This window comes from Phyllopteryx taeniolatus, chromosome 1 (genome assembly GCF_024500385.1).
Source record: "Phyllopteryx taeniolatus isolate TA_2022b chromosome 1, UOR_Ptae_1.2, whole genome shotgun sequence".
NCBI lineage: Eukaryota > Metazoa > Chordata > Actinopteri > Syngnathiformes > Syngnathidae > Phyllopteryx > Phyllopteryx taeniolatus.
In genome coordinates, this window is record NC_084502.1 from 3645942 (window position 1) to 3790120 (window position 144179).

General features: G+C 43.2%; 3 protein-coding genes and 1 long non-coding RNA gene across 11 annotated transcripts; 2 read left to right on the forward strand and 2 right to left on the reverse strand.

Annotated features, from left to right (window-relative positions):
- Positions 1-14419: 14419 nt before the first annotated feature.
- Positions 14420-44803, reverse strand: slc9a8 (solute carrier family 9 member 8). Its single transcript, XM_061754292.1, has 16 exons — positions 44459-44803; positions 33322-33503; positions 30427-30507; positions 29640-29698; positions 21455-21538; positions 21014-21115; positions 20835-20869; positions 20418-20561; positions 19355-19496; positions 19156-19261; positions 18940-19056; positions 18769-18851; positions 18571-18682; positions 16750-16970; positions 16044-16190; positions 14420-15416 (listed from the first exon to the last, which is right to left on the reverse strand). Exons 1-16 carry the CDS (start codon positions 44704-44706, stop codon positions 15303-15305), a joined length of 1977 nt encoding a protein of 658 aa, XP_061610276.1. The 5' UTR covers positions 44707-44803; the 3' UTR covers positions 14420-15302.
- Positions 44804-45344: 541 nt separating this feature from the next.
- b4galt5 (UDP-Gal:betaGlcNAc beta 1,4- galactosyltransferase, polypeptide 5) lies at positions 45345-106376 on the forward strand. 5 transcript variants are annotated; one of them, XR_009785529.1, is made up of 10 exons: positions 45348-46118; positions 75956-76072; positions 76176-76289; positions 77942-78069; positions 78666-78782; positions 78921-79108; positions 79199-79321; positions 79682-79783; positions 90935-91051; positions 100334-106376. XR_009785529.1 is itself a non-coding variant. In XM_061754707.1 (10 exons), the coding sequence occupies exons 3-10, from the start codon at positions 75973-75975 to the stop codon at positions 81667-81669; spliced, it is 1020 nt and encodes a 339-aa protein (XP_061610691.1). In that variant the 5' UTR covers positions 46016-46118; positions 61269-61569; positions 75956-75972; the 3' UTR covers positions 81670-86557. The 5 variants fall into 5 exon arrangements, 4 of the variants coding, with proteins under 4 accessions (XP_061610487.1, XP_061610572.1, XP_061610402.1 ...); XM_061754707.1 differs by lacking the exons at positions 90935-91051; positions 100334-106376 and adding exons at positions 61269-61569; positions 81522-86557 and having other exon boundaries at positions 46016-46118; XM_061754503.1 differs by lacking the exons at positions 90935-91051; positions 100334-106376 and adding an exon at positions 80839-81513 and having other exon boundaries at positions 45345-46118.
- LOC133468263 (EMILIN-3) lies at positions 94681-114531 on the reverse strand. 3 transcript variants are annotated; one of them, XM_061754168.1, is made up of 6 exons: positions 114291-114531; positions 99298-99420; positions 98084-98403; positions 97655-98004; positions 97234-97578; positions 94681-96337 (listed from the first exon to the last, which is right to left on the reverse strand). In XM_061754168.1, exons 1-6 carry the CDS (start codon positions 114323-114325, stop codon positions 95192-95194), a joined length of 2319 nt encoding a protein of 772 aa, XP_061610152.1. In that variant the 5' UTR covers positions 114326-114531; the 3' UTR covers positions 94681-95191. The 3 variants fall into 3 exon arrangements, with proteins under 3 accessions (XP_061610152.1, XP_061610067.1, XP_061609979.1); XM_061754083.1 differs by lacking the exon at positions 114291-114531 and adding an exon at positions 112980-113606 and having other exon boundaries at positions 97655-98001; XM_061753995.1 differs by lacking the exon at positions 114291-114531 and adding an exon at positions 112980-113606.
- A 19859-nt stretch (positions 114532-134390) lies between these two features.
- LOC133472576 (uncharacterized) lies at positions 134391-139225 on the forward strand. Of its 2 annotated transcripts, none has more exons than XR_009787389.1 (3): positions 134391-135978; positions 136594-138833; positions 139022-139225. It is a non-coding gene; the product is annotated as an uncharacterized LOC133472576 (long non-coding RNA). The 2 variants fall into 2 exon arrangements; XR_009787469.1 differs by having other exon boundaries at positions 136594-136765; positions 138617-139225.
- Positions 139226-144179: the final 4954 nt, after the last annotated feature.

The following is a 144179-nucleotide window of genomic DNA, read 5'->3' on the forward strand; positions in this document are numbered from 1 at the left end:
GTGTTGGCAGCTATAGGTGTTAACTAGCCACATTTTCAGTTTTTTTGTGAAGGCCTTGTATGTTGTAAGCAGTTTAACCTCCTCAGGTACTGAGTTCCACTCACCAGCGCTCCTCACTGACCAGGCTGACTTACTGAAAGTGCTCCTGCGCAGAGGAATGAGACAGTCACCTCTGACAGAGCCTCGAGTGACACGCTCAGAGCTGTTTCTTTGGCTGATGAACTCAGCCAGAGGAGCTGGGGCCAAATCATGCAGTACTTTATAAATAAATTTTAAATCTGCAAATATGTGAAGACTGTCCCAGTTTAAAAGACTGTATTTTTTTTAAATTGCACAGTGATGATAGTGCCTTGGTTTTTTATCCATCACTTTAATTACTTGTTTGTACAAAACTTCCAATGTTTTTTTGCATTCTGACCAGCCTGGGACCAACTGGTTATGCAATAGTTAAAGTGACTAAGAATCATCGAATGCAGGTAAATTTTTGCAGCTTCAGTTGACATTTCATTCCGAATTCCACGAAAATTTGCGAGGTTTAATTTGATATTTTTACACAATTTGTCAATATGGGCTTTAAAGGAAAGCTGTGAATCTATTATTAACCCAAGATATTTGTATTGGCTGACAATTTGCATTTTTTTCTCCATTAACAAGTATGTCGGGGTCAGGTGATACTCTATTTATTTTAGTGAAATACATGCCTACAGTTTTAGAAACGTTTAGCTGTAGACAGCACTCCTGCAACCAAGTTGTGACACAGGACATTGTATTAGTGAGTTTAGCAGCAACAGTATCTTTGGAGCGACCATGAACAAAGAAAACTGTGTCGTCTGCATACATTACGCACTCTGCTTCAGAGCAAACAGTGGGCAAATCGTTGATATAAAGACTAAATAAAAGGGGGCCCAATATTGATCCCTGAGGGACTCCAGAGGTTAGCCTAAGAGACGTGACAAGGACGTGATCGGATGTGGTCGGGTCGGGACAAGTGTTGATCCAATATTTTGTGTTGTGTCTTATTGCTTAGAATACTATGTCTGGGAAAAACCCTCTTATTATCAAATATTATGTGTCGTGTCTTATTGTTTAGAATACTATGTCTGGGAAAAACCCTCTTATTATCAAATATTTTGTGTTGTGTCTTATTGCTTAGAACATTATGATTTGTAAATCCCTCCTATTTCAAATAAATGCAGGAGCAAGGGGGGGGATTGTTTAGAGCGTGTTGAGAGGCTGTGATCTGAACAATCTCCCATACGCCCTCCTCATGAGAAAAAGAAACCAGTGTCTTCATTCCTTTTGTGTCTATTTTTTATAATGTTGGGTAAGATAAATCCAACATTAAATTGGTCGTTCGAGCCGGATGTCAACACACCCGAGGATTCCAGTTGTGGAGCCAACTTCCAGTTAAGAGACCGTGGCCACGGCAAGTAAGACCCTTTACGGGACTGGTCTTCGTTCTCCTCAACTGGGATCTGAAGGTTGACGACAATCCACAGGATTGAAGACGAGTGGTGAGTTAAATTTACAAAAAAAAATTTTAGGAAAAAAGGATTAAAGAGTGAGTGAATTGCGCGACGAAGAAGTCTGCGGCAGAACAAACCTTGTGTAATACTAGTCACTGGCAAGTGGTCAGATGGACGACGGAGTCCGATAAAATCCGTGGGGACGGCGGGATCCTGTACGTACTTAAATTCCGTATTTCTGTGTTTCTGTGTTTCCGTGTTTTCGTGTGTTTATAAAAACTTTATTAATATCGTGTGTATGTGTAAAAGTATGAATGTATAAAACGGGATTGTAAGTGACAACTGGGTTTGGAAGCAAAGGCAAGAATTCTCCGCCCCAATTGGGGTAGAAGCTTGAGAATTGCCAAAACTCAGACATTTATTGTCACCCTGTCATTTTTGAATAAAGTCAGTATTTAGGTCACTCTAGGTGCAAATGAACTGACTTCCAAATTCACAAAAATGGGAATAAATAACAGTAAACCGGATCAAAAAATAGACCTAACGTGTAAAGATTGGAAATATGTTCAACTACAAAACCATTCCAAAATAGAACATTTAAACACGTGGATAACCAAATACGGTTTCGCTGGCCAGCTAAATTCGCAAAAAATAGTTAAACTTCAAAAAGAAATAAAGTGTCGACACAAAAATGATATATCACAAATACAAAAAGATGGATTTGACGACTTACTCTTCTGGTTAAACATGGCGTCAAAAAGAGAAAAAGGAAGGGAGAATAAGAAACATTTAACAAATGAACAAAAAGAGCAGGAAGGTAGACATAAAAATATGTTGTTTCAAAGACAGGAAGATGACGAGACAGGACCAATAATAAGAATTAGCGAGAAAAAGATAATTGAAGAAAGTTGTAAAAAAAATAAGGAAACAAAAGCATCAGCACCCTTGTACCCGTTTTTTTCCACCTCATGAAAATCCTCCAACTCAAGAGGCACAAACACAACGAATTTTACGATCGGGAGGGGTACAAATGAATTGGTCTAAAACTATGGGAGAAACATTTTCTCCCACTCCCAAAATAACAAATATAACCTCAGACGAGGGAGACATGGATTTATTTCCGATGATTGAAGTAGCAAATCCAAATATACAAGAGGACCAGAAAGAAACTATTTTGGTCTATAGGACCTGGACTAATGAGGATGTGGAAAAAGGCCGTAGCCGGCATCACACCTTATCAACAACAGTTAAAAAATGCTTTACATGCGAATTCGAAAGAACACATTAACAGATGGGTAGATAAACATTGGATAAACCTAGCAACTGGCCCTCTGGAGGAATATGTTAATCATGCCCTCCACGCAGAAAGAGTGTTAGACAAAAAACAAAAAGAGAAGATAGATGTCTTCCTCGACGAAGAAGCAGAAATATACTATCAAGGCAGAGAGAGAGATAATTTTAGAGGACGCGGCAGAGACCGTGGGAGAGTAAGATATGGTAGAAATCGAAATTATTATGATAATACCATCTGTTGGTGCTGTGGAAACAAAGGTCACATTGCACGTGACTGCCCTAAAAAAAAATAAAAAAATAAAAAAATAAAAATAAAAGAGAATACGGACAAACTACCGCATGACTAGGCCAGCCTGCTTCCCAACTCAGCAAATCCTCTTGTGTAAACATTACAGAGAATGAGGAGGTGGATTTCAATTTACAGGACATTCTGAGTTTGGACACTGAAAAACCTGAAATAACCAAATAATAATGCATTCTTTTCAGTACCAATAGAAAATAACAGTCAATTTTGGTTTGCATTCACATTTGAGAAAAAAAAAATATATATACATTTACTAGATTACCGCAAGGTTACTGTGAAAGTTTAACTAATTATTCACAAGTTATGACAACACACATGTCTTCTGGCATCTACAGATGGAGAGACATGCAAAGATTCATTGACTTTACTGCATCATCTAACAGAAGAGGGACATAAAGTTAACAAAAAATAAATTGCAATGATGTAAAAGACAAGTTAAATATCTAGGCCATAATTTAAGTATAGGAGGAAGGACTATATTAGAAGACAGGAAAGCTATAGTCTTAAAAAATCCTAAACCACAGACGAAGAAACATATAATAATCATTTTTAGGTCTGACAAATTATTGTAGAGCATGGATTCCAAACTATGCAGAAATTGTTGCACCATTGCCCTAAAAAAAAAAAATAGCAGAAAGAAACACGTGGGTTCATTTAACACACTGTAAAAGAGTCATTTCAGCTGAGTACTCAAATAGGGAAGGTGAGCAAAAGTCTGATAACGGAGCGGGAGCAGATGTGTAGATTCTGAAAACGCTTGCTGGTCAGTGAAGAAAAAAGACACCAACCCTTTTAGTGAGAACTCAGCAGAAAGGCACACCCACGTTGGTTATGAGATTCGATAAATTGTTACGTAGCAACTTTGGCTACTATGATGTTGGTTTTGTTTTTGTGGTACATGGGACGTCCCACCCTCAATGATAAAACCCATTTTTTAGATAGAAAATCACCTACCAACTGGACCAATATGACAAACCCAATAATAAAAAATTTTGAATCATTAACTCGTGTCAAAAGGGGTATAGCTGATGATCAAAATTGTGGGCATGGTCTCCAAACGCGGCAAAAAGGTTTAATATTTTGTGCCCCCCCAAAATCAAGCTGCTTTAATCATAATTCCATATGCGGCTCTCACCAATGATGCTCAAAAGAATGGGCAGAATTGGGGATTTAGATATGACTGGTATGCAACTATAGGCTTTGAATGGGAACACCTTATTGGTGCAACAGGTTATGATTGGTCCAGTTGGTCAAAAAGAACAGCAAAAGAACATAGAAAGAAGTTTAACCTAAGAAAAACGGCGCATAGTTTAATATTAAAATACGAACCAAATCACCCAATGTGTTTGATAGTGAGCTTGTGGCCATATACTGGCGGAAAAGATCCCCACTTCCAAGTAGTATTGTGTTATAGGAACCGTGTTAAACCAGAAATGCCATTAAAAACTTCAAAGAAAGGTGGACAAATTTTAATGGTTAACAACATAACTACTGATGATTGGTTCCTTGTTGTCACAGGAGTTTCAGGACAAAATAATAATTGGTTACTATTGGTGGAACAAGCAGCAAATGTAACGAGAAAAGATTGTGTAATTTGCATGGGTCCCAGGCCTTTGTTGCGCATAGTTCCGGCACAATTATCACAAGATTGTATTATTTCATTCATGAACGCTACTGTACCAACTAAGAGGTGTAAATCATGGGATCCTATATATCCCGTAACAGAAGCAGATAAACACAAACCGATGTTTTCTACTTTAGTAGCACCAAATAATTTCACTTGTATAAACATGATTAGTAAAGGGAAAAAAATTAGGACCACTAAACGACACACAGTGTAAAGTAATCTTAAAAGTCGGACCAAATTTTGTGCCAGTGTCACGGAGCGACATCTGGTGGTGGTGCGGAGATGATAGACTGTTTGATAGATTACCTAAAGATATATCTAGATTATGCGCTATTATCACTTTGATATTGCATGTGTCAGTATACCCTATGCCTGTTCAAGATTTAATGGAAAGGGCACTAATGTTTTTGTCCAATCTAGAACATATACAAAAAAGAGATTTGTCCTGGCAGGGGCAAAATAATCCAACATACATCACGCCATAAGTGTTCCTCGTGGGGTGCCGAATCAATACAAATTGGCTGACCAAGTTGCAGGAGGATTTGAGTCTTTCATATGCTGGTGGTGTACGATTAATACAAATGTTGATGGGATAAACTACATCCACTTCAATGTACAGAGATTAGGAAATTGGACTCAGAATGGGTTGGAAGCTGTGCACGAGCAGCTCAAGGACGTTCCAAAGACCGCATAGCTGTCGACATGCTCCTCGCAAGAGAGGGAGGTGTTTGCGGTATGTTTGGAGAACAAACAATACTGCTTCAGATGGCAGCTTGACCAGAGCCATCGATGTCCTACGGACCCTCAATCAACACTCCTTGTGGGACAGCTCGAATGGACGTTTTTGGTAAATATAAAACCCTAATTTCACCAATATTGATATCAATTGCTGTTTTTGCAGCCATTCTGACATTATGTGGATGTTGTTGTATCCCATGCATTCGGGCATTAATCAGTAAATTAATCACCACAGCCATAACCCACATGGAATCGTATGGAGCTGATGTATCCATTACTGTAAGATGATAATGATGATAATGATGATAATGATGATTTTGCTTTAACTGATTTGTTTCCTGATACAGATGATTACGATGTTTAAACTACAGCATTCATATATGACAAGTTTACTCTGAGTGTAAATGTATTTGTTTCATAAAAATGATTCTACAGTTAAAAATCGAAATGAAGTGACTGTAAGATGATATGAGAATTTGTGCAAATACATGATAAACAGGAGGGAAATGTTAGATAAATTGTAGAAGTTATCATTTATTTGCTTAGCTTGCATTAGTATTATGGACGATTTTAGATGTCTCGCCTTCGAAAAGATGACTCAGCATCATCCGATGGAAGGGCGCCTGGACCAAGGACGTGATCGGATGTGGTCGGGTCGGGACAAGTGTTGATCCAATATTTTGTGTTGTGTCTTATTGCTTAGAATACTATGTCTGGGAAAATCCCTCTTATTATCAAATATTATGTGTCGTGTCTTATTGTTTAGAATACTATGTCTGGGAAAAACCCTCTTATTATCAAATATTTTGTGTTGTGTCTTATTGCTTAGAACATTATGATTTGTAAATCCCTCCTATTTCAAATAAATGCAGGAGCGAGGGGGGGGGATTGTTTAGAGCGTGTTGAGAGGCTGTGATCTGAACAATCTCCCATACGCCCTCCTCATGAGAAAAAGAAACCAGTGTCTTCATTCCTTTTGTGTCTATTTTTTATAATGTTGGGTAAGATAAATCCAACACATATTAATTTAGAGTTATTAACGGTTTGGAACGCCCTCCATTTCCGGTGCTTTAGTATTGCGGGGTTTGGCAGCCCCCTGTTTCTTTTATTGGCAATGTTTGCATATAGCTTTACGTTGCCAGGTTCCGCATCAGCCGTCGGTGGTGGTGGTGGTGGAGGCCCAGCTGTCGGTGGTGGTGGTGGTGGAGGCCCAGCCGTCGGTGGTGGTGGAGGCCCAGCCGTCGGTGGTGGTGGTGGTGGAGGCCCAGCCGTCAGTGGTGGAGGAGGCCCAGCCGTCGGTGGTGGTGGAGGCCCAGCCGTCGGTGGTGGTGGAGGCCCAGCCGTCAGAGGTGGAGGCCCATTGGCACACATGATAACACAGCAAGACAAGAAGAAACCGCGTCAAAAAGGTTGTTTGGGATCATACGCCCAATATTGAGCCATTTTGACAAGAAAGCAGTTGAAGAAGTTGCGACTTTTGCGAGGACCAAGAAAAGCCCAATTGGCTGGCTGACTGTCGACAAGTTCCCAAATACAGAGTGGCGTCCAAACACCAGAAAGTTTACCTTGCCTGTGCGCGGCTGGGCTTAGTCTTCGACGGAGCCGGCAGATTCAGTCACTTCGTCCTTCGTGCGCCGCCGACGAGGAGCTCCCTACGCTGCGGTGTGACCAACTAGCTGGCGGCACGTTAGCTCGGCGGCTAGCGAGGTTAGCCGAGTAGAAAGAGGAGGACGCGTTTCACATCGGCGGACTTCGCTGCCTCGCCAAAAGGTCCGCCGCGCCGGCCGGTTCCCTCACACCTGGGCGATGGGTTGTGCTCTTCGAAGAGGAAACCGACACTTCGAGTTCATCCAGACAGAAGCGCTGCAAGTTCCCGGGCGCAGGCTCAAACTCAAACCGCCTACGTCACTTCCGTCCTAGAACTGTTGGCGCTAACATTCTCATTTTGTCTCTCAGTGGTGCACTGCTTTCCTCTCCTGAGACGTCGGATGGTGGACCAGAATTTCCTTGAAGCCGTCCGGAAGTCTTTCTCCATGGCCTCACCGAACTCGCCCCATGCCCGGGTTTTTGCTTCAGCGACCACCAGAGCTGCTTTCTGCTTGGCCAGCCGGTACCCATCAGCTGCCTCAGGAGTCCCACAGGCCAAAAAGGCCCAATAGGACTCCTTCTTCAGCTTGACAGCATCCCTCACCGTTGGTGTCCACCAACCGGTTCGGGGATTGCCGCCACGACAGGCACCGACCACCTTACGGCCACAGCTCCGGTCGGCCGCCTCAGCAATGGAGGCGCGGAACATGGTCCACTCGGACTCGATGTCCCCCGCCTCCCCCGGAACATGAGCAAAGTTCTGTCGGAGGTGGGAGTTGAAACTCCTTCTGACAGGGGATTCTGCCAGACGTTCCCAGCAGACCCTCACAATACGTTTGGGCCTGCCACGTCGGACCGGCATCTTCCCCCACCATCGGAGCCAACTCACCACCAGGTGGTGATCAGTTGACAGCTCCGCCCCTCTCTTCACCCGAGTGTCCTAGACATGCGGCCGCAAGTCCGATGACACGACCACAAAGTCGATCATCGAACTGCGACCTAGGGTGTCCTGGTGCCAAGTGCACGTGTGGACACCCTTATGCTTGAACATGGTGTTCGTTATGGACAATCCGTGACGAGCACAGAAGTCCAATAACAGAACACCGCTCAGGTTCTGATTGGGGGGGCCGTTCCTCCCAATCGCGCCCTTCCAGCTCTCACTGTCATTGCCCACGTGAGCATTGAAGTCCCCCAACAGAACAATGGAGTCCCCAGCGGGAACAGAACAATGGAGTCCCCAGCACCCCCTCCAAGGACTCCAAAAAGGGTGGGTACTCTGAACTGCTGTTTGGTGCATAGGCACAAACAACAGTCAGGACCCGTCCCCCCACCCGAAGGCGGAGGGAGGCTACCCTCTCGTCCACCGGGGTGAACCCCAACGTACAGGGGTTATTGCCGGGGGGCAATAAGTATACCCACACCTGCTTGGCGCCTCTCACCATGGGCAACTCCAGAGTGGAAGAGAGTCCAACCCCTCTCGAGAGGACTGGTACCAGAGCCCAAGGTGTGTGTGGAGGCGAGTCCGACTATATCGAGTCGGAACTTCTCGACCTCACACAACAGCTCGGGCTCCTTCCCTGCCAGAGAGGTGACATTCCACGTCCCTAGAGCCAGCTTCTGTAGCCGGGGATCGGATCGCCAAGGTCCCCGCCTTCGGCTACCGCCCAGCTCACACTGCACCTGAACCCTATGGCCCCTCCCACAGGTGGTGAGCCCATGGGAAGGGGGACCCACGTTACTCTTTCGGGCTGTGCCCGGCCGGGCCCCATGGGTGCAGGCCCGGCCACCAGGCGCTCGCCTTCGAGCCCCACCACCAGGCCTGGCTCCAGTGGGGGGCCCCGGTGGCCCGCGTCCGGGCAAGGGAAAACTAATAAGCGGCACGGTGAACGACTGGTTAGAGCATCTGCCTCACAGATCTGGAGACCGGGGTTCAATCCCCGGCCCTGCCTGTGTGGAGTTTACATATTCTCACCGTGCCTGCGTGGGTTTTCTCCGGGCACTCCGGTTTCCTCCCACATCCCAAGGTCCTAGGTGAGGGACCGGACAAAGCACGGCTCAAAGACCCCTATGGACGAAGACAAAAAATGGACTCAGGTTTCCCTTGCCCGGACGCGGGTCACTGGGTCCCACCACTGGAGCCAGGCCTGGAGGTTGGGCTCGAAGGAGAGTGCCTGTTGGCCGGGCCTGCACCCATGGGACCCGGCCGGAAGGGTAACCGTTCCCATGGGCTTACAACCTGTGGGAGGGGCCATAGGGGTCGGGTGCAGTGCGAGATGGGTGGTGCCGAAGGCGGGGACCTTGGCGATCCGATCCCCGGCTAAAGAAGCTGGCTCTAGGGACGTGGAATGTCACCTCTCTGGCAGGGAAGGAGCCCGAGCTGGTGTGTGAGGTTGAGAAGTTCTGACTAGATATAGTCAGAGTCGCCTCCATGCACAGCTTGGGCTCTGGTACCAGTCCTCTGGAGTTGCCCACTGTGAGAGGCGGCGAACAGGTGTGGGTATACTTATTGCTCCCCGGCTCGGCGCCTGTATGTTGGGATTCACCCCGGTGGACGAGAGGGTAGCCTCCCTCTGCCTTCAGGTGGGCGGACGGGTCCTGACTGTTATTTGTGCCTATGCACCAAACAGCAGTTCAGAGTACCCACCCTTTTTGGAGTCCTTGGAGGGGGTGCTGGAGAGGGCTCCCGCTGGGGACTCCATCGTTTTGCTGGGGGACTTCAATCCTCATGTGGGCAATGACAATGAGACCTGGAAGGGCGTGATTGGGAGGAACGGCCCCCCCGATCAGATCCTGAGCGGTGCTCTGTTATTGGACTTCTGTGCTCATCACGGCTTGTCCATAACGAACACCATGTTCAAGCATAAGGGTGTCCACACTTGCACTTGGCACCAGGACACCCTAGGTCGCAGTTCGATGATCGACTTTGTGGTCGTGTCATCGGATTTGCGGCCGCATGTCTTTGACACTCGTGTGAAGGGAGGGGCGGAGCTGTCAACTGATCACCACCTGGTGGTGAGTTGGCTCCAATGGTGGGGGAAGATGCCGGTCCGACATGGCAGGCCTAAACGGATTGTGAGGGTCTGCTGGGAACGTCTGGCAAAATCCCCTGTCAGAAGGAGTTTGAACTCCCACCTTTGACAGAACTTTGCTCATGTTCCGGGGGAGGCGGGGGACATTGAGTCCGAGTGGACCGTGTTCCGCGCCTCCATTCCTGAGGCGGCCGACCGGACCTGTGGCCTGAGGGGGTTGGTGCCTGTCGTGGTGGCAATCTCCGAACCTGTTGGTGGACAGTTATTGAAAAAAAGTGAGCAGTGACTCATCATGTTGATGTTGTTCTGAGGTTCATGCTAGAAGTAACTTTGTTGTACTTTAATAACGTTCAATTATATTTCTTCAAGTCCCATAACTTGTTATTTTGGACCCGTCGTGCTAACTAGCATGCTAGAGCCGACACGATGAAGTGCCTTTTATGTCTTTGCCTTGAACAAGTGTCCAGATGCTCATTACTGCCTGTCTAAATTGCTGCAGGTCCAATGCTAAACAGTAACATTTGCTTTACATGCACTTTTTCATGGAAATACTGAACAAGTGCTTATAAGATGCTGTCAACATGTCAGCAAGTTACGGTATTAAATTCTCACATAATTCAGCCAACAAACTGTTTGAAGGGGATTGTTTGAACTCACTCGTTTCAAAATAAGCCTGAAATGATTCAAACCCGTCAAATTTGAGTTGAAGTGAATTTGTATTTCTTTTTTGTAGTTTCTTCCCCTCGGCCATCAGACTGACGAACACACAAATAAACCAGTATCACCCATTAAAACTTCGCACCTACACCTGATGCTTATTGCACACTGTTTATACGTATTGCACATGGGTTATTTTTCTTCTTTTGAGTCTATTTATATTATAATTTTTATTTTTGCCATCTATGTTTCATGTTCCACCATCGGACCGAGAAAAATTCCGACTTGTGAATGTACCTTTCACTGATAATGGCAATAAAACGATTGTGATTTTTATTTGTTAAAAATTATTCTTTTTTTGCTGTAAATGATACAAGGGAGTGTCGAAAGAATGTACAACGTCATTTACCATTTTATTTTTTTATTATATTTTTTTTACAGTTTGACAATATGGAGGAAAAAACTGCACCAATGAAAAGGATCTGGAAACATCTTGCATAATCTAGCGCAGGGATGTCGTTTTCCACTGACGGCCACATTCAGAAACATGCAAGGAAGAAGGGGAGGATACTTAACTTTGCGGTGACGTGATGACACAAAATAAACAAGTATGCTTGAGGTCATTAATAAAAAATTTAATAAAATATTTTCTAATAAGAGACACGGTGGTCGACTGGTGAGAGCGTCTGCCTCACAGATCTGGAGACCGGGGTTCAATCCCCGGCCCCGCCTGTGTGGAGTTTGCATGTTCTCCCCGTGCCTGCGTGGGTTTTTTTATCCGGGCACTCTGGTTTCCTCCCACAACCCAAAAAAACATGCATGGTAGGTTAATTGAAGACTCTAAATTTCCCGTAGGTGTGAATGTGAGTGCGAATGGTTGTTTGTTTGTATGTGCCCTGCCGTTGGCTCGCAACCAGTTCAGGATGTACCCCGCCTCCTGCCCGATGATAGCTGGGATAGGCTCCAGCACTCCCGCGACCCTTGTGAGGATAAGCGGCTCTTAAAATGGATGGAAGGACATGTTGCTTCAAATTGGCGACTTATTCACGGCAGACTGGACAGTTTGCTGGCCCGGCTGGACATTTCCCATCTCGGCTGGAGGCCAACTTTGTGCCTTGCACACTTTTGTTGACTCCCCAGACTTTGCCTTGTTTATCTGCGCTTCTCCAGAAGCACTTAAGTAGCACACCTGGAAGCACCAGTCCTCCTGTGGAGCATGGGGGTGAGGACCCTTTTTTTTTTTTTTTTTTTTTTTTTAATTCTCTTACCACATTTGGTTACTTTCTTAATTGTAGCTTTTTAATCACTCAACCTAAGCCACCGTTTCCCTCCTCCCAGCAGAGATGCGATTCGTGATACAGTTCTGCGCCACATAGCATTGCATAGCATAACATATTTTGATTGTTACTATAAATTCTGCTTCATGTGGCTAAATTAAAGACCTTAAAAATGCAATATCTTTTCAGCTGACTGATTGCAGTTGGACTGCGTCATTTCATTACATTTCACATCTTTGAGTTGTTGCATGCAAAACAAGGAGGTTATCAAGAAATATTGATGAAAATGATGAAGAATTACCGACCCAAACAAATGCTGTGGTGTTGCTCGTCCATAGAACGATGCTGTGGATTTAGACTCCCCCTAACGGTCGCAAAAGTGCATTCCAAAGTGAAAGCTCAATACTATATAGACTCACACACAGGGATACTCACAACACTCAAAACAGCAATAAACTTTCCATTTTGCTTTATTGTTTCTCAAGTCATTTTTTTTTTCATCCATAAACTAAATGACGTCACAGTAAGCTTTTCAAGTGTGTATTGTTGGGTGTTGGACCCATGGTTTGCACGCTTTGGTTAGTTCAGGTTTATCAGATTTTGCCTCACTCAAACATATATATAGGTGGGGTTAACCTGTCAGATTGGTCCGAAGTGCGAATTAAGTTTCTGCAATGAACCTTATACAATGTACAGGTGAATCTCAATTGAAATATCGAGGAAAACTTTTAATTTCGGTTCAATATTTAGTTTTTTTTAATTAGAATTCTGGATTATTTGTTTCATAGTCTGATATCATTGTAGGTCAAATTAAAAACATTTCATTGTGTTGTAGATGAAGTTCATGAGCTTCTCCTTCCTTTTCTTTGCGTTTCGAAAGTCCCTCAGTCTAAATAGACATTATTGCCAGCAGAGGTGGGTAGAGTAGCCAAATATTGTACTCAAGTCAGAGTACTGTTACTTTAGAATATAACTCAAGTAAAAGTAAAAAGTAGTCATCCAAATATTTACTTGAGTAAGAGTAAGAAAGTTCTCAATGAAAAAAAACAACTCAAGAGTAACTTGTGAGTAACTTCTAATTGTTTTTTTTTTAAAAATTAATAAGAGCATGAACATCAAATAAAATAAAAAATAATAATATATGGGAGTCGGCACACACCTGCCACCATTTCAATTTTTCAATCCCCCCTTAAAATAAGTCATTTTGATAGTCTCGCGAAGGCTACCTACGCGGTCATGTGACTGCCTTGTGTCGTCTGATTGGTGAATTGGAGTCAAATGAAGTCAACGGGCGCCCTATGCGGTAGTCAAAAATGGAGTCTAAAAATAGACGCACACGCTAGAATGCATAAATAAAAGTAGCGAACGGCATGTCGATCATTGTAACTGAGTCTGCATGTCGATCATTGTAACTGAGTAAAAGTATTGATCCTTCTTCACATAAATACTCAGGTAAAAGTAAAAAGTACAGTGCATTTAAAGTACTCTGACAAGTATAGTTTATCGAAAATGTTACTTGTAAAAAATGTAACGGAGTAAATGTAGCATACCGTCTCACCTCACACTTTACCTGCCTTTTTATGTGATCAGCAAAATTAAACATGTAAAACACTCGAGGCAGGATACCGTCTGCCTCACCTCACACTTAATCTGCTGTTTTATGTGATCAGCAAAATTAAACGTAAAACACAAATTTTAAATGCATTAGCCTGATTTTGGAAAATCAGAATTCATATTACACGAGGCTGATTAGATAGGCTCCAGCACGCCCGCGACCCTACTGAGGAGAAGCGGCTCAGAAAATGGATGGATGGATGGATGATTATACTGGAGATGTCGAGACTGTGCACTTGCCGATCAGCCTCCTGTTGTAGTACAGCAATTTGACCAATAGACTGTGCTGTCGTGCTGTGCGTGTTCTTCTTTTTTAGTGAGAGATTACACAGTGCTGTGCGTGTTCTGCTTTTTTAGTGGGAGATTACACAATCTTGAGGGTGGCTTCTCTTGCCACAGTTCCTATCTTGCCCCATGTATTTGAGCAGGAAATACAAAAAAAAAAAAAAAAAGAAAATTTAACAATCATGGACATTATTGGTTTAAAAAAGAAGATGAATAGAAAAGAAAGATCAGAACTAAAATGGGAATAAATTATGTAGGCCTTATCAGTTTATGAACCCCTCACATGCCTGCACATCCCAAAGCAATTCATGCAAAAGGAGTGCCAACCAAGTATTGACTGCATATGAGTAAGAACATTTTAGCAGGCATTTTTTCTATATTAAAAGTAATTTTGATTGGCTATGTAATAGGTTTTTTTTTAAGATGATGAATTATGGTGAAAATCTATTAAATCTTGCAGTATTCCACTGTGTACTGAAACTTTTTAAACTTGTTTCACTTTGTACAACTGAAATAGTTTTCCACATTATAATGAAACAATCTACAATATAAAACTTTATTTATTGAGATGAACCTATGTACCACCGCATTGATGTTAAATAAGATCTTGTAAAATTTCTCAGTTACAAAAATAAACATTTGAGAACTCTTTACGACTTATGTTTTTCTCTCTCATTGCTTGAGGCGAATGTATAAAAGCATCTCACACACACACACACACACACAGACAGACAAGATAAATAAATAAAAAGGAATTCATTGATGTCAAAATCTACAGTAAAATCTCCACCAGCCACAATTCCAGTTGTATTTAACGCAATGCAGTGACGGTAAGCTTGCCTGGGGATACAAATAAACATTGAACATCTCATCTGGGAACCAGACTCAGAAATGATTTTAGCTTCTGTAGTCTTCATTTAGGTTGTTTTGTTGTTGTTTTTCTCTCTCGTGATTTTGTTGCCAAGGAGCTGGAGCGTAATATAGATTCACTGAAGTGATATTACTTCACATTCTTCACCTTGACACAAAGTAAACTTTCAAACATGAACCAGTATAAAAAACAAAAAAACAAAAAGGTACTCTTGTATTTCTTTACATTCAACAAGTCTGTCCCTTCAAGTGGCAAATGTACAGAACTTTCCATGTTCCGTCCAACATTAGTGATCAGATTCGTGCGCTTATTATACTGCAGACAATATGGCACTGAAGTAAGGAACAATCCTTTTTCACAGAAATATTTTGTCTCCAGTGCAGTTTTGCTGAAATTACCCCATGATACGATACTTCCCAGCAGACTCTTCACATAACCACGGTGGCAGCAAATCAACAAGTGCATGTGACTGACTTCCATGTCTTTTCTGACTCTCACATGCCATGGCATGATGTGCACGCTAGTATTAATGTGCTTAAAAAGGTGCACACATTTCACAGAAGTTCTGCCTCGTCGTCGTCATCCTCTGATCCTGAGGGACCCTGACGAACTTCTTCATACCACTTGTTGGTGAGCGTCTTCATCTGTATCCTTCCGTGCATCAGGTCCTGTTGGGAAAAAAAAGTTACAAGTTAGCTGATGTGAACATGTACATTATCCAAACAGGGCTGTCAAATTCCAGAAGGTTTTCAGTTGTATTATTAAAGCAGTGAAAATGTTTCATTTTCTAGTTTGGCAAATGTAAAAAAAATTCAGTTCCTTGCAAAGTCATCATCTCCACACATTGGGGCTAAACTACAAAAACTCTGGACATCTTTAGAATGTTCTCATGCATTCTGATACACAAGTGAACAACAGCACAATCATAATGTACAGTAGTTGCTCTTCCTAGTGGGGACATTCACAAAGTACAGTTAACTTAAAAATGTCACAAATATATCACAACTAAAAGGGTGTGGAGATCTTATTCTTGATAGAAATGGATACAATTAAACATCACAAGACGAGTTTGGCCATATCAGAAAAAAAAAAAAAAAACATCTTCATAAATCCTTTAGTAATTTCTAATAAGTTGCTTTGTACTTTTGGACAGGCACTTTTTTTTTTTTTCACTGAATGCTGCGTATACTTATGCTTGAAAAATCCATCATTCAATCATACGCATAGTTCTTTAGTTGTCTTAAAGGATTGCAGGCAAAGTGATGAAGATTTCTGTCTCTCTCGCCATCTCTTACCTCCTGGGTGAGCCTCCGGGTGAAGAAGGGGTTAAGGTACTTAGCATCAAGCCACATGAAGCCCTTCAGATCCTGTCTCTGGTATATGTGAGCCTCATATTCCTCCTCCGTCAGTTCTGATAGATGCTCCGACTCAACAGTATTCCCCTGGTGGTAGAGAGAAGTGGGTGAGGGGTGCAGATAAATATAGAGAAATGGAAGAGAGGCCAACTAACAAGCGAGAGGAAAAAATGATGAAGGGCAGCAAGGTGGGCCATGAAAAAAATAAAAAATAAAGTCGAGATCACACACCGTCTCAAAGACAGAGAGTGAGCGAGGGCGCGAAAGGTATTTTAGTTGAATAAGGAGGCAAGCTTCATTGATCTTGTTCCCCTTAAGAGGGCAGCATTCACACTAGAAGACCTCAAATAAGCAAATGCTGTACAAAATATATATACAGACCAACCACCCTAATGACTTGGAGCAGTCACACTGACTCATTAAACAAGTTGTTGGTGTTTACTTGTGATTTAACTCTGTGTAATGCGAGTGGTTTACACTGTGCTAATCTGTTACCCTTCACAAAAACCATCTCCAACCCTCTTTTTCCCTCTCAAGACAAAAGCCAATAGTCTGACGGCGGAAGATGAAGCGGATGGCGCAGCTTGTATCAACACAGCACGTGCACATGGGTGTGTGTGTGTGTGTGTGTGTGTGTATGCGTTACCATTTTCTGTGTCTTGCTGAGATTGATGTCCTTCTTGTTCTTGCGCCGTGACTGGTTATCCTCAATGTCCATGATGCGGATGAGTGGCATGGTCCCGCCCCCGAGGAAGAGGATCGTAAAAAGGACGATGATGATGGTGGTGGTGCCAATGAGTTGCCGCTTCTCAATGGGCTCCAGGCCAAGATGGAGGCTCAAGGCATAGGGAATAGCTCCTCTCAAACCTCAAAATGCAGGAATAAAAGAATAAAATAAAGAGGCCATTATTGTTGTTGTTTTTTGCACCAAATAGAACCTATAAAGTAGGGCTGGGCAATTATGGAAAAAATAATAAACATGATTATTGTGATTCATACTGAAATCTTGATTGATGAACACAATTATTCAGTGATTTCAAAACTTACTATTTATTAACCTGCCAACCAGAAAATAAATTTGTAAGCATCACGTAAAAAAACAAAAAACAAAAACTAGCAATAATAAAAAAATAATATAGGTAAATAAAAAAAAAAACTGTTGCTGCTGCTATGAATGCCTTGGCCTTTTAGGGGCAGTGTGGTGCACGAATTGATTAAAAAAATAAAAAAAAAAGAAAAAAAAAAGAAAGGTACGTCAGATAAAAAGCCGAGGAACAAAAGTTGTGATTCGACTTCATTAACTAACTAGTTTTTCACATATTAGGAAGAATAAATACCTCTCATTATTGTCATACTGCCTGTCTGTATGTGTTACTGCAGCATTTGTGTGTGAATATTTGTTATTTGAAGATATATCACTCCCATGAGTTAATGCTAATTTTTGTTAGCCCGTCAATACGGTTGTTCATTGTGTGCAAGCATTAAGATGCCGATTTTCAGGAATGAAGCTAAAACTAAGCATGTGTTGTACTTAAATCTACAATATGTGTGCATTTCATTTTGTTGTTGTGCGTTTAGTTTTACAGTACACTCCAACTGGAGTGTCAATAAACAGCTTAACGCATGCTCAGGGAGGGCAGAATAACATGTCAAATGGTACATTCGGGGTGCTTTTTACCGTACCGTTCCAGCATGTTCATAATGTTTCTTCAATTATGTGTGATGATCGTGAGAAGCCCAAATTGAAAAATTAAAATTACATTTTGATCAATCCCCCAGCCCTACTTTCTACAACGCCTCTTTGTGAAAATGTTCCATTCACTAAATTGTCTGTAGGTGAGACTGTGAACAGTCCGTCACCATATATCAGGTTTCCACGACACACTGAACTGGATAAGCAGGAAACAAAATAGATGGATGGATGTTGTATTATACATATGGTGTCAATTGGTTACATGAGCAACCAGTTCAGGGTGTACCCTGCCTCCTTCCCTAGCTGGGATAGGCTGCAGCACTACCCCGACCCGCTTGAGGATAAGCGGTTCAGAAAATGGATGGTTACATGAGTCTAAAATACTCACAACAGCTCTCAGTGTGATGCAGTGCAATTGTACACCAGTGCATATTACAACCACAATAACAAACATTGTTGTTGTTTTTTTGTCAATAAATACCTCTTCAAATTTGAGCATCAGTATCTTTGTAAAGGCAGAATATTTGACAGACCACTAATACTGGATCACCCAATGTTGTGCACAGCATAATCATGTTGTGGCTGGTCAGTGTGTAACAATAATCCCTAAAAGTTTGAAGACTGGTTGAAAACCAAAAACCTGACCTCAGCTCAGGCCGGATCTGACAGGTGGCCTAATTTGCGTGCTCGAAGTTGTCTTTGACACCAACATTATGGCTTGACTCGCTGTTGTTCTTTTGGAAAAAGAAAAAAATGTTGACTGTCTCATCTCACCACTGAACCACATGATGAACATCATCTTGGGTGTGATCTTGTGATCTCTGCAAAAGTTAAGCAGGAATGACAGAGGGAAGATGTTGACGGCACGGCCCAGAAGAACCAGGACCTGGGGAGAGGCAAGCTATAGTTACGCTGGTGATAATGGGAGGCATAAACCACTGCCAGCAATGTCAAGATAACAAAAGCACTTACGATGCACCAAATGACAAACGATATTTCAAAGTTGTGAGGGAAGCTGAAGATGGATAGACCGAGAAAGGCAAACACACACGTCTCTGGAGGGAAAAGGGGAAAAAAACAGTTAACGGCAACAATTGCGATTAGTGATGGGGAAATTATGGAAAGTGGTGGCTAATAACTGACCGCACATAAAGGCCACCGTGCGCAGTGTCTGTTGCATGAGGATCTGGGTGACAGGAGACAGGTTGTGATGGGTGTAATGAGACATCACGATTCCCGCGAACAGGATGGACATAATTCCTACGGATGGAGAGGGCCAAGGTCCAAATGAGATATTAAAACCATACATTTAAAAAAAAAAAAAAAAAAAGTTTGTCATCATTTAAAATTTGCACCTACCAGACAGTTTAATACCCTCTGCCAGGCCATAGGGAAGGTAAGCAAAGATTATCATCATGCCAAACTCCAGTGATGGTGTCTTTCTCAAGTCAAAGTGTTTTAGGAACTGGTTTGCAAGTTAGGGAACATCAATAAGACTGCTTGAAAATAGATGTTCATGTAGTAAATGTACAAAAACACAGCCAAAATATGTGGATACAAGAGCGGAGATGAGTCCAGTGAGGGTCCCCAAGGCAGCAGAACCAAAGAACATTTTGAGGAAATAACCCACTGCTTGCAAAAATGTCTCCCAGCCCGTTACCCTGGTTGTGTCTGAGCGGGAAAAGAAGCCCTCTGCAGTGCTGATAACGACAGACAGAGAGAAAACAAAATGTTGACAAAGACAAGTAATACCTTCGACTCACCCTAGAGGGTAGACAAACGCCATATTTCAACTGTGCAAACGCAAAGTGTGTCTAGATTAAAGTGGGCATAATCCCATCAAAATCATGTTTATTTAACTGAGATCAGCTGTAGCACATCAGGCTTTTAATGCCTTAAAAGGGGAGGGCAATGAAAGAATTTACAGTCAAATGTATAGAATATTCCCACATTAAAACACTTCAATTAGCAAGTTGTGACAACATTCAAACCAAATAAAATGTGATGTTTCACAACAGTTTTGGGAGTTAGCAAACAAAGTCTCATATTGTAATTATTGTTGAGACACATTTCACAGCATGAGTGGTGTTCTATCGCTATAATAAGTGATATTAGACTTCTTTCTAAACTCAAATCAAATACAGCTACCAAGACAACAGCGTGAACAGAACAATGTTACTGACTCGTGTTTGTAGTTCATTTACATTCCAGGCAGGACGAGACATTTGATCACATTTTATGTTTAACTGTTTCTGATTAGAACATAGGGAGGCAGAATTTCTGTCATACTTGTCTATCATCTGGTGCGTGTGTGTGTGTGAGACAGAATTGGTATGTCTTCAACGTGGGGAAAAAAAATTCTTATCATTATCAATGGCTGTCAGGCATAGACCGTCAGGTGGAGATATAGCAAAAAAAAAAAAAAAATCACTTTATTTTGGGAGAAAATATATTATGTATATTGTACAAACTGAAATGTATCTTTTTTCTGCTCACACCTATTACAGTTCTTTTAGTGAAAAACTGTCACATGAGCTTGGGCAAGTGCATATAATATGCTGGTGTGTGGCAAAAGGTGAAACATTTGCCAAGCCAGAAGAGAAGTGAGAGGGGACTCTTACTTTGTGAGGACGATAGAGACTGCGTCGTTTAGGATGCTCTCACCGAACACCAACATGTTCAGGACGGGGTCCACGTTGAGGGCGTTAAAGATAGCTATGGTAGCAACTGGGTCAACAGCGGAGATGAGTGAGCCAAAGGCAAAACTACAGCAAAAGAAAGGTCATTTCAAGCAAACACATTTCATCGGCGATGTAAAAAAACAAAAACAAAAACAGATTGATAGACTAGATACAGTTGAAGTAAGAAAATAAACTATTCTTATTTCAAAATATGAATTGAATACAGAAGTCTAAGTGCTGATATAACACGTCTGGTATTACTAGGAGATAAACTAGGTCAAGGCTGGCTTTTTGTAAATTATAGTGATGCAAAAAAGGCACTGGTGTGTTTAAAAAAATAAATAAATAACGACTCACCTATCTGTCATGGTCATCTTGTAGATCACATCTGCCTGAGGGTGGAAAAAAAAATGCAACAAGGAAATAAAAAATCTCACCATCTATACAGCCGGAAGGATTAATCACTGAGTAATGAAGAAACACCCTTTTGAGACCTTTTTCATTTTCTTTGACCAAATGTGGCCTGAGCACATTACCTGTCCAAGGAAGTAGATGCCTCCTCCAACTATGAAGGCGGAGATGGCCGTGCCAATCACAGCAAAAAGTGTGATGGAGCCAATGTTCTGGAAAAAGTTACCCTGAACACACATGGAGGCACAGTTTAAGTATTCCTGGTATGATTTCAACAGTGAGGCAATGTTGCACGGCAATACACGACACGTTTGGACAAATGCATCACAACGCAACTATCAGCAAATAACATCAGTATGACTGGGAACCATTTAAATTATCAGTTTGCGTTGTGTATGTGTGACTTGCATTGAAACAGCTTTGACATATGACTACAAACAAAACTGATCTTCACTGTTTAACAAAACAAGAAAGAAGCAGTTTATTCTCCATCACTCCGGGTTACATACAGTATAACAGAGGCTTGTTTCTTGTTGTACACACTTTGAAGTTACACAATACAGTACCTTATGTAAAGAGTATCCCGATTCAAAGATAATAGGTGGGAGGAGCAAAAGGAAGAACATATTGGGTCGGAACATTTCCTCCTCCTTTTGGAAAACAAAGAGAGGAAAATTCAAAATCAACATTTCAACTCATATAAGCAACAACAAAAAGTCTAACCTATGTCAACGTTTATAAATTAAGAGAGAATAAGTGAACACTACTAAACTCTAGGGAAATTCAACATGCAAATTAGTGTCAACATCCTGAAATTAAAAACCAGCAAACTTAAAAGGAGAATAATGTGATAGAACATTTTGAGCAAGTTAATTCGATAGGATTTGTTACTTTACTGAACTGGTTTACTTCCGCACATTTGTCTGCATAAACACCCGCAAACATTGCTTTATCAAAATAGTGATCTCGATTCGAATCAGCATAGAAAATTAATTAGACACGTTTCATTTAATACTTCATCCAAAACCAGTATTTCTGATTTATTTCACTAGTCGCAACGATCGTCAACTAACTTTATACTTGGCAGCGGATGGGGGCGGGGGGAATAGAGGAAGAGATTTATCTGACCGGGTATGTTGGTTGGCATGTTGGTTTCTGGATGACTGGCACATGCACGCATGTGCGTATTCATTCATTCATTCATTCATTCATTCGCTCGCTCGCTCACTCACTCACTCACTCACTCACTCACTCACTCACTCACTCACTCACTCACTCATGCATGCTTTTAAACTGAACTACAAAAAGATTCAAATACACATGCTATAAAAAGACGTGAATTCTTCCCCTAAGAATAATACACGCACACACATACACAGTCCCCCCCTGACTTTAGCTTTCTGATTATTTCGGTGGTATAATGAAATCATTGTTGCATCTCAGCTAAATGGGCCAGCCTCCTAGGTCAGGCGTAGGCATCATCTGACCGTTGCATTGCTCTCTGCTTGTCAGTGAGTCTTTGCGTGATAGACCATGTGTTCTTGCATGAACAAGTTTACTGTATATGCACATATGTGAACACACACAGGCGAGACGATGTAATGCACATCCGTTACGTTCACTATAAAGTGGATCTAAAAAGAAGCTATAAATTGAGCAAGAAGGGGCTGACCAACAAACTGTGCAGCAGAATGTCCATAATACCTCTTAGTGCACATTAAACTCAATACACTGGCGTGCATTAGGCGCAAAAAAGGAACGATCTATTTCTGGGTGTTGGCTGACTGGACATTTGTATCAGTTTTCTGTCAGAAAGATCGAAGCCGGCCGGTCCATATTTAGTCCATCTAGTCAACAATCTCTCCCTTTGTGTACAGGCAGCAGTCTTGACAGCTTGTTCGAGCTTCTGTGCCCCAATGACCCGGCGAGCAGATGGAGGCGAACACAGTCTACAGTCATCAGCTCCAGGCACGGCACACCCATGAAGAACAGGGATAGAAAACAGACCCCTTCTGGGGTAGGCGCCCAATAGTTCTAACTTTTGATACCTGCCAAAGCACACGTTGTGTGAGGTTATGTTTAAATTGTTTGTTTGTTAATCCGTTTTTGGGATCATGCCAAAACTAAATCCACTATGTAGAGAGGTGGCATGGAGGGCCAAAGAAGGACCCATTCAATTGCCATGCCACCAGGTAACTTTGACTAAAACAGCTTTTTTTTTTTTTTGCAAACCTATATGAAAAAGGGAGCATCTCATTAAGAAAAATGAAAATAAACAATACAGTACATCTGGAAATTAGCAGGAGGCAATTTCTTGCAATTATTTTAAAATGATCTCTTAATGTTCAGCATTTCTTTTCCATCTATTTTTCTCCATTTTATCACTCATTCAGGACTTAAACCCCAAAACAGCATGTGGACACAAATCAACGCTACTCTAACTGCAAGCTGTTTAAAAGTAGGTCAAGCGCAGGGATTGCCTACAGAGAATGTATGCTACTCTTTTGCATACTTCCTTACTCAGACGCTACAAAAAGCGGGCATTCAGAGATTCTTGTAAATTACCGCGCTACCGGAACTTTGCCTTTCAGGGAACGTGAAAGGTCAAATATGAATATTAACATCTGTGAATGAGGATGCATGCACAGCAGTCTGACAGCCATACTTCTGCATGCATGCACGTTTAATAGAAAAATACAAGAATGTGTGCTGGAGTGACTAAACGTGCGCACACACACACAGACATACACACGTAAAGATAATCTGCAACATTTGAAAGGTAAACCAAAATATAACTAAACAGAACTAAAAACGACAATGAAAAATAGATTAGATGACCGAGATGTTTTTTTTTTTTTTTTTTTTAAACTGTTCAAGATTATGTGAACACAGTTTCAAGAGGACTTGTCCACAACAAAAAAACACCAGCAGGGACGATGAGATACTTTTGCACAGGTTCCCTTGAGGTTCAACTGTGATATCACTTCATGAGGAAAAACGGCCCTGAAACCACAATTAAAACTGCTCTGTCTGTGTTGGTCTCTTTTCTTGGTGTGGAAAAAAAATCCAATAAAAAAATATGTACTTCCCTTCGGCGCTTAAAACACACCACAATATTCACAGAGGAAAACCCATGAGCCCGCAACAAAGACACAACTAAATTAGGAGACGGGAGATTGTATTCAGTAATGTAACTTGATGTATGTGCTTTGCTCAAAAAGATAAACCGCTGCCAGAGATACTTTCTAGCAGCATTCCAGTTTTTTAGACCTCAAGGCAAATAAAAAAAAAAAAAAAGTATTTTATTCTTTTTGGTTGTTTTGTTTTAAATGAGCTGGACAGTGGGGAGACAACTGCAGACTGGAGACTTTGTCGGAAAGGGCAATAAAAGCAGATCGGTAGTGAAAAGTAAGGGCAAAGCCTGCAATGCCAGGATGGGGCTGCCTCGGGGGTTTGTGCACCGTTGCTAGTTCGTGGAGCGATGCTGAAGGCTTGATAGATTAGTAAAATGGGGCAACTTTGGAAATGCACTCGCTGAGGGACAGAGAATGTCTGCTATTAGGGATAAAAGAGAATCCACAACCCACATTTAACATAAAAATAAAAGATTTATTAAAAAATAGAATTAAGTGATATGTTATCTCAATATAAATAGTGAAACAGGGTTCATTGTTTTGCAACATTTCAGAAGACTGCAGCTGAAAGACTGGTTTGTGACATAGTTTGACTGACCGTGTTGCCAAGTGTGATTATATTGGTTAGGCGCATCTTGTACTTTAAAGTGAACTCCATTTTATCAATGATGTGTTTGCTATATATGATCTCTTTTTACTTGAGTAACATAACAATAAGATACAAGTTTGGAGAATCACTTCCTGATTTATAGATTTTTACGAAACGTAATTTCAATTTAGGCCGCCATTGGTTTTTCGTAGCAGTGCATTCTGAGTAGTGACGTCAAATGGGGATGTGCCCGACACGAGGACTTTTTATCAGTAGCCACAGTAGCAGCCCCTGGCAATGAAGCCCTATGGGGGGCACAAGCCAGTGCAAACTGTAGGCCGGTCCCAATCCCGGATAAATGCACAGGGTTGCGTCAGGAAGGGCATCCGGCTTAAAACTTTGCCAAACAAATATGAGCGTTCATCCAAAGAATTCCATACCGGATCGGTCGTGGCCCGGGTTAACAAAGTCCGCCACCGGCGCTGTCAACCTGCAGGGCGCCGTTGGAAATTCAGCTACTGTGAGTCGAAGTCGAAGATGAGGTGGAAAGCGGGTTCTTCGGCAGAAAGAGAAGAGGAAAGCACAGAGCCTAGAACTGAATGTGGGGATTTTGAATGTTGGGACTATGACAGGAAAATCTCAGGAGTTGGTTGACATGATGATCAGGAGAAAGGTTGATATATTGTGTGTCCAGGAGACGAGGTGGAAAGGCAGTTAAGGCTAGAAGTTTAGGGGCAGGGTTCAATTTATTTTACCATGGTGTAGATGGGAAGAGAAATGGAGTTGGGGTTATTTGAAAAGAAGAGTTGGCTAAGAATGTCTTGGAGGTGAAAAGAGTGATGAGGCTGAAAGTTGAAATTGAGAGTGTTATGTATAATGTGATTAGTGGCTATGCCCCACAGGTAGGATGTGACCTAGAGGTGAAAGAGAAATTCTGGAAGGAGCTAGACGAAGTAGTTCTGAGCATCCCAGACAGAGAGAGAGTCGTGATTGGTGCAGATTGTAATGGACATGTTGGTGAATGAAATAGGGGTGATGAAGAAGTGATGGGTAAGTACGGCCTCCAGGAATGGAATTTGGAAGGACAGATGGTGGTAGACTTTGCAAAAAGGATGCAAATGGCTGTTGTGAACACTTTTTTCCAGAAGAGGCAGGAATATAGGGTGACCTACAAGAGCGGAGGTAGAAGCACGCAGGTGGATTACATCTTGTGCAGACGATGTAATCTGAAGGAGGTTACCGACTGTAAGGTTGTTGGTCGGGGAGAGTGTGGCTAGACAGCATAGGATGGTGGTGTGTACGATGACTCTGGTGGTGGGGAGGAAGATTAGGAAGACAAAGGCAGAGCAGAGAACCATGTGGTGGAAGCTGAGACAGGACGAGTGTTGTGCAGCCTTTCGGGAAGAGGTGAGACAGGCTCTCGGTGGACAGAAGGAGCTTCCAGAAGACTGGACCACTGCAGCCAAGGTGATCAGAGAGGCAGGCAGGAGAGTACTTGTTGTATCTTCTGGCAGGAAAGGAGAGAAGGAGACTTGGTGGTGGAACCTCACAGTACAGGAAATCATACAAGGAAAAAGGTTAGCTAAGAAGAAGTGGGACACTGAGAAGACCGAGTAGAGGCGAAAGAAATACATTGAGATGTGACATAGGGCAAAGGCCAAACAAGAGGCATATGATGACATGAATGGCAGGTTGGACCCTAAAGAAGGAGAAAAGGATCGATACAGGCTGGCCAGACAGAGTGATAGAGATGGGAAGGATGTGCAGGTTAGGGTGATTAAGGATAGAGATGGATATATGTTAACTGGTGCCAACAGTGTGCTAGCTAGATGGAAAGAATACTTCGAGGAGTTGATGAATGAGGAAAATGAGAGAGAAGGGAGAGAAGAAGAGGCAAGTGTGGTGGACCAGGAAGTGGCAATGATTAGTAAGGGGGAAGTTAGAAAGGCCTTAAAGAGAATGAAAAATTGAAAGGCACTTGGTCCTGATGACATTCCTGTGGAGGTATGGAAGCATCTCGGAGAGGTGGCTGTGGAGTTTTGGACCAGCTTGTTCAATAGAATTCTAGCGTGTGAGAAGATGCCTGAGGAATGGAGGAAAAGTGTGCTGGTGCCCATTTTTAAGAACAAGGGTGATGTGCAGAGTTATGGGAACTATAGAGGAATAAAGTTGATGAGCCACACAATGAAGTTATGGGAAAGAGTAGTGGAGGCTAGACTCAGGACAGAAGTGAGTATTTGCAAGCAACAGTATGGTTTCATGCCTGGAAAGAGTACCACAGGTGCATTATTTGTTGATGGAAAAGTACAGAGGTCAGAAGGAGCTACATTGTGTCTTTGTAGATCTAGAGAAAGCCTATGACAGAACTGTGGTACTGCATGCGGAAGTCTGGAGTGGCAGAGAAGTATGGTAGAATAATACAGGACATGTACAAGGGCAGCAGAACAGCAGTGAGGTGTGCTGTAGGTGTGACAGACAAATTCAAGGTGGAGGTGGGACTGCATCAGGGATCAGCCCTGAGCCCCTTCCTGTTTGTAGTGGTGATGGATAGGCTGGCAGATGAGGTTAGACTGGAATCCCCGTGGACCATGATGTTGGCAGATGACATTGTGATCTGCAGTGAAAGCTGGGAGCAGGTGGAGGAACAGTTAGAAAGATGGAGGCATGCACTGGAAAGCAGAGGAATGAAGATTAGCCGAAGTAAAACAGAATATATGTGCATGAATGAGAGGGGTGGTGGGGGAAGAGTGAAGCTACAGAGAGAAGAGATAGCAAGGGGGGAGGACCTTATATACTTGGGGTCAACCGTCCAGAGCAATGGTGAGTGTGGTTAGGAAGTGAAGAAACGGGTCCAAGCAGGTTGGAACAGGTGGGGGAAGGTGTCAGGCGTTTTTATGTGACAGAAGAGTTTCTGCTAGGATGAAGGCCAAAGTTTATAAAACAGTGGTGAGGCCAGCCATGATGTACGGATTAGAGACAGTGGCACTGAAGAGACAACAGGAAGCAGAGCTGGAGGTAGCGGAAAGGAAGATGTGGAGGTTCGCTCTCGGAGTGACCAGGTTGGATAAAATTAGAAATGAGCTCATCAGAGGGACAGCCAAGGTTCGATGCTTTGGAGACAAAGTTAGAGAGAACAGATTTCGATGGTTTGGACACGTCCAGAGGAGAAATAGTGAGTATATTGGGAGAAGGATGATGATGATGGAGCTGCCAGGCAAGAGAGCTAGAGGAATACCAAAGAGAAGGTAGATGGATGTGGTGAGGGAAGACATGAGGGCAGTTGGTGTTCGAGAGGAGGATGCAGGGGATAGGCTTAACATGGAAAAGGATGACGCGCTGTGGTGACCCCTAAAGGGACAAGCCGAAAGGAAAAGAAGACAGCAGCAGCCCCTGGCAGCGATGAACGCTGTTCAGCCATTTCAGTTCGAGCCAGAGTGTGATCATGAAAATAAGGAGAGAGATGAAGAAACAAGAAATGAGGATGAAGATGACAGGTGTGAAGAAACTCGAGTTGGTCATTTTCAGTGGTGTATTTGTAGCTACTGCTTGCCAATGCCGACTGAGAACGAGAGTATCTGTTGTAAAGAGCTCCGTTTCATTTCTGCTGCCCATGGTACTTGTTCGTTTTGCCCGATGTTATAAATGTATTCAGTAGTAACAGAGTAAAGTTATATGCATACCTATTTTGCTATTTTTCACTGCTAACTCAGTGTCCGGTGGCTATGGTTTGTTTACAACAGCTGCTGCTGTTAAAGTGAACTGATCAAGGTAAGTGGTCAGCGCCTCCCGTCTTGCGCGTCTTTTTGCTGGGCTTTTAATTGTCACATGCGGCCGTTTAGGCTCCTTGTGAGGAAAGATAGTCGGCACTGCAATGGATTTTAGCCGTCGTTTATACCCAGACACACCGGTGAGCTGGGGGCGATCAAAGGTTTCGAACAACCGTGGCTCTTTCGGCAGCTCTTCTGGCAGCTCTTCCGGCCACATCCTCGCACTGTTTCCTCAACTTGATATTTTGGGAAAGCTATGAATGCTTACCTCCTTTTAAAATAATGATAAAAGTTGTTCGCAAGTGGCTAGCTTAACTCCGCAGAGAGCAGCAACGTAACAATGTTACAACAGCCATTCTACGTCATCATTCCCAGAATTCTTTGCGCATGCTAAACATGGCGGCGACAGTGTATCAAATTATGGTCTAAACAAAATCATTTTTTTTTAACTTATAGGTATAATTTATAAATATATACCACTGTATTTCAGTAGTAGAGGTCAGTAAGTGTACAATTAAATTTGTCATTTCAATTGGAGCATACATTAAGACTGTTTTAAAATAATACATGTTCGGGATAATAGAAATGCATCATGAGCCATGTACTTTTGGAGTCTTTAATGGCCAATAAAACCCCTTCGCAAAATCTGTGACTATGTAAAGACTTCATCATATAATTTGTTTTTTTCCAACTATGTTGTGGAGAATAAATGATGAAGCTCCTGCAAATACAGACAGGTGAGCGCAAATAAAGAGATACACAGTGGTAATATTTTTGGAGGTTCAGAACACAGGTTCTGAAGAGGAAATGGGCTCCAGGGGCTCATGTTACTGGGGTCAACGGCTACATAGAAGCCAGAAGGGCCCAAGGTTGAAATATTTAAAAAAAAAAAAAAAAAAAACAATGGGTCTCTGTGTGTTCAAAACGTTGACAAAACCTGTCCCCCCCCCCCCTCCCCCCCAACCCCAAAACCCCCCCTCTGTATTTCGCTCTTGTTCATTCATTCTTTCACTCAATGGTAGAGAATGAGGAATGTTAATCAAAGGCTGCAAGCACCAGAAGATAAACAACAGGGGGTACATTTGGGGCTCCAAGGGACAAACAGTGTGGGCAGGTAAGAAAAGCGGAGATCTAAGATTTATGAGAAACACGTAAGACAAGGCTAAGTGAGCAAAAAGGAAAGGGACAGAAAAATTTGGAAAAAAATATGCAAATGATATGGACAGACAAATACAGACAAATACACTTATACAAACTGTACCTTCCAGTTGGCCAGTTCCTGGAACTCAATGATCTTAATAAATCCTCCCATTAGAATCCCTAAAAGGAACATAGAGGCGAGAGAAAATGAATACACTTTTACTATAAGAACATTTCTATCAAGCCACAATGCAGATGAAGCACGAAAGGAGCCCATTGAGTGGTTAAAACTAATAGACATTTAGTAGAACATGTTGAATTTAGTTAGTCAATTATTTTTTTATACTCCAAATAGTGTTGCTTTTGTTTTAGTTTAATCACAGAAAGTTTCCGTGAGCTTTAGTGTTCATTACACTAGAAACTTGGCTTAGAAACACATTCACTAAAAGAGTGGGGAAGACACAAATATGTGTAACGACCACTGGAAGAGCAGGATAATAGGGAAACCAGAAATAAAAGAATCAAACCAATAAGAGACTTACAGATATACAGGCAGGTTTGATGTATTGGGATGGTGAGAATAAGTGGAGGAGTGAGAAGAGCTAAGGAAAGAAAAGCTGTCTCTCCCTGATTTGTCAGCACATTGTTATCTCTCCTCAGCAGAGTCCTGCTCCAAAACACGCCAACGTCTCAATGCACTCAGGAGGCGAGGGAAACAAGAGGAACGCAAGAGGAAACTCTGGACCCTTTAGTTCTGGAAGCTCCTTTGACACAACAGTGTTTTTCAGATCTAAAAATGATGGCACTGATAACAAGCGATGTGAGTCACGACAGTGTGGCCACAAAAGACTAGGACAAAGGCTTTGTCACATTTTGGTGATGCCATGTACCAATAAAAAGAAACTCACCAAGGGACACAACAGCAACACTCTCCGGAAGAAAATGCAGCTTGAACTTGATAAGCAGATGGACCAAGATGATGCAGATTCCTTTGGCAAAAGGGAGAGCAAAAAGCACAAAATGAATGGAAAAACATCATCGAGCTCAACTATTTCGTATGAAATAAACATTATTAAGCAAGCTCGACATCATCTATTTGCCTATTGGTACCATACATATTCACGTTTGACATTTGGTCAATCACCATCTTGGGTTTTGTAAGCTGGTGATTATTGTATTTGCCAAGGGTGAAGTTGTGGTGTATCCTGATTCTGCCAAACACAGGGCAGCCACGCCCTAATGCATATCCTGCAAACTGCCTACGCTAGAAGAACCACAATTTACGAAACAAACACACTGCTTCACTGACATATTTTTAGCATCCTAAAGAGCATGCAGTGCATGTTTACAAAGATTGGCAGGTAATCACGCAGAAAAAAACAAATTTGGTGTGGTATAGAAAAAGTGCAGTTGTTCACAACAGGCCATTAAAATGCAGAATGCAGTTTATACTGTCAACACAAGTGGAACAGATGCAATCAAGTTCATTCTCTTGATTTAAATTTGACAAAAGCATGTTATTTGCTGGAGGCACGGTGTCCCAACTGGTTAGAGCGTCAGAGTCACAGTTCTGAGGACTCGGGTTCAATCCCCGGCCCCGCCTGTGTGGAGTTTGTATGTTCTCCCTGTGCCTGCGTGTGTTTTCTCCGGGCACTCCGGTTTCCTCCCACATCCCAAAAACATGCATTAATTGGAGACTCTAAATTGCCTGTAGGCATGACTGTGAGTGCGAATGGTTGTTTGTTCCTATGTGCCCTGTGATTGGCTGGCAACCAGTTCAGGGTGTACCCCGCCTCCTGCCCGATGACAGCTGGGATAGGCTCCAGCACGCCCGCGACCCTAGTAAGGAGAAGTGGCTCAGAAAATGGATGGATGGATGTTATTTGCTTTGGATTAAAAAATGCTAGTTCTCAAGAAACGGTTAGATACATTCCATTTACACCGACTAAAATAGTTTTCTATGACAGTGCAAGTACACTGTTACTGAATACGTTTATTAGCCTAAGATGATCGTCAATAATGAATGTGTAATGGTCTAAAACTGCAGAAACTGTCAAAATAACGTCATAGACAGTACATATGTTGAAAGACAAAGTCTCACGCTCACTGAGAACAATAAAAAGATTATGTGTATCTGTATGTGGGGTGAAAATTGGGAACAGACTGAAAATGAACGTTCAACAATGCCATATCATACACCAGTTCAAAAAGAAGTATAAAATTAATATTTTGGAGAAGCACAGGGTACAGTACAAGGGCTTGTTAACGAGTTGAAGCAATGCTGGCTATAAAATACAATAATACATTATTAATCATTGGTGTAGGTAATATTATATGATATTGCTAACCATATGTTTTACATATTGGAATGGAAAAGCCCATTGAATAATCAATTAGTATATTAACTATCTTCACATCTAATAGTATACAGCAGTCTAACAGTATTCTATGCATAACTACATATGTATAAAAATGGTTAGCAAATATGAAAGTGTATTTCATGTATTATACAGTGCAGTGAAAAAGTATCGGCCCACTTCTCAAATTCGTATATTTTTTCCCCTTTTTTTTAAGAACATCAAAAAAATGTAAATATCATAAAAATATAACCTAAGGGAACTTAAAATGCTGTTTTTAACTGGTGATCTCCTTTTTTAAAGACAAAAAAAAACTATTCAAAGTTACCTGGCCCTATGTGAAAAAGTAATTACCCCCCCTTTGTTAAATCAGGAATTAACTGATAAGGGGGGCAATACTTTTACTAGATCTTATGGTATGGCAGTCGTACATGAAAATTATTAAATACTGTTGCAATATTGATAATGGAAGGAACATTAAAGGGGTAGGAACAGATACTGTATGTTTATACTTTTTCCTACTCCTGAACATGTATGTGTTCGTGGGTAATTTATTACAATTGGGTTGACGACTGTTTTACTTTCTCTTTTGTCGTTTTCACTGGTGCTTTGCTTTTGCTTACATTTGTTTGTTTTGTCAATTTTTCACAAGTATACTTTTAATAACAGTTCTTTTAATTTTATACTTTTAAAATAAACAAAAAAGATTTCGCAGTTGGTGCATTTACAACCATCTTCCTCGAGACGAGCCTGTAAATATTTTGTATGACAATATATGTTCTGGCGGCATGGTGGCCGACTGGTTAGAGCGTCAGCCTCACAGTTCTGAGGTGCGGGGTTCAATCCCCGCCCCCGCCTGTGTGGAGTTTGCATGTTCTCCCCGTGCCTGCGTGGGTTTTCTCCGGGCACTCCGGTTTCCTCCCACATCCCAAAAACATGCATTAATTGGAGACTCTAAATTGCCCGTAGGCATGACTGTGAGTGCGAATGGTTGTTTGTTTCTATGTGCCCTGCGATTGGCTGGCAACCAGTTCAGGGTGTAGCCCGATGACAGCTGGGATAGGCTCCAGCACGCCCGCGACCCTAGTGAGGAGAAGCGGCTCAGAAAATGGATGGATGGATATATGTTCTTAATGTACACAGCAAATTCTACTGAATGCACGATTTGTGTCGCTTCCTTAAAACTAACTGCAGTAAGAGTCAGAAGCAATGTGTGTAAAACCATTTCTGTCATCAAAACTCTTAATCATAAATCATTATTTACAGATTTCATCTAGTGCATTAAGTGACTGCAACTCTAAATTGTACATTTCAAAGAATGTCATGACATGACAGACTGAATAAGTCATTCCTCTTTGCATGCTGCAAGTGGTTACCGACATCCGTTTTGCTGTGTGTGGTTGCTTGTAGATACCACAGAGATGCACACAATGGAAGACAACCTACCAATAACCAGGAGGCTAAAAAATATGGTCAACCCATTGGACTGCTCTTCTTCTTGGGCCTCGACTCCCGTTTGCACGGGGAGAATGGCCTTGGGATTTGGGGGTGCCGGCATGGTTGGCTTGTTTGATGATGATGTGGAGTTGGTGGAATCATTCGTGTGGTTCTCTGTGTCATTAGTCTTGCTACAAGGAGAAAAATCAAAGCAAATATGAGGGGCAGAGAATACATACTATATATAGTATAGTATATACTATATATATACTTCACGTGAAACGTGTTGTTTCACGTGAAGTGAAGGAATAAAAATACAAATAAATAATTTAAAAAAAGTTTATTTAAGACCATTTGTTGTGGCAGAATTTGCCTTGGTTTGTTAATCTATAAAATATATACATGTATTGCTTTAAAGTGATATTTTCAGCAATATTGGAATGGAATATTCCCATTTCATTTTAACATAAATGCACTAGTTAAAAAATAAATCATTCATAAGTTAGTCACCAATAACTCACTTACCCGAGTAGATTTTCTCTAGTTATTCTTACTCAAGTAACTATTTCGATGACTACCGGTACTTTTTACTTAAGCCATATTATTGCAAAGTAACATTATTCTTATTTGAATACAATTTTTGACTACTGCACCCATTTCTGACAATATTGTTGTTTATCTGAAACAACAGAACGTGAATTTTCACATTTGTAAAACAACGTCAGTTTGAATCACTGCATTACAGTACATCTACATGGTATTGCATTGTTAGCTACGATCGTCACTTGGATTAAGGTCATTATTGTGTGTTTTCTAGAGGACGAGAATTTTATTTTATGTTTTTTGTTTTTTAACAGGTGAGTGACATTACTGCGGTCAAGCCAGCCTCCACTCGGAAAGTAGCAGTCAAGCCAGCCGCCCCTAATTTTGTTCATGCAAGGCATTACGGTAATAGGTCGCCAACTCGCGGCGAAAGCCACCTTCAAAATAAAAGCTTCCTAATAATACGGACGTCAGTGTTCTTCGGTTAAGGAATGCAACCAGCAAAGTAAATTTTAATCTTGAGATACATTACATACATACATACATTAAAAAAATTACTTTATTTGATATCTTGGGAAAAATAAATGGCAATGGACTGCACTTATATAGCGCTTTATCTACCTCATCAAAGTGGCCAAAACGCTTTACAAAGACTCATATTCACAGACACATTCATAAACCAATGGGCGACTGCTGCCATGCAAGGCGCTGCCATGCCCACTGGGAGCAAATTAGGGTTCAGTGTCTTGCCCAAGGAAACTTTGACATGCGTACAGTCGTAACAGGGATTCGAACCTGTTCTATCTACTGAGCCAAAGCCACCCCAACATAATCCCATTGGTATCGCAAGACAAGTCCAGATCTGTGTGACAGACCACCAAGGACTCCGCAAAAAGAGGTTTGATGAAGATCTGATATTGTATTTCAAAATAAAAATCTCTGAAAACTGCATAAATTGCTTTCATTACCCCTGACTGAAAAAATCTGTTAAATCTTTTTAATGAGATATCACAACACCAGTCCAGTTCTGGGGGACACTACACCCCCCCAGGTCTCCAACAAAAGAGGTCCCATCAAAATCTGATGTGGCATTTCAAAATAAAAGTCCACTGAAATTGGTATATTTCATTGTCATGATCACGGATTTCCAAAATTCTTTAAAAAAACTCATAGTTATCACAACACCACATCAGTCCTGGGGGACACTACACACCCCCACGTCTCCAACAAAAGAGGTCCCATCAAAATCTGATGTGGCATTTAAAAATAAAAGTCCACTGATATTGGTATATTTCATTGTCATGATCACGAATTTCAAAAATTATTTAAAAAAAACCTCCTAGTTATCACAACTCCAGATCAGTCCTGGGGGACACTACATCCCCCCAGGTCTCCAACAAAAGAGGTCCCATCAAAATCTGATGTGGCATTTCAAAATAAAAGACTCTTGAAATTGGTATATTTCACTGTCATGATCACGGATTTCAAAAATTCTTTAAAAAAAACCTCATAGTTATCACAACACCAGATCAGTCCTGGGGGACCCTACACCCCCCCCCCCCCCCCCCCCCCCAGGTCTCCAACAAAATAGGTCCCATCAAAATCTGATGTGGCATTTCAAAATAAAAGACTCTTGAAATTGGTATATTTCACTGTCATGATCACGGATTTCAAAAATCCTTTAAAAAAAAACTCCTAGTTATCACAACACCAGATCAGTCCTGGGGGACACTACATCCCCCCAGGTCTCCAACAAAAGAGGTCCCATTAAAATCTGATGTGGCATTTCAAAATAAAAGACTCTTGAATTTGGTGTATTTCACTGGCATGATCACAGATCTCAAAAATTATTTAATAAAAATCTCTTAGTTATCACAACACCAGACCAGTTCTGGGGGACACTACACCACCCCAGGTATCCAGCAAAAGTGGTCCCACCCAAATCTGATGTCCATCCATCTATCCATTTTCTACCGCTTATCCGAGGTCGGGTCGCGGGGGCAGTAGCTTTAGCAGGGACGGCCAGACTTCCCTCTCTCCAGCAACTTCATCCAACTCTTCCGGGGGGATCCCGAGGCGTTCCCAGGCCAGCTGAGGGATGTAGTCTCTCCAGCGTGTCCTGGGTCATCCCCGTGGTCTCCTCCCGGTGGGACGTGCCCGGAACACCTCACCAGGGAGGCGTCTGGGAGGCATCCCAATCAGATGCCCCAGCCACCTCATCTGGCTCCTCTCGATGTGAAGGAGCAGCGGCTCTACTCTGAGATCCTCTCGGATGACCGAGCTTCTCACCCTATCTCTAAGGGAGAGCCCGGACACCCTGCAGACGAAACTCATTTCGGCCGCTTGTATCCTGGATCTCGTTCTTTCGGTCACGACCCACAGCTCGTGACCATAGGTGAGGGTAGGAACGTAGATCGACCGGTAAATCGAGAGCTTCGCCTTTCGGCTTAGCTCCTTCTTCACCACAATGGATCGATACAAAGTCTGCGTCACTGCAGACGCTGCCCGTTCCATTTTTCCCTCACTCGTGAACAAGACCCCAAGATACTTGAACTCCTCCACTTGGGGGAGGATCTCATCCCCGACCTGAGGAGGGCACGCCACCCTTTTCCGACTGAGGACCATGGTCTCAGATTTGGAGGTGCTGATTATCATCCCAGCCGCTTCACACTCGGCTGCGAACTGCTCCAGTGAGAGTTGGAGGTCACGGCTTGATGAAGCCAACAGAACCACATCATCTGCAAAAAGCAGAGATGCAATACTGAGGCCACCAAACCGGACCCCCTCAACGCCTCGGCTGCGCCTAGAAATTCTGTCCATAAAAGTTATGAACAGAATCGGTGACAAAGGGCAGCCTTGGCGGAGTCCAACCATCACCGGAAACGAGTCCAACTTCCTGCCGGATATGCGGAACAAACTCTGACTCCGATCGTACAGGGACCGAACAGCCCATATCCGGGGGTTCGGTACCCCATACTCCCGAAGCACCCTCCACAGGACCCCCCGCGGGACACGGTCGAACGCCTTCTCCAAGTCCACAAAACACATGTAGACTGGTTGGGCGAACTCCCATGCACCCTCAAGGACCCTGCCAAGGGTATAGAGCTGGTACACTGTTTCACGGCCAGAACGAAAACCACACTGCTCCTCCTGAATCTGGGATTCAACTTCACGATAAACCCTCCTCTCCAGCACCCCTGAATAGACCTTACCAGGGAGGCTGAGGAGTGTGATCTCCCTGTAGTTGGAACACACCCTCCGGTACCCTTTCTTAAAAAGGGGGACCACCACCCCAGTCTGCCAATCCAGAGGCACTGTCCCCGATGTCCACGCAATGTTGCAGAGGCGTGTCAACCAGGACAGTCCTACAACATCCAGAGCTTTCAGGAACTCCGGGCGAATCTCATCCACCCCCGGGGCCTTGCCACTGAGGAGCTTTTTAACCACCTCGGTGACCTCAACCCCAGAGATAGGAGAGCCCGCCTCAGAGAACCCAGACTCTGCTCCCTCATGGGAAGGCGTGTCGGTGGAATTGAGGAGGTCTTCGAAGTATTATCCCCACCGGCTCACAACATCCCGAGTCGAGGTCAGCAGAGCCCCATCCCCACTATACACAGTGTTGGTGGTGCACTGCTTCCCCCTCCTGAGACACCGGATGGTGGACCAGAATTTCCTCGAAGCCATCCGGAAGTCTTTCTCCATGGCCTCACCGAACTCCTCCCATGCCCGAGTTTTTGCTTCAGAGACCACCAAAGCTGCATTCCGCTTTGCCAGCCGGTACCCATTAGCTGCCTCAGGAGTCCCACAGGCCAAAAAGGCCCGATAGGACTCCTTCTTCAGCTTGACTGCATCCCTCACCGTTGGTGTCCACCAACAGGTTTGGGGATTGCCGCCACGACAAGCACCAACCACCTTACGGCCACAGCTTCGGTCGGCCGCCTCAGCAATGGAGGCGCGGAACATGGTCCACTCGGACTCGATGTCCCCCGCCTCCCTCGGAACATGACCAAAGTTCTGTCGGAGGTGGGATTTGAAACTCCTTCTGACAGGGTATTCCACCAGACGTTCCCAGCAGACCCTCACAATACCTTTGGGCTTGCCACGTCAGTCTGGCATCTTCCCCCACCATCGGAGCCAACTCACCACCAGGTGGTGATCAGTTGACAGCTCCGCCCCTCTCTTTACCCGAGTGTCCAAGACATGCGGCCGCAAGTCCGATGACACGACCACAAAGTCGATCATCGAACTGCGACCTAGGGTGTCCTGGTGCCAAGTGCACGTGTGGACACCCTTATGCTTGAACATGGTGTTCGTTATGGACAATCCGTGACGAGCACAGAAGTCCAATAACAGAACACCGCTCGGGTTCTGATCGGGGGGGCCGTTCCTCCCAATCACGCCCTTCCAGGTCTCACTGTCATTGCCCACGTGAGCATTGAAGTCCCCCAGCAGAACAATAGAGTCCCCAGCGGGAGTGCTCTCCAGCAACCCCTCCAAGGACTCCAAAAAGGGTGGGTACTCTGAACTTTTGTTTGGTGCATAGGCACAAACAACAGTCAGGACCCGTCCTCCCACCCGAAGGCGGAGGGATGCTACCCTCTCGTCCACCAGGTTGAACCCCAACATACAGGCGCCGAGCCGGGGAGCAATAAGTATACCCACACCTGCTCGGAGCCTCTCACCATTGGCAACTCCAGAGTGGAAGAGAGTCCAACCCGTCTCGAGAGGACTGGTACCAGAGCCCAAGCTATGCATGGAGGCGAGTCCGACTATATCTCGTCGGAACTTCTCGAGCTCACACACCAGTGGTGAGCCCATGGGAAGGGGGACCCACGTTACCCTTTCGGGCTGTGCCTGGCCGGGCCCCATGGGTGCAGGCCCGGCCACCAGGCGCTCGCCATCAAGCCCCACCTCCAGGCCTGGCTCCAGAGGGGGGACCCGGTGACCCGCGTCCGGGCAAGGGAAACCTGAATCCATTAATTGTACTCGTCATAGGGGTTTTTGGAGCCGTGCTTTGTCTGGTCCCTCACCTCGGACCTGTTTGCCATGGGTGACCCGGCCAGGGGCATAAAGCCCAAGACAACTTAGCTCCTAGGATCATTGGGACACACAAACCCCTCCACCACGAAAAGGTAACGGCTCAAGGAGAGGGTTTGATCAAGATTTAAAAAAAATAAATAGAAAACCGTCTTTCTTGTAACTAATATACACTGTTTTCCTTCCAGTTACTGATGGTGTCGTGGTTCATTTGCCTGACTTCAATGCAGCCAGCGTGGGTTTGGTTCCCACTCAGTGATGGTCTCTACAGTGTATGTGCCCTGCGACTGACTGCCGACCAGCTCAGGGTTTTTTCTGTCTTTTGCCCACACTCAGTAGGGCTGACCCCGCGACTCAGCAGGATAAGTGCTGTTGAAATGGATGGATCCATGCATGTCTTCCTTCCAGTGTCAGACTGGCATGAGAAATTACTTCAGTGGTTAAAGCGTAATGTTGATACCCAAAAAAAACATATTTAATGATAAAACAATCTGGGTTTTTTACAGATTGCAGATATATTACATCAAATGGTGATGGCAGTAATGTAGTAGCATCCTGTAATTGTCTCCTACATGTATGAAGGGTAAGAGGTGTTGTGATACGAACAGGATTATTTCTAATTATTTCTTAAAAGAAGTTTTATTGACATAGATTAATGAATGTTTTAAATCAGGCGGCACGGTGTTCGACTGGTTGGAGCGTCTGCCTCACAGTTCTGTGGAGGAGGGTTCAATCCCCGGCCCCGCCTGTGTGGAGTTTGCATGTTCTCACCTGTGCCTGGGTGGTTTTTCTTCGGGCACTCCGGTTTCCGCCCACATCCCAAAAACATGCATGCTAGGTTAATTGACAACTCTAAATTGCCCGTAAGTGTGAATGTGAGTGCGGATGGTTGTTTGTTTGTGTGTGCCCTGCGATTGGCTAGCAACCAGTTCAGGGTGTACCCCGCCTCCTGACCGATGATAGCTGGGATAGGCTGCAGCACGCCCGCGACCCTAGTGAGGAGAAGCGGCTCAGAAAATGGATGGATGGATGGATGGATGTTTTAAATCAGTGGCAGTGACAGTTAAATATGAATATTTCAGGAGACTTTTATTTTGAAATGCCACATCAGATTTGGCTCCACCTTGAGCTGTCCCTTTATCATGGTGGAGGGGTTTGTGTGTCCCAATGATCCTTGGAGCTAATTTGTCTGGGGCTTTATGTAAACAGGTCCTAGGTGAGGGACCAGACAAAGCACAGCTTCAAAAACCCCTATGACGACAAACAATTCAGGAAGACGTTTTCCCTTGCCCGGACGTGGGTCACCTCTGGAGCCATGCCTGGAGGTGGGGCTCAAAGGCGAGCGCCTGGTGGCCGGGCAGAGCCCAAAAGGGTAACGGGGGTCCCCCTTCCCATGGGCTCACCAACTGTGGGAGGGGCCATTGGGGTCGGGTGCAGTGTGAGCTGGGCAGTGGCCGAAGGCAGGGACCTTGGTGATCCCATCCCCGGCTGCAGAAACTGGCTCTAGGGACATGGAATGTCACCATCTCTGCCAGGGAAAGAGCCTAAGCTGGTGTGCGAGGTCGAGAAGTTCTGACGAGATTTAGTCGGCATCGCCTCCACACACGGCTTGAGCTCTGGTACCAGTCCTCTCGAGAGGGGTTGGACTCTCTTCCAGGCTAGAGTTACCAACGGTGAGAGGTGCCGAGCAGGTGTGAGTATACTTATTGGCCCCTGGCTGGGTGCCTGCACGTTGGGGTTCACCTCTGCGGATGAGAGGGTAGCCTCACTCCGCCTTCGGGTGTTGTTTGTGCCAATGCACCAAACACCAGTTCAGAGTACCCACCCTTTTTGGAGTCCTTGGAGGGGGTGCTGGACTGCGCTCCTGCTGGGGACTCCTTTGTTCTGCTGGGGGACTTCAATGGTCACGTGGGCAATGACACTGAAACCTGGATGGGCGTGATTGGGAGGAATGGCCCCCTCAATCAGAACCTGAGCGGTGTTCTGTTATTGGACGTATGTGCTCATCACGGATTGTCCATAACGAACACCATGTTCAAGTACAAGGGTGCCCACACGTGCGCTTGGCACCAGGACACCCTAGGTCGCAGTTCGATGATCGACCTTGGGGTCGTTTCATCGGACTTGCGGCCGCATGTCTTGGACACTCTGGTGAAGAGAGGGGCAGAGCTGTCAACTGATCACCATCTGGTGGTGATATTGGCTCCGATGGTGGGGGAAGATGCCGGTCCGACGTGGCAGGCCCAAACGTATTGTGAGGGTCTGCTGGGAACGTCTGGCGGAATCCCCTGCCAGAAGGAGTTTCAACTCCCACCTCCGACAGAACTTTGCTCATGTTCCGGGAGAGGTGGGGGAAATCGAGGCCGAGTGGACTATGTTCCGCGCCTCCATTGCTGAGGCGACCGATCGGAGCTGTGGCCGTAAGGTGGTCGTTGCCTGTCGTGACGGCAATCCCCGAACTCGTTGGTGGACACCAATGGTGAGGGATGCCGTCAAGCTGAAGAAGGAGTCCTATCGGGTCTTTTTGGCCTGTGGGACTCCTGAGGCAGCTGATGGGTACCGGCTGGCAAAGCGGAATGCAGCTTTGGTGGTCACTGAAGCAAAAACTCTGACATGGGAGGAGTTCGGTGAGGCCATGGAGAAAGACTTCCGGACGGCTTCGAGGAAATTCTGTTCCACCATCCGCCGTCTCAGGAGGGGGAAGCAGCACACCATCAACACTGTATATAGTGGGGATGGGGCGCTGCTGACCTCAACTCGGGACGTTGTGAGTCGGTGGGGAGAACACTTCGAAGACCTCCTCACACGGCTTCCCATTAGGAAGCAGAGTCTGGGTTCTCTGAGGCGGGCTCTCCTATCTCTGGGTTTGAGGTCACCGAGGTGGTGAAAAAGCTCATCGGTGGCAAGGCCCCAGGGGTGGATGAGATTCGCCCGGAGTTCCTAAAGGCTCTGGATGTTGTGGGGCTGTCCTGGTTGACACACCTCTGCAACATCGCGTGGACATCGGGGACAGTGCCTCTGGATTGGCAGACTGGGGTGGTGGTCCCCCTTTTTAAGAAGGGACCAGAGGGTGTGTTCCAACTACAGGGGGATCACATTCCTCAGCCTCCCGAGTAAGGTCTATTCGGGGGTGCTGGAGAGGAGGGTTCATCGTGAAGTTGAATCCCAGATTCAGGAGGAGCAGTGTGGTTTTCGTCCTGGCCGTGGAACAGTGGACCAGCTCTAAACCCTTGGCAGGGTCCTCGAGGGTGCATGGGAGTTTGCCCAACCAGTCTCCATGTGTTTTGTGGACTTGGAAAAGGCGTTCATCCATGTAACTCGGGGAGTCCTTTTAAATAATTTTTGAAATCCGTGATCATGACAGTGAAATATACCAATTTCAAGAGTCTTTTATTTTGAAATGCCACATCAGATTTTTATGGGTCCTGTTTTGTTGCAGACCTGGGGTGGTGTAGTGTCCCCCAGAACTGATCTGGTGTTGTGATAACTAGGAGTTTTTTTTAAAGAATTTTTGAAATCCGTGATCATGACAGTGAAATACACCAATTTCAGTGGACTTTTATTTTGAAATGCCACATCAGATTTTGATGGGACCTCTTTTGTTGCAGACCTGGGAGGGTGTAGTATCCCCCAGAACTGGTCTGGTGTTGTGATAACTAGGAGTTTTTTTTTTAAATAATTTTTGAAATCCGTGATCATGACAATGAAATATACCAATTTCAAGAGTCTTTTATTTTGAAATGCCACATCAGATTTTGATGGGACCTGTTTTGTTGGAGACCTGGGGGGGTGTAGGGTCCCCCAGGACTGATCTGGTGTTGTGATAACTATGAGGTTTTTTTTAAAGAATTTTTGAAATCCGTGATCATGACAATGAAATATACCAATTTCAAGAGTCTTTTATTTTGAAATGCCACATCAGATTTTGATGGGACCTCTTTTGTTGGAGACCTGGGGGGGGTGCAGTGTCCCCCAGGACTGATCTGGTGTTGTGATAACTAGGAGGTTTTTTTTAAAGAATTTTTGAAATTCGTGATCATGACAATGAAATATACCAATTTCAGTGGACTTTTATTTTGAAATGCCACATCAGATTTTGATGGGACCTCTTTTGTTGCAGACCTGGGGGGTGTAGTGTCCCCCAGAACTGATCTGGTGTTGTGATAACTAGGAGGTTTTTTTTAAAGAATTTTTGAAATCCGTGATCATGACAATGAAATATACCGATTTCAGTGGACTTTTATTTTGAAATGGCACATCAGATTTTGATGGGACCTCTTTTGTTGGAGACCTGGGGGGTGTAGTGTCCCCCAGAACTGGCCTGGTGTTGTGATAACTAGGAGTTTTTTTTTTAAAGAATTTTTGAAATCCGTGATCATGACAGTGAAATACACCAATTTCAGTGGACTTTTATTTTGAAATGCCACATCAGATTTTGATGGGACCTCTTTTGTTGCAGACCTGGGGGGGTGTAGTGTCCCCCAGAATTGGTCTGGTGTTGTGATAACTCGGAATTTTTTTTTTTATGAATTTTTGAAATCAGTGATCATGACAGTGAAATATACCAATAGTGTCCCCCAGAATGGGTCTGGTGTTGTGATAACTAGGAATTTTTTTTATATGAATTTTTGAAATCCCTGATCATGACAGTGAAATACACCAAATTCAAGAGTCTTTTATTTTGAAATGCCACATCATATTTTGATGGGACTTCTTTTGTTGGAGACCTGGGGTGGTCTAGTGTCCCCCAGAACTGGACCGGTGTTGCGATATCTCATTAAAAAGATTTAACAGATTTTTTCACTCAGTGATAATGAAAGCAACATATGCAGTTTTCAGAGATTTTTATTTTGAAATACAATTTCAGATCTTCATCAAACCTCTTTTCGTGGAGTCCTTGGTGGTCTGTCACACAGATCTGGCCTTGTCTTGCGATAGCAATGGGATTATGTTGGGGTGGTTTTGGCTCAATAGGTAGAACATGTTCGAATGCCTGGTCTGACTGTCCGCATGTCGAAGTGTCCTTGGGCAGCACACTGAACCCTAATTTGCTCCCAGTGGGCCTACCAGTGCCTCGCATGGCAGCAGTCGCCCATTGGTTTATGAATGTGTCTGTGAATGTGAGGCTTTGTAAAGCACTTTGGGCACTGTGATGATGTAGATAAAGTGCTATATAAGTGCAGTCCATTTACCATTTATTTTTCTTAAGATATCAAAGAAACAAAATTTTTTAATGTATCTCAAGATTTAAATTAACTTTGCTGGTTGCATTCCTTAACCGAAGAGCACTGACATCCGTATTATTGGGAGGCTTTTCTTTTGAAGGTGGCTTCGCCGCGAGTTGGCGACCTATTACCGTAATGCCTAGTATGAACAAAATTAGGGGCGGCTGGCTTGACTGCTACTTTTCGATTGGAGGCTGGCTTGACCGCAGTGTGACATTGATCGCCAAAATGGCAAGCGAGCCTTCGTCTTTACAGTACGTCTGTGTATTGCTGCACTGTATTAGTAACATTGTAGCTAGCCTTCGTCACAAAGCACTTATATTGAAACCATCAGCTCATACCTGACAGTCGCGCTGTCCTCGGCTCGGTCGAGTAAATCGCGTGCATCTCCAAAGTCGTGTTTGACTAACGCAAGCTGTTTTTTCGACAGAGACTCATCCTTATGGAGAGTGCCCCTTCCGCTGTCCTCGCTGTCGTTCGCGTCCAAAGTATTTACCGTCTCAGTTCGCTCTGACACGCACGGGTAAAGGAACAACACGAAGCACAAAAACAACACGTGAACTCGAGCGGTTTCCATTCCTGTAAACATCAGTTCAAAGGAAGAAAACGAATGTTTGTCCTTAAAAAGACAAGCAGCACCGTATCGACAGCGCCATGTCTGTTTCAACGACACAATTGCACTTCCTGGGTGTGTGTTGCTGGGAGTTGAAGTTTTGTAATTCTACACGCATGTGCGCATCAAATACCGAACGATCAGTTTAATGCTTTTAGCTCTGAAAATACACATTTTGAGGATTTTTTTTAGACTGGATGAGTGTTAACTTTAAGTGGTTAGTATTTGGGGGCGACAAATCGACGTGGTAGTTTGTACGTAGATAGACTCAATTTCCCACAAGGCATTGCAATGGCGTCAGCTCAACTGTCAGGTGCGGTCGTTCGAAACTGGTGTACGCTGAAACACGTTATTGAATTGTAACTTCATGTCCTGCTGGGAGGCAGAGGCACCTACTACCATATGGAGACGAAAACGCTGGGCTGTACATAAAATGAGCACCATTCGCGTGTTTTCGTTGGCTTTTTTTTTTTTGCACAAATAACCAAAGAACCGCTATGACATGTACAGAAAGGCTTCACAAAGGGCCTGCATTACTGACAGAAAAAAATAAAAATGTATATACTTAAGTGTACGATTCAAATGCGCGCCCCTTCCCCTCCCCTCCCCTCCATTTCCCTTTCCCTCTCCCTCTCGTAGGATCAAGCTAAAGGCGCGTTGCAGTGTTGCTCGGCGTCTACGCCCACTTAGGTGCCGCTGCTCCTTTTCCTGCGGGGAAAAGCTAGCTCGTCGCACCAAGGCAAGCCAGGAGGGAGAGCTCAGAAGCGGCCGAGTTTCGTCAGAGACGTCGTCGAGCGTGACAAACGATGGCCCCGCACTGAAAACGACAAGGCCGCCGGGTTGCTTCGCTCTGTCACGGCCAACCGCGTCGTCATCATCGTCGTCGTCGTTGTTGTTGTTGTTGTTGTGTGTGTGTGTTTTTTTTTTTTTGTTGTTTTTTTTTTTTATGACCTCGGACTTTAGTCGTCATTAGTCGCCGAAACACCCCCCCACGCCCCCCCTCCGCTAGGAATGGAATTCGTATGACTGGACTGATTAGCGGAGGTCCTCTCCTGTTGTCAACCTGCCGAGGAAATCGACGTGAGCTCTTGGCCGCCCGCTGCCGCAGAGAGCGACACCAGCACACCGCTCGGGATTGTTCCTCGCCGACCAGTGTCCGAGGCTTCCGGGCACCTGAACACACCGTAACCGCTGTGTCTGCTGCGTATCGATAAACGTGAAACGTTCCACCGTGTGCTTGCTCTTTTTTTTTTTTTTTTTTTTTTTTTGGGCTGCCTGTATAATGCCGGCACATTTGCGTTTCCGGAGAAGGTCATACCTTGGGCTTTTATTCCTTTTCTCGCTCTCAACCTCAGCTCTTTATTTCATCTACTCCGCTCCTGGAATCGGTAAGTCAAATGAAACGTGGATGATGATGATGATTTTGCTTTTTTGTCTTTTGGGCTGGTTAAGTCATGTGTGACAGCCATTGGGAGTGGAGACATGCGCCTGGGCTGTGCCTTCATCAGCTCCCAAGCTCGATGATGATGATACCCGACTAGATGCAACTCAAATCCCATAATGATGATCATGACCACAATGAATAACAATGCGTACCTCACTGTGATGATATTGATAATAGAACAGTGTATAATCCGGCTCATGTTAGCAGGCCTTACTTCTATGATTACACTGCTCCAAATGCTTTTGGGTTGCGATTGTGAGGCCCGCTGAATAGTCCAATTCGACCATGTGTGTATTAGGGAAATACCAACCGCGACTGACTGCTTATTGGTGTGCAAAAGGTTACACCATGAGTAATGAGCCCAAATGACGTTTTCCCCCCCCCTTTCTTCTCTTTTTCAAACCAGTTGGAACACAGAGATAAGTGACAGTCAAGTGATTATGTCATCCATTTCATCATTTGCGGCTGGGAAGTCAAATGCCTATACAATTCCTTGTTTTGTCCATTAGCTGACTCTTTTAAATAAATAACTGCATGTCATGCATCCCTTCTATGAAGCCCTCTAAATCTTCAGGCATGGTCCAGCACTCTTGTTATCATCTGTGATATGAAAGGCCAATCCCAGTTGCTGTTCTTTTGTGGATTATTACCCCGGTAAGGCCCAGACGCAGGACTATTGACGCTCAATGGTCAGATGGAGATCACACATGGCAAAGCTTTGACTTTCACCTGGTTTCACACTTCTCTCTTCTTTGGAAATACTCTAAAACGCTTCCACAAAGTAAAACACTAGAAAAACAGAATTTACATGCCAGTGGAGCCTTTTCCCATTTACTGCTTGAGTCAGCGTTGGTTGGACATCCTGTTGTGCTGGCTGAACAGGCTGCTTTCATTGGATGTCATTCATCTAAATGGAACTGAAAACAAAGGTTGACGGTTACCAAATTTTCAAGTACTGTAGATTTGAAAATGTATAGCTCTAAGTCCCTTCTAAGTTAAAATGTCTTCTAAATTCAGAGCTGCCAAATGTTACGGAACGTCCATATTTTGGTACTGACTCGTTATGGCCGTAGCGCCGATTGTTCCGAATATTGGACGGGAGCCGTGGGGGGATTCATCGTCCGACATTACCAGCCAGTACGGTGCTGTGTCCTGCCACCGTGATGAAAATTTCATAATGAATTCTATGAAAACAAAACACCAATATAAGTGATTGGGTGATACAGTACACTGCGGAATAGCAGAGAGGAACCCAAGTTTGAGAAACAAAATAACGAGCCCATTAATACGCGTCTACACATAATTCACAGCCTCTCAACCGGAAATGAATTAATATGTCACTGGAGACGTCATCTGAGAACAGGGTCAGGTTAAAAGTATATCATTATTAGTAATACATATTTGTAATGTAAGGTAACCTTTATTAGTCCCATAATGGGGAAATCTCCATCCTATCAGTAGCGATACTGGATATAGGGACTATGAATATATAATATCAATAGCAAACAAGAGAAACCTAAAAACAAACTTAGAAATCTAAACCATTGTCCATGCATGAACTACCCAATTAAATCTATCAGTTCTTTTTTATTTTTTTGGCAAAATAGTGCTGAGTTGTAATTAACTTTTGAGATCTGGTTAATCTGATTGATGAGACTTGCTTTTTTTTGTTTTTTTTAAACCGCGGTTGAAAACCGAATTGTTAAAGGTGAATTAATCCATAGACACCGATATTTTTTACGATGGCATGTTGAAATCTCATATACGTTGTGTCCGCCATTACAAGGTTGATGCAATAAAAACAAAATAAATATCGAAGCTGTAATTTATCAATGATTAGGATTAAAGTAATGATAATGTTGTGCAGTTGGGTAGTATGCATAAATATTTTCATTCTTTTACATAATATATAGAAATAACTGTCCCGCTGTAATGTTCTTGACAAAACTTTGAAAATATGGAAATTCAGACTAATTATAACAATTTCTATAGGTTGGCAACTCTGTAAATTCAACATATCACAGTGAAATGTGTTGCTAACATATATATATATATATATATATATATATATATATATATATATATATATATATAATAACAATAATATAAGATGACAATGAAAAATGAAGCTATTGTCTCTGCTCTCAAACGCTGTGGCCGTGTCCGCTGAATTCATGAAACCACGCACAACTGAAAAAAGGATACTATTTGTTCTAGCAAATTTCTTATGTCTACTCATCCTAACATGTTTGAGTCACGAAAATATGTCCGATTAAAGCCTCAGGTGTCTGGAATAGCAATAGGGCTTTCCACGTCGCGACGAGAGTCTCTAGACACCAGCTCGCGAGCAAGCTAACAGGCATCATGGGTTCCTCTCGGCCAGCGGGCAGGTGACAAGCTCATCCTCGTCTCGTTGAGGAATTTAAAACATCAGTGAGCTGTTCTCTAAATTGTGGCATCCAGGGAAGATGCATATTCGGGGTGTAGGCATAGCTAGCTAGCTAACTGCATGCTGTAGTGGTAGAAATGGACCTAGCAGTAATAACAAACTAACTCTCAATTGTACCGGATAACCACTGATGTGAAGAAAGGCGCTTAAGCGCTTATGTAGTGGGAGCAGGGCGACTCACAGCACTGGGTACTCGTTTTAGCCACGCCCCAAGAAAATCAGGAACTCAGAAATGGTGCAAAACAGTTTAAAGGTCAAACTCCACAATTACAATACTATGGAGTTCTCAGTCTTTTCTTGTTTTCATCAGTTGTCTTCAAACGTAATTGGAGTTGGAAACGCATCCAAATTCACGTTACAGGGTCTTTAAGATAATATAATTGTTGGAGCCGGGAGAGCTGTTTATGAGAACAAAGACAAGACCAAGGAACATTTTTTCGCTCTTACTCGTTAAAATGAAGAGTCTTGCTTTTTACCTGCTGTGGACAACTCAATCAATAGTTGAATCGATTTTCATACGGAAGACACATTAGTGACATGAATATCCCGCGTAAGTCCCCACACCCATAGCCAATTCCCTCATCTTGGGTGTTCAGTGCAAGACTGAAATGGTCACGTGGAGCACTGAGGGTTAGAGCAGAACCGAACAAAGACCTGCAGCACCGTTCGATTAATTATACATGGTAACCAGGAGCAATACTGCTTCTCCAGCTGTTACTAAAAGCTATTTGAGTTTTTAACACACAGGGTGCGAGGCGGGGCTTCATCAGAGAAATGAGCTGCAGTTTCAGAGGAGGTGCTTTAAAGCAACATCGTTTTCTTTCTTTAGGATTAAGGTGGCAAGGCTTACTTTTGATCATTAGTTGAGGTTTCTGACCATGTGGACAGATCTGCCCCAGTGAGCATCAGTAAATGGTTCTAGTTAGGGGAAACATTTAAAAACACAGCATGAGCATTCAATATTACTGTATTTCTAGAAGAATGTCTTTGTGAAGCTCAAATTTCATGCCAGTCCCTTATTGCCGTCACTGGACTCCCATTACCTAAAGCAGCAGAATTCATCATCACACATTAGAGATTGAGTCTTGCTCCTTCGTCCTATTAGCTACTTGTCGTCTTGGGCCTCGACTCATGTGAGAAAAAAAAACCCGTCCGACCTTCATCTTAGCAAGATTTCAAATTCGTCCCATTTCTGTTGGCGCTTGACGGTGTCCTAGTGGACAAAGCAAGGTCCATAAGGGCTTGGTTGAATTAGTTTAGGTGTACCTTAGGTTATCAGGCCCATGAGTCAAATGTGTAATGTTCCAGCATCAACCGTTTTATCCACCCAGCCGCACACTCCCATATAATATTTTATTCATTTGTATTTAACCTTGATTTATCAGGCAATGGCGGCACGGTGACCGACTGGTTAGCACACCTGCCTCACAGTTCTGAGGACCGTGGTTCAAATCCCGGCCCCGCCTGTGTGGAGTTTGCATGTTCTCCCCGTGCCTGCGTGGGTTTTCTCCGGTTTCCTCCCACATCCCAATGCATGGTAGGTTGATTGAAGACTCTAAATTGCCCTTAGGTGTGAATGTGCGCGCGAATGGTTGTTTGATTCTATGTGCCCTGCGATTGACTGGCAACCAGTTCGGGGTGTACCCCGCCTCTCGCCTGAAAATAGCTGGGATAGGCTCCAGCACGCCCGCAACCCTAGTGAGGATAAAGCGGTACAGAAAATGGATGGATTATCAGGCAATTGAGGGCAATTTCTCATTTGCAATGCCGACATGGCTTTAGACAGCAGGTACAATACAAGAAGTCCTCGATTTACGAACGAGTTCCGTTCCTACGCTGGTGACGTAACACGAATTTCCGCGTAAGTCGGATTTCACTGTTAAAGTCGAAATTTACGGCGAAATACTCTGTTACGGTTATTGTCCCATGTGATTGTGACAGCAAGCTCAGTGTGTGTGGGCGTGTGAGTGAGACGGGTGCGGGTGTCGTCCGGCGGGACTGTGAAGGAGGAAGGAGTGCGCACCGGTGCGAGTGTGTACAGTGGAAAGTGTAGTGACGGCGACCGCAGTCAGGTGACCGTAACTCCCGGCGCACAAACACAGACAAGCACTATGCACTAGCTAAGCAGAAACACTATGGTGCTGGGACAAAATGGCGGACGAGGCACAGGCGTCGTAAAGTAGAAACGTCGTAGGTCGAGTGCGTCGTAACTCGTAACTCGAGGACTTCCTGTAGTGTACTCCTTAGCCACAAATTAATATTTTGTGCGCATGTCATGTTATGAAGATATTGTGGCCACAATTTAGTATTTCTAACGCACGTTATACCTGATTCATGGCAGCAAGTGGTATTTTTTGGCAAAGAAAATAGGATTTTACACACATTATAGCTATTTCATTTTGGAGAATATCATGATTTTTACTTATTAAAAAAACAATCACTTGGGAGTACTTCGTTTTAAATTTCCTGCATAAATATAGCACAGCAGACATGACACAATAATGATCATTTGGGATGTTCTGTAGCATTACAGACAGTACTGTACATGCTATCAAATTTTGGCCATCTGGCAGATCTTTTCATTTTGGTGTAATATGATGTGGAAAAATCGGGGAGGGGCTTTTTTTTATTATTATTGTGTGCCAGTGGACATTGCAAAGTAAATCATAGTAAAAATGCAAAAAGGACAAGGAAAGGGATGCAGCCAAGAAAGATCTTTGGTTTGTACAAGAGGGAGTTCATTCCCGCAAACTGGGCTTGGCTTCCTATGTTAGTAAGGTAGCTTCAGTGCAGAATGCCCCATTTTCACATGCAGCTTAGTTCAATTGTCTCTCCCCTTTTTTACGGGCTGCCCTTGCCTTTTCCTATTTGTCTGCTGCCACACACACTAATACGCCGAAACCTCCGCCTCTGCGTTGCCCCAGAGCCTGGATGCTGACTGATGCAGGTTGAGGACGCGGGCCACAGCTGAGCCCGATTGCAGCAGTTTATTTAATTAAAACGAGAGAATCCCATTGGTTTCGAAAGCCAGGGAAGACACAAATTCTATTTATAGTGTTGAACACAGATGCGTGCACACACACACACACCTCCACATCCAGGGAAAGCAGAGCAGAGGAGACAGGCCAGGTGGCTCCCTTTTGTCTCTGGAGGCCAGGCTCATCTTTCCATTGAATGGCAGTGTGTCGGTGTGATCATCCCATCTGAATATGCAGTTTTAGATAACATTGTGCAGCGCCATATTTTGTCATAAATGTTGCCCACTCGGCATCCGTTGAAGCCTGGCCATCTATGGTCCCTTCTTAAGGTTTCTTGTTTTTTCCCCCAAATGGGGTTTTGAGTTTTTCCTTGCCAGGTTGGGAGGTTTAGATCAGGGATTGTCGCTGATCCTTGTCAACTGTTGGCCTATGAAGTTCTTTTTTTGTGTGTGTATGCGATTAAGAGCTATACAAACAAACTTGACTTGAATATGCTGCTGTATAAATGCTACTGCATTTATCTTGAGAGGGCCATAATTTTAGGGGTGGAACGGTTCACAAAATCCACGGTTTGGTTCATATCTCGGTTTTGTGGTCACGGTTCTCTGTTCGGTTCAGTATACATTGACACTTAGGAAAATCAATCTCCTTGTATCGTTTGTTTAAAATGCAAGGATGAACACAGTATGTTCACAGCATTGTTATAAATTATTTTTATTTTTGTTGTTGTATTATTATTTACATTATTTTTACCAATCAGAAATATATATTTTTTCGTCTGTATGTCCCGGCGATCTATAGTGACAGGCAGAACAATGAAATGCTCTTTCTTCCATTGGATGGCAAAGGGTACAATAAACCTACGTATCCACCTATTGCCATTCAAATGTAAAATGGGTGCGTCGGCTCAGTAAAGTTTGGAAAACACTGCAGTAAAACATGCACGGCTGCAACTGGAAGTGCAAGAATGCACAGCAATCGTTGGTGTGCTGTGTGTTGTTACCGCGTCTGTCTGTCGTAAAAACAGTCTAGTTTGCTATCATTACAGTATATGTACCGGTATATAACCAAGTAGGATGGTGACCTTTTAAAGAGCATTTTGGACCAATTTTGCCTCATGTGTTGGGCTGAAACCTTGTTAATTACTACCAGGTGCTTGTGGTCAGTCAGGTCATCTGACCAGTTAACTTTCCAAATCACTTTGCGCTTAAATTGTACTAAATTGATTTGAGATTTACAGAGGCAAAAAAAAAAAAAGACGTACGGATGCAGTGTGTTTACATGAAGCATTTTCCACTATTTTGTGGTTTCGTACTGTTTTTTTCCCACATTTTTAAGAAGTGTAGTTTTATTGTCAAGGAACTTTGTTTGACAATCCGATTTGGGGCTGAGCAGCTGTACACGCATCCTTTTATTCTACACTGCACGCACCAGATTTATTTTCAGGTGTGACCTGTGGAGAAGCAGTTCAAAGTCTATTTTGGACTGTATACGGGTGTGTGTTTCAGGTTGCTCAACTGTGAGCGACTCGTATATACACTCTATATCGGAAGTCTACACAACCCTTTTCAAATGGCAGGTTTTTGTGATTTAAACAAAAAAAGAATAAGACCAAAACAAGTCATTTCAAGACCTTTGTCACCATTAACGTGACCTATAACGTCTTCAACTTAATTGGGGAAAAAAAAAAAACTTTTAAAATGAGGTGTTTGTGGAAGTGTACCTGGGATGTGGCTGCGTTCAGAATCAACCATCCATCCATCCATCCATTTTCTGAGCCGCTTCTCCTCACTAGGGTCGCGGGCGTGCTGGAGCCTATCCCAGCTGTCATCGGGCAGGAGGCGGGGTACACCCTGAACTGGTTGCCAGCCAATCGCAGGGCACATAGAAACTAACAACCATTCGCACTCACAGTCATGCCTACGGGCAATTTAGAGTCTCCAATTAATGCATGTTTTTGGGATGTGGGAGGAAACCGGAGTGCCCGGAGAAAACCCACGCAGGCACGGGGAGAACATGCAAACTCCACACAGGCGGGGGCGGGGATTGAACCCCGCACCTCAGAACTGTGAGGCTGACGCTCTAACCAGTCGGCCACCGTGCCGCCAGAATCAACCAATCACATTCAAAGTCGTGTTAAAGGGAAGTCGGCACACGCTTGACAAGTTGCTTGGTTTATATAATGGTAAGGAAAGGGAAAGCAACAACAAGAAAAACATTCTGGCTGTGATAATGCATTCCTCTTAGAGAACAGGCAACAGTAAAGACTACAACCCCTTAACCTGACAGGTTTTTCAAGAACTGAACTGATGCACAACCGTTGTTTTTATCTTGGCAGTGAGATTTCACTTTGAGTTAACCTTAGATTTGCAGTTTCATTTACCCACTGTATACATAACTCATCTGTGTGTTACCCTGTTCTCAGAATAACTATCAAGGGAGGCGAGCAAAGGTGAATTAATGTCTCAGAAACATTATTAAACACAATTCCTCAAGGAAATAATCAAACTTTGTGCTTAAAAGGCAAAGGTATAACATTGGTTTTCAGTTGTAATACATGTTGAGGATTGTCGTGAAAATCAGCAAGTGCAGTCTCATCTTGCTTTGGATTTCCAGATTTGGAAAATGTGTTGGCCTCCATGTAGTATTTTGAGCCAATGTGATTACTCAGTTGGCAATATCTTATCATACATGCATAATAGAGAATGCTCTTTGTGAAAACACATAATAGATTAATCAACCTAATTAGGGTTCAAAGTTTGCTGATGTTTGTGGCTTAATGTAATGATTTATAAAGCGCTATCAGCATGCACTGCTGTTGCATGTTGTGATCGTGCCGCAGCATCGCTGTCCTCCTACATGGCCAAACCCTTCCGAAATCGCTGTCTACGCGGCATGTTTCATTTAAAGATATTATATAAAGATAAAGATTTATGATGTTTTTCTGGTAATACGCACAAAGATGCGTGTTCGTTCTATGACTGGCTACCATGTAACCTCATGAAAACCATTTGAAGCCTAATTTGGGTAAGAACTGGCGCTCGAGGTGCACTGGTACTAAAAGAGAGAACGAGCAAGCTAATGAAGATCAGACAGCTATTGTATGTTCGGGGCAGTGCAGTTTGCACTTTGCAATCGAATATTTACCCACAGCGTTGATGCGACGAGCCTGTTATGAGGCTTTAGGATGACCCTGCCTTAGTTAATGACTGTAAATTATTAACTTTGAAGCATCCTCGTTAGCTTTTATGAATGCCACTTGTTTAGATTTTTGACACTACTACTAAGGACATAAACCGCAAGTTTGTACTCCAACCTCAATTCAAAGCCTTGTAAAGTTGCCATTCTTGTCGAGTTTATCGCCATCAGAGTTTAATTGTTGCTGCCTAGTGGTGGGTCTCCGATTGGCATGGCTTAATGCACTTTGTTGGTCATAGTGGGCATTTGCAGTGGTTAGTGTTTACATGACACATTTTTTAAAACTAGTATGTTTATGATTAGATTTCTATGGAAAATTTGTGTTCACATGATGGCATACTAATGACTTTTCGCATTTAGCTAGCAGAACATATCTGGCACCGAGGCCTCGGGCCAATTGGCAGACCGAATAACAGAACATGCCATGAAAGGACAACATAGAGAGTTTAATGAATGTCACTTTAATCAATGTAATTCTTGGGCATGAAAGGCTAATGTTTGACATTTTCACTACGGTTGCCATGGTTCCGACAGGGTTTATTCCCAATGTGGACTAACCTTTATTTATTGTCACAGCAACCATAGAAACTTGCTGTCCTTGTTCCCATAATGACCTGGGCGACATAAAAAAAATCCACAAGGATACGGCAAGGGAAGTCATTTCTGGCAAATACCTGTTGTTTGGGAGTGAAAAGTGGACCCTTATAAAAGTGTGTTTAAAGATCTTATGATAACACCAGACTTATGCTATCTGGCACTCATTGACTGAAACACCATTAATAAACAAAACAAAACAAAAGTGGAACTCCATTCTACTTTCTGAGCCCAATTAGACAACAGCATGCTTGAGTAGTACACCTCGTCTTCAAAATGTTTGTGCACAGACCAAGGACATGTGACTTCAAATTCCATTGTTAATAGTTTTTAGTTAAACATCAATAGCGCCGGAGTTCATTGCACTCTGAGTCAGTCCGAGGCATGAGCAATCCTCTTAAATAAAGCCTTTCATTGACATTACGTGTAGGGACACACACACAAGACAGGAAGGACATGAGGTACAGAACCATTGTGGCTTGTAACTACTGCTTCTGCTCTGTGTAAGTTAGTTAGTTTAAAGTAAGGCACTTCTCTCAGTTAAGGGTTATGTATGACACTGCTGTGGATAAACAAAAATACAATTTTTTAAAAAGTCTACATTCCCCTGTTCAAATGCCAGGTTTTTTTTTTCATGATGTACACAAAAAAAATGAGACCAAGATAAATCATCTCATAACTTTGTCCACATTTAACGTGACCTGTAACCTGTGCAACTCAATTGAGGAAAAAAGAAAAAAGGAATTGTTAAAGGGGAGTAATAAAAAATAAAATAATGTACAATAATCTGGTTGCATATTTATGCACACCCTCAAACTAAGATTGTCACAGCACCTTTGGATTTTATCACAGGACTCAGTCTTTTTAGGAAGGAGTCTTATCAGTGTGGCAATATTTGGACTTTCTTTTTTGCAAAAAATGCTCCAATTCTGTCCGAGTGTGATGGCATCTCGTATGCTCAGCACTCTTCAGATCACACTGCAGATGTTCGATAGGATTCAGGTCTGGAACCTTAATCATCTTCTGGTGAAGCCATTCTTTTGTTGATTCAGATGTGTGTTACGTGTCAATTTGCTCTTCATCTTTTGAGCTTAAACCTGAAGGTTTTGTGCTAACATTGACTATTTGGAACTGTTCATAATTCCCTCCACCTTGAGTTGAAGCTAAAGATAAACAGCTTTCACTTTAAGTATGGTGTCCTTTTGGTGATTAGCAGTGTTGTGTTCGTGCTAAACATAGTGTACCTATTGGAATTATGGCCATAAAAGTTCAACCATAGTTTCATGAGACCAGAAGACGTTTTCTCAAGTGGTTGGGAGATTTCAAGTGATGTTTTTCTTTGTAACATAAGGCTTCCATCTTTTCACCCTACCCCATAGCACAGACAGTGAAGAAGATGAGAGATTGCTGTCTCATGTACTAAACAAGCCAGTACTTGCCAGAAGTTTCTGCAGCAGCTCCTTCAATGTTGCTGTCAGCCTCTTTGCAGCTTTCCAGACCAATTTTATTGTTGTCTTTGACCAATTTAGGAGGGACTTCCAGTTCTTGGTATTGTCACTGCTATGCCACATATTCTCCACTTGATGATGACTGTCTCCATTGTGTTCCTTGTTATGTTTTTTAGGCCTCGGAAATTCTTTTGTACCCAGGGTTAGGGTTATCTGATGAATATCTTTCAACAATGAGAGCCAATGTCTTACCTGAAATTGTCCAAACCCTGTGATTTTAGCCTCTCACCAGTAAATATTCTGACTTTTGTAGTCCTTAGACTTATCTTTTGTGTTAAATCAAAATAAGACATTTGCAAATATCTGCTTTTACTTTGTAAAACAATGATAACCATTTTTTATTATTTGATGTTACGGACCAAACCAGTAGCTAAATCATAATCAATTTATGGACAAAAATAATTCTCAGTTTCTAATCTAATGTGAAAATAATGTTTTTTTGCAGCCATAGTATGAATAACCTGTATTTGACATGTAGTTGAACCTGAAGCAGCCTCAGAAGTGGATATCAAACTAGTTGCCTTTCACATTAGTCAGTACACATGAAGTAGCTCTCAGTTTCAAAGAGGTTGGTGAGTACAATATCACTCCCTCTCATGTAATATTGCTTAATTGTTGTTTTTTAAATCATTAAACAATACTTAAGTTAATAAACTGTAACTGGAAAATGATTTTGTTATCAACTTTAATTCAAAATATAGTTTTATCCAATAAATTAATGGAAGAATCGATACAATAATTGATTCTAAAAATATTCAATAGTGACAGCCGTATTCTGAACACAGCCACAGCCTCACTTAGAAGAGCTTGTGCACATTTATGCTACCACATTATTTCAGTTTTTTTATTTTTTTATTTTTACTTTCCCACTTGAAAATATATATTTTTTTCAGTTGAGTTGCACAAGTTATTGGCCACATTAATGGTGGAAACATGTTAATAAATATTTAGAGTTGATATATCTTTGCTAAAACAAAATTTAATAATAGTAACTCCAACACTTCATTTAAATGTCTTTAAATATATATTTATCAATCAGCTTTTCAGATTTGCAATATGTTAAAGTATTTGCTTTTTTAAATCTTAGACCGTAGACATCTTTGTTTTAAAATTCAAACAAAAAATGCAGGGAAATCCCAGGCTCAGCAATGTCATAAAGTTAAATGAAAACTTAAACAAAACAAAAAAAAAACCTCCTTTAAGTTCTCTGAATTATTTAAAGTTTTCCCAAATTGCAATATAACTGAAATATTAATCTTTTACTTGTCTTTATCAAAAAACTAAAAGTCCAGGGACTTCACAGGGTCAGTGGCAGCTCTTACAAATAAATACAAATAAATAAATAGTTCCCTAAAGTTTACCGAGGTTTAAATTCAGCTATTATTTGCGCCGAGAATCGACCTGGCTGATAATCGGTCTATCCCCCCCAAAAGCTAACTTTTTTTCATCACTTAACAAATATTTTTTATTTATTTTTTATTTTTTTTAGCTTTAGCAACAATGTATCATTCTCAAATGTTTCTGGCACATAACCTTTCATTCCTGTAATCTGCCTTTATTTAGCTAAATCTAACAACAAATTTGAAACTTCCTCCAGTTTCGTCATGGATTTTACAACCCAACTTCCTTAACTGTGTTCCAATATAACCTTGCAGCATCACTCAGTTCCTCATAGTAGACCTTGTCTTATATCTTTCTCGTGTCTGTAAAATGACCCTCGTCCAACCCCTATTGTCGGGACATCTTGCCGCAGACAGATGGCGCGGCTGAGTGCACTAGAGGTGATCCAGGGAGGACAGCCCACTATTTGTACTGGTCTACATCGAGAGTTGTGAGTCAGCGCAGGGGTGGGCCGAAGCACTTGCGTTGACGCACTAATCATTTATGTAACCTAATCATCCTGAGGAGAATCCCAGTCTTTGTTGACTTGGCCTGGCCCCACCTTTGTTACTGAGACTGTTACCATGGTTACGTTGGTCATGTGTTTGAGGACAAGCTGTAGCCCACAAATGAGCTGGCATATAGCCCAAGTGATGAGGCCAGTGATGCATAAACCTGATCACACACAGGTTAATAACAATGCGATGACCGTCTGTGTTGTTTTACAGTCCAGTTGATTAAAGACAAACCTGCAGAGATCAAATTCGCTTATGAGCTCTCCGCTGGGGCCGTTGTTTGCACGTAGCACAGAGGAGCATCTCTTGATGTCAAGGAGCTCTGTGATGTCATTCAGCCACTGAGCTATTTAAGACTGTGCAACAAAACATGCAAAAGATCATCCACCTTCCGTATCCTGCTCTGCCTGCCCTCTCCCATTGTCTGTGGAATGTTTGGAACAGGTGCAGAGGCTTGACACCAATTCATGTAAATTAGAATATTGTACAATCCTGCAAACCGTCGACAACAGTTGCATTTTTTTTTTTTCTGAGAACAATGTTGTCGCTTAAGGTGTCACTTTTTTGGGCAATCAAAATCTTAGGTTGGCCATGGCAGCAAACACAAATAATTAGTAGAGCTCTTGGAAGCTTCATTAGACTAGGCTTGTATAATATAATCTGGGGGCGGCCTGGATGATTCAAGAATAGTTCTGCCAAAAGATGATTTACAACTGCTCCATGGTGACATTCAAATTCAATAGCTGATCATTAGCATCCTTATTATTTTTATACTTCCATCCTCCACCTCCCACAAACATCAAATGCTCCTATTGTACAGTAAGAAATTTACTTAAAATATGATTTCCTGTGGCGGCACGGTGGCCGACTGGTTTGAGCGTCAGTCTCACAGTTCTGAGGACCCGGGTTCAATCCCCGGCCCCGTCTGCGTGGAGTTTGCATGTTCTCCCCGTGCCTGCATGGGTTTTCTCCGGGCACTCCGGTTTCCTCCCACATCCCAAAAACATGCATAAATTGGAGACTCTAAATTGCCCGTAGGTGTGACTGTGAGTGCGAATGGTTGTCTGTTTGTATGTGCCCTGTGATTGGCTGGCAACCAGTTCAGGGTGTACCCCGCCTCCTGCCCGATGACAGCTGGGATAGGCTCCAGCACGCTCGCGACCCTAGTGAGGATAAGCGGCTCAGAAAATGGATGGATGGATGGATGATTTCCTGTTTTACCCTGATTTTATGTATGCAGAGGAAATGCAAAAGAGATCAGCATCCCCCATAAAACAGAACCTACAGGCTGAATTTATGCTGGCAGAGTAATGTTTTTGCTAAAATTTTATTATTTACCATTTTACTACCACTGAAGTGTAGGCATAGATTTCACTTTATTAATACAACATTGGTGGCCATAGTTACAAATTACTTCACCATTGTGTCATACAAACTCAAATAAAAAAATCATACACCCAAAACTATTTTTACCATGGACAAATTTTGTGTTGAAGTGAATTCTTATTTATGGAATGGTATCATCTGCCTGGCTTTACTTTTTTTGTTTGTTTGTTTTTACATTTGAAAAAATGGACCCAGGAAAAGTATGGCTAACAGACCAAAAAAATGGCATTTGAAAAGGGGTGTGTACACTTTTTGTATACATTGTATATATAATTTTAATATGTTAGCTTATAATTTTAACCTTGTTTTTCTCATAAGCGGTATAAAAGATGGATGGATGCTATTATATAACATATCTACAAAAGTAACATTTTATCAAAACAATACAAATTACTGCTTTCTATAAACACTATAGATTTAAGATTAAATCCATGTTGAACACCACTGAGGTTAACATTTCCCACCACTGATCATGAGTCTTCTTCTTTTCCTTTCGGCTTGTCCCTTAAGGGTCGCCATAGCGCGTCATCCTTTTCCATGTAAGCCATCTTCTGCATCCTCCTCTCAAACACCAACTGCCCTCATGTCTTCCTTCACGACATCCATCAACCTTCTCTTTGGTCTTCCTCTAGCTCTCTTGCCTGGCAGCTCCATCCTCATCTTCCTTCTACCAATATACTCACTATTTCTCCTGGACGTGTCCAAACCATCAAAGTCTGCTCTCTCTAACTTTGTCTCCAAAACATTGAACCTTGCCTGTCCCTCTGATGTTCTCATTTCTAATTGTATTAGACTCTTCTGTCACATAACACACCTGACACCTTCCTCCACCCGTTCCAACCTGCTTGGACCCGTTTCTTCACTTCCTGACCACACTCACCATTGTTCTGGACTGTCGACCCCAAGTATTTAAAGTCCTCCACCCTTGCTCTCTCTTCTCCCTTTAGCCTCACTCTTCCCCCACCACCCCTCTCATTCATGCACATATATTCTGTCTTACTTCGGCTAATCTTGATTCCTCTTCGTTCCAGTGCATGCCTCCATCTTTCTAACTGTTCCTCCACCTGCTCCTTGCTTTCACTGCAGATCACAATGTCATCTGCCAACATCATGGTCCACGGGGATTCCAGTCTAACCTCATCTGTCAGCCGATACATCACCACTGCAAACAGGAAGGGGCTCAGGGCTGATCCCTGATGCCGTCCCACCTCCACCTTTAATTCGTCTGTCACACCTACAGCACACCTCACCACTGTTCTGCTGCCCTCGTACATGTCCTGTATTATTCTAACATACTTCTCTGCCACTCCAGACTTCCGCATGCAGTACCACAGTTCCGCTCTGGGTACTCTGTCATAGGCTTTCTCTAGATCTACAAAGACACAATGTAGGTTCTTCTGACCTTCTCTGTACTTTTCCATCAACACCCTCAAGGCAAATAATGCATCTGTGGTACTCTTTCTCGGCATGAAACCATACTGTTGCTCGCAAATACTCACTTCTGTCCTGAGTCTAGCCTCCACTAGTCTTTCCCATAACTTCATTGTTTGGCTCATCAACTTTATTCCTCTATAGTTCCCACAGCTCTGCACATCACCCTTGTTCTTAAAAATGGGCACAGTACACTTTTCCTCCATTCCCCTGATCTAGAGTATTCAAATCAATTATACATTTAGATCACTATATATACATTATAAACAGTAAAATAAATAAATATGGCATTTTTTGCCCCACATTTATTGCTTCATTTTCACCACCAAGGAAACAAAGTCACAAATTAAACTTGGCCAGAGTATGAATGAAAAGCCACATGTGTTTTTTTCCCTACACATTCATAGAGTATGTTGCAATTATGACGACATTGGGGGTTGACAAGTGGTAAAATAGACAGAGGCAATATCTGCATATATCAGATGTCATTCTTTACATTGTGTGTGCACTGGCGTCAGTCCTTGTGTATCTCGTGCACCGTAGCAGTAGACCAGCCATTACAATAATGTTGAGAATGTTCTGGGTAGCCGCCAAATACAAAAGCAGGCGGAAACCAGCTGACAGCAGGGAGAGGCAGGGGCCCTGCAGGAATGAATCTACTATTTGGTGAACCCAGTCCTGCCTATCTGTCACCATCCTGTGAGATGGGAAACAGGGTTTGCTTCTTTCTAATAAGCAAAAACAAAGACCAGGACATGGAGTGGGCTGCAACCAAAATGTCATGTCTGAAATTGATCATTTGCAAAATTTGATTCTTTTTGTTTAATCTTAACAAGTGATGAAATTGCAGCAATTCAATATGTACTTATTTGACCACAAAATATTAACCTGACTTGAAATAAGGAAATTAGTATCCAAGTGATCTATAATTATGGTCGGCCTATTTTTATCAAAATGTTTTGTCAATGTTTGGAGTGGACATTCATTAGCTTTTTTTAGCCTTTGCACGTGTTGTGTATATTTTAAATGCACACTGATTGTTGTGCTTAAAATTAGGCTTTACACGATCAGGATCTTTGGGACCGATCACTGATCCGATCACAAGATGGAGCAATGTGTCTATTTAAATGATTTGTTCATTTACTGTATATACTTGTGTACTGTATACTGAGTATCTTCAAAAGTAATCTCTAGTCCGGCCGGTTATGTATTCTAATCCGTCAGGTCAAACCAACATTACAACGTGACAGAAATAATGGGTGCTAATTTACTGTAATTAAAATACTTAATTGTAATTAATTTACTTCACACACACTGAAATTTTAGACCGTGATTCGACAGAACGCCGGTACAACGGCGGTTAGTGCTAGCACTGGCTTGCTAGGCGACATAATGTTTGTTACCTGCTTGCGAGCCGTATCGTATTAAAAGTATGTGAACATACCTCAAGCAGTTACCTCTTGAATTAAAGTCCTTTCCCGAGCACCGGTGACCACCACCATGTTTTTTCCTATTTTGTTCTTATCATACACTCGACGCGATCAATTGTTGTTGTTGCCATGGTAACAAGTGTATCCGGTCGCGTTTACATTGACAAGATAAAGCCCAGTGATCGTAAAAGACTGGATGCTGTGGGATCTGAATACAAGATTTTATTGCAGTAGTCTGACATAGTGCAATCATGAAAGAGCAAATTTGTCTTATAGTCTGATCCACGCATTACGTGTTGTCTGTCTCAAATAAATTTATTGGCTGTCAGATATTTACAGTACTACGTCAAAAGATAAAAATAAACTACCGGTAGCTTTTGGATTCAAATATACTGTACACTAGGCCGACGCGGAGTAAATGTCTTGCGGAGCTGATCAATGACGTAATTGATCTTATCGGCGAATTATGACATTAAAGCCAATCAACCGATCAGCATAAAATGGTAATTATCAGCCGATACCGATCAAGCCGATCAGATCAGTGAAGTCTACTTAAAATTACACTACAAAAGTATAGCTGGAGAAAAAAAAATGTATGGAACAGGTATATGAATGTATAATATCTTAATCTACTGTATATTGAATTTTGCACTGTTAATAGATGGATTCTTTAACCTACTCTGTTGATCTTTAGTACTTCTCTACTGCATTTATAAAAATAGAAATATTTACAATTTTGCTCAATTGTGATATGACATCAAGAGAGAGAGCAGAAGAGAAGACTTGGCAAATAAACTCTTACGCAAGACGAGTCTGAAGCTGTGGCATGACGAAGTGGATTGGACTCATTTAGGTCCGAAACTGAAATGAACCTCTGCAGATTAAATTAGTATTATTATCGTAATTATAGTAAACTAAATGATTCACAGTTCATTTACCTTTTACAGACTGCCGCCTTTACTTCACAACCAGCATCAATCAATTTATCAATTCATCCATTTTCTATGCCACCGGGATGTCGTTATTTGGGCCGCTGGTAACTGGAGCCGATCCCAGCTGGCTTTGGGCGAGAGGCGGGACTGGTCACAATCAAGCAAAAGTTACATATCGTCGAACAATTCACAGTCCCATTCCAACCTGGACAATTTAGTCTTCAGTTATCCTAAGAAGCATGGTTTTGTGACGTGGAATTAAGTTGAAGCACCCCAGCAAAAACGCACACAAGCATGGGGAGAACTAAGATGTTCCAAATGAGCATTGAACTCCGATTTCTTGTGAAGCAGACGAGGTAACCACTATCGCCTCGTGTCATTTAATAGCCATCCATTATCCAAATAGTCCTGAGAGACACCCTACTTCGAACATGTTTCCCCAATGTAAAAACAAACAAAAAAATCTCTATAAACGAAAACCATGATTGTAATTAAAACGCTCATCTGACACACATGCAGTTCACTTTAGCACCGAACACCATTTATTACTATCTATTATTTAGATGGATATTTCTATATAAAGAGTGTGTGTGTCTGGTTGTGTGTGTGCGATTTTTGTGTCTGTTTTCAGTGGGTGCAGAAGGTTGTGAGTGTTGCGACTTGTCAGTTCTGTTAACCTCGTGTTTATTTTATTTTTTAATCTCTCAGTGCAGGCTATTTTTTGCTCGTTGATGCAGTCAGTAGCGACAACCGAAAAGATAAAGTGAGTTTGTGCTTGGAAAAGTGAGTGCATTTCTCTGTCTCCCGCTCTATCTCACTCACCCTCACACACACACACACACACACACACATGTACACACACACACATACACAAATAGTTACAGTCTGTCTGCCTTCTTTACGCCATATTTCACACTCCCTCATCAGATGTGTTTTTCCCTAATGCAGCAGAGTTAAAAAAAAAAAAAAATACAAACAAGGGGTCCTGGCACCTCTGCAGTGTCCGTGAGCATGCTTTCTGCGCATCTGGTCTTTGTGCAATGTAATGTCTCAGCAGACCGTGACTCAGGGGAGGATCTCAAATGCACACAAGCTCGCTGATAAGCACACGTGGACTGTGGTGCAGCAGAGCATGTGTAGGGGGGTAGAGTGGTTAGTCCCAGTTAAAGTAAATCAACGCTGAGGAGACCCTTATGGTGTCCCTGCTCTGTATAGGTGTACCATGTGTGCTTCTTATTTATCACACTGCAGTCTATATTTTATCGCACTGCATACAGTATTTTTGGTCAGCGTAATGCCATGCAGAACATACAACTGCCATAACTGCAAATGTCCAGTTTCATATGTGTGACTTGTGTTTTACAGCTAGATGCTAACTAAAGATGAAATCAAATATATGATGACAGCGTCAGGGAGTTCAGCTTGGTCGTCAAGTATATTTCCACATGCGAAAATGGGAGCCCCCCTGGTGCCAAGGTATGAGAAAAATAAAATTCATTGATAATCTGTTCCCTCAGTTTAGTAATCCGTTCCCTCAGTTTAGTAATCCGTTCCCTCAGTTTAGTAAACTGTACCCTCAGTTTAGTAATCGGTACCCTCAGTTTAGTACTCCGTACCCTCAGTTTAGTACTGTGCTTAGGAAACACGCAGGCTAATTGTAGCCAGTCCTGCTAGTACTGCTATATAATGATCAACCCCCTCGAACTACAGCAATATTGCCTTACAGTTGAAAAAATGGGATGTAGGATATACCAATTTATACACAGAATTCACACGAGTAAGAATATAACATACAAATAGAATTTACTTCACTTGACAGATATACGTAGGTATACGGAGCCCCAGACATTTGCTAAACTGAGGGAACGGATTACTAAACTGAAAGTACAGTTTACTAAATTGAGGGTACGGATTACTAAACTGAGGGTACAGTTTACTAAACTGAGGGAACGGATTACTAAACTGAGGGAACGGATTACTAAACTGAGGGAACAGATTATCAATGAATTTTATTTTTCTCATACCTTGGCACCAGGGGAGCTCCGTACAAAACAGTACAAGTTCCATTTTATTTGGCCAAGTCTCTGTAAAAGTGTTGCTGTTATTGCCACGACGACCCTGAAAGCAATTTACACGCATGTGAGGGACGCATGTAAGGGTCACATAGCTGCTCATTGGCTTATGCCCCTCAGCAGTTTGGGGGTCCGATACTTTGCGCAGCACAAAAATGCTCAGGAAGTAGACAAGCATCCTCTACGACAACCAGTTCAAATGTCCTTTTTATTTTTGGGGGGTTCTGCGACATTAGTCAAAGCTTTGATTGTGGTCCAAAAAGTAGATTCTTAAGTAGACAAGTTCATGATTATCTACTTTGAAGTATCAATAAGATGCCTCCACCATTGCTTTTAATTTACAGTTCGAGTATGTCTCACAAGAGAAGTAGTACAAAACAGTTATTAAGTATTATGCTTGAACAAAAGGCATTGCATCATTGAGTCAGAGCATTTACCGTACTACTAGAGACTCTGTGATCGTAATGGTTGATTTTGAAAAGACAATGAGGAGAAAGGGCGACGGAAGGCTAGATGCTTTAGATAAATGAAAATTGTGTTAATGAATGAAAGTGACTGGCCAAGAGGAAATGGGAAGCGGAAAAAGAAGGGGAATGCGAGTATTTTGGAGGCTCTCAGGAAACAGGCCTGACGCCAGAGACTGTGATAAGTGCTGATGTCATTTCTGGACTTTCAAAACTGTCAAAGGGACATCTGCTCACAGTATCCGTATCTCTGTTGTTTTCTCTTCCATCGCCTGTATATATTACCCAGCCAACGTTTTTATGATTGCGGTGTCCTTTGAATAGCTTTGCCCATCGGGCAGCTATGTTTTTTCCAGTCATTGTTTTTCTACCCACTCGTGTTATTTTGAGTGTGAGCAGACTCTTGCACACATTAATTGGAATTGCTCTCGTCATGTTTTTTTTTCCCCCCCACGCTTTTCTTTGAAGTCCCAGATGCATGCACGAGGTCAAGTTTGATCAAGCTTCAGGTACATCTCAATAACCTATGGTAGAAAAGTCCATTTTTTTCAGTACTCATACAAAAATTCATGAAACACTCGGGGAAAATACTTTTCAGAGGGCAAATCCCTGCCTCATTTCTACATTAATAATCACTTCCTTTGTTTCTTGACTGTTTGTTACATAATATTGTAGATGGTGAATTTTTTTTTGTTTGCTATAAGTTATAATGATCCAAATTATATAAATGTTTTTTAAAAAAATCATGAAATATTTCACTTTGAGTGTGTGTTAGTGCATCTCTATAATAGGATAAGTTGAACTTTTGACACAATTCTAATTTATTGAAATAAACCTGTATATCCACCTATAAATTCTGGGTGGTGATGATCCTTCTTTCCTGGTGATTTGTGGGTTGCGATGTGCTAGTTGCTAACTAGTAGAAACAGAGTTGTTAAAAAAGATAACTTTACAGCTCTGTACTTCCTGTGTGTGAGCGGATGTTTTAATCGGTAGTTTTTATGGCACTTAAACGCAGACACAAACAATTGCACAATGCTGCCGGAGTGTTTCAACAGAATACTTGACTGACATTTGATTAAACAGGTATGCTCCTGTAGGCTACTTCTCTTGGCTTGTCTTTGCAATCTGTTATACCCATCCGTTCATTTTCCAGAGTGCTTGTTGTTGTTGTGAGAGCTGGAGCCCATCCCAGCTGACTTTTGGCGAGAAGCAGGGTACATCCAGTCACAGGGCACATTATCAAACATTTTCTATTTGTTTGTCTGGGTTTTTTTTTTTTTTTGTTTGTTTTGTTTTTTACATTTTCCTGGACTAGTTTAAATTGTAAAATTAAGAGTTGGCTTTTATGCGCTTAGGTTAGCACTTGTTCGCGCCCAGGCCGTGCAGCAAGTGTATGAATCTTGTTTATTACACTACGTTCTAACTAGCGGTGGTAGGCTACTATATGAAATTAGCTAATGATGTTTACATTACTTTGTGTGACGAATTGTAGCTGTGACATTGTGTAAGACAATTCTGCTTTGCAGTATACACGATTGCGCTTTAATTTTTTTTGTGTGTGAAATGATCCCCAACTTTGAACATTGTCTTTGTCAAACTCTTTCCATCTGGTTCAGCGCCATCGCACCAATTTATTTCTACCCGAGTCTAAGTAAAATTGTTGGGTTTTTTTGTATTTGAATTATTCCAGTTACTCAAATAATTGTTGCAGCCCTATCTGTCATCATGTCACATTTTCATTAACGTTACACCATTTTTTGAAACTGTTTTTTTTTTTTTTTTTTTTTTTAAGATATTAACTTATTTTAGCTGATGTAGCATACATTTATTTCCTTGTTGATCCAAATACACTTCCTCTTCTCTTGGGTCTTGAATGTTGTTAGGGACAGCCAGGGTGACGGGAGCATGATCCAATATTCAATAAATTGAGGCATTTATGCACAACAAATGTGTTTTCCTATCTGATAGTTGTGTTAATCCAAGATTTAAAGAGGTCAATAAGAAGTTAGGTTTCGATCAATGTTATGCCTTCGTTTTCTTTAGTACATGTAAACGTATTGACTGTGTGTGCCTAGGTTTGCCAGGGGGCTCAGAGGAACTCTCATGATCCACTTATGACTGCCATGGGAATATTACTACTTCCTTTGTTATGTCAGATAAAGAAAAAATTACTATTACTGGCTTTGTTTGTGAATCTTGTGATTAATTCCATCAATGCCGCCCTGTGCTCAACTCAACTCAAGTTTTCCTAACCATGGACAAACAAATTATTGTTTGCATGCATATAAGGCAAGGAAAGGTGTCATAGGGGTTGAACCATAAATCTCATTGCTAGCTTGAGATCAACTTGTTGAGTTGAGAGGATAGCTCAGTGTATCACTGAAACCCTAAAATGTTTCCCTAGGCGCTACAAGTGGCCCTGATTACAAGATTGGTAAATTCATCAATAAACATATACCATTGTATAGATTCGTGTCAGTGCTGTATCCTGAAGTGTAAATCAATCAGTACAGTACTTTTGATTCATTCAACCAAAATTAACAATCGTTTTTTAATTTGCAGTTTTACATAAATCGCAAATTTTAAGTAAACACAGTAGGTTGTGGTAGAGTCAATATTAATTTTCCCTCCTGATTATTGAATGATATTTTTCTTTTGACCTTTTAGCTTTATTTTTTTCCCCTCTGAACTGGCTATATTAATTGTATTTATTAATTTTTTTTACGCCTGAAGCAAATTTGACACCTTAATACCATTTCATGCACGTCTCCCAAAGTGTGCGTAGAATGCCCCCTTGGGAAAAGCATTATCTGCACAGTAAATGCTTACATAACCTTTAAGTTACTCGTGACAGTGGCAGTGGGCGGGGGTGGTGAGGTTGGCGCTTTTAAAATTTAAGAGGTGACAAAAGGCCAGAATGAAGGTAAAAGACAGCGAGTGGGATGGGCAAACAATTCTATTAAAAGGAAAGAATTTCCCCCTCATAGCGCACCGATTTGTGGAATTAATTACAATATTTTCCTATCAAGTAGAAGACAGAAGTCCTCATACCTGAATGGTATAAGTTACCATAGTAACATTAGGATCGCATGCCATTCTGAACCTGCCATTTGAAAGAAATACATTTGTGCATATTACAGTGGTGTGGAAAAGTATTAGTCAACTTTTCAAAGTCTTATATTTTTGCATAGTTTACCCACTTTAATGTTTAAGATCAAAACATTTATTTATCAGACAACAATAGCCCAAGTAAATGTAAAATGCGATTTAAAAATGATTTTATTAAGGGGAAAAAAACTACATACTCGTGGATCGGCACCCGTGAGTTCATCTCGTCGCATTTTTTTATTTTATTTTATGTTTTTCCATTTGTTTTCAATATTCTTCTTTTTTTTTCTTGGTTTTTCCTTTTTGGGGGGAACCAACTTGGAAAACACTTATTGTCGGTTTATCCCATTTTTTCCACTCCAGTTAAAATAGGCATCAGTTATCTATGGATTTTTGGTATTTGTGATGCGGCCGTCCCTAGCCACACTGTATTCAGAGCTACCTGACCCTGTGTGAGAAAGTAATGTCATGAGTTCACCGTTGCTAATCACATTTTTTGGTTTATTTTCACTGACCACAACCATAGTCTGATTACTTTGAGGCCTGTCCAATCAATAAATCACTTAACTAGAACCTGTTTGACAAAATTAGGTCAGCCAAAAGATCTCATCAAAAAGCTGCAACAAAATGACACGATCCATGCACATTCATGAACAGATGAGAAATTAAGTAATTAACATCTATTACTCTGGAAAGGGTTACAAAGTCATTTCTAAATCTTTAGGACTCCAGCAAACCATGGTGAGAGCCATTATCCACAAATGGAGAACCCTAGAAACAGTGAGGAACCTTCCCAGGAGTGGCCGGCCTCCCAAAATTACCCCAACAGCAAAGTGACGACACATCCAGGAGGTCACAAAGGAAGCCAGGATAACTTCTAAAGAACTGCTGGCCTCGCTTGCCTCATTTAATCTCCGTGTTGATGACGCAACAATAAAGAAGAGACTTGGGCAACTACAGCATCCATGGCAGCGTTCCAAGGTGAAAAGAACATAAAGGCCCATCTTACTTTTGCAAAAAATTTAATTTAAAACAAAAAAAACATCTGAATGATTGGAGAATATTCTATGGACTAAGGAGACGAAAGTTGAACTTTTTGGTCTGGGCCTGCTTTTCTCCTGCAGGCCTTGGACAAGTTGCTGTGATTAACGGTACCATAAATTCTGCCCTTTAACAGAAAATCATGAAGAAGAATGTTCAGCAGTCGGTTTGTGACCTCAAGCTGAAGCGCACTCTGGCTCGGCAGCAGGGCACACACCAGAAAGTCAACTTAAGTCCAGACTTGAATCCGAGTGAAATGCTGTGGCATGACCTTAAAAAGGCCGTTCATGCCCGAAAATCCTCCAGTGTTGCAAAATTAAAACAATTCTGCAAGGAAAAGTGGGCCAAAATATCTCCACAGAGATGTGAAATACTCATTGCCAGTTCTGGAAAACGCTTGATTTCAGTTGTTGGTGCTGAGGGTGGCCCAACCAGTTAGTAGGTTTTGGGGGCGATTACGTTTTCATGAAGTTTAGAATTTGTTTTTGTTTTTTGTCTTAATAAATAAAATCGTCATTTAAAAACTGCTTTGTATGTTTAGTTGGGTTATTGTTGTCTAATATTTTTTTTATGGTCTTAAAGTGGGGAAACAATGTAAAAAAACAAGAATTTGAGAAGGCGGTCCATACTTTTTCACAGCACTGTAAATTATGAGTATGCAATGGTTGTACAGGCTACAAAAGAATTGTTGAAAATGTGTGCATTTTTACATTAATCTACGTGTGTGCGCATCCATGTGTGTGTGTATTTCGATCCACTCCACCCTCAGGGTTTCTCGACATCACTTACAGAAGGTTAAAGGAAGCAATAACATGCTCGTCCCTTTAAGCGTGATTAATAATGGTTCAGTTGTACCTAATGGTGGCATATTAGTTTAAAAACATGTTAGTTTAAAAACAAGCTTTACCAGAAATGCATAACCTTCAACATACCCTAGGCATCCTCTGGAGGTCAATACATTCAAATTACTATTGCAGTTAAATGTGAGGGATTTTGTGCCAATGTCTTGCTTCATCAACTGTTTACTTTCCATTACGGTGTTGAAATGGGCTGTAGCCAATTAAGAGTGGTACCTCGCTGATGGCTGTCATTAATTTAGTTTTTACTCTGACATAACATGCATTCAGTATTCACTCAGGACATTGACGCTCGTTTTGCTCCACTTCCTGGGCATCTGTGGGCATCACTGATACGCAGTGGCAGTAAAAATGGCCCTTTTCTCAACGTGACAGCTTTAATCCCTGAAAGCTAGTGTGTATGTATCGGGAGAATGCTTGTGTCACTGCGTGTGTGCACGCAGGGAGGAAAACTGCCTTTCAGCTCTTATCAGTGAGCCAGCAGAGTGGCGCCGATCACTGAACACTGCTGAGCTATCAGTGTGGAGTTAATTGCCTTTCAGAGGCGAGGTGGAGGTGGGGTATTTTTTTTCCCCTGGTGTTTTGGCATTTTTTTATTTTGCTTGTTGCAGTGTAACTTGCCGTCCCTCTGCCTTTAGTTGTTTCCATAAGATAGTGGCTAATCATTTTAGATTATGTGATGAAACAATGGGTGCGTGTAGATTTTAGACACGTTGGAAATGACATTACAGAGAGAGAGAGAGATGAAGAGAGGGGATGAAGAAGGAAAGAGCAGATAGGTGGAGAGAGGAGGTTATGGGCAGTCAAGAGAATGAGCGAGAGGTAGGCGGAACTTGGCAAGTGGACTGCATCTTCTGTCCGAGCTATAGCATACAAGGTCGTTCAAGGTCTGCTTTCATGCTTGATAGGATACTCTTTATTTTATTTTATGAGCGGTGAGGACGGAAGTGTGGATTGCTTTCTAATCTGGTGTAATCAACCAACGTGTAGCAGAGCGGAGCCGCGGGTTTCGTGATTAATCAGTTCGAAGAGGCTCCTGCAAACCAAATCGTACAAAACCAAAAAAAAATAATAATTTATTGAGAATAACTATAGTTTAGCATAAATAAAACAATGTGAAATAAATGTAAATGTTAAATGAAATGGAAAAATTAACATTTAACAGCGCCTTTACCTTGATTGCCGAGGATGAGAAAGGGAAACAAGTTTTTCCATTCATCCACACCAACATCATCACATTTACCACATTTGCAAAATCAGGATCCTTGATTTATTTTTTTTCTCCGCCAGGATGAAACTGTTGATATTGTACGGAAATTATGGCATCCAAAAACTGAGGTTCCATTGTATATGCTTTGACCATGTCACTTCAATGACATGTCAGCAATCTCTGTACAGTACACGCATGTGCATCCCTTTATGTCTGGCACAAGTGGCCTTGTGTTGTAGGCTGCTGCAGTTGCTTCCTCTAAACGCTGGCAGATCTCCTGTGTCTAAATTGAATTTGTCACTGTTTGTAGCCTCGAGTGTCTTGCACTCACCATTCCTTCGTTCCATGGAGTTGTATTCCTGCTGCTTTCCTGTATACTGTAGATCAAATGTTGACATTATCTGTCACCTGTATGAGTATTTCCCAGAAGCTCAACCCCTTGAAACAATATACATTGCCCGTCTTTTTTTGAAGAGGGGAGCCAACAATGTTTCAAGAAAAACATAACAATGACCAGCTCTTTTTTGCTTTGCTTACTGTGTGCTGGAGTGATGCAGTATAACACTATAGTCACAAGGAAAGGACATTATGTCCTGTTTATGATTTTTGTGGAATTTTTTGGTTATTAATCACAACTTTAAACATCCGAAAGATTCTCCAATCTCTTGAAAGCTACCCTATACGTTGATCGGCTGTGAATAGAGTGACCTCACCTCAATAAGTTAGTACGTCGTTGCATTTGCACCCTGGACTGGTTTCCAGCCAATTGCAATAGTCTGGTTGTGCCTCAGCCTGGTGTTCCTTTTTCTAAAAAAAAAAACTAAAAACTATTATTTAATTTAATATTTGAACTGCACACTCACACTGTTCACACACTGTTATATCTGCAGTCATGGGGGGGAAAAAAATTGTTACCCTGTATATTACATGAAAAAAATGCAGCTTTTGTTCTATTTGACATGCTTAAGCTGTTCCCAGTAATTTTGGTTATTATCAAGAAAATTAAGGAAAAATGCTAAATATCAGCTCCCATCCATTTTATTCGCGTATCTGGAATCGGGTCACAAGGCAGCAGCAGCCCAGACTTCCCTGTCCCGAGAAACTTCCGAGTTCTTCCAGCGTGTCCTGGGTCGTCCCCGGGACCTCCTTCTGGAGGGACCTTGGAGCCATCCAGGGGGCATCCTAACCAAATGCCCTAGGCACCTTATCATCATCATTATTATATTTGTCCAAACAAATGTACCTTTAGTTGTACCAAGTGTTGAAAATGAGCAAAGAAACTGAAGAAACAAGGGTGGTCTAATAATCTTTTTCCCCACGACTGTATATCTGTATTCATCATTTTTAACCTTAAGAACATGTTTTCAAGGGCCCATGCCTGGTATTCACATGTATGTAGTGGCAAGTGTATGCTATCTCCATATGTTTGGCAGGCATGGGAAGGACACGCCAGAGGGGCTGGGTCACACGCCAGAAGTCTCGGAGCAATTTTCCATCATATGGCTCCACAGAGGGTCATCAGCTCGAGAGATTGTGTTCGTGTGTGTGTGTGTCTGTCTGTCTGTGTGTGTGTGTGTGTGTGTGTGCGTGTGTGTGTGTGCGTGTGTGTTTGCATGTGAGAGAGAGCACCACCGACGGCGTCAGACATTTTAACTGTGATGCTCAAGGATGTATTTTCAGGCGTATACGTTGGGCTGAGTTTGTCATGAGTGACATATTAGTCACGTTCTTTGGTTCCCTTTATAATGCTAACTTTTGTTGCGTTCCAATTATTGCGTCGTTGTATTTGTGAGTTACTGTACAGAGGTAAAATGATAACTTTGTTCAAGTCACTGTACGACCACGGGTGTCTCGTCCTGCAAGCCCGGCACTTTGTGCTGAACAAGATGAATGTGATGGAAACTGTAATACAATTACCGATGACAAATCACATCCAGTGGATTTGTAGCTCAGAGGTATTACTCACACGCGCATGCACAAACACATGGACGTGCATTCATCGAGGGGTGTGCATCATGTTGGGATTGCTTGGTCTGGATTAGTGGTAGAGGAATTGTGCTGAGTTGCAGGTTCACAGAGGAAGCAATTCAACTGTAGCAGCGCGTTGTGCTAGCAGGTTGTTCCTATTTAAAGAACAAATGTAGACATCAAAATATTATTCAAGGAGCTGTGGACAAAAGGTCTTGTCCCCCATCGTCACTTTTTCCGTGGGATCCTGTTGAGCTGATTATTGAGATTCAGAAAACCAGAGACAAAAAAAAAAAGTGATCACTTTGCTGTGCCTTTGGACTTGAACAATTTTCCACGATTATTTTCACTGACAGTCAAGTGACGTTCCAGTAACATTAACATAATCATTGTTGTTACTTCAAAACAATATGATGAACCTGTAATAGGGTCAAGGGAGGTGTCCTTTAACTCCCCTCTTTGTAAAGGATTCACTGCTTGTGAATTCACCTCTGAGACTTTCTGCCTTTTCAGCCACTTCCCTGACCTCATTGTTCCGGTATTCGCTTAACTATCAAAAATATGTGTTCTTTGCTAACACTTGCCCAATCAGTCTGTCAGTGTGTCTGCGTGAATACAATATTGTCATAAACTTATGATAAATGATCCCTATCTAGCATTCCATGAACTGCTACAACTGCAAACATCTGATGTACCTTTATCCTGCTAGTTCTTGTTTTTCCCCCAAAACAACTCCTCATCTGTGACTCGCGGTCAGTTGATGAATTTGTGTCGCCTAACAAGGGCGCACATTGCGATTACCTTCCATTATGGAGAGGAACCAACCGCTCAATTTAAGTTCATCATTTTGTTCTGGTTGGGGTTGAGTTTCCTCCATCTCGTGCCCCCCTGCCCTCTTCGTCACTCATTAACATTCCAGTTGTTGACTTCTTTGGTATGAAAGCCTGGATGTGTTGTCAGGAAATTCCCCCCCCCCCCCCCCCCCAGTGAGTCACCAAGGCAGAAAACCATTTCAGGGGCAGTTTTCGATCGACTGGAGGGCGGATATTACACTAGCCTTTTTATTCTCTAGGTTCATGGTAATGTTGGTGCTGCTCTGTTTAACACAGAGTAAGAATGTGAGGAATGAAATGTCACCAAGCTGTCAGACTTAAGCGTTGATGGACTATTGAGTGCTTTTACATCTTTGAATCTGCTAGGACAAAACACTTGAACTGGAACCAGAACCTTAAAGTCCCTCTCCGTCTCTTTTCACAGTGAATGAGTATGTGTTCATGGTCCAAGCCCGAGGGATCCAGATCAGAGAAAATGTGAAGAATATCGGTGCTCAGGTCCTGGAGCAGGTGGTGAGAGGTGCCTACAGCAATGGCACAGGTAAAACACGAAATCTTGCTACACTGAGGCCCATCAGGAGTGGGTGGCTCATGCACAAATAATAGCTTACAAGATATGAACTGATAAGAGTGCCTGTTTCCAGATTACTCTTATGACTTCAACATGAGCGAAAGTGATTCTCCTCCCACTGCATACCTCCCTGAGGGCTTCACGTACCTCCCTTCACAAGTTTGCCCTGACAAGCTACCCTCCATGAGTGAGTATTTATTTTTTATTTTTTCTTCCCCCCTCAAACATTTGTTGTCCAAATTCTCTTGTGTTGCCACGTATAATATGCCCAAGTCCTGCTTTCATCCATAAACATATTTTTAATACTCTGTGGTGTTAGTTGGGTTGTGAATTTGTGTTACAAGAGTAGGGATGGGAAACGAAAAGAATTAAGCGATTCCAATTCTATCATCGATACTGCTTATCGAGTCGCTTATCGATTCTCATTTGTTGAGGGAATGAAATATACAAATGATATAATATTATTGATGTCATTATCATTATATGTCATAAGCTATGATAATACAAAAGATGTTTCTGCTTAGTGCTGTGCAATATGGACAAAATATTTTATATTCCAATAACAAAATATTTTTCAAATATGAAGTTTACCTTGAAATGAATGGAAATTTTGTCTGATCTTTTTTGATTCGTAAAACACATTTAGTATTAAAAAAAGAATAAATGGATATAAGATGAATAAAATACAACAGCTAGTCAATGGAAAAATACCATTCCAAAAAATCTAATAGTACAACACATTTTCAAGCAATGTACATTGTTGTTGTGAACATAATAATATATAAAGTTGTTTACATAAAAGCTCTTCGATCAGTGCCATTAACGAGTATTTGCGGGTGATGTAGTAGTGTTGCCAAAGTTACATTAACCATTTATTGTTCATACAATGTTAGCTTAATATCTGAAGTGTAGGGCTGAAGTGACTCTTGTCACACAAAAACGTATGAGCTCATTCTACTTTGGAGCACATATTCAAGGGTGTTGGTCAGCCACTATCCCTCTGGTTGAGAGGAGTCGTCTAACCAGCAGGTTAAGAGCCCGGGCTGCTAACCCACCAGCTGACACTACTGAGGTTGGACTAACGTAACTTTTTTACAGCGTGAGCTGGCATCCATTACATATGGACAGCGAACAGACTCCGTTTATTGCCCTCACAAATGACCAACGTAACTCACACTTTTTAGCACGTCATCCCCGCTCCCAACTCTCCAGTCATGGCTAATTAAGTCGCGCTCAATCCAACGGTTACACTAGTGTATCAATTGGATTAAGAATGGCTGGACTGGTCATGAGGCACAAACATAATAGAAAAGCGACTTTTGTTGTGTTACCGTCTCAAAGGTGACATTAGGGTCGCAACAGGGCTAACACAATACCCCACATATCAAAATAACGTCATAAACAATAGAGGGTTATATCGTACAGACTGACTACATAAAAAGATCAGATTTAACCCAAAAAAATCTGAATTTGGTATTATACTTTGCAGTGTAAACGTAACCAGTCTTTCAAAAGAAAAGAAAAAAAAAAAAAACTCTGGTACACAGATATTATGTTCTCCTATTGGTTTGAGATTGTGGCATTTTAATTTCAGCTTTGAGTGATTATTTATACAAATGTTGAGTCATTGCACAGAATAAGTTAATGTGCCTAATTATGGTCCTGATTGCTCAACTGTTAAAGCGTTTCACTCGCGTTGCTCTTTTTCCACTCCTACGTGCTCGTTCTCCACCCACGTTTTGTAATCATTAACACAGATTGCTTTTTGTCATTTTCTTCCCACTGTTTTATATTACACAAACCGTGTTTTTGTTGTTGTTATTTTTCCTGCAAACACAGAGGGTAGGTTGGAGGTGAATATGAGTGAAGTGTCACTGGAGGATGTGGAGAGATCACTCCTGCAGGAAGAGTCTACTCTAGCCCCAGGAGGCCACTGGAAGCCTAAAGACTGTTTACCTCGCTGGAAGGTAATGCATGCATTAAATAGTCGGCCCTTGATGAGCACACGCTTGATTTTGTCAGTATGATATTGGAAATCTGAACTCTAGAAATGCTAGGAAAGGGGATGCCTGTGAATATTCTCAGTTATCCAGGTTATTGTATTCTCAGGGCATTGAATCGATGGCAACTGGACTGTTCTGGTTCTCTAAGAAGATTTTTTCATTGATGAACCCAACAGTCATGCATGCCAACTGTCTGTCTCATGCATTCATTTGCCCCGAGAGTCTGCGCTGACAAACAAATCTTTATATTCGCTTTACTATAGACCACGCTTCCCCATCGCAACTAACAATAGTCTCTCTGCGTATGCTTTGTTGTTCCTTTGACTTTTGTGCGCTTTACAATCACTTTCAAAGGCAGCTCAAAATACGGTTTTGAATAGCTGCAACTCTGGTGTAAAAACAACAACACACCTTTCAACTGACATTGAGTGCCCCGCTTCACCCGACTGAATGTCAGATGTCATTGCACAAATGAGATTTCAACTTTTGTTTTCTTTCCTCTATTCCAAGTGCACATGCCTGTCAGATCATGTCTCTTTTACTACCTTTTGTCGCCTTAGGTGGCAATCTTAGTCCCGTTCAGGAACCGACACGAGCACTTGCCAATCCTCCTGAGACATCTGGTGCCAGTGCTACAGAAACAGCGGCTCCAGTTTGGCATTTATGTCATAGAGCAGGTATTCACACTATTAGCTATTGCCAGTTTCACCTTTGTAACCAGCAAGCATTGAAAGTGACCCCCCCCCTGCACACACACACAATGATTGGACACATATGTTTCTTCGTCACTTAAATATATCAAATCTCCTGTCCAGGCCGGCACAGAGCCATTTAACCGAGCCATGTTGTTTAACGTGGGCTACAAGGAGGCCATCAAGGATCTGGACTGGGACTGCCTGGTCTTCCATGATGTAGACCACCTCATGGAGAACGACAGGAACTACTACGGCTGCACAGACATGCCCAGACACTTTGCGGTCAAGCTTGACAAGTACTCGTACATGTGAGTCCTGCTACTGCCTCAATGTGGGTCTGTAGTAAGTGTAGTTCATGCCTAATATTCATTTAATATACGTCTAATTATTCCTCCCAGGCTTCCGTATAATGAGTTCTTTGGCGGTGTCAGCGGCCTAAGAGTGGGACAGTTCAATAAGATTAATGGATTTCCTAATGCGTTCTGGGGCTGGGGAGGAGAGGACGATGACCTTTGGAACAGGTGAGAATACAGACACAAACACGTACATACTCAGATTTTGTCCTATCAAACAGCACAACTGCGGGCAAGCTGTCAATATGACATGAAGTATGTCCAAGAGATTGCTTCCATTCACTTTTTGTCACACAGCTTTATCTTTCCACCTGCTTTGATCGCATGAAGCTGTGCAGTGTGCACATGCGGCACTTGGTATACACACACACTCTTTTATTACCGATTTAATAGAGTACTGTACTTGTATGTCCATATCATGTTCCAGGCCAAGCGCATAGCCTGCCAGGCTATGAACATACGGCATTTAGTGTCACCAACGGAACAGACTAGACTTCATGCACCAATGAGCACAAAATCTGTTTGTAGGGTGCTGTACGCCAATTACACCGTAAGCAGACCACAGGGAGAGCTGGGGCGCTACATGTCCATTGCACACCACCATCGCGGAGAAGTCCAGTTCCTGGGCAGGTCAGTGCCACTGCATGCAAAACTCAAGTCACACGTGGACTTGCACTCTCTGCGATTGGAATGAAGCTTAGACTCATGTGAGCCGGTCACATGAAAAGCCCCACCCGTGACTTGAAGGGAATTCAAACTTGTTTAAAGACTTTGCATGTGACATCCTTGAAAACCGCTCAGGGACAGTCCTCAATTTCAGGTTGCGTTCATTGCATAAAATTCTGTGTAAATGTCATTTTATTCATCAATTTACGCTTTTAACACTACAAATGCAGTGGTACCTTGAGATACAAGTTGAAGTAAAGCCTATTTTTTTTTTTTATTATTATTTTTGTCCAAAATAATGAACATCCATTTTCTTTGCAGCCTGCAGCATAAACTAAAATGAACATTTGACTCGGGTGTTCTTTATAACCAGTATCAATATCAAACCTAGGAACTAAAATGCAATGTGTGTGGAACTAACCCAATTGACCTAATATTCATTAATTATTGTTTCGGCTAAAAGTTAAATATAGCATTGTTAAAATAGTTATTTGCGACTGTTTTATCACGTCAAATGGTTCATATGTGCAGATTTCAACTTGACTTCCTGCTTTAAGCATGTAACCTTTTATTTTGAAGGGTAGACACCAGAACTCGGCATTTTAGCGCGAAAAATTGCTTGAAACACCACCGGTAAAAACGAAAGTAAAACGAGACTCAAGGAAAAGAGTAATGAATTGAACCAAATGCTCTATAAAATGTTTATTATTTTACCTACCCACAGATTAGACACAAGGTTAGTGTTTGTGATACTGTGAGACAATGTTTTTGTGAATTTTGTCCCAATTCATTGTGATGCAAAATTGCTAGTTTTGACCTTTGAGGCTCGGCGCGGGAGGGAGCACGTCAGACTTCTACACATCGTGAAAGTCTCCTTGGCAACATATAATCTTAATCCAAGTGTCGCGCTGAGTTGACTGGTCATAGTTAAGGCACACTTTTGTTCGCCGCTGCCGTTGAGCACAAGCACGTCTTCGTGTGCGTTCTTCTTCATTGCTTTTCACCACTTTCTTCTTCAGGTTCGGCAGACTGGAGGCATCAAAACTGGGAACCGAAATGTTTTCATTTGAACGATTCCGGGAGCACCGGAATATTAGTCCCGGTTCCAGTCGGTTCTCCATTCTCTATGCCAGTCTGTAATCATCATTAAATAGAATGTAAAGAATTACACAGTTTGTGCATCATGACTAATTCATTGCAGCTCCTTCTGGTGTGTGCAACTTGGCCACCGGGGAGCAGTATAATAGTAATACAGAAAAAAACAGAAGAAGAGTTTCAAAGCTGCTGTGAGTGACTCGGTAAACCGCACTAATATTAGTCGCTTTTTTGCGGAGGATAAAGAACGTTTGCCTGTGAGTGTTGTTATTGTCTGTCTACCTGTGTTGATGCAGAGGTTTGTGTTGCTGTTTGTTAGCCCCTCTATGGTTAGTATTAAGCTAAGCAGACTTTAGTAAGCTAAGTTTGTCCACTTTCTACCAAACTACTCAATAGTCTGAAGTGAGTTGACTTCGCTGCCACAGTACAGTGCTTATAGGTAACATTTTTGTTTGCAAGTCAAAACAAAAAAATCGTCCAAACGACGGTTCGTATCTCGAAAACCTCGTAAGCCAGGTCGCTCGTATCTCAAGGCACCACTCTCATAGTTGAACAAATATCTATGGCAAAACAACAAAGCTAATGAATTGTCTGATTGCCCTCGCAGGTATAGTCTTCTCCGCCACTCAAAGGAGAGGCAGAAAGTGGATGGTCTGAACAACTTAAACTACTCCCCCCTAGTGTCCACGAGGCCTCTCTACACCAACGTCACGGTCAGCTTGAGCAGAAATCTTGCACCTGTAGCCGACTACTGATGTAGGCATAGCTGGACTGAGAACCACCTGGGAATCAAAAGTCCTCTGGGACATCAGCCATATCTCACCAGTTGCGGCACTGCTGAAAAGCTTTTTATTTTATTTGTGCTTTATTTCTTTTGTGGGTATGCAAAAAGAAAAAAAGAAAAAAGAAAAAAAAGGAGACTCAAAATATGCGTGTTGGCTAAATCATACAAGAAAATAGGGATAAATGCTGCACTTGTTTGTGCCACAGTCACCACTCCACTCATCTGGGATTATCTAGTCTTCAGTGTCCACATGCCTTTTGCACCATTTTGGCCTTCAGCACCCATCAAGTCATTAATTTCCTTCATTGAGTCTGCGATTAACTCATCCCTGCACTTCAGTTTACATTAGTTCTATAAAATAGGCCGCGAGACACGCCAGTCTTGCACGCGCGCAGCAGTTTGACTTAAAAGGTGATGACGTGGTCTCTTATTTTGCTTTTGCACTTCTTACAGGAATGCAGTAGTCCTGTGAAAACATTTGCATGTACACACACACACACACACACACAACTTTTACCGCATAGAAGCTTGCAGCTGGTTCTGCAAAAGGTATGCCAAAATCTACAAATGAAAAGAACTATGAAGAGTGTTTTCAATCATCTATATGTGAGCTAGTTTACGCTAAATTTAGAGTTTATCAATACCGTGCTAATTTCTTACATCTTTATTTTACCTTGTGAACATCCCATTTGAAGACTGTGATATTTTCTGTTTGCGTTGTTGCTTTGGTTGCACGTGGCTGCCAGCGAGCGGCTACGGGTGGGAGAGAGTGTTGCTCATCATGTTAGCAATAAGCTGTTATATCACAGAGACGACTTTAGGACCTGCCTGCCTCACGATACAGATGCAATAGCACAGGTGCTAGCATATGCTCGCATTGGACTACAGAGAGGGAACGAGTGCGTATGTAAATGTTGCGTTCGACGCACCTTTGCCTGAGTCAACATGCCACCCAACGAAGAACAATGTCTTCTCAGAACCTCTGCATGGCCCCGTGCCTGTCTGTGAGTATGTTAGCGAGGGAGAGCCTATGCAAACGGCTTGTATGGATCATGTTGTCGTGTCATCAGAGTCAGAGTGGCAGGATTGACTTCAGACCCCACTTTGTTTGCAGTGTGTAATCACAGACCCTTTTTTTTTTTGTTTGTTTTTTTAAATGTGCGATCGCCTCTGTTTTCATACGAGTGAACTGGAGGTAGAGATACTTGATTGCTGTCGCTATCCAGATGGTGTTTACAGAAGCTTTAGATTTGTTATTTGTCAGATTGCATAGTGTTTGAAAATGTGAGCCCCTCCAAACCCGCCTGCTGTAAATCTCTTTAACAATATATAAATGCCTGCCTTTAGTAATATTATTTTAAAGCTAAACTCTCTTTCTCGCTGACCATAATATTTAGGCCTCAGCTTCCATACCATCGATTGTCAACCCTGTCAGGTTGTTTTGTCGAGTGGCGTGCAGTCCAACATTGTGCATTAAAAACTAACGGATGCTCTGCAAGCACACAGCAGTCAAATAATTGCCCTTCTTTGATTTATGTGTGCTTTACATTTACCATCTCAACCGAAATATTTGGGTCCTTGAATACAAAATATATATAATACAGACATCCTGTTCACTGTCTGTCCTCTAGTCACAAAGCTACTCCATTTCACATAAATCGCCTTGTATGCTTTTTAGATGTATGTTTTTCTTTTGTGAGGGGGAGGGGGGTGAATTACTTTTGTTCCCACAGTGAGGCTGGACCTCTTTTTATTTATTTGATCTCATATGGATTATTTTCTATAATTGTTCCAGTTTTTGTTTTTCTAATTTCTAATAATGACGTGACGTATGACAGGCTGTGTTAGATGCACTGAATCGCGTAGTCGTGTGTATTTGTGTGGGGTTGTGAGGTTCGGATCCTGTGTTCAAACCTGGGAGCTGCTTTATTTCATGCAGATGCGAGGTCTGATGAAATAGACCGGGACCCGTTTAAGATGGTGTGTGTTAATCTGCTCAGCAGACACGTCTGAGGACGCCATTTTGTGTGACAACCGCAGGAAGAGCAAGAAAGCAAATTAAGTGTTAGCTGTCCATGTCTTTCAGTGAGCACCTCCATTTAAACAAAGTAATATAATCAGTGGCGCTGACCTATTTGAAAGCTTCTTCCTCACAAGTGTCCAATGTGCTTATTCCAACTAATTCCAAGCACTCGTGGCAACCAGTACCAACAGTATAATCATCCCTATCCAACTGTCTCACATCAACAAATCTACCTACATCTACAAGTGAATGGGGGGACTATTTGGCAGTAGAATGGAACCTCAGGTTTATTTAATAAATCCACAAAGTCTGACTAAAATCGAATTATACAAAAACCAAAGCAATATTTACCATAGGAAATAATGTAAATCCAATTAATTCATTCCAGCCATCCAAAGGTATTTACAACAAAAAAACTGTGGATTAACTACAGCATTATGTACAAAAACTGTTAAATACATATAAATAACTAATGGAGTGGATAAATGGACATTTATCATCACTTTTACCTTTATTGAAGATGCTTGATGGCGTAAACCGCAAGGAGGGGAGTTTCTGGCTTTCTTTAGCAAATGTCTGGCACTCAGATATTCATCTTGTGCTGCGTAAAAAAAGGATCAACAGACATCATTGCGTATTCCACAATGCAAGCTTTTATTTAACAAGTCTCCCGGTCTGCTTGGCAACACTCAGCGTAGCATCCTGTCAAAAATATGGCATTCAAAATAAAAGCACAACAGTATATTAACAGTTACGTCACACTTTATTTGACCCTGTGGTGGCTTATTTAGCAGTCACACTCAAACTATTTTGTGCTTGTTTATTGAGTGTGGCAGTTAAGAAAATGTGGTAAAACTGTTATTATACTCCTCGCTTTTATTTTGAAGGTCTGACTTACGACAGCACAGATGTTCCCTGATTGTTGCAGAGCAAACCGGGAGGGTTGTTAATATAAGCTTGCATTATGGAATACAATACACCTTGGCCTCTGTTGAACGCGTCACATACAACTTACAAAATCAGAAGAACCTGCATCAATTCCAGGAACTAAATGGCCAAAGTCAAAGCACGTCTTAACCAAGCGCTAAAGAAGTGCTCAGTGGCAGTCATGGATAGTCCCAGTATTTGTGTAAAACATCAAAGCTTCTCCATGCGTGTTTGAGTGAAATGGTAAAACCCTTCAGAGGTGCAACTGCACTATTTCTAGAGTTGCGGTTTTCGTAGTTTTCTTTTCCTGCACTGATAATGATTTATAGGAGCCTGGTAGTGAGCAAACTCAGCAGGTTCTTTTTTTTTCTTGACATTTACATGATACACTGTATATCTTTTACTTTATCATTGCTTTAAATTAAAAGCTCAATGGACATGTAGAAAGAGCCAAATGGTTGTTAGGAGCATTCACATGAAGATTTGACACTGATATTGCTCGCTATAGGAAGAGACCCGATTGGTCATATAGTCAGTATTGGGCTTTATCTTCCACAATGTAGAACAAGCAGCTTCATCCGCCTGCTGATGATATAAACATGTTTGGGGTTTTTTTCCCCCCATGACAGCTAGACTGGCTTTTAAACTCTAAATCAGTCTGAACTCTCATGCTTTTGTCCAAAGCAGGAAATTGATTGTTTTCAGTTGGCGGTAGGAGCATGCTGGCCAGTCATGTACCTCTTTTTTAATATATATATATATATATATATATATATATATATATATATATATATATATATATATATATATATATATATATTGTAAATGGTCTCAGTCCAGACCGAAGCCTGCTGCTCATGGTACCATAACCTCACCTGTTCTGATCCATTCTATGCTGGTTTAAATGAAGGAACCATACTTGGGCATCTGACAAAACTGGCAGCCTTAAAAGCTTCTTAATTTATTGCAGTGTTTTTCACTCAAAATTTTTATTTCCGTTTTATTTTTATTTTTATTTTTTTTACAAGCAAAAATATTTAAATTCAATAAGTGCATATCAAGTCATAGATCATTGTAAATATTGTTGTGTGTAGTGTTTTAGAAAAATCTATAAGGTCTTAAATTTACTACAGATGGTAGCATAAAGAACAAGGATTTGGAGTGGGTTTGGCTGGTACGGGTGCCATTTAAGTGAAGCTTACACAGCGACATCAATGTTTTTACATCACTGCTTCCCAGCACAGCATTTTTTAAACAAAAGAAAATGACTATGTCCTCGCTCCCCCCCCAAATTTTGATTCCTCTCACATTTGCAGATGCGTTCTGCTTTCAAGTGGCCTCCACACTCTTAAGATGTTGATATCGACGAGATGCATCATGGCAGAAGTGGGCACCTGCCTGCGTATCAGGGCCGGTGTCTTTTTTTTTTTTCTTTTATATTTTTAATTATTTTTTTTTTTCTGCTTGCGACGTCTTCGAGGGTGACAGCAGTTGGGGTGTAGATGAGTGGGCAGCGAGGCGTCTGCCAAAAACACCGTGTGCTTTAAAATGCGACAAAAATACTGGCACCCAAACCAGCAACGCAATCTGCTCCAAAATCTGCATCGATTTATTTTCTATGAACCAATGTGAACCAATAAAGACAAGAAAACAGACTCCACTAAATTATTAATGAATAAATTATTGACATTATATTGTCCCGGATTGTAAAGAGGGGCATGCTCCTTGAGTTAGAGTCACGCTAAGCCTAAGCCACTTGTCAAAACTTGATGTCAGCCTTATGTGGATCTGTTTGTGTATTGGCATATTTATCTTTTGATTATTGAAATTTGTATGATGGGGATTTTCTTTTATACCATCATTGTTATTGTCAAAAGTACACCAATAAAAAAAAACTTGTAAAGATGCAGTCTCTGTGTCCGTGTTTCTGTTGCGCGCCGCTCGCCATTTACTGGCAATGGCCAAGCAGCCCAATGTGGGTTTGGCTCCATTTTTTAAATATTCATAATAATATTGTGGTTATGTTGTACTGCGATTGTTAGCGTGTACGCTGGATGGCCACTGAAGAGTTGATGTCGGTGTTTTAAGAAATCACAGGCCAGCCTGTAGCCCAAGTTCGAGCATGACATTCCAGTGTATAAGGGCTGGATTGTTAATCTTAGCCAGTGATAAAATCGACTTGAGTTTGGTTGCTACTCTAAAATAGCCTTGTTGGGAATCTAACTTGATTTTCTAGTACTCTGAAAGCTACAAGCCTGCGGAGCAACAATGATGGCACGTGTTCCTTCTTGAAAACCCAAACAGAATTATTTACTCTGCTACTGAGACTGGACCTCTTGTGGGCCACCGTTAAGAAAACACGCAGCACAGAATATTTCCACAACTATCTCACTTCTCTCGCTCTCCACTCTCATAGAACCCAGTCGTTGGAAAGTTCATGTTTGCCAGAATGGTCCAGTGCGGGCACAAGATTGATGCAGAGTGGCTGGTGTATCCACATTCATGGCGTTTTCGAAACAAAAGCATTTAGTATGCTAACACCACGGACACGCACACACACACACAGGGCAGCTCTTCACATCTCAAGACTCATCTTGACAAGTGTGTTTATATCGATATGTATACAACACAAGCCTGCTCATTCACACACATCCAGACCTCTGTTAATAATGCATCCGCATGCAGCCCCTCAAGTGCCGTGCCACTCGATCGCTTTGATGTCACTGAAAGCGCCGCCGTCGCCTGTGCGTCTGATCCATTGCACGTCTCCCTACAGAGAGCCTTAGACTAGAATCTACGTCAGCAATCAGAATAAAAACAACTGGATTTGTGGCCTTCAGTTGTGCAGAATAGGATCACCGTCTCTCTTCACCCGTGCCTCCTCTGCCGTTAGTTTGTGAGGGCACATGCTTGTCTGTCCCTCCTCCAAACATGGCCTCAGTGCTGCACAACAAGCACACGCACACACACAAATGCCCTTTAGCTTGTGACAATTTGTAGCACTGTGTGTACCTTCCATATGAAGCGCTGACATCATGCACTGAAGGGCGCATTCGCTCGTATCCGGTTAAATCACAAACAGTGCCTTACAGGAAAATTTGTGTGTGTGTGTGCTTGCAACAGACATGTGTTGAAAGCAAATGGACAACATTGCCCATGTACATGCCACACGAGCACAAAACATCAATAGATACTACAGACCAGAACTGTGCAAAAGTCTTCGGCCACTATTCAATTTGTTTCTCTCGCAATGCCATAATGACCAGAAATAAATAGTACAGTACAGAACAGACCACTGCCAAGGCTGATCTGGTAACTCGGGTAAGCATTTCCCTGCACACCGAAGCAGTGGCAATTCCTGGTATGTGTGACATGTTGGGCTTCATATTATTATTATTATTTGTGAGGGCAATTTGCTTCAGGCTTTCAAGGATTTTGCAAATTAATGAAATGAGTGGTAATCGATGTCAAAGAATCTGGATATAGTTGGCCTGGTACAAATAAGGATTATTAATTTTTTTTTATTTTAAGATACCTGTTAAAGACTTCACACATGAAGATAAAAAATCTGCCATTTAACACTTTTGATCGTACTGTGTGTGGAGTGCTCCACACGCACAAAGATTCAGTTCCACCACCGATCTGGAATCTAGTCCTCCCAAGACAGAAATCTCGCGTGATCTAACAAAAACGAAGTAACGTAGCATCAACTGGGAAACACAAGACGGAACATAGAAGAGGACACACGAGGGAATGGGTGGTGGTTTTGGGACTATGTTTTTTATGGAAAAATCTGGAACTAAAAAAAAAGAGAAAACCCTAGAAAATATCCTGGAGACAGCGTGAAAGCGGACTTTAAAGTCAACTGAGCGAGCTAGAGGTGAGTTCCCAAATTCAGTTTTACTATTCTAGTAAGACGGCTAGGATGTTTGTTTTTAATCAGGTCCACTTCTTTGTTCCTCAGGCAGGTTACTTCTTGATCGACGACATTCCATTTCATGTCACGATTTACGGATTCATGACTCCGAGTCGTCAGCCTTGCCCAAACACGAAGATTTTTCGTTGTACACATTGAACGTTTAATATTTCTCCAATGCAGCTATGTATCTCTCTTTGGTTTTCCCCTGGTCACAAATAGGACAGAGTTGTCCTGTACAGCGCATCTAGTGACACCTTTAACATCGCCTCGTGTATTAGGAGGCAGCAACATGTAAAACTTCACAGCTTTGTTGTGACTCTGACCTTCTTTCGCTTGTAAACACATGCGCTTCGTCTTCATCTTGCTTGACGTGCCCGTCTGTGTCCATCCTTGACTCTTCTGGCCGGCCTGCCCTTGTCACGTCTCTGCCTATCAGCCCCAGTGTTCCTCCTCAACGAGCTGCGCTCTCAGCTGGCTTCCTCCCTATACAACTGCTGTCAAAGCCTCTTTCATCCATTTACTTTTTTATTTATTTTTTTATTATTTTTTTATATCTCCCTGACGCCATCTCACTGTCCTGTTTTTGCGAGGCTTTATTTGTCCTATCTTACGATTAACTCTGTGTGCTTATACTTTCATATGAGTTCAAAAGTGCAAAAGCTGACAAGCGCCATTTAGACAAAAATAGAGCCACGCCTGCTAGCAGACTGCCTATGGCAGCATTGTTCTTTTGGGCATTTCCTAACCCAGTGAAACCAAACAACTCCTTTTGGAAAAACTCCAAACGTTGGAGGCACATTTGGCTTTCGGGGGAAATTCGAGGATGAACTTAAAATGAACTACAGCAGTGATTCTCAAAGTCTAGTACGACTACCACTGATGGTACACTGGTTCCTCCAGGGGTAAGAAATCACTGCCTAAGTACAGTTCAGTTGTATTTGACTTTTAAGTACAAACATTTGCATTTAATCTTTAGGAACAGTTGGTTTTTAAACATTTAATTAATGCTGAAAGGTACATATGACTTTGGAGCAACATATGATGCCATCCAAGCGGCCTTTTTTTCAGGGACATCCCTGCTTATCTCAGCAAGACAATGCCAAGCAGTCAGCATGTGTTCCAATAGCGTGGCTTCTTAGTAAAAGACGAATACTAAACTGGCCTGCCAGCAGTTCAGATCTGTCTCCCATTGAAAATGTGTGGCGCAATATGAAGCGCAAAATGCGAAAACAGAGATGACAACAACTGAAGTTGTACATCAAGCAAGAATGGGAAACAATTCCACTGTAGAATGCTTCAACAATTAGTATCCTCAGTTCCCGAACGCTTGTTGTGTGTTGTTAAAAGGAAAGGTGATGTAACACAGTGATAAACATGCCCCTGTCCCAGCTTTTTGGGAACATGTTGCAAGGCTCAAATTCAAAATGAGAGAATAGTTGCAAAAAAAATAATGGTTACAAGTTTGAACATAATAATAATTGAATATCTTGTCTTTGTAGCATGTTCAATTGAACCATAGATTGAAAAGGATTTGCAAATCACTGTATTCTGTTTATATTTACATGTTTATACAACATCTCAACTTCATCGGAATTGGCGTTGGTAGTATATACACTACATTTCCAAAAGTATTTACTCACCTGCCTTGACTCACATATGATCTGAAGTGACATCCCCTTCTTAAGCAAGAGGGTTTACTATGACATCAGTCCACCTTTTACAGCTATAACAGCTTTAACTCTTATGAAAAATGAATTGTCCCAAACCTCTTGGTATGCTGAATCCTTCAGCCTTCCTTTCACCTGAACAAAGTAGCCAATATTTTGGACAATTCCATGCTCCCAACTTTGTGGGAACAGTTCTTCCATTACTAACATGGCTGTGCACCAGTGCACAAAGCAAGGTCCGTAAAGACATGGATGAGAGAATTTGGTGTGGATGAACTTGACTGGCCTGCACAGAGTACTGCCTTCAACCCGTAGGGGCCAGGTCCCCGTCTGGCAGTCACTGGCGCTACCCCGTTGATAAGTGGCCTATGAGTGGTGTAGTGCATTCAAATCTGGAGTACTGCCCTGCAGCCAACACCACCCCCACCGGAGATCAGTGTATGCAGTGGATTAAAAAAAAGGGGATGGGTGCGTGTAATGCATGAAAAGACCTGGGGGGCAGGCAGGGTGGAAAAGCAAAGCGTCTAGACTGGGATTCAGTATGTCAGTGCTGGTTCCCGACTAGTTCATTTTTGGAACGGTTAACTGAACTTTGAACTAGTTTGCGTAGAAAATGAACTTTCTCTACACTTTCTGTAGCCCTCGACCGCTTTGCATCCACTCTCTGTTGCTCATGCAGCATTTTTATTTTTGTATCCAGCCTCTGGTTTTCATCACGACTGGATGACTTCTCTGTCCGAGAGAGTTTCTGATCTGATCTGAGACGATGTCCTGATGCTAAACAGAAGACAGGCTGACGGTGCACTTGCGTTGGCAGGTCAGACCCACCCCCCCTCCCCCCGATGGTTCATTCCATGGCCTCACCTAACCTCTGACTCCACCAACACTTTAATATTGTGCATGGCCTCACCTCATGACCCCTACAGTTTTGTGAGCTGCATGTTTTGCAAATCAAGCATATTTGTTTTTTTATTATTCTTTTTTTTTTTTTTTTTTTTTTTTTTTTTTTAAACACAAGGACGCATCATTTTTGTATGCAATAAACTCAATTGCTTTCTCTGGGCAGACTTTCTTCCAATTAACTTTTAACAAATATCAACTGCACTGTATATCATTTTCTCACATCTAATAAGATGGTAATGGGTGAAATGTTGGAACATCAGCAAAACCACAAAAAAGCTGACCTTCATAACCATGAAATCTGATCGTCCAGACTTTGGCCTTCACTTTCATTATTTGCTGTGTACTTGTCTTTGTATGAAAACCAAAGCAACCTGCCTGTGCCTGTGAATATTTTCATTCATCCGGCTCCTTTCATTCTCAGGGCATTGAATAGAATGCAAGTGGACTGTTTTGGTTGTCTTGGATGAGAGGCGAAACGTCTTCTAAAACAACCAAAACAGTCCAGTTACGATCGATTCAATGCCTTGAGAACCTGAATAGTAGCATTAGTAATATAGCATTATAGTATAATACATAAATAGGCTACTGCTGCTTTATCACACTGGTCTTTTAAGACTACCATTATGGTAATTGAAAAGTAATAACTTGGTTTCTGTTTTCTGTAATATTGTAATATTCTATCAAGCATGTCTATCTCTTCTTGATACTCCTTTGTTGCCCTGCAATATTTTCTGTGTTTCATCTTCAGTTCTTGCTGAGGAAAGGAAGTTTTCATCCAAGATTTTACAGTACATTCAGCCACTCAATGCGGTCATCCTTTAATCTTTGTAGATAAACAGCCCCAAAACATAATGTTTCCACTTTCCACCGCTATGCGTGACTGTGGGGGCGGTGGTCTTTCACTCATACATTTTATCATTTTTTATAAACCTCCAAAACAAGGCAGGTCGAGTTGATGCCAAACAAGTCAATTTTGCTTTGATCTAACCACAACACTTTCTCCCAAGCCTTCTCTTATTCATTTAGATGTTCACTGTCACATTTAAGGCTGGCTTGCACATCTGCTTCTTGAGCAGGGGAGAACATTTGGGAACTGCAAGATTTCAGTCCAATATGCCACAGTGTGTTACCAACCGCTTTCCCGCTGACGGAGGTCTAAGTTCCTTCTAATAAGTCCCTTTCGAGTACTTTGATGCTCCCTTACCTTTCTCCTGATCATTCTCACTACACGAGGCAAGCAAGCACTTGTACGGAATGCCAAACTGAGTGCAATTTGTAGTCATTTTGTGTGTCATTCACTTTCAAATATGGCACCAATAGTTCTCACTTTCTCACCAATTCCTTTGCTGATGGATTTGTGACCCATTCGGGGTTTGCGCAACTCTGCGAGCTTGTTTCTGACATCTTTGACAGCTCTTTAGTATTGTCCATGGTGTCCCTGTTCGGTGAGAAATTGATTCGTAGAACGTGTGATTTATACATGAGGAGTTGAGATCAGGAGTAGGGCTGGGGGAAAAAATTCAAATAACTCAAGCTAACTCGACTTCAAAAATAGGTAGACGCAGAATTTCTGCCTCGAAGCTCCGCAGGGACCAAAAAATAAATAAATAAAGCGCCCAGAACCATGTTTACGCCACCTGGAATCCATGTTTCACAAGGACGCAGAGACGGACGCAGTGTTGGGACAGTGATAAACTTTGCTAAAAATGACAGGGTAGGATCTTTTATGACACTGTTATATGTGTAATGTGCATATAACATGATGCATGAGTGAGCTGGAGCTGGTATTTGCATGTTATGTTCTTTTTACCTATAATGGTAATCGGTAGCGCGTTGTTGCTAATCGCGATTGCTAACAATTTAGCGTTTTGCCGTCTCAAATTCTGAACACCAAATTTGGAGCCTGTTAGCATCTTACAAACTCATAAATTAGCAGAGGATCAAATAATTGTGTCACTGTATCACCTTGGTTTTATAGATTTTGTGAGACTTCAAGAGGAATTTCACCTTACGACCCCAAGTGTTCATCCTAATCAACAAGAAGTCCAAAGTTTTGGATTGGCCCAGCCAGAGCTGAGAAAAATATATGACCCGAAGCGGGCTGTGTACATTTTTGCAAGGAAGAATATGATCAAATGTGCTTCAACAAAGTTTTAGGTTGCCCACCCAGCTGTAACCAACATATATATATATCTTAAAGCAATTTCCATCCATCCATCTTCTACCGCTTATCCGAGGTCGGGTCACGGGGGCAGTAGCTTCAGCAGGGATGCCCAGACTTCCCTTTCCCCAGCCACTTCACCCATCTCTTCCGGGGGATCCCGAGGCGTTCCCAGGCCAGCCGAAGGATGTAGCCTCTCCAGCGTGTCCTGGGTCGTCCCCGGGGTCTCCTCCCGGTGGGACGTGCCCGGAACACCTCACCAGGGAGGCGACCGGGAGGCATCCGAATCAGATGCCCCAGCCATCTCATCTGGCTCCTCTCAATGTGATGGAGTAACGGCTCTACTCTGAGATACTCCCGGAGGACCGAGCTTCTCACCCTATCTCTAAGGGAGAGCCCAGACACCCTGCGGAGGAAACTCATTTCGGCCGCTTGTATCCGGGATCTCGTTCTTTCCGTCACGACCCACAGCTCGTGACCATAGGTGAGGGTGGGAACGTAGATCGACCGGTAAATCGAGAGCTTCGCCTTTCGGCTTAGCTCTTTCTTTACCACAACGGATCGATACAAAGCAATTTACCCCCGAACAACAATTTAAATCCAATTTTATAATGAATCAGATTATTTTTTTGCAAGCAGTCATATTTTTGTCTTTGCGATAACTTTGCAGTCACGTTTTGGTGAGATTTTGTTCCGTTCTATTATTACTGGTTGTCGGCGTTTAACCCGTCCCTGAAGAGGCAGTGGACAGAAACCATGTCCAGTCCCGATCTTGTCTGTGTCTTCTTCAAAGAACTGACTGGAAATTGAACATCATGTTATTGTATTGTGACGGCCAAACCAGAGCACTTGGAGAAAACGGCATGTAAACTAGAAAGGCCCTAAAGTCAGGTGTTAAGTGTTTCAGTACTGTAATAAACAAAACAAATGTTAATAGAGCACTAAAAAATGTGCATCATAGTGGGGTAGTTTGTGTTATATAGAATAACACATCAATAAATACCCATCCACCGATCAAATTTCTCTACCGCTTGTCCCGGTCAGGTTTGTGCTCCTCAAACAAACACAATAAGACATGGCAAACCACCCCCCAAAAATCTAATATAAACTCAATATCTGCTTTGTCGCATAACTATTGGCCTTAGGGATAAATACAAATGCAATTAATTAAATAGCGTAACTATTGCCTGCCTTTTGCTGCTTGTGATTACTATCATTAATCAGAAAATAACACTTAGAGGTCCAACATTCTTAAAATGCACAACACTGGGGAGTTTGGGATTTTATTTCTCAGCCAATTTGTTGTCTCCGATTCTTGTTATGTTGCAGAAGTTCATTAAAACCTGAAGCAACCAAAACAAATACGTACAACTACCAGTGGAGAAATGCACATTTTTTAACGTGTACAAGCAGACGTTTACAAATATGTAAATAGCACCACATTGATATAAAGACCACACAATTGTCCACACAGAAGGTATTGAGTGTGCTTTTCAAGAAAAACCCGTAGCGACGTTTTAGTCCCAGGCCGTTCATTTTGAATATCATTCTCACACAAACATCTCTAATCCAAACATACCATAACAATATGCACTTCATATAAGTTAAAAAGATGAGAAAGGTGGTGGCGAAAAGCCCCATAGATTCGAACAAAGTCCAGTTCCACAGCCATAGTTGTGTCTTTGAAATGTGTGTGCCTCTCCTCATTTGGCGGGAACTTCATGAAGCAGGTCATGTGGAGGCACTACGGTGGCGGATTTATGGTTAATAGCTCTCACCGCTCCAATTCATTTGCATGTGTGCAGAGGGAAATTGGGAGAGAAGCAGAAGATGTCAACTGAGGCTTTTTTTTTTTCATTTCTTTGTTTCATTCGAGCTGTTGTGTCTCCGATGCTAGTGGTCTACTTTTGAGCTTGCTCGATGCTTTGGCACAATGTCTTTGACGTCCCCTTTCAGCTCAGCAAGTCGCTCTGACTGGACGCCCAGGGTTCCGTTCACCTGAGCCAGGTAGGAGTCAGAGTGTCTCTCGAGCTCCGCCCTGATCCTCTCCAGGTGCTCTGCCAGCTCGCCCAAGCTGCTGCATTGGCCCTCCACGTGGCTCACCCTGCTATCAACGTCCTGAACCTCCTTCTGAACTTCTTTGGTTGTGCTCTGGCAGCCTTGAAGCCCACCGGTGAGCTGTTTTTTCAAGGCCGCAAGTTCGCCCTTGAGCTGGGCCAGACGCCGCTCCCCGGCCCCCAGGAGAGAGGCCTGGTGGCCCACTAGTTTGGTGATTCCTTGCACCTGATTGACTAGCTGCTGTTCCCGCTGTTCCCATGTGGAGTTGGCGTGGCCCACTTCACTTGCGATGAAACTAATCGAGTCCTTTAGTCCCTTGAGAGTGTGGTTCACTGAGTTGATGTTGACCTTCAGCAGGGTGATCTCGCCGTAGACTGAGTCGCCTGCCTCTTCTTGGGCGATCCGCAAGAGTAGGTTCTTCAGTGTGCTGTTCAGAAGGTCCAGCTGGCCTGAATGAGTGTCCAGACGATTGATCATCTTATTCTCTATGTCCTCACACTCCCCCTCCACTTCACTGCCTCTGACACCCCCTGCTGGAGGAGTGGAAGGTGAGCAGGAGGAGGTGCACAGGAGCTCCAGGCCGGCTAGGCGTTTTTCAATGCCATCCATGTTTCCATCTAATCTTCTTCTCACAGACTCGAGATCTGTTTCCAGTGGCGGGACCACCTGGCCCTCTAAAAGCGCTGGTGCCGTGGTATTGCTCAGCTCCTCTACAGCCACAAACACCCTCTCCTCCAGGGTCTTCAACTTGTCCTCCAGCATGTTCTTGAAGCCATCTAGGCCACCGGGGAATCCCGACACGCTTTCCACGCCGCCTTCTGTTGAATTTAGGCGGCCTTCGAGTTCCACCAAGCGGGTCTCAATCAGCGTCTCCACGTGGATGCTCTGCTCGCTGAGCGCTGATTGGAGCTGTCGCTGTGACTCTGTGAGACCTTTAACCGACTCCTCCAGTTGCAGCACACGCTGAGAGAGGCTGTTCGCCTGCAGTGATCAAGGAACTGTTTAGCTCAAGTCAAAAACCTCATGAAATTTCAACCTGAGATAGTTCTTAAAGTTCACATTTATGTACAGTATTTCATGAGAAGGCTATTATTTCATTCAAAAAATATCTTTCTTGCTATTTGGGTAGGTGGTGGTGATAACATGCTTCGACTGCTCAACTGTGGGTCGATTTGCGAATATTTCTTGGCTCTAGCTTAACGTCCCTGTGAATTGAAAATAAATATCTTCTAAATTTGACACACCACAAGGAAGAGTATTGTAAAGAACCCTCCCAAATTTGAAAAAGTGTATAAAACGAGGCTTCAAAATCGTGAAAGATCAAGCCGTCGTCTCTGCTCTTAAATGCTGAGGGCGTGTCGGCTGAATGTATGAAACCACGCCCCACTGAATAAAATAGACACTACTTTGCACTACTACACATTCTTACATTTTTGATCTGTGAAAATATATCCGCTTCAAGCCTCCGGTGGCTGGAATATATAAATACGAACCAAGTAGCTCGCAATTTTGCTGCATAACCACTGATGTGACTGTAGGTGCTCAAATTTTTTATACCTAGCGGAGGAGGGGTGATTCACGCTGGATGCCTTGTGACCATTTTAGCCACGCCCTAAAAATCAGGAAAACTGAAATGGTGCAAATCTGTTTAACACTGTATCTCCACAATTGAGTACTATGTAGTTCTCAATCTTTGCTCGTTTTCAGCTATTTTTTTGTCGAACGTGTATAAGGTATAAAAGGTACAAAACAATGTCAATTCTTTATGAGACCTTTCTCCTTGAGAAATGCCATCTCATTTTAAAGGGGATCCTAACAACACCAAAGCTTGTCAAACATTTCCTTATGGGTTTGACTTTTCTTTCTTTTTTTAGTACCTGTCCACAGCAGCTCTCTGTGAGTGTGAGGCCTTGGATCTGAGCCTGCAACGAGCCCAACTCTGCCCTCAGCCCAGTTTCTCTTCCATCAAGGGACTGCTGCAACTGTTCTTGGCCATCCATGTGCTCCCTGTGGCACTGTCGCTGCACGGCCCCGATCTTCTCCTCGCACTGGTTCTCCAGACGAGAGAGTCTGCGTTCAAATCCGTCCAGGATCTCAGCCTGGATGCCGGCTAGCTTGGCCTCGAGGACGCTGTCCAGATGAGCCGCAATGCCGGGGATTGGCCTTCCACTTGCTCCTTCCAGCAGTCTCTTGAGCTGCCCGTCATGGCCTAAGACCATTCCCTAAGGAGGCATACAGTATATTTCAATGAGGAAGGGGAAAGCCATTGCAATGTTCAACTATTTCAGCATGCCAAACCTGAATCTCCTGTAATATGTGAGTCTTAGCTCGTAGCTCATCCTTCACTTCGGTCACCCTCCCTGCGAGATCCCCAAATCTGTTGAAGCTCTCTTCTCCTCCAAGTCCGCCAGGATTCCCGATTGGGATGGCCCCAAATCCCACAGCTGAGTCAGGCCCCCGTGGCATGTTGGGCAGCAGCGACACCAGGATCTTGTTGGTGTCTTCCCGAAGAGACGTGCGCAGTCGCTCCTCCAGACCGGCCACCACCCCATTGAGCGTGTCGAAGCCCTGAGTGAGGCGCCGTAGGTCGTCCTCCATACGGTCCAAACGTTCACCACTCACTCCGGAAACCCCAAATGTGTCCCCTGCTTTTCAATTTAATGAAGGACAATAGATGAGACTGGATTATTTACTTCTCATTTACACCACCCAGCAGGATGTTCTCACCAGAATTTGGTTTGCCATTTCCCACAGGCAGCTGTTCACTGGGTATTGGTCTACGATCGTGCAGATTGGGGTAGATTTTGCCCGGCTCCAGCTGCGCTCCTCCAGGCCTCTGGTCAACGGAGACTCTCGGACCATGGGGAACGCCATTTATCCCGGGGCGATGGGGCAAAGCTGCTCCCTTGAAAGGAGGTATCAGGTCAGGCAGTGAGGTGGGTCCGTCGTAGCAGTTTTCTCCAGAGTAGCCAGGGCAACACCTCCACTCCAGCTCAGTCACTATTTTATAACCCACTTTGTATGTTGGTTTGTAATATGTCCTGTACCTAAAAGGGAAAACATGTTCACCTTCAGCGATTATTTATGTTGTCGCATTGTTTTAAACCACTCATTTAGTCTTTGTTTTAACTAATTACTACAGATGAGTCATTGGAGAGGACAGGGAGACGGGAAGGGCAGGGCAAAGATAACGGGATGTAGTCATTGTCTGCAGGATTAAACACGGATTAGAGGGAGATTAGGAGATTAGTCTGAAGTGTAATGTAAATGATGTGGCATCAGGATCGAGGGATTCAACCGGGGTCATTTTTGGACGTTCATGTCACCTTTTTCTAAGCTTGGATTTCTTTTTGATTGTGTGATTTGGAATCAAATCTATCTCATCACACTCGCACAAACACACACGCGCACACACATACACACTGAAGTGAGTCATCTTTTTTGGGAGGGAAAACCCACTCCCTTTAATTTCCCTTGTGAGAGACTGAATGTTATTACAAACGTGCCTTTGGAAGGCAAATCAAAGACTGAATCTTGATATGCACCCATATGCGGACACATTCAGACATTGCTTTTCCTTCTAATTTGTTCAATGTCCATATGTAGAACAAGCAAGTAAGCAAGCATTGAGAATCTAATCAGATGAGTCAGTCTGTCTTTTTTTTATATATATATAAAAACCAACAGTTCTATCATCAGTTTGTTCAAAAGGGACACGATGAAACAACTACTGTCTCTACTTTTTAATAACAATAATAATTAATTGAAACCGGAATTCAATTTCCACTCAACTGCTCTCTGTGGAGGAATACCATTTTAACACTAGAGGGCAGCCTTGATACGGCATAAACCCAACAAGCCCCCCACGCCCCCGATTCATGTTTACAAGCCACATTCGTCCTCACAGGGGCACATTTATCCACGTTAGTGTGTAAACGTACATGACAACAGGACACTTCTGTCCCCAGATGCACTTGGTTGTATATTCCGCCTTCACATACGTCGCCACTCCATCCTGCATGGTGCATGTGATGTTCTTCTGGACCACATAGGCACAGTGGTTTCTGCAGGGAGAGGAAAGGGAAATTAGAATTTCATGTTGTATAATGCGAGTCATCCAAAGAGCCTTTGCTTGTTCAGCTGCACGGGATGACAATATTTCTTCCTGATGCATTTGTCATCCAAAATGAAACCTTCATGAGTTCATAATTCTTCAATATTCCCGTTTCCAGCTGTTCTTGATTTTTGTGTTGTTCAGTGATAAAGCATTTCTAATGCCTTCATTGTACTGTATACATTGCTGAGATGGGTAGTGTGTAGTAACTTTCTATACATGTTTGCCTGTGTTCTTCTAATCCATTTATGAGAGTTGCCCATTTTGGTTTAATTTTGTGCAATTACTTAAACTAATAGCAGAGGCTGCTCATCAATACAATTTAGAGTCTTGCCCAGGGAAACAATCCACGGGCATGTCGGCACGCTGCTTCATGTATGCAAAATGAGAATAGGCACAAGTACAGTATACAGCTCAGCTCTTCCAGTGCTGAGCCCCATTAGCAAAGTAATTACCCGTAAAGTACTTCAAGTAGTTTTTGCTGGACTTGAAAATTCTCTCCTTCCCTCGTCATTACCATAAGGGCGACTGCAACACCAAAATGTTTCACCGTGCAGCACAGGAAATGATTATCTGCACTGGTCTTCAGACTCTCATATGAACAGTTTCTCTCATTCAGCAGGGAGTATTAAGCAACACACGCGGCCCTTCGTATTGCTCTGCAGCTGCTCCAGACAAGTCAAATGTTTTTTTAGAGAAGCAGGGAGGAACACTGGAGCCGAGCTGGCCCAACATGTTCCAGTTTAACAGGTTAACAGGGTGAACAGACAGGATGGCCTTTTACGATCTATGGGAAACTTTTCCCTTCTAATCACTGAGTGTGTTGACAGTGTTTGTGTGTCCTTCCCTCATCTCGTGTGCAGGAGTCACAATGACTCGTGTAAACTGCTGCCAGGTCAGGCATTGCGGGGGAAGCTGCGATTGCCGCAACTGAGCAGGCAACCCAGGCAACTGCCTAAAGCCTCGAGTTCAAGGGCCCTGCGAGAGACTGCTGACTTTGGCCCGTATCAATGACAAAACAGTGGGACGGCTTGAAAGACTGCAATGTCTACACGTCGGGAATACCCCGCATAGGGCCCCTTACTACCTGCTGCTGGCTGGCGGCAAGTAGAGGGGCCTCGAGAGACGTATCGACGACACAACTGGAAAACCCTGATATCGTAATTACACGTCGAGATTTGGGAATCTCCCATTAATGATATAGCTTCAATATTCTTATCGATTGTCATTGGGTAAGCGAATGAAATATTACAAATGGGCTTGTTTTCTTTAACTGTTTAATATCTTCAACTTTGGACATAAGATACAATGTAGCCTGTGTGCACTCATATTCTCTAATGAGACTTAAAAGCTTCATGCATCTTGGGAAATTGCCCGATTGCACTCTTAATGGTCTCAACTTTAAACGTTGAAAGGAGAGATTCTATTTTATATCATTCCTGACAGGTACAGACTTTTTTCACTGGATACGTTTCCCAAGATATAACATTTTGACTGCTAACATTTGGGAATATTTACAGTGTTCCTTTTGCATTCGACTTCATCCAAAACTAACTCCGATATAAAACAAAGAATTGTTGCGGAAAAAGAGAACATTTGACCTGGTTTTGATAAATACCTTCCGGATGATTATACACAGCCCTCTTTTCGAAACTGCAGACTCCAGAGAGACTCAAAAGAGTCTCACCAGAGGCCCAACGGATAGAGGTGAGCGTCAGAGCAGCAAGACCCTCCGTGGACGGCTGGGTCTCAACACTTTAGATTTTTTTTTTCCCCTGCTTTCTCGCTCTTCTATCATTCTTGCCATCACGTGAGCCCAATAACGACCAAACACGAGGTGCTTTAACCGGCCTCACCAGTGGCAGAGCACCAGTCGAAGTGCTGCTTCTTCTCTTTCCCTAAGATTTGTATTTTTTTGCTTTGGTATAGAAAACAAAGATTGCAAAATTCAGCTCACGTGGTGCAACCTTTCCCGAAATCGTCCAAAAATAATACGTTCTCTTTTTATACTTATTTTGAATGTTGCTATTGAAACGGATGAAATGCATAAACGCTGCGCATACCCTGTACATACAGTATTTACAATCCCTAAAGGAGATTAACACTGATCATTTCCTCTGCTCTCATGATCTAAGCATGATTTGTTGAAGACTTTTAACCTAAAATAAATTTTAAAAAATCTTCTCATATTTCGATGTGATAAATCTGGAACCAGCATTCTTGTGCAAGATCACGTTCAACACAGTTTTACAGTGATGGCCAGAAGCGCAGTAAATGGAAGATTATCCATGTAAATTCCAAACAAATACGTCTGGTGCCCTTGTAGATTTACAGCAACGATAAGCATTGCGATGTGTGTTCGTGTAGTTGAGAGTTGACAAAAAAGCCTTTATGAGTTTACAGCCGATTGGGAGCAAGCGCTGCATAATGCGAATGTGAAGTGTTACTCTATATCCGTTTTCACACATCTGTCAAAGTCTTTTGGGTCTGTGGATGAGATTTTATTGTTGTGTTTTACAAGAAAGAAGGATGTCCTACTTGATTGGTTGTATGTGCACATTTTAAACAGGTGTAACCAAGCAATAAAGTCTTTTTATATCCCACGTCTAATCACACACATGCTTTATCTCTACGAACAGCAACTAATTCATAATGTACTTGAACTTGCTGCAACTTTGTTTTGTGTGCTTTGGTGCAGCGGGAGAAGAATAGATGACTTCCTAATCTGGAGTGAAGATTAGATGTATATGAGGAGAGCTATTTCCCTCCGGGAGCTATTTTCACAAAAGAATTCACAACCAATATAGCTCAAGGAGACTATGAAGGAGAATGTGCGATGTTTGCTTTTGTGATCGCGGGTGACAGACGTAAACGGTTGACCACACAGTTAAGTGTCAAAAGCAAAGGCACAATGAACCTCTCAATTTATCGGCAGAGCCTGGCAACGAGATAAGTGGGAGAAGAAAGAAAAAAAATCTCAGCAGTAGAAAAAGAAGCTGCCAATTTACCTAATAAATCCTAAAAATCATTAAAAGGTGCAACATTGATGTGCTCTGCAAAGATCACCCTGCACACCAATTTATGTGTTTGTGCCTATAAGAAAATAATCAGCCTAACTATGGCACACGGCCATCTTTTCTGCAAGTTTCCATTGTTTCCAAGCTTGCATTTGCACTTTAATTTTCATTACAAGTGTCCCATCCATCCATCCATCTATCCATCCATTTTCTACCGCTTATCCGGGTCGGGTCGTGGGGGCAGTAGCTTTAGCAGGGACGCCCAGAGTTCCCTCTCCCCAGCCACTTCATCCAGCTCTTCCTGGGGGATCTCGAGGCATTCCCAGGCCAGCCGAAGGATGTAGTCTCTCCAGCGTGTCCTGGGTCGTCCCTGGGGTCTCCTCCCGCTGGGACGTGCCCGGAACACCTCACCAGGGAGGCGTCCGGGAGGCATCCGAATCAGATACCCCAGCCACCTCATCTGGCTCCTCTCGATGTCGAGGAGCAGCGGCTCTACTCTGAGATCCTCCCGGATGACCAAGCTTCTCACCCTATCTCTAAGGGAGAGCCCGGACACCCTGCGGAGGAAACTCATTTCGGCCGCTTGTATCCAGGATCTTGTTCTTTCGGTCACGACCCACAGCTCGTGACCATAGGCGAGGGTAGGAACGTAGATCAACCGGTAAATTGAGAGCTTCGCGTTTCGGCTTAGCTCCTTCTTTTCCACAACGGACCGATACAAAGTCCGCATCACTGCAGACGCTGCACCGATTCGCCTGTCGATCTCCCGTTCCATTCTTCCCTCACTCGTAAAGACCCCAAGATACTTGAACTCCTCCACTTGGGGCAGGATCTCATCCCCGACCTGGAGAGGGCACGCCACCCTTTTCCAACTGAGGACCATGGTCTCAGATTTGGAGGTGCTGATTTTCATCCCAGCCGCTTCACACTCAGCTGCAAACTGCCCCAGTGAGAGTTGGAGGTCACGGCTTGATGAAGCCAACAGAACCACATCATCTGCAAAAAGCAGAGATGCAATACTGAGGCCACCAAACCGGACCCCCTCTACGCCTCGGCTGCACCTAGAAATTCTGTACATAAAAGTTATGAACAGAATCTGTGACAAAGGGCAGCCTTGGCGGAGTCCAGCCCTCACCGGGAACGAGTCTGACTTACTGCCGGATATGCGGACCAAACTCTGACACCCCTGAATAGTCCTTACCAGGGATGCTGAGGAGTGTGAGTAGTTGGATGACACCCAACAGTCCCCGTTCTTAAAAAGGGGGACCACCACCCCAGTCTGCCAATCCAGAGGCACTGTCGCCGATGTCCACGCGATGTTGCAGAGGCGTGTCAACCAGGACAGCCCCACAACATCCAGAGCCTTTAGGAACTCCGGGCGAATCTCATCCACCCCCGGGGCCCTGCCACCGAGGAGCTTTTTAACTACCTCGGTGACCTCAAACCCAAAGATAGGAGAGCCCGCCTCAGAGAACCAACACTCTGCTTCCTCATGGGAAGGCGTGTCGGTGGAATTGAGGAGGTCTTCGAAGTATTCTCCCCACCAACTCACAACGTCCCGAGTCGAGGTCAGCAGCGCCTCATCCCCACGATACACAGTGTTGGTGGTGCACTGCTTCCCTCTCCTGAGACGCCGGATGGTGGACCAGAATTTCCTCGAAGCCGTCCGGAAGTCTTTCTCCATCGGCTCACCGAACGTCTCCCATACCCGAGTTTTTGCTTCAGCGACCATCAGAGATGCATTCCGCTTGGCCAGGCGGTACCCATCAGCTGCCTCAGGAGTCCCACAGGCCAAAAAGCCCCGATAGGACTCCTTCTTCAGCTTGACGGCATCCCTCACCGTCGGTGTCCACCAACGGGTTCGGGGATTGCCGCCACGACAGGCACCGACCACCTTGCGGCCACAGCTCCGGTCGGCCGCCTAAGCAATGGAGGCGCAGAACATGGTCCACTCGGACTCTATGTCCCCCGCCTCCCCGGAACATGAGCAAAGTTCTGTCGGAGGTGAGAGTTGAAACTCCTTCTGACAGGGGATTCTGCCAGACGTTCCCAGCAGACCCTCACAATACGTTTGGGCCTGCCATGTCGGACCGGCATTTTCCCCCACCATTGGAGCCAACTCACCACCAGGTGGTAATCAGTTGACAGCTCCGTCCAACTCTTCACCCGAGTGTCCAAGACATGCGGCCGCAAGTCAGATGACACGACCACAAAGTCGATCATCGAACTGCGACCTCGGGTGTCCTGGTGCCAAGTGCACGTGTGGACACCCTTATGCTTGAACATGGTGTTCGTTATCGGTGACGAACACAGAAGTCCAATAACAGAACACCGCTTGGGTTTTGAATCACGCCCTTCAAGGTCTCACTGTCATTGCCCACGTGAGTATTGAAGTCCCCTAGCAGAACGATGGAGTCCCCATCGGGAGCGCTCTCCAGCACCCCCTCCAAGGACTCCAAAAAGGGTGGGTACTCTGAACTGCTGTTTGGTGCATAGGCTCAAAAAACAGTCAGGACCCGTCCCCCCACCCGAAGGCGAAGGGAGGCTGCCCTCTCGTCCACGGTGGTGAACCCCAACGTACAGGCGCCAAACCGGGGGGCAATAAGTATACCCACACCTGCTTGGCGCCTCACCATGGGCAACTCCAGAGTGGAAGAGAGTCCAACCCCTCTCGAGAGGACTGGTACCAGAGCCCAAGCCGTGTGTGGAGGCGAGTCCGACTATATCTTGTCGGAACTTCTCGACCTCACACACCAGCTCGGGCTCCTTCCCTGCCAGAGAGGTGACATTCCACGTCCCTAGAGCCCGCTTCTTTAGCCGGGGATCGGATCGCCAAGGTCTCCACCTTCGGCCACCACCCAGCTCACACTGCACCCGACCCCTATGGCCCTCCCACAGGTGGTGAGCCCATGGGAAGGGGGACCCATGTTACCCTTTCGGGCTGTGCCCGGCCGGGCCCCATGGGTGCAGGCCCGGCCACCAGGTGCTCGCCTTCGAGCCCCACCACCAGGCCTGGCTCCAGTGGGGGGCCCCGGTGACCCGCATCCGGGCAAGGGAAAATGAAGTCCATTGTTTGTCGTCATCATTAGGGGTCTTTGAGCCGTGCTTTGTCTGGTCCCTCATCTAGGACCTGTTTGTCATGGGTGACCCTGCCAGGGGCATAAAGCCCCAGACAACTTAGCTCCTAGGATAACTGGGACACACAAACCCCTCCACCACGACAAGGTGACGGCTCAAGGAGGGGTGCCTAACTAACCATTACAATTCGATCCACCAGGATACATTGCAAGTACAGCGGTGCATTCCGTGACCATGCTTGTAAATCTCAAATCATCTTTGGCTATTGAAATGAATGGAAATGCCATTAATGTGTTCCAGCTTCCCCCACATTTTGCAATTTTTTTATGAAGGAAATTGTTTACTTAATAAAACATATCGGAATGACAATTAAATAAAATGTAAACAATTGAACAGTTTGGGTATCATGATTCATTCATTTGCGACTCATTCTGGTCTGTGCAACTTGGCCACCAGGGGGCAGTATAATACAGTCATTAAGACACAAATGAAGAAGACTCAGTAACTATTCGCTGTTTTTCATTGAGGATAGAAAAAATATGCCTGTGAGTATTGTTACATTGTCTGTCTAAATTTGTTAATGCAGCATTTCTGTTTCGATATCCGTTGCTTATAGGGTTATAACACTGCAAATATCGATGCTATTTGTTATCCCGTCTACGGGGTTTTGCATTGTGTGTTAGCATTAAGCTAGCAGACAGCAAAATTGTTTGATTGTTTTGCATACGCAAAATGTAATTCTCTTTGTTTTACGTTTAGTTTGACAGTAAACTTCAAATGGGAGTGGCATTAAACAGTTTTTGAAAAATTGTTCATTATCTGCCAAACTACTGCATTTTTGTGAAGTGAGTGGAGTTCAGTGCCCATGCACTGCTTGTATCTCAATTTTTTTTTGCTCAAAAGTCAGAGCATGTATCTCGAAAACCTTCGGGTCGCTTGTAACTCAAGGCACCACTTAAGTCTGCACATTCTTTGCAACATGATATCATTTGAAAGGTCGGGCTTCCTGTGCATTTCACTCATGTAGAATGTGGCGATACCTCCCAATATATTAAAAACACCAGGTCCACATTGTATCAGAACCACCCATCTGACCTCATGCTAAAACCTAATTCTCGAGCCAGTGAAACGGTCGCCCCAATCACAGCACGCCTTACCCGCTCCAACTGCAATCAACAGCAAAACACTCCTCACCCTCCTCTGCCACGTCATTTCCCACAGCTCTGCAGGCCCACACAAAAATATTGTCCTTTGTCACTTTGTCTTTTTTTTTCACCACGAGCCCCATCCCACTGTAAATATTTCCAGTCTAGCATTACACTTGTAAGCTGGCTTGCCGCGTTTCCCGGGGGGAGAGCAGAATTCCTATCTTGAATTTTCACGTGCAGTCTTTTTGGCAAAAAAAAAATAAATCATTGGCGAGACCTTCTCCCTCCGCGGGGCCCAAAACAACTCACCTTCAACAGGCCACCCCTTTTACCACACCCCCTTTCTCTTGTCCCTCTTAAAAATCTGCATACAATCTTCTTTTAATCATAGCCACATCTACGTTGTCCTGCTTTACGCCAGTGTTTCACATTTTCCTCCTCTGATGAGTGTTTGAGAAATTCCTGTCTGTTCTCATCTTTGGTGATATTCTCTCTCAGCTTGTGTTTTGACTGATTGGCACCAAAGCGCTCACCTTCCTCGTTATTTCCTTGCCCCTCACTTGCAGCGTTCTTGACTCCATGAGTGAACCCTGACAATCTATGACAGGAGTGGGCTTGATCACATTTAACGGGGAAAAAAAACAAATCTTTATTTCACCCTTTAAGAAACAATTCTATGAACTAGACGAGTGACCCTTGAAGCTACTGATTAGGGTTATCACATTTCATCCATCCAGCTTAAAGGTTAGGTTTTCGTTTCCACCTGTTCTTGTCATGCCTGTCCCTTGTCTACCAATCAACTCCTTCCACCCACTCGTGTCTTGTCCATGTGTGCCTCGTTGTCTCGTCAGTTTGCTTTTTTAGTTCCCTGTGTTCTTTCAGCCTGTGTTGGTGCATTGTCCTTATATCCCATTTTTCTTTAAAGCTGTCATGTTTCTTAGTGAATGTTTTATAGTAGATAGTTGGACTTTGTTAATTTAGTGTTTCCTTCCATGATCCTTGTTTGCATTTTTATTATTTTTTGAAAATCAATACCTTTTTGAGACTCCTCTCTTGGCTCCCTGCTTCCCTGCACTTGGCTCCTCCACATTTTGCCTCCACACCAACACAACCAAAATCAAAATCTTGACAGCAGATTGTCTTTATGCCTTGTAACAGCTAGGCTATCTTGCGGATAATGTATGTTCCACTTTTTTATGATTCTCAATTTACATGATTACATTTGATGAGTCATGAAAGTTTTTTTCCATTTGTGCGCTCTACTACTCTACACTATGATGCTTAAACACCACACACCATTGACTTTTTTTTGTTTTTTTAATTATCCTCAGGCATTTGGCAAAGCACATAATCTTCTTAGAGTAAGAATACTTCTCAGTGTTTTGTAGAAAAAGAGGTTACAAATTGGACTTGCTAATAAGGATTACTGCTTTGTGTTGGCTGTGGGAGTGAAACCAAAACTGGTGCCATTCGCTGCTTTAAATTCTTATGTGGTACTGAATAAAGCAACACGGCACTTATAGATAGAAAGTATCATGCAGAAAATGGATATACAAAGGATTTGTACAGATAATCAATTCTCTATAAAATTGTCAAAAACCAAGGTATATTTAAGATTTTCCTTCATTCATTGTACCAATTTTAGCAGAGCTCATTCCTCATTCAGATGGAACTGATTGATCTCCAATGTGATACTGTCTTAAAAAATAAGTTCAACTCTCAAACTGGGTGAGTTTTAGGCTTCATTAAGGTCAGACAAATTTCCAAAAATCCAGAAGATGGCACAGAGGATGCGTCTCTGGATGTCTTCATCGACCAGTGGATTGTGATACCTTCACCCTTGCCCTGTGGAGGTTGGCAGTGATGTCACTGACTGTTGTCTTTGGGTGTTTCTTCACAGCTCTCACAATGTTTCTGTCATCAACTGCTGTTGATACCCTTGGCCGACCTGTTCGATGTCTGTTGCTCAGTACACCAGTCGTTTCTTTATTTTTCATGACATTCCAAATTGTTGTATTGATAGCTCTGATCGATTTTCCCTCTTCTCAGCTTCAAAATTGTTTGCTTTTCTCCCATAGACAGCTCTCTGGTCTTAACAGCAAATGCAGTTTTCACAGGTGAAATGCAAAGCCAAAAAACAAGCTACAAAGGCAAGACCTGAGCAACTAGAAACACCCATCCGTCACGTTCCAATACTTTTGCTCACTTGAAAAGAGGGTGGCTTCAAACAAAAGGTGCTCCTTCCTGAGTTGTTTAACACATCTACATGCAAATATCATGAAATAAAAGCTGGAATTCTGAACTTTTGTCTCATATTCATCTTTCTATCTGAAACCCAAATGTCTTCAGTATACAAAAAAACAAAAAAAAACAAAGGAATTGACCTTGCCGTTCCAATACATTTGGAGGGAACTGTATTTGGTATTCCAATGAATGCATTCTGTGTGCAAATGTTGTGTATTTCAATGACACAGTTTACTTGTCAACAGGGGTACTGCTACGGATTTTCCTGTGGAAAAAATGCCTCAAATTAAAAATGCTTTTTCTAGAATGGGGTGGACTGACTGGGTTATCAGCCATTGACATTTAGAATACTCATCACTTTCTCCCCCTGACTATGCCACTGCCTGTCAAGAAAGTAATGTATTGGTTGTTGTTCTGATTGGTCCATAAAGAATGCAGTCAACAGTAGTTTATTCACTCTATAACCTGTGCCATCCATTTTTCAATATGTTTCGATCTGCTCTTTCCCACATAGATTTATGAAACAAACCTCCCGGTGTGTCAGATGAATAAATGACTGTTCGATGAGAAGGTCACCTCTTTCATGTTGGTCGTAGGCTGAATTCAAAGATACAGTGAGCAGGCGAGGAGCTTAGGCGTAACAACTGCAGTGAGGGCGAAACATTAGCCTAGCTCCGTTCAAAGGTAACTAACTTTTCCTCGCCACATCGGTGCAGCGCATGGATCTGCACTTTAGCCTTTGTTTATTTATGTAAAGCTGAGCTGTGATCCACAGATTCATATTTAAAGGAAACCTATGTGAGTGAGATTAGTAGGAACTCACTAAAAGGGCAGCTTTTCCCACACTCCTGCTGCTTTAAATAGCCTATTAGTCCCAGTAGCTTTAAACTGAAGTTGATGAATCAGTAACCTACTGTAATGTTGGCATACGTCCATGACAGCATGTCCATCATCACTTGTAAGCAAACAGCAAAGCTCATTCAAATGCTAAATGTGTTTTCAACACAGACGTCAGTGAAAGCAGAACGTTTGATGAAATAGCTGCGAGGTGAGCCTAGGATTTACCAACCAGCCTTTGTGACCCCTAGCTTTGAGACTGGCTCCATTCTTGCTCTCCACTGGACACTCAACACAAACTTACAACAACAGCTCATAACCCTTGACCTTCACCACCTCTGTGGCCTTTAGCCCCTGATCTCTGTCCCATCCATCATTGAAAAGCCCTTGGCTAGGATCTCTGAGCCGATCAGTGATGGTATGTGGCATCTGCTGGGATGCTAATTGTCCACAATACCCACTTTCCAGCTAGGGACAGTGTTCCACCTGTTGTGTATTTTGTGGTCCACTGGTGTGTCATCTTGATGATAGATGCACGTGAGGTGCTGCATAAAAAAAAATTTCAGCTACATTCTTCCTATCAGTCGTAAGTGGTTGTAAAGATAACTTTTAACTTTACAGTATCAGATGTGTTTAATCTGTATGACCACGGTCTTTTAATGGAACAATGTAACCTATAAAAGCACAAGTTAGAGCCATGAGCCACATAAACACACAACTAGATTGGCATACACTTTCACACACATACAGTGGATACAGGTTATTTCTAAGCACTGTACTGTATCTCTTTCCATTGGCGGCAGCACAGCTGATTTATTTCTAGAGGTGGTCTTACTCCGATGTGTCCTCAGGGCCCAACTATGGCCAAGGTAGGTCAACACCTCTTTTATAAAGGCTATAGTTAGACTCGCAACCACATGTAGAGGATTATCACACTGACAGCAAGCAATTACTGACTATTATAGATCAACAAAACTATCGAGAAAGTTTGGTATTTCTGTCAAACAAGGGTGACGAGCTCGGAAAGGTACAAGGTGAGAAATATAAACCATGCACACGCAGGCTCAAGAAATTAAGGAGTCTATTCTCATATGAGTTTAATAATATTCAAATGTCACCTCTGGCAGGGAAGGAGCCTGAGCTGGTGTGCAAAGTTGAGAGGTTCTGACTAGATGTAGTCGGACTCGAGGACTGGGCTCCGGAACAAGTCCTCTTAAGAGGGACTCTATTCCATTCTTGAGTTTCCCATGGTGAGAGGTGCCGAGCAGGTGTGCATTTGGGTTCAGGATGTTGGAAAATCAGGTGGAAGAAACTTCAAAGGGATCCTCAATTAAACTGACATGCCCTCTTATGAAGATGCAGAGTCTAGGGACTCTGAGATGGGCTGTCTCCTATTTCAAGGGTTGAGATCACCGAGTTGGTTAAAAAGTTTCTTGGTGGCAGGGCCCCGGGGGTGGATGAGAGCCAGGAGTTTCTACAGATTCTGGAGGGTTTGGGACTGTCCTGGTTGACACAATTTTGCAACATGGTGTGGACATCGGGGACAGTGCTTCTGGATTGGCAGATCGGGGTGGTGGTCCCTGTTTTTAAGAAGCAGGACTAGAGGGTGTATTCCAACTTCAGGGGGATCAAACTCCTCCACCCACTTTAGGTAAGGTCTATTTAGGGGTTCTAGAGAGGGCAGTCCATCGGGAAGTCCAATCTCAGATTCAGGAGAAGCAGTGCGGTTTTTGTCCCAGCTGTGGAACAGTGGACCAGCTCTAGGTACATTGTGAGTTCTCCCAACCAGTCCAAGCAGTTGTGGACTTGGAGAAGGTGTTCGACTGTGTCACGAGGGGTGCTTTGGGAGTACGGTGTACATGACCCCCTAATACAGGCTGTTGGGTCCTTGTACGACCGTTTTCTGAGTTTGGTCCGCCTTGCCAGCAGTAAATTGCATTTATTTCCAGTGAGGGTGGGACTCCTTGTTCCCTTGTACTTATTTAAGGTTGTATTGTTGAAATATATTGTTATTAGAGTGCTTGACCTTTCGGAAGATCTCCTGCTCGATTCAGGATGCAAGTGCAATACAATCATGGCAATGGGCCATTTCAAATGTGTAAACCAAGTTGTCCCTTTAGTTAATTGAGTTATTTTGTGGTATTTTGTGCCCTTAGGCTGTTTTAGCACTAGCATGATACTGCACTACATTTCACCATATGGATTTTTTTAGTCCCTAAATTATGGCCTGTTCTGAATCCTATGGGATTAACCTGTAAAGAAAAGATGAATGAGCATTGGCATATTAGAGGCTGCTGATTTGTGGGTGTGTGATTCTAGGGAATCCCATTTAGTAAGAGGTGAGTGCGCAAGGCAAGACAAGGCAGTATTTTGAGGGAGTTTGAGTGAAGCAGCAGGTAGCTGGGGTGCTGTCCAAAGCCATAACCGCTCTCGAGGGAAGCCAAGCAAAAGAGACAGGAAGGGGAGGGAAAAAACAAAGCCCTGCAGACCTCACTTCAGCCGTCTCTTTCCAGCAAAAACATATATCACAGCTCTGTTGCAGCTCACAACTTCGCGTGAGCATGTCACAGGGTTATTATTCTTCTCAGCTCATGTGCTGTAACCGTCCAACATATAACAGCCCGGAATTTAAGGCAACTAGAAGTGATAACATCTGTGATAGGAAGAATGTCCCTTGCCTCATTTTAATGATAGGCAACTAATGCAGGGACACTAATAATCACTCTGCAGTTATTTCTATCGATTGGCCATTAGTTGCACCACTCCCTTCTGGCAGTGGGTGCCATGCTATACTGTAAAATCTAATGGAGTCCACCCAGCACACAAACACAGTGAGATAACAGTCCACTTGTCATCAGCTCATAAGCCCCAGAAAACAAAACAAAAGCTTTCTTTGTCATTGTTGCTCTCAAATATCTCTCCCCAAATACAGCTGGTTTTAGGTGCGTACCACAAAAAAAAAAATAATAATAACGGGCCGAAACAGAGCGTCAATTCAAGGATCAATTACAAAGCCGATGCCCTAATTAAAACCATATTTCTGCAAAGGAATACTCAAAGTGACCTGGTGAGTTTCAGGGGAGCAACAGTGGGACAGCCCTTCAGTTGGTCATAATAACACTCCGCATACAGAATTCTGGATACAGATCAATGACACCGACATACGTCTGAAGGAGAGCACTTACTTGTGTCGTGTCATTGGCTTGTTTGGAGTGTGCTGAGGGTTGAGTCCAGCCTTGAACATATTGTATCTGTGTCCATAAAAAGGGTTGACAGGTCCTCCATAGAAAGTTCCTTTGCTGTCCACCACAGAGATCAACACTCCAAGGAGACAGACTGGTGCGAGCACCTGCCGCAATTTGGCATTCATTGTTTTAGTCTGCCTTACTACTAATCCCACAGTCTGCAAAATGAAAGCTGATGTGTGGAAGCTTTGTGGACTCCTCGAGGTCCTGTGCTGGAGTTCCTCAGACCTCGTGCACTCTTCTTCGGCGAGCCCTGAAGGAGTTGTGGAGTCCAAACTGATGTCACATCCGCAGCATCGCCTGTGTCGCCTTCAGCTCGTACGCTAACCACACTGTACGCACATCGGACGGAGGAGAGAGGAGGCTTGTGAGGCTCAAGAGGGAGGTGGGAGAATAGCACAAAGGTGTGCTCGAGGAGGGCAGAGGAGAGAGAGTGAGGGTCTCTCCAGAAAACGTTTCGGCTCCAGACACACGTGTGTTTGTGTGTGGAGCTCAGCCCACCTTGTACGCAGCACTATGCATGAATGAGTGGGTGTGAGCAAGAAGCAGCGTCTGCAGGGGGAAGGCAAAAACATTTGCATATCCCACCCCAAGTCCGCCGTGGCTGCATCGCAGGAGGAATTGATGTTCTTTTTCTGTTTTTTTTCCGTCCTCCCCACCTCCATAATTCTATATTTACTCACACTTTCCCTTAGTCCATCAATGTTTAATCCTAGTGTGCCCTGCCATGTGTGTGGATGCTTCAGAGAATCAAACAATGGACCTCATCCTACCTTCAGCGCAGTCACTCACTCATGAACAATACAGCGCTTGCCTCACTCATGTCACACTGCACTTTCACGCCATTCTCGCCCAGATGCATTCCATTTCTTTCTAAAATGCGCTCTACGGGGAATTCTATAAGAGCTTTAAGTTATTGAATGATTTACCTAAATTGCCTGGTTATGACATACGTCTTGGAATTAACTGATCATTTTGGTGTGCATATAGGCACACCAATGTGACATCAAAAGCAATTCTGAAGTTGTTATCCTGGTGTTTAATCATATCTGATCGTGACTTTAATAACAAAATTGAGTAGGAAGCTAGCATGAGCGGTAACGAGCTGGTGTTAGCCATGCTAGTTAGCTACTTATTTGCCTCGGTATCAACTCTTTAGTGTTTATTTCACCAGGTGCAGACACACTAACTCTCGTAGATGGTTGCAAAGTTTAATTTGAAGACAGCGTTATGTCAATATATTAACGTTACCTTGAATTTGCTGAAGAGAATATGTTACAGTACATCGTGTTGGAAGCATTGCCTCCTCTCGCAGCAACTCTCCGTAAGCACGTTTTGCAAATAATTCCTCCACCAAGCGGCAGATTGATACCTGAACAATTCCCAAGAGCCCTACTTTTTTGACAGTGGAAAAAGTCGTAGGGGTCACTGATTGCTTGGACCAACAACCTAAGGGGTAATGTCACTTTGCCTGCACTGAAGACTAAAAAAAACAAAACAAAAACAAGTATAGCTCATACCACTGATGGAAAGTTTGAGCGGTTTTGAAATTATGACTTTTTAAAACCGCTGTCTACCTTAAAACCGCTAATCCATTGATTGATTCGAGGCAACTGGACTCTTTTTATTTGTTGAATTCAATTCTGTGGTTTTTGTTTTTTTTGTTTGTTTTTTTTCGTTTTCCCAAAATGTTCAAATATGACTTTGGCAACTACTTTGGGACAACTACTAATTAATGGCAGCCGTTTCAAACTCAAACCTCATTTTGTCACTATAAAGTCTGTCACGCACACATTGAAAGACTACTATTAACTTGACACATTTAAGATAGGATGTAATGTAATAATTGCACTCTTCCGTCAATGCATTTCTGATGTTTCCATCCAAATGCAGTTTGGAAATGTTAAACTCCTCCGTCCTGAATTTCAATTTGAATCCAAGAGTGACTGAATATGTGTGCCTTCAGCAAAGCTCATTGGCCCATGCAGGAGCTTGATTCCACGGCTGAGTTCCTCAATCGTGACTGTGAAGACTCTGTTTCCAATTGCGTCACATGCCTCATTATGGCACTAGCCTTTGCCAGGATATCTGGCTTCATTTGTGCACAGTGGCAGGAAGTAGAGACAGGCTTTCAACGTTATAAAAATATAGTTTCGGGTTGACTATTACAAACTATTATTATAGGTGTCCCCCCCCCCCCCCAAAAAAAATGACATTTGAAATGTGAATAGCTGCTTAACTACATCTGCTGTAACTACTACTCATCTAGGCTTTAAAAGTATTTATTCATCAAAATTCCAACAACATATTGAAACAAATATAGATTTTAATAGCTGATTTCACAGTTTTCTTTTTGCCTTCCTCTTAATTTTTTTGGTCCCAAATTTGGTCTCCAGTTGGTCTATTTTTACTGAATAATCTCAAAAAAGGCACACCGCCAACTTTTGTTTGACTCTGTTCATGCATTTTCTAACACACAAAATGCCTTTTTTATTTCTAGAGAATGTCATTCTTCAATAATGAAACATTAAACTCACATTGAACTTGGATTGCACTTGTTAGGAGCAGCGGGAAAGGAGAACAACACATAGTGTTTAAGAAGTCCAAGCCTGACGTAAAACAGAAATTGAAAAGAAAACCCTGAGAGGGTCAGAAGCAGGTGTCAGAAATGACCTTTTTGTTTGAACAGTTGGTTTACCAGGTCTTTCTCACCTGACTGTGGTCTGTGCTCCATTTAACCTACTCTATTTACCCTCCATTTACAGGTCAGTGTGAAAGGAAAACACAGCATCAAAAGGGCACATCACATAAGTGTCGGAGAATTTCCGAGAGCATTCACTTAAAGCACTCAGAAAAAGCAACACACTCTATATTAGGGCTGTCACGACCAAATCTTTTTATAATCGCTTATTCTATATGTATTTCGTCAAGTACTCGAGTAAATGCTGACCCCCCACCCCGACCCAAAAAATAAATAAATAAAAAGATTTTTACTACTAACATGTATTTCATTCTCATTTATGAGGTTATAATCTGATACTGGTATAAACAGAAATTGAGAATTTGGTGGCCTCAGAATTGCATCTCTGCTTTTTGCAGATGATGTGGTTTTGTTGGCTTCATCGAGCTGTGATCTCCAACTCTCACTGGAGCGGTTTGCAGCCGAGTGTGAAGCGGTTGGGATGAGAATCAGCACATCTAAATCTGAGACTGTGGTCCTTAGTCGGAAAAGGGTGGTGTGCCCCCTCCAGGTCGGGGATGAGATCCTGCCCCAAGTGGAGGAGTGCAAATATCTTGGGGTCTTGTTCACGAGTGAGGGAATGGAACGGGAGATCGACAGGCGGATCGGTGCAGCGTCTGCAATGATGCGGACTTTGTATCGGTCCGTTGTGGTGAAGAAGGAGCTAAGCTGAAAGGCGAAGCCCTCTATTTACCGGTCGATCTACGTTCCTACCCTCACCTATGGTCACGAGCTGTGGGTCGTGACCGAAAGAACAAAATCCTGGATACCAGCGGCTGAAATGAGTTTCTTCCACAGGGTGTCCGGGCTCTCCCTTAGAGATAGGGTGAGAAGCTCGGTCATCCGGGAGGGGCTCAGAGTAGAGCCGCTGCTCCTCCACATTGAGAGGAGCCAGATGAGGTGACTCGGGCATCTGTTTAGGATGCCTCCCGAACGCCTCCCTGGTGAGGCGTTCCGGGCACGTTCCACCGGGAGGAGACCCCTGGGACGACCCAGGACACGCTGGAGAGACTACGTCTCTCGGCTTGCTTGGGAATGCCTCGGGATCCCCCCGGAAGAGCTGGAGGAAGTGGCTGGGAAGAGGGAAGTCTGGGCGTCCCTGCTAAACCTGCCCCCGCGACCTGACCTCAGATAAGTGGAAGAAAATGAATGAATGAATGAATGAATGAATTTGAGACAACAAAATCAGCCTTTGCTAAATGGTTAGCATTCGCAATTAGCTTTTGTGCAAAAAAGAAACGCTAACTACATTCGGCTCACTCATGTTATATGTACATTACATATCTAATAGTGTCTTAATAATGACTTACAGACGCTCCTCTGTCGTTTTTGGCAAAGGTGGTCCAACACTGCGTCCATCTGCAGTAAATGTCCGTGTGAAACACTAGTTCCGGCGGAACTTTTTACTTCTTTCTTTTTTGGGTCCCGGGGGAGCTTCGAGGCAGTAATTCTGGGTTGACCTATTCTTGAAGTTGACTCAGTCGAGTTATTTTAGTAATTTTTTTTCCCCCAGCCCTATTTTATATATACATTATGTACTATAGGGGGATGAACTCAGATCTACTTAAAATATATCCTTCAAAGCATTTTTGGGAACTTTACATCCTTTCATCTTCTCGCACATAGTATGCCTTATACTGTGGGATTACGTTGACTGATGCTGTTCATTTTCTCAGATTGTGCTGCATGAGCTTCAGGAGAGTATTTGCGGAGCTTCTGAGATGTTCATAAGTTTCCTCCTGAAGATTCATTCTGACATTCCAGAAGCTGTCACAGCATCAGCAGACAAGAAATGATTCTTTTCGTCTTTTCCTTTTTTTTTTTTTTTTTTTTTTAAAAGGGAAGTGAGGATTACAGTATCACACATTCACATGTTGTCCAGATGTGAAGGAAAACAGTCAAATCTGTGTCATCTAGTCAATGAATATTATGTAAATTGTCTTTTGTTTATTCAGTATGTTGCCAGAAATATGCATAAGGTAAAGCTGTGTTGGTGCAGAGTACAGTTTTACATGGAAAAGGACTTTTCAAACCCCAAATATGGAGCCAGCATCTGAAACAAATGGCTTGATGCGGCCAACGTTTATCATTTCTGTTCAAACCTTTTGTAAACAGCACAAATTTATTGACCTAACCCTTCCATGACCCTTCATTGTTCACTGACCCATCTGTGGGTTACACATCATACTTGCTGGAATTTCACTGCGAAACATCAAAGGTTTCTGTGAAAGATAGAGAGACCTATACACATATACTGTATTTTTAACTTACCAGGTGTGTTAATTCCAAGGTAGTGTAACCCTTTGATAATTCTACCATAAAATTGACTTGTTAACATGGGACTGGCAGTAAAGTAAAATGAAACATTTCAAGATGGGCAATAACGAAGTAATCAGAGGAGATTGGCGTTGAGCTATCTTGACATATAATGGAAAATAAGGATGAAACATGGGCTTTTCACAGAGGTCATAAATGGCTTCCTGTCATGGAAACAGCTCCTCTTTTCCACAATGGGACCAGGAGGATATGAACTCATAAAGATGAAGGTGTGGGAATGGAATGGCATTTAAGAGTACACACACACACACACACACCTGCGCACAAAAGGCTACTTCATGTCTTGGTCCGCACGCGTTCTCGAGGATATCTCCATGTTGTTAATAGGTATGTGCCAGTGTTTACTCGTGTATGCTGCTCTTCAAATAGGAGCGTACGCAGGTGAATGGACAACAAAGAGGAGGTCGTATGTGTTTTGAGACAAAGAGGCGCCTCGCTCTCCGTCCTTTTGGCCTTAGCAGCATCTTTGGCTGCGAGGACATGGCAACTGTTGCTGCTCATCATAAAACTTTCTGGACGGACGTACGTAAGTTCAAATTGAGAACACTTGTCATTGTCGCCCAGTGACGAGTCAGGATGGATATGTCATTTTAAGTTGAACACTTTTCGGGTTTTTCAGCGTCCAGAATTGGGAGACTAGTGGTGGAAGGATGAATCCAGCAATGTACAGATACTGTTAAACCTAACTCACTTCTTTGGATAAATTGTACTTGTCAGCTTAGTTTTAATGCAACATCCTTTGTACTTTTGTTGCTTTTTCTTCATGCTGCTCTTTACTTTTGTTTTTATCTATTATCGCTTGCGCGATGTATTTGTTTTGGTTCGTCAGAGACCCACTTCACCACTAGCGACGTTTGACTCCATTTAACTAATCACATAGAGCCAGACAGTCACATGACCTGATAAAAGGTCTCTGCGACCCACACAAAAAGCTGTTTTCTTATTGCTGGGCAATATATGAAGTTGCATATTCGTGTTCCTGATTAAAAACAATAATTCGGAAGTTACTCACCAGTTACTCAGTACTTTATTCAGTCTTACTCAAGTAATTATTTGGAGGACTACTTTTTACTTTTACTTGAGTCATATTATTCTAAAGTAACAGTACCTTTACTTGAGTACAATTTTTGGACACTTTAAGCAACTCTGCTATGGAAACAACCTGGATGAAAACCTGCTCCAGACCACCCTGGACCTCAGACTGGGGCGACAGTTCATCTTTCAGCAGGACGACGACCTTAAAGCGCGCAGCCGAGATACGAAAGTGGGAGTGGCTTCAGGACAACTCTGGAAATGTCCTCGAGTGACCCAGCCAGAGTCCAGATTTGAACATCTCTGAGGTGCATAGCCAAAAAGACTTCAGGCTGTCATTTATTCCTAAGGTCAAGCAACAAGATACATTTACAAAAATTAAAATGTTTTTTTTTAATTTTATTTTAACGTTGGCATTAGTGGGTGTTGTGTGTCAAAATTTGAGGGGCAAATATTAATTTATTCCATTTTGGAATAAGGCTGTAACATAAATGTGGAAAAATTGAAGTGCTATGAATATTTTCCAAATGCACGGCAAATAGTCTAAATCAGTGGTTTCAAACATACGGGCTGCGGGCCACAACAGACCCGCTAAGGCAAGGGTGTCAAACTCATTTTGTCTCGGGCCGCATTGTAGTTATGATTTCCCTCAGAGGGCCGTTAGAACAGTGAAATGTTTAATCGCCAAATCATAATATTACCATTACACAACAAATTGAGGGATAACTAGTTTTGAAATCAGAAGACAAGGATAATAGTTTGTTCAAGTATTCTTTAAGTTACTGTTGAAGAAGAAAAAAATGCAATATCTCAACATTATTGTTTATTATTATGACAGTTTGGAATTTGGGTACAGATTTGAGCAAAAATCACAGAAGTTGACGAGCATGATTAGCTTTCGTGGGCCACATAAAATGATGTGGCGGGCCGCATTTGGTCCCCGGGCCTTGAGTTTGACACCTATGCGCTAAGGGGTACAATCCGGCACGCAGGATGGATTTGAAAAGTGACAAAATAGATGGATAGCTCGAGACAGTGCGCAATGTAGAATGACCGTTAAAAACATGAGGTATGGTTTTAACATGTTAGATACTGTAGATACTATTAGATATAGATACCGTTTTTATTCATTCATTAAAGTATAACTAACATTGAATTATACTCACATGCATACACACACACAAAATGTACTCAAATTGTACATGCACACGTTTATTCCATTTACAAATGCAGAAGTCCTGCAAAATAAAAATTTTATAAAATTATTTTTATTGAATTACATGTATTTTTTTTTTTCGACTTGTAACAAAAGTGACCATTGTGAGAGACATGGTATTTAACTGACCTCATCATCGTTCCTGCAGTTTAATCTCTATATCAATGGAAATTCAATACACTCAGGTTTAAAATGTTAAACAGAGTCACCATGTATTAAGAGCGTTTATCTAACTACACGTACAAAAAAACAGCACCGTTCTCCAACCTCTGAGCCCTCCAACAGCGGCTTCTTTATGCGGCCTATATGATTTACGGCTCGTGTGAAGCATGAGCTCATTCCGACTTATTCACGCTTTGCCAAATGTGGTGGATGCAAAATTACATTGGCGCTGTAATCAATGCTGGCGCGCACACAGGCATCGTTCTCCCTAAAGTGGGTACGATAGTCTTCATCCACGCCACATCTGGTTTACATCTAAGCAAAACCACCACCAACAGCACCCACAGCAGATCTGTCATGATACACACACATACACACACTTGACTTTTACTTGATTTTTTTTTTTTTTAATACTGTACCTCATCATGCATACTGCAACATGCTTACCCAGTGAAACACAGAAGCACATTATGTATTCCGCCCAGCAACATCTCAGTTGTCTTAACCAGGTGTTGAGCTATATAAAGGCGTATCAAAGTGTTTTCGCACGTGTACACAGCATCTGCATGGGAGGATTGCACGCAAACACTTTAGTTAAATTACTCTTGTTGTGTTTTATTGTCAGTGCGGGGAGGGAGGGCGGAAGGCAGCGGCCTGCAGAAAATATGAGGTGTGCTGAGATGAACACGTGCTCACAGTGAGGCTTTGTTTCCTCGGCAAATGTGTTTCCAGTTGCAAGACAATTAAAGGCAAGTTTACTGGCCAGCAGTGCGGTGTTCTCTGGCACTGGCACAATGCTGCTAGTTTACCCATCACTGAGATGGGCATGCATATGGCACCGTCAAGTACAAACGCAGGCATATGTGCACATGCTCTCACAAGCAGCGGAAAACAGGTGCATGAGTGTGGGAGCATATGAGCTGAACGCATTATAATACTGCACGTGTACCGCGTGAAGATCACAATTTAACAGCGGTGGGCAGTCTTTGAACCTCAATTTTTAATATTTGTTTCATGAAATTGTATTCATAATTTCTAGTCATATATATATATATATATTTTTTTTTATTTTTTTTATTTTTTATTTTTATTTTTTACCAAATTCTTAAATAAGCAGGGATAAACTGCTACTAAGCATTTCCAGGGTTGGTTCCCCCTCAATAGTTTGTGCATTAAGTTTACTGTACAAAGTTTTTAACTACTGCAATATTGATGGTAGTTTCATTAGCCTGTTTAGTTCTTTTCCGTTATTTGTTAGCAATAAGCTAGTAGAGTTTCATAAAACAAAGTTAATGTGGTTTGTTTGAATCCAGAATGTCTAATTGTCTTTATTTTTTTGTTTAGTTTGACAATAAACTTCAACTGCAGGTAGCATTAAACAGCTTGAAGCCTCTCTTTAAAAAAATAAAAATAAAAATTGTTGACTATGTGCCAAACTGCTAGTGCCATTTATCACTCGTTATCTTGAAATTTTGCATGCAAGTCAAAGCAAAAACCTGGCTTAGTGAGGTGTCGTATCTCAAAAAAACTCACTTGTAAGTCAAGGTACCACTCTATTTTATAAAAATGTTTAGTTTTTATCATGTTATTGAGCTAAACACTGATTCTGATCTACTCAAGGTGATGTATGCGGCACAGTTGTGTGCTGTTATATTGTGTTTTGTATACTGTTGAGGGTTTCTATAATTCCAACATGATCGTGGTGTAAATAACAGGTAGGTTAAGTCGGATACTGCACTTTAAGTTCCTAGCAATGATAAAACCACGGTAGTGAAGTCAGTCAGCATAAGATTGGTCAAAGTTCAGTTTTCTTTATTATGGGGGTTATAACTGCATGTCGCAACCAGAATTCTTTACATTTTTAACCCATTTTCAAACTTACGTAGACTAAAACAAGCCAACATACTTTTTTTGCTGTTGGACAAAAAAAGGGGAAATGTGCACCTTAATGCTGCCAAGAGCCTCCTGCATGAACAGTTAGCAATGACCAAAGATACCAATGGTTCTTTTTTAACCTCTGTTGTATGTTGCTGCTTGATGAAGCATTAACACAAAAACTCTCAAGTGCTGCAGCTGCACAACCGAGCGAAACAAGACTTGTCGGCTACTGTGACGTAAATGTAGGAAAGGCCGTATTCAGCAAGTCAGTGTAACACAGAAGGCCATTGTTCATTAAACATGCAAAAAAGTGTTTGACAGCCAATCAGTTTGAAATATTGCAGGGAGCAATTGAAGAAGAGCCTGCAACCGCAAGGAGCTGTGAGATGAGGCGCTGCAGGAGACGGGCTGCAACCTCACGGCGAGGAAACCGCACAATGCCTATGTGGTTCATATGAATACGCAAGATGCTGAGGTGAAACCAACCAGGCAGTAATCCCTTTTCCATGTCAGAACATCAATAATAATAATTAAAAAATGGTAAAGAAGTGTATTTTTATACTGTCTGGATGATATGCAAGAGGCACTGTTAGATTGATGTCTACCTATCTAGCTAATTAGCCATCTCGCTAGCTAGCTAGCCAACCATCCATCGATTACCGAATAATAATTTCTGTGTTCCTGGGGCTGTGAGGCAGCTCCACTACCATTTTACAACAGAATCGAATATTAATGAGCCAGTTACCACCTCACGACTCTTGTTGACGGACATCGGCCTCTCTGCCAGGTTTCCTAACGACTAGGGGTGTAACGATTCATTTGAGCAACGATTCAATTCGTGTTACGATTCATGGTTGCTGATTTGATTCGAGGATGATATTGGTTCATTTAGAACGATACGATTCAGTGGCTGGAAATCGATTTAGTAACGTTTTAGCCATAAATTCATTCAGTGTGACTCTGAAATAAATATCTGCATACTGGACAGTACAGGGGAAATTTCTTGGATGCTTGCTGTTTTCTTGTAAGGTCAATTAATATAAATATTCCCCTCATGTACTTTCGTTCTATGTGTTATTGTGTACCGCACTCTATGCGTTTTCTAATGGACGATGAATCAGCTTGATAAAAGTTGATTGATTGTATCGCTTTGCAATAAAACAAAGGGGAAAACAGAAACGTATTGCTATTCATATAATTTCAGTAGTGATTTTACTTGTTGGGCCATTTTTTTTCAAGAAAAGAGATGTTTAATTGGTGTTAGAATTATGAGAGGGTCCTCGGAAAAATGTCTTCACTGTAGGGAGTTCCTAGATAGACCCAGTCTGAGAATCCCTGTTCTAAACAGTTGAATCATACTAATGGCTAAGATGAAGCACTTTGAGGTTTTCATGAGGAGAATCTTTTAGAAATAGTGTTAATAATATATAGAGAGCTAAATAAATGCACAAACCTGCTCTTTGTAGCACAAACGTGAGCCTGAAATATTCTCGCTAGCGTCCTCCTCATCTGCTATCCACCAGACAGAAAAACAACATGCACGCACATACTGTGGTGTCTTATCCAACCACTAGGGGCCACTACAGAAAGGCGGGACTAGATTTGGGGTGTAGTAAAGGAAACAAAGAAGAAAAGAGACGATGAAGAAGAAAGTAGCCTTGACATATTAACTGCCGTGTGCTAACTGAAACATCATGCGAAGTAAGAGAAGTACTAGCGTTTTTTATTGGAAATACAACACATACACACCTTCAAATGAAGTCTGCCATGCTTAAATCCAGTGCCTTATCTATACAATCGATTGATTACGTTTGAAAACATTTTAAATTTATATATTTGCATCCGTGAGGCTAACGTGCCAAGCACAGATCGATCCGGTTGGATCGTAGGAATAGAAATTGAATCATCGATATAATAAATGAATCGTTACACCACTAACAACGACCCTTTCAGCATTTCAAATGAATGATATAATTTGTGGTTTGGGCCGTGCATAAATGGTTAATTTTTTTTGCCACACCTACACAGGTTAGTACTGTCATAACTAAGCCTTGTTGCGTGAACTGATGAAGCCTGCTCGGAAGAGAGGCGAAACGTCTTCTAAGACAACCAGAACAGTGCAAGTGCGATTGATTCAATGCCTTGCAAGTGAAATGAATCAGAAAAATTAGAATAACAGGCATATTAATTATTTCAGAGCTGGATTTCAAACAGTCGACCCTTCGATCAATGACGGCCCGCTCTACCAACTGAGACACTTGACCTGATGTTTTCAACTATGCAATTCTAAAGTAAGCCTGGTTGAACCTAAATTTTTTTTTTTCAAACATTACTTTTTACAACAGCTCTCAGAGAGTGCAGACCTCAGCCACATCAAACTGTTTTACCACGCACACCTTTTATCGAGATCCACACCACAATACAGTTCTTTCTTTTCCCAGCCTTTCACAACGTTTGGTGGAAATCGACTAAAACACACTCGACACTCAACATGACTTGCTTAGCAGAGGTAGTATACAGTAGTTATAACAAAGTGCAGCCATTTTAAGCAATACCATTAAGATGTACAGTGTATCATTAATTTTCGTGATTAAGCCATTACAAAAAGCAAGCAAGCAATATTTCCCATAGGAAATAATGTAAATCCAATTAATGCCTTCCAAACAACTGAAAATATTAACAAAAAGTAGCTTTTATAGAGAATAACTATAGTTTAACATACAGATCCATCCATCCATCCATCCATCTTCTACCGCTTATCCGAGGTCAGGTTGCGGGGGGAGTAGCTTCAGCAGGGAGGCCCAGACTTCCCTTTTCCCAGCCACTTCATCCATCTCTTCTGGGGGGATCCCGAGGCGTTCCCAGGCCAGCCGAAGGATGTAGTCTCTCCAGCGTGTCCTGGGTCGTCCACGGGGTCTCCTCCCGGTGGGACGTGCCCGGAACACCTCACCAGGGAGGCGTCCGGGAGGCATCTGAATCAGATGCCCCAGCCACCTCATCTGGCTCCTCTCGATGTGAAGGAGTAACGGCTCTACTCTGAGATCCTCCCGGATGACCGAGCTTCTCACCCTATCTCTAAGGGAGAGCCCGGACACCCTGCGGAGGAAACTCATTTCGGCCGCTTGTATCCGGAATCTCGTTCTTTCGGTCACGACCCACAGCTCGTGACCAAAGGTGACGGTGGGAACGTAGATCGACCGGTAAATCGAGAGCTTCGCCTTTCGGCTTAGCTCCTTCTTTACCACAACGGACCGATACAAAGTCCGCATCACTGCAGACGCTGCACCGATCCGCCTGTCGATCTCCCGTTACATTCTTCCATCACTCGTGAACAAGACCCCAAGATACTTGAACTCCTCCACTTGGGGCAGGATCTCATCCCCGACCTGGAGAGGGCACGCCACCCTTTTCCGACTGAGGACCATGGTCTCAGATTTGGAGGTACTGATTCTCATCCCAGCCGCTTCACACTCGGCTGCGAACTGCTCCAATTAGAGTTGGAGGTCACGGCTTGATGAAGCCAACAGAACCACATCATCTGCAAAAAGCAGAGATGCAATACTGAGGCCACCAAACCGGACCCCCTCTACGCCTCGGCTGCGCCTAGAAATTCTGTCCATAAAAGTTATGAACAGAATCGGTGACAAAGGGCAGCCTTGGCGGAGTCCAGCCCTCACCGGGAACGAGTCTGACTTACTGCCGGATATGCGGATCAAACTCTGACTCCCCACTATACACAGTGTTGATGGTGCACTGCTTTCCCCTCCTGAGACGTCGGATGGTGGACCAGAATTTCCTCGAAGCCGTCCGGAAGTCTTTCTCCATGGCCTCACCGAAGTCCTCCCATGCCCGAGTTTTTGCTTCAGCGACCACCAAAGCTGCATTCCGCTTTGCCAGCCGGTACCCATCAGCTGCCTCAGGAGTCCCACAGGCCAAAAAGGCCCGATAGGACTCCTTCTTCAACTTGACGGCATCCCTCAACATTGGTGTCCACCAACGGGTTCGGGGATTGCCGCCACGACAGGCACCGACCACCTTACGACCACAGCTCCGCTCGGCCGCCTCGGCAATGGAGGCGCGGAACATGGTCCACTCGGACTCGATGTCCCCCACCTCCCCCCGGAACATGAGCAAAGTTCTGTCGAAGGTGTCGATTCCGCCAGACGTTCCCAGCAGACCCTTACAATACGTTTGGGCCTGCCACGTCGGACCGACATCTTCCGCCACCATCAGAGCCAACTCACCACCAGGTGGTGATCAGTTGACAGCTCCGCCCTCTCTTTCCCCGAGTCTCCAAGATATGCGGCCGCAAGTCCAATGACACGACCACAAAGTCGATCACTGAACTGCGACCTAGGGTGTCCTGGTGCCAAGTGCACATGTGGACACCCTTATGCTTGAACATGGTGTTCGTTATGGAGCACAGAAGTCCAATAACAGAATACCACTCGGGTTCTGATCAGGGGGGCCCTTCTAGGTTTCACTGTCATTGCCCACGTGAGCATTGAAGTCCCCCAGCAGAACGATGGAGTCCCCAGCGCGAGCGCTCTCCAGCACCCCCTCCAAGGACTCCAAAAAGGGTGGGTACTCTGAACTGGTGTTTGGTGCATAGGCACAAATAACAGTCAGGACCCGTTCCCCCACCCGAAGGTGGAGGGAGGCTACCCTCTCGTCCACCGGGGTGAACTCCAACGTACAGGCGCCGAGCCGGGGAGCAATAAGTACACCCACACCTGCTCAGTGCCTCTCCTCGTGGGCAACTCCAGAGTGGAAGAGAGTCCAACCCCTCTCGAGAGGACTGGTACCAGAGCCCAAGCTGTGCGTGGAGGCAAGTCCGACTATATCTAGTCGGAACTTCTCGACCTCACACACCAGCTCGGGCTCCTTCCCTGCCAAAGAGGTGACATTCCACGTCCCTAGAGTCAGCTTCTGTAGCCGGGGATCGGATCGCCAAGGTCCCCGCCTTCGGCCACCGCCCAGCTCGCATTGCACCCGACCCCTATGGCCCCTCCCACAGGTGGTGAGCCGATGGGAAGGGGGACCCACGTTACCCTTTCGGGCTATGGGTGCAGGCCCGGCCACCAGGCGCTCTCCTTCGAGCCCCAACTCCAGGCCTGGCTCCAGAGGGGGGCCCCGGTGACCCGCGTCCGGGCAAGGGAAACCTGAGTCCATAATTTGTTTTCTTCATACGGGGTCTTTGAGCCGTGCTTTGTTTGGTCCCTCACCTAGGACCTGTTTGCCATGGGTGACCCTGCCAGGGGCATAAAGCCCCAGACAACTTAGCTCCTAGGATCATTGGGATACACAAACCCCTCCACCAGCTGACGGCTCAAGGAGGGTAACATACAGATACATTGGGAAATATGAATGACTAATGAAATGGATAAATGAACATTAAACATCACTTATACCTATATAGAAGACTTTATGGCGTATGTAAAATGGTGGAGAGGGTAGCTGGAGGAGAGAGAGGTAATTGTTATTCCGCTATTTTCGTACTTTGCTTCAGATTCTATCTTGAAGTCTTTGGTGTTTCTCGTATTTATTTATTTATTTTTTTAATCAAACTAGCTTGAAAGTCACTTGACTCCTGCAGCACAAATATATGTCATCGATGAGGACGTCCCGTACATCCTGGCAAGATCGGCCACATCGAAACCATCTTCGTACATCAAGTTCTTTGTTGAATTCTACGGTGTTTCTCATCTTTGTCAAACAGGAACTTACACGGGGTGACGCGCAGGTTACCCTGTAACACAACAACGTCAAACCATACTTAAATTCGTCTGACAAAAAAAATTATGGATAACAGAAATACAGATAGAGGAAAACACCGAGAAAGGGCACGACCATTTTCAACCGAGCGGATGTACGATATCTGGGACAAATTTTGGGCCCGAAAAAATAGGTACCTATATCTAAAAGTGAATGCCAAGAAAAACTTGGGCATACGAAAACAGAGGTTTATGCTATGTGCTGCAGAGAGATTTGTCTCATGATGGCGTACAGTGTGCGTGAACGGACCTAAGTGCCTCCATGTGTGAAAGAAGTGGTCGACACCTTTACTTCATTTTCCCTGGAACCATTCCAGCAACAGAAAACGGCACACATGATGAAGGATTATTGTTATTTGGATAGACTTAAAAGGGGGTTCCACAGTATTTGGCCTGCACGGGGTCAGCAGGTTTAAGAGTCCTTCACGTGGCTTCACGCGCAGGGTTGATGACGACTTGGCAATTGCATCAATTTTCTCGGGATGTTCACGCCTGACTGAAAAAAATTGGTGCCTCCAAACCACCACTCAAAATAGTGTTAGAACAAGTGCCCTATGTTATTTCAGTTGGAGTTATCACCCAAGAAAGAAAATAAATCAATCAAATACGGGTAGTTTCTAGGTAACCGCTCATGTTGCCCTTATCTTATCTGTGGATAACATTGTAAAGCACAATAGTAGCCTTGTGTGCCTGTGTTTGTTGTCTTTCCTGTCACTGTGCTGCACACAATTGGACCAGGCAATCACTCTTACAACTTTGTGTGCTTCTTGCGGAAGTGTATGTGCATCCTTATTTGTGTAAATGGCGGTAGATGTTTTTTCCCACACACACGTTAGTGGTTCACATGAGGTCAACGGGAAAACAGGCCAAGATACTAAAAAGCCTCATAACACGATTGCTTCATTCCCTGCACAGAGATGACGGTCATTTTTCTCTTTCATGCCACCTAACCTTTATCAGCCCAAATTCTTTCATCATTCTAACATCAAGAAATAATTTCATTGTAACGATTAACTCGTGTTGCAACTTGACTCCCTTTTTCAGCTAATTCCACAGCCTGTCAATGGCCATGGTTGCTGGTGTCACCCTTTCTGAAGAATTTGGACATGGTCCAAATCGCACTCCCTGCAACTCACAATAAGCTTTCCGCAACATCCATGACTGTTGCCGACTGTTGTTAACTGAAAAGGCTCTCAACGTGCGTATCAGTCACAAAATACTCAACACCCCCAAGCCAATTACTGCCAGTCGTCGTGCAAAAACAGTGAATTTAAAATCTGTTTTTGATGAAACAAAGTCAAAGTCTGAGAAAAAGGTGTACAAGAGTATGATTTATTGCAGAGGGAATCCCAACAATCCTGAGTTTTGGCCATTGTCTGATTCATCCATCCATCCATTTTCTGAGCCGCTTCTCCTCACTAGGGTCGCGGGCGTGCTGGAGCCTATCCCAGCTGTCATCGGGCAGGAGGCGGGGTACACCCTGAACTGGTTGCCAGCCAATCGCAGGGCACATAGGAACAAACAACCATTCGCACTCACAGTCATGCCTACGGGCAATTTAGAGTCTCCAATTCATGCATGTTTTTGGGATGTGGGAGGAAACCGGAGTACCCGGAGAAAACCCACGCAGGCACGGGGAGAACATGCAAACTCCACACAGGAGGGGCCGGGGATTGAACCCGGGTCCTCAGAACTGTGAGGCTGACGCTCTAACCAGTCGGCCACCGTGCCGCTTGTCTGATTCAGTCAACATGATTTAAACCACGTCAAGCTCAGTTTGTATGAACAACATATAAATCAAAATTGCAGTCGCAGAGAGCTTAAAATGAGAATAACTATTTCCCACTTAATGCAAAAAAAAGGAACCAAAGTGAAGAAAACCTGTAAGAAATGAGCCCACCCCCCTTTTGAGTTTTTCTTGGGGAGGGTTCTATTGCAACATGTCATAATGAAGCGCGTCAGTGATAAATCATGCTGTGATGGAATTTCAATCCTTGCCAACTTTAGTCACATCAAGAGAAAAAATGAACTACACAGATCTTTCTTCAGGCAGCCTTGAACTAGCTTGAATGGTTTAGCCACCTACTACCCTCATTAAATACAATCCCCAATTCCAATGATGTTGTGTCAAACATCAATTAAAACAGAATACAATGATTTGCAAATCATTTTCAACCTATATTCAATTGAATATACTACAAAGAAAAGTATGTTTTTTTTGCACATATTTACTCATTTTGAATTTTTAGCCTGCGACGTGTTAGACCAAAGGTGGGACACAGGTATGTTTACCACTGTGTTTCATTTTAACAACACTCAATAAGCGTGTAAGAACTGAAGACACTAATTGTTGATATATATGTGGAATTATTTCCCATTCTTGCTTGATGTACAACTTCAGTTGCTCAACGGTGTCCATTGTCTTATTTTGCGCTTTATAATACGCCACACATTTTCACTGGGAGACAGGGCTTGACTGCTGGCAGGCCAGTCTAGTACTCTCACTCTTTTATCCCAAAGCCACACTGTTGTAACATGTGTCTTGGCATTGTCTTGCTGAAATAAGCAGGGACATCCCTAAAAAAGACATTGCTTGGATGGCAGCATATGTTGCTCCAAAACCTGTATGTATCTTTCAGCATTAATGGTGCCTTCACAGATGTGCAAGTTACCCATGCCATGGGCACTAACACACCCTCATACCATCACAGATGTTGGCTTTTGAACTTCCAGAATCCTGACGGTCCTTTTCCTCTTTGGCCTGGGGGACACGACGTTCATGATTCCCAAAAACTATTTGAAATGTTGACTTGTCAGACCACTTTGCATCAGTCCATCTCAGATGAGCTCAGGCCCAGAGAAGCCAGCGGTTGATATGGTAGAGTTTTAATTTGCATTTGTAGATGTAGCGACAAACTGTCTTAACTGACAATGGTTTTCGGAAGTGTTCATGAGCCCACAGGGCAATATCCTTTACACGATGCTTTACACAATGATGACGTTTTTTAATGCAGTTCCTCCTGAGGGATCGGAGGTCACAGGCATTCAATGTTGGTTTGCAGCTTTGCCGCTTGAATCTTTTGATGATATTATTGACCTTAGATGATGAAATCCCTAAATTCCTTGCAATTACACGTTGAGAAACATTGTTCTTAAACTGTTGGACTATTTGCTTACGCAGTGGTGAACCTCGCCCCGTCCTTGCTTGGCAACGACAGAACATTTTGGGGGTGCTCCTTTTATACCCAATCATGACACTCACCTGTTACCAATTAACCTGCTCACCTGTGGAATGTTCCCAACAGGTGTTTTTCGAGCATTCCTCATTTTTTCCAGTCTTTGCTGCCGTCTCTCTGCTTTTTTGGAACATGGTGCAGGCATCAAATTCAAAATGAGAGAATATTTGCAAAAAAAAACAAAATGTATCAGTTTGAACACTAAATACCTTGTCTTTGTAATTTATTGAATTGAATTTCGTTTCAAAAAGATTTGCAAATCATCTGTTTTCATTTACATTTCACAAAATGTCCCAGCTTCATTGGAATTGGGTTTTGCATTTAATAAGTTCAATGCTTTGATTCTCATCCAATCACACATAATGTAGGTCTGTTGAATGCTAACGAAGGCCAGAAAATAAAACACTTTGGTGGTCCAAAAATGACATGAAAGTCATTTTCACCATGTTATTAAATCGCTTTTAAAACCACTGTGAGGTGAAGACCACATTTTAGACTTTCCGAGAATTCACAGGAGAAAAATGCTGATTGTTTATTTTCAACAAATCAACATTTTGGACCACTCTTCCAATAAGTGTAACATGGTCCGTTTTTTCCCCCTCTAAAATTGGAAAAAGTCCCAGTTATAGACAGTACATATGCAGTATCTATATTAATCTCCAAATTCAAATCGTGTCTCACAGTTTAATCCATGTGTTTTAGTCCCCAATTTCCTGTGCACGGTGCGCAGCAGGGCTCATCTGGGCTGCATTGTCAAAGCGCTCCAGGGGCAGGAACCGGCTGGGCGGCACACATGAAGGCAGTAAGAAGATGGACAAAGGGATGCGGCAAGCACTGCCCACTGCAGATATGAGTTATTGTGTCATGTCTATGTTTTAAATGATACGCTGCTGGCTCTCTACATCAGAAAATCTTCTCAAGAGACTTATCACAGACATTGGAAATTGGAAATTCAGCCAAATGCAGTAAAAGTCGAGATTCGCATAATAATGTGGCAACTGTTACATTAATGTAACAGTTGGATTAAGCATGGGTTGATCGGTCATGCCTGGAGAATGAGGCACAAGGTTGACATAATAGAGTGTCGACTAAGATGTTACATTAGTGTAGCAACAGAGCTAACACAATACCCCACACATCAAAATAATAAAAACAATATATCGTACATGCTGGGAAAGTTATGAACGCAAATAGACTTCTTGCATGTGACATCATCACACATTTGCGACATACGAGGAATGAATAAGCAACAGGCAAACCAACAATTCCTAGGAAACAAATACTGGGAATTGGTTCTAAGAAAGAACTGGTTTTCCATTGTCATGCCTAGTCCCAGCTGCCTTAGGGTGGGAAGTGGGGTACACTGTGGACTGATCGGACATGCAGTAATGGACCAAAAAGAGAAACGGCAGGAGTGGTTATTGGCTCTCTTCTTTAGTACCAAGTTAATGTGTCCTTTGAGCAAGACTCCCAACCTTCGAGTGTTTCCCAGGTGAAGTTTGGCTGTCGCATGTAACGTGTCATGACTGTAAAATTATTTTCCCACTGAGGGTTTTGAAATGCAGCTTCCAGAGGTCATACAAATACTGTAAAAGAAAATTAATTTGCATTTATAAAAATTAAACTGGATACAGGTGTTTGCAAGGTGACACGGTGTCCGACTGGTTAGCACATCCGACTGACGGTTCAGACGTCATGGGTTCAAATCTGGGCTCCGGCCTTCCTTTGTGGGGTTGGTTTGGTTTGTTGTCCCCGTGCCTGCGTGTTTTTTTTTCGGGTTGTCTGTTTTCCGCATACATGTACAGTATATACAGTACATTGTGTACTTCTAAAACAACTTGCTACTGCACCTGACTGAAACAGCTCATACTTAATGGCTCACATGTGCTGCCACATTCTGGATTGGCATTTGGCCACATGCTCACTCTCCGGTCTATTAAAAAAGCTTCTATAAGTCAGGCCAAATGTTTCTGTGCGCCACATAAATCTTGGAGAGGTGCGTCTTTCTCTGCTGTGGCAACCGGCACGATTTGTCACATATGTGGTGAGCCGTTGGGTATAAAAGAAAACCAGAAAACCCAGCAGAGGCCACACTAAATGTGCCAGCAACCATTACCATGATAAACTACTACCACAATTTAGAGAGTCTAATGGTGTATGAGCGAAAAAAAAAAAAAAAATTGGGACTGGATACAAAACACGGGAGTCAGAAGTGACATTGTTGCATTTTAAGTGAAATTTGTGGCTTCGGTTACGACATGTTAATGTCCACCATAAAGCAATTTTTAGGCTAGGATTGTAACCGACAAATGAAAGTTAGCCTCTCCCAAATGAGAAGCTGGCTATAGGTCCCCAGTCAATTGCAGGGCACATACAGTACAGTATATTCAGGTACAAACAATCATTGACTCAAATTGACACCAATAGACAATTTAGTCTTCAATTAACCTTCAATTAGCCCCATCCAAGCACAGGGAAAACATGCAAAGTACACACCAACAGCTGAGCTGAGACTCAAATCCCCAACTTCACAACTGTGAGGCAGATGTGATACCATTCCCCCATCAAAGTTAACAACGTACCATGAGAAATGAATGACCGGACTTAAGACTTTTTTGAGATATGAGCCATCGTTCGACCGATTTTTTTGCTTTGATTAAGTTCAAGGGGGGGGGGAGCATGCTGTGACAACGCGAGAGATTGCGTGATTTCCGAAGACGAAAAACATGGCGGCGCCTTTTGCACAGTCTTGGGGAAAAAAAAAACTACTACAAAATAAAATTTCTCTTTTCACAAGTATTTTTCAACGGCGGATGGTCGCTTCTCTCTTTTCTTTTTTCCTTCGCCAGCTTCGGGAGCAGCGGTAACTTACAGAGAGCCACTTGCTATCCGCGCAGCTACGTCAACACCAGCTCGTCTCGACATGGAGGATCCGAGTCAATGCGTCGAACTGCCGCTGAAGAGGAAAAAAGCTGATTCTTCCACCTTAACTGAGGATTTGCTTGATTCGACAGAGATACAGACAAGCGTCCTCTTTTCAATCGACAAGAAATTGTCAATTGCACTTGATTTGCTTCGCCAGGAGATCACCGAACTCAGGAAGAGCTTGGAATTCACGCAACAACAAGTGAATGATCTAAGATTAGATAATACTGCGCTTCGATCAAACATGATGTCAACGTCAGCAGAACTACAAACTCTTAGACTGGAATATAAACTCATGAAAGAAACTACGTTGGACATTCAATCAAGAAGCATGCATGACAACCTCATTTTCTCAGGCATTCCAGACAATGCTCTGGAAGACCCCGAGGAGCAGATTAAAAAGTTTATGATGACCGCGCTCAAGATACAACAAGATACAGTCGACAAGATTACTTTTCACCGTGTCCACCGATTGGGAGGCCCTCATCCAGGAAACCGACTACGTCCCATCATTGCAAAGTTTGAACACTTTCAGCAAAAAGTGTTTGTAAAATCCAAACGTCGGGATCTTAAAGGGACTTTGTTTGGAATGAACGACCAGTTCCCTAAGGAGATTAATGAGACGCGTAGAGTTTTGTACCCGTTGATGAAGAATTTCCGTGAGAAAGGCAAACGAGCGTGGTTAGTTGTCGACAAGCTATATGTCGACGGCCAACTGTTTCGTGATGACAACGTCACGCCCTGGCTCTTCTAGATAAGTACTACTTTTGATCTGTTGTCAGTATGAATTGTCAAAAATGTATTGTATTTTGTTTCATTCTTTCCACTTTTGCGTAGATAAACAAAAACGGAATCATGCATGCCACCAGCATGCATCCTCACTCCTATCTCCCTGCTTTCCTGCTCTACTTGCTTCCACACACACTAAACGCACAAGTCGCGCAAAACTCTTTTTGCACACCACAAACCACCACCATACAACATATTATCCCCTTGTCAGTTTGTTTCCTATGTTCAGTGTTTGCTCGTTACCCTTCTATGTACCCTTGCTTTGCAGTATTTGAATATAGCATCTCTATCACCCTCTCTAAATAACATTCGTCAACACAATACCAAATAATCTCCCGAAAACTGTCAAAAAAACAACAACAAAGAATGCATAGTACCAAATCTTTTTCAAATTATGATACACACACCCATTATATGTCACACTTAACATTTGTCAATGGCATTCGATCACAGGCAAAGAGAATTAACGTTATGGATTATACCACTAAACTTAAAACAGACCTCCTCCTATTACAAGAAACACACCTTACTAAGTCAGAAGAAAAATGCCTCATTGACTCTAATTTCACTCATGTTATCTCGGCCTTTTATAACTGTAGACAAAGAGGAGTCTCAATACTAGTCCATAAAAGTGTCATGGGTGTGTGTTCTGGTTTTTGTCTTCCCCCTGTTTCATACACACCTGAACATGAGGGCATCTTCACCACCTGTGCCTCGTTCACCCTAATTACACCTTGCATTTTCCTTCCGGCTGAGGGAAGGGCTGTGCTTCTACTGCAGGCAGTTGGGTAATTCCATGAGCCACTGTCACGTCAAGGTTGCCGGTGCCGGTACCAAGGGCACGGGAGAGGTGAGTCGGAATTTCATTAAAGAAGACCCTTCCCGGGTTCTTCCTAAAGTGACACTCTGCTCTCCTGATCAAGAAATTCATACACCTGTATTAATTGACTCTGGTTCTGACGCAAACTTACTCAACTCCCTCCTCATTAGATGTATCCACCTTAGAACCTTGCAAATAAAACGCCACTGCACACCTATGCTGTAGATGGCAGTTTTATGGGCAAGATCACTCACTGCACCCAAACACTCACATTGACATTTCCTGATTCTCACTCGGAACGCATCAGTTTTCATGTTTTTGACACCATGAATCATGACCTTATTTTAGGGAACCCATGGTTGAAATTACCTTGACTGGTCCTCTGGGCAGGTTATGCCATGGGGCAGCAATTGCGCCCAGAACTGTTTCAAGCCTGTGATGTTCAGGGCTATGTTTCAAATGACAATCCACAAACCCCATCTGGGGATCCTGACTTGTCTCAAGTACCCTCCTGTTAACAGGACATTAAAGATGTTTTTTCCAAGTCCAAGGCCAAATCCCTTCCACCCCACAGACCTTATGACTGTGCTGTTGACTTGCTGGCTGGAACCACACCCCCACAAGGGAGGTTATTCTCTCTTTCAGGGCCGGAACACAAGGCTATAAAGGAGTATGTGGATGAATCACTGGCAGTCGGGATTATTCGCCCATCTTCATCCCCTGCGGGAGCCGGATTTTTCTTTGTGGACAAGAAGGACAAGACTCCGCGACCCTGTATCGATTACCGGCGTCTCAACGACATAACGGTGAAAAACAGGTACCCTCTTCCTCTCATCTCCACCGCCTTTGAGTTCCTGGAGGGAGCGAAGGTTTTCACCAAACTCGACTAAAGAAATGCATATCATTTAGTCAGGATAAAGGAGGCGGATGAATGGAAAACAGCCTTCAACACACCAACGGGACATGACGAGTATTTGGTGATGCCTTTTGGACTAACTAACGCTCCAGCTGTGTTCCAGAACTTTGTCAATGATGTCCTGCGTGACATGTTGAATGTGTATGTTTTTGTGTACTGCAGAATGAACTATATGTCAAGGCTGAGAAATGTGAGTTCCACAAGGAGTCCGTTTCTTTTCTGGGGTTCGCGCTGGCTCCAGGTGAAATCAAAATGGACCCTTGCTAAGTTGATGCCGTGACTAATTGGCCCACTCCCACGTCACGCAAAGACGTACAAAGGTTCTTAGGGTTCGCTAATTTCTACAGAAAGTTCATTCGAAACTTCAGTTCTATAGCCTCGCCTTTGCATGATCTTACCTCGCCACACAGACCTTTCGTATGGAACCCGCTTTGGCAGGCAGCTTTTCAGAAACTTAAATCGAGCTTTACATCCGCTCCCATCCTCACTTTGCCAGATCTCAAACAGCAGTTTATGGTAGAAGTAGATGGGTCTGATGCCGGTATAGGAGCAGTGCTCTCCCAGAAATGTCTCAAGGATGGTAAATTACATCCTTGTGCTTATCTCTCCAAAAAACTGATCCCAGCCGAGAGAAATTATGACATTGGTGACCGTGAACTGCTGGCAGTCAAGGTGGCTTTGGTGGAGTGGAGGCACTGGCTAGAGGGGGCAGATACTCCGTTTTTAGCATGGACAGATCACAAGAACCTGGAATATCTTAAGTCTGCCAAGAGATTAAATGCGAGGCAGGCTCGATGGGCTCTGTTTTTCACTAGTTTCAATTTCACGCGTTATCCTACCGACCTGGTTCTAAAAATGGTAAGCCAGATGCTTTATTGCGCATTTTCTGCGCAGAGAATTTTTTGTCCGACCCTCAAACCATTTTGCCCAAGTCGTGTTTCGTTTCTGCTTTTGTTTGGGACTTTGAGACTGCGGTAAAGGAGGCTCTGAAGAACACTCTTAGCCCGTAAAATTGCCCTGAAAACATGCTTTATGTGGCTCCGACCTCAAGGGGAAGAGTCATCCACTGGGCCCACACTAACCGGACTGTATGTCACCCAGGCATTGCCAAGACTCAATCTGTGGTCGAACAGCGCTTTTGGTGGCCCAATGTTAGAAGGGATGTCACCAATTATGTCAATGCTTGCCAGGTATGTGCTGCCAACAAGTCCTCTCATAAAGGTCCTTCTGGGGAGTTACGACCCCTGCCAATACCACAACGTCCTTGGTCAGACATCTCCGTAGACTTTGTAACGGGATTACCGGTCTCGAAAGGAAATACCACCATTCAAACAGTCATGGACAGGTTCTCTAAGATGGCACACTTCGTTGCACTCCCAAAACTCCCCTCAGCTAAAGACACTGCCGAGTTAATGATACACCAGGTATTCAAGTTGCATGGTTTCCCCAAGAATGTGGTATCCGAAAGGGGTCCCCAATTCATTTTGCAATTTTGGAAGGAGTTTTCCAATCTCAGAGGTGCTACCGTCAGTCTGTCATCTGGGTTTCACCCTGAAACCAACGGCCAAACCGAGAGCCTGAACCAGGACCTGGAGACTGTGCTCCGATGTCTCGCTTCATAGGAGCCACGATCCTGGTCTCAGAAACTGGTTTGGGTTGAATTCTCTCACAATTCCCTCCCCTCTGCATCCACTGGTCTATCGCCTTTTCACGTTGTGCATGGTTACCAACCATCTCTGTTTCCTGCCATAGCCCCAGAGTCTACAGTTCCAGCTGCATTGACCTTGGTGAGACGCTGCAGGAGGACCTGGGAGCGAGCCCGCCAGATGTTGCTGCGCCAGGGACGGTCCTACAAAACCACTGGTGATTGTCGGAGGACACCGGCCCCGAGCTACAAAGTGGGTCAGCGAGTTTGGCTTTCCACCAAGCATATTCTACTCCAGGTGGAGTCCCGGAAGTTCACTCCCAGGTTTGTTGGGCCCTTCCCCATCACAAAGATCATCCACCCTGTCTTTATGTCTCCAAAGTGTTCTGTAAATTGACTGTCTGTTGTACTAGAGCGGCTCCAACTACCGGAGACAAATTCCTTGTGTGTTTTGGACATACTTGGCAAATAAAGATGATTCTGATTCTGATTTTGATTCTGTCACCGTGAAGCTTAGGCTCCCAAGGTCGATGCGGGTCCACCCTGCTTTTCACGTCAGCCTGCTCAAACCAGCCCGGGTGTACCCTGTGGTCCCGCCTTCCAGGCGTTGAATGTGTATGTCCTGTCCTCACTGTGAGGCGGCTGTTGTCGTCTCGTCGGAGGGGGAGGGGGTTTCAATATCTGGTGGACTGGGAGGGCTATGGGGCTGAGGAACGTTCATGGGTGCCGTCTGCGTTTATCGTGGATGACTCGCTCATTCGGGACTTCCACGTTGCGCATCCAGGGGCTCCGGGCACCCTAATTACACCTTGCATTTAACCTCATGTCCCATTCTTTCTCGTCGCCAGTTCGTCGTGTTACAGCATTCCTTGTTTCCATGTCACCGACTCACAGTAAGACTAGACCCTGTTCCGATTATTGACCTCGCCTTTTTGCCTCACGTTTTTGGATACTGTTGCCTTTTTTGGATTCCCTGCCTGTGTACCGACCTCTGCCCGTATATTAAACCTCTTTGAAACTGTCCATTTGTTTTGGAGTTGCGCATTTTTGGGTCCTATCCTCTGTTCCGTTCATGAGAAAAAGACTACTTTTTACAATAAAAAGTACAGTGGTAGATCCAGAAGGCCGATATATAATTATACAGGCTACAATATTTAACAAGCTTTATACAACTGTCAATGTATACGCTCCAAATAAAGAGGATCCAGCCTTTTTTCACAGGCTCTTTTCACACTTGTCAAACTTGTCAGCCACTTCTACAATTATTACGGGAGGTGATTTTAACCTTACGCTTAATCCCCTAATAGATCAATCAAATCTCAAAAATAGTAATCAGCCACAATGCTCCGATATACTATAGCGGTATATGGATGACTTTGGTCTCGTTGACATATGGAGGTCAGTTCACTGCTCTTTCTCATGAATAGACTTATTTCTTTCAAAAAACTCGGCAGCTCAAAGAATTACTCCCAAAATACATCCAATCATCATCAGCGACCATGCACCGATTTCTCTCAATCTAAAAATATAATCAAATTTGGGACCCCCACCAACATGGCGCTTCAACATGTCCCTACTGAAGGACCCAGATTTTGATTCTTTCGTGAGGAAGGAATGGGACGAGTTTCTGAAATTCAACGACTCCCCAACCATATCCCCATCTCTGTTGTTTGAAACCGGGAAAGCTGTTTTGAGAGGTCAAATCATATTATATTCTTCGTATAAGAAAAAAAGAGAAAAAATAGTGGAAAATGGATTTGAGGAAAAAATTAAACACCTCACAGAAGAATATGCAATTAATCCAATAGATACACTTAGAAACCAACTTCAAAAGGCAAAACTTCCGTTAGACATTATCTTATCAAAAAGAACAGAATTTCTGCAACAACCGTTAAGATACACTAACTTTGAGTACAATAATAAATCGGGAAAATTCCTTTTGAACCAAATTCAGCGCAATAAAGAAATATAATTAATTACAGCTATTCAAGATTCAAACGGCAACTGCACACAGTCACCGTTAGACACCAGACAAGATGTCCACTCTCACCAATGCTATTTGCAATATTTATCGAACCTCTTGCTGCTGCTATATGTCAGAATGCTAATATTAAAGGTATATGCTCACTAGTGACAGAACACAAAATCAATCTATATGCTGATTATATTTTTCTTTACTTACAGGAACCCAAGTATTCTCTTCAGGCAGTCTTCAATCTCATTAAAACATTTTCACAAATATCAGACTACTCTATTAACTGGACAAAATCAACAATACTCTCAATAACAGCAAGCTCATGGACTCCTGCAGATCAAATCCCAGAGTACCCTATGCCTATAGGAAACATTAAGTACTTAGGTATCAAAATTCGTCAAAATTTACAGATCTGATCTAATTTACACACCACTTCTGGAAAAAATCTCAGCTGATTTAAGACACTGGAATAATTTGCCTCTGTTATTACAGGGAAGAATAGCTACAATAAAAATGAAAACCATACCTCAAATAAATTATTTATTTTCAATGTTTCCATTTAAGACCACATTTCAATGGTTTCAAACCTTAGATTCTGCTTTAATAAATTTTTATTCAAAAAATAAGAAAAATAGAATCAGTCTATCCACTCTTCAGAAAAGTAAACAGGAGGGAGGGCTAAATGCTCCCAACTTTAAACACTATTATTAGGTAACCAATTACAATACCTCATCAAATGGTTGCACCACAGTGAGGAGTATGATTATTGGCTCGAATTGGAACAAACAGACTGCAACAACATCAAACTACCAAAACTCCCATTTATTTCTACTAGTCTTAAACGCCATAAATGTTTCAAGAATCCAATAATCGTATCCACCTTAACGGCTTGGTGGCAAAGTTTAGAATCGACAGGATCTCAATTAGCTCCCAGTATACTCTCCCCAATCTGGCATAATCCAGAGTTCGAAATTAATAATATACCCCTTCATTTTAGTACATGGGAACAACATGGAATTAACCACCTACAACAACTATCTAACATTAATGTTTTTAGGATATGTGATGAACTGTTCCAAGAATTCCATATAACAGCCGGAAACTTTCTTCCATCCATCCATCCATCCATTTTCTACCGCTTATCTGAGGTCGGGTCGCGGGGGCAGTAGCTTTAGCAGGGACGCCCAGACTTCCCTCTCCCCAGCCACTTCATCCATCTCTTCCGGGGGGATCCCGAGGCGTTCCCAGGCCAGCCAAAGGACGTAGTCTCTCCAGCGTGTCCTGGGCCGTCCACAGGGTCTCCTCCCGGTGGAACGTGCTCGGAATACCTCACCAGGGAGGCGTCCGGGAGGCATACGAATCAGATGCCCCAGCCACCTCATCTGGCTCCTCTGGATGTGAAGGAGCAGCGACTCTACTCTGAGATACTCCCGGATGACCAAGCTTCTCACCCTATCTCGAAGGGAGAGCCCGGACACCCTGCGGAGGAAACTCATTTCAGCCGCTTGTATCCTGGATCTAGCCTGGAACGTAGATCGACCGGTAAATCGAGAGCTTCGCCTTTCGGCTTAGCTCCTTCTTTACCACAACGGATCGATATAAAGTCACTGCAGACACTGCACCGATCCACCTGTCGATTTCCCGTTCCATTCTTCCCTCACTCGTGAGCAAGACCCCAAGATACTTGAACTCCTCCAATTGGGGCAGGATCTCATCCCCGACCTGGAGAGGGCACGCCACCCTTTTCCGACTGAGGACCATGGTGCTGATTCTCATCCCAGCCGATTCACACTTGGCTGTGAACTGCTCCAGTGAGAGTTGGAGGTCACGGCTTGATGAAGCCAACAGAACCACATCATCTGCAAAAAGCAGAGATGCAATACTGAGGCCACCAAACCGGAGCCCCTCTACGCCTCGGCTGCGCCTAGAAATACAAAACACATGTAGACTGGTTGGGCGAACTCTCATGTACCCTCGAGGACCCTGCCAAGGGTGTAGAGCTGGTCCACTGTTCCACGGCCAGGACGAAAACCACACTGCTCCTCCTGAATCTGAGATTCAACTTCCCGACGGACCCTCCTCTCCAGCACCCCTGAATAGACTTAGCAGGGAGGCTGAGGAGTGTGATCCCCCTGTAGTTGGAACACACCATCTGGTTCACCTTCTTAAAAAGGGGGACTACCACCCCAGTCTACCAATCCAGAGGCACTGTCGCCGATGTCCACGCGATGTTGCACAGGCGTGTCAACCAGGACAGCCCTACAACATCCAGAGCCTTGAGGAACTCCGGGCGATCTCATCCGGCGGACGAGAGGGTAGCCTCCCTTCGCCTTCGGGTGGTGGGATGGGTCCTGACTGTTGTTTGTGCCTATGCGCCAAACAGCAGTTCAGAGTACCCACCCTTTTTGGAGTCCTTGGAGTGGGTGCTGGAGAGCGCTCCCGTTGGGGACTCCATCGTTCTGCTGGGGGACTTCAATGCTCACGTGGGTAATGACAGTGAGACCTGGAAGGGTGTGATTGGGAGGAACGGTGTTCTGTTATTGGACTTCTGTGCTCATCACGGATTGTCCATAACGAACACCATGGTTAAGCATAAGGTTGTCCACATGTGCACTTGGCACCAGGACACCCTAGGTCGCAGTTCGATGATCGACTTTGTGGTCGTGTCATCGGACTTGCGGCCGCATGTCTTGGACACTTGGGTAAAGAGAGGGGTGGAGCTGTCAACTGATCACCACCTGGTGGTGAGTTGGCTCCGATGGTGGGGGAAGATGCCGGTCCGACATGGCAGGCCCAAACATATTGTGAGGGTCTGCTGGAAACGTCTGGCGGAATCCCCTGTCAGAAGGAGTTTCAACTCCCACCTCCGACAGAACTTTGCTCATGTTCTGGGGGAGGCGGGGGACATCGAGTTTGAGTGGACCATGTTCCGCGCCTCCATTGCTGAGGCGGCTGACCGGAGCTGTGGCCGTAAGGTGTTTGGTGCCTGTCGTGGCGGCAATCCCCGAACCCGTTGGTGTACACCAACGGTGAGGGATGCCGTCAAGCTGAAGAAGGAGTCCTATCGGGCCTTTTTGGCCTGTGGGACTCCTGAGGCAGCTGATGGCTACCGGCTGGCCAAGCGGAATGCAGCTTTGGTGGTCGCTGAAGCAGAAACTCGGGCATGGGAGGTGTTCGGTAAGGCCATGTAGAAAGACTTCCGGACGGCTTCGAGGAAATTCTGGTCCACCATCCAGCCTCTCAGGAGGGGGAAGCAGTGCACCACCAACACTGTGTATAATGGTGATGGGGCGCTTCTTAGTTTTCATGTTTTTGACGCCATGAATCATGACCTTATTTTAGGGAACCCATGGTTGAAATTGCATAACCCCCACATTGACTGGTCCTCTGGGCATGTTATGTCATGGGGCAGCAATTGCGCCCAGAACTGTTTCAAGCCTCCCTGTGATGTTCAGGGATATGTTTCAAATGAAAATCCACAGACCCCATCAGGGGATCCTGACTTATCTCAAGTGCCCACCTGTTACCAGGACATTAAAGACGTTTTTTCCAAGTCCAAGGCCAAATCCCTTCCACCCCACAGACCTTATGACTGTGCAGTGGACTTGCTGCCTGGAACCACACCTCCACGAGGGAGGTTGCTCTCTCTTTCAAGGCCGGAACACAAGGGTATGAAGGAGTATGTGGATGAATCA

What these genes read in the sequence shown, in the direction of transcription:
- b4galt5 (XM_061754418.1), top strand. Translation starts at nt 46,013, where the DNA reads ATGCCGGCACATTTGCGTTTCCGGAGAAGGTCATACCTTGGGCTTTTA. An exon ending in CTTGACAAGTACTCGTACAT is followed by an intron (nt 79,109 to 79,198) that starts GTGAGTCCTGCT and finishes TATTCCTCCCAG; the next exon opens with GCTTCCGTATAATGAGTTCT. An exon ending in GACGATGACCTTTGGAACAG is followed by an intron (nt 79,322 to 79,681) that starts GTGAGAATACAG and finishes ATCTGTTTGTAG; the next exon opens with GGTGCTGTACGCCAATTACA.
- slc9a8 (XM_061754292.1), bottom strand. Translation starts at nt 44,706, where the DNA reads ATGTTTACAGGAATGGAAACCGCTCGAGTTCACGTGTTGTTTTTGTGC. An exon ending in CACGGTGGCCTTTATGTGCG is followed by an intron (nt 18,852 to 18,939) that starts GTCAGTTATTAG and finishes TTTTCCCTCCAG; the next exon opens with AGACGTGTGTGTTTGCCTTT. An exon ending in CGTTTGTCATTTGGTGCATC is followed by an intron (nt 18,683 to 18,768) that starts GTAAGTGCTTTT and finishes GCCTCTCCCCAG; the next exon opens with GTCCTGGTTCTTCTGGGCCG.
- LOC133468263 (XM_061753995.1), bottom strand. Translation starts at nt 113,164, where the DNA reads ATGAATGCCAAATTGCGGCAGGTGCTCGCACCAGTCTGTCTCCTTGGA. An exon ending in AAGCCAATGACACGACACAA is followed by an intron (nt 99,421 to 112,979) that starts GTAAGTGCTCTC and finishes CTCTCCCTGCAG; the next exon opens with AAACCACTGTGCCTATGTGG. An exon ending in AAATGGCAAACCAAATTCTG is followed by an intron (nt 98,005 to 98,083) that starts GTGAGAACATCC and finishes TAAATTGAAAAG; the next exon opens with CAGGGGACACATTTGGGGTT.